Consider the following 144,179-nt stretch of genomic DNA (forward strand, 5'->3'; position numbering starts at 1 on the left):
AAGCACTTTAGTGCATCCCAACCTTCCAGTGGAGGTGCAGGAGACAAGGACAACATCTCAATTCAAGGCAGCATAGGACAAGCACAAATGATCTGTAAAGCAGAGGAAAGGACTGGAGTGTTTAGTAGTCGGTGGCTGTATGGTCGTTACCTGCTGTCAGTTTTTATGTTTTTCAGTATGAGATCACATAGTTCCACTGGTTCAGTCTAGTGCACAGAGCCTGCTCTGAAGTCTGCTTCAGCTCCTGGTGAGTCATAAGAATGCACTGTATCATCAGAGTGAAAGTGTGGAAATAAATCTCCTGCTATAAACCATTAATACTGAGGTGATGCAGTGAATGTCCTCATCACTCAAACTGTGTGTCTTCCACATCACCAGCTGAGATGAGAAGTTGTGCATTACCTTTCATCTGCTGTCATCACCAAGGACTTTTCAGTAATTATGCAAATAAGCTGGTGTGCCTGGTACATAGATTCTGCCTATTTGGTAGCATAAATCAGTCTAAGTTGTTTATCTGCAAACTATTATTTTGTACTGAAGAAGAAAACTTGTTTAAAGGACATGGAACACCGTAACATATCTATTTTATGTTGTCTTTTCTTTCTCCTTCCCAGGAGGAATGACTGTGCAATTCAGGGGATCCTAGTCTGCCCTAGGGTTGAAGGGGTGCCTCCTCTGAAGAACACACTTGGGGGGGAGGGGCTAGTTATTAAGGTGTGGCAAAAGTTGGGCTTTTACTGCACCTTAGTTTACTGTGGGGGCAATTAACCTGTGGTATCTCAGCTAAAAGCTGTCATAATTTTTCCTGGCTGGGAGAATCACACTGCCAAGCCGTGGCCCAATTCTCCCTGGCAGCACCTTAAAGGGACCAAGCAATCTAAGGTAAATCATCCTTCCTCCTGAAGTCACCCTCATCAACCCTCAAAGAGCCCCCTTTTCCACCAAACACCTCCCACTCTCCAATGTCCAGAGCAGGGGCAGACTGAAAGTGATTTGGGCCCTTGGGATATAAGGGTCATGAGCCCCTAATCACCTATCAAAAGTGATTAAATTTGATGGAAACTAGGAGAGAGTGGCCCCCCCTACTGCTGTGGGCCCTTGAACACTATTGTTTCAATGGTCAGTCTGCCCTGCTCTAGGCTTACCTTTAGCGGTAGTACCATGAGTACCCCCATAAACACATACACATTTTCAATTAAACTATTACAAAGGAAAACAATGTGTGTGTTAACCAGGAGTCTCCAGCTCTGGACCAGTCAGGTTTTCAGGATACCCTCAATGAATATGTCTACAGTCTAAGATACAATTGTATACAATGGTAGGCAGCTATTACAAAGGAAAACAATGTGTGTGTTAACCAGGAGTCTCCAGCTCTGGACCAGTCAGGTTTTCAGGATACCCTCAATGAATATGTCTACAGTCTAAGATACAATTGTATACAATGGTAGGCAGCTAAATCTGTTTTAGGCATATTAATTAGTTGTCTCCTCAAAATCTGTCTGGTTTGTGGCCCTTGAGGACTAGAGTTTGAGTCCCCTGATCTTGACCAGTGTTTTCATAACCTATATTGCAGAAAGGCTAACAGAAAAGTTGTGCCTTATTGTGGATAATACCCAGGGCTTTTTTGAGGGGGTACTGAGCACCAGCACCTTTTCCATTGTCTGCTTAAATTGACCCATGGACCCCAAGTTTTAATGATAGAGTTCAGACTCTACACATTGGTTCTGTCTTGTAATAGATTCTGTGACTGGTTGCAGGAGGCCTGGCTATTGTGGGGTGTGTTCCTCTGTGATCACCCCACTCCATTGTCTGCTAAAATTGACCAATGGACCCCTAAATTTTAATAATAGAGCTCAGGCTATACACATCAGTTCAGTCTTGTAATAGATTCTGTGACTGGTTGCAGGAGGCCTGGCTATTATGGGGTGGGTCCCTCGGTGATCACCCAACTCCCGAAGGGTGACCTAGCATTTGAGTACCGGCACCTTTTTTGCTAGAAATAACACACTGATAATACCAAAATTCACTTCAGGGCACACATCCTGAAAAGTGTGGAAAAATGAAGAGAGATCTAGCAAAGCTTGAGATAAATCCAGGCTATTAACCCAATCCTCAGGACACACACAGTGATTCTGCAAGTAATTCTGGTGCAGTGCCTATTAACTTATAAAATAATTTCATAATAAAAAGATGTTTACTCTGGTGTTTCTTTGCCTTCCTTCCATTGATTGTCATTTAGCTGTGTATATTTCCCCCACCCCCAACCTCCATCTCGGGAATCAGCAGTAGGGAATGCGTAACTGCTGGGGAGGAGAGAAACCACACTAATTCAGCTCAGACCAAACTCTGAAATTACTGAAATATGAACTGTATTCTTTTCTTAAAAACTGTGTTACTTACAAATAAATGTAAACACATCATTGCCAGCTGAAAGTTTCCATTTATTCATTTAGGAGGCCAGTCAATGGAATCCAGTAAATACAGTACACACAGAGAGCAATTACAATAAAACTTATATTCTGCTACAAACCATATTTTGGATCAGTGAGGATTACAATATATAAAAGAAACTAGGCCAACCCTAGGAAATAACAACATTCAAAATAAACTTTAAAGTACCTCATACATTAGGCGGTAGAACTAGAGGACATGAATTGAGGTTGAAGGGGGGCAGACTCAGGACTAATGTCAGGAAGTATTTTTTCACGGAGAGGGTGGTGGATATGTGGAATGCCCCTCCTGCGGGAGGTGGTGGAGATGAAAACGGTAATGGAATTCTAATATACTTGGGATAAACACAAAAGAATCCTGTTTAGAAGGAATGGTTCCGTGGAATCAGTGGAGTTTGGGTGGCGATGCTGGTAATTAGAAACAAAACGGGAGCTGGGCAGACTTCTACAGTCTACACCCTGGTCGTGACTGAATAGATAGGGATGGGCTGGAGTGTAAATTTTAAGGGGCTTCGATGTTAGCTTCAGAACTTAGTACAAGAACAGTACTGGGCAGACTTCTATGGTCTGTGCCCTGAGAAAGGCAAGGACAAATCAAACTCGGGTATACATATAAAGTATCACATACCATGTAAAATGAGTTTATCTTGTTGGGCAGACTGGATGGACCGTACAGGTCTTTATCTGCCGTCATTTACTATGTTACTATTGAGCTTATTTTCGAAAGGGTTCGCAGGCGATCTTCCGACACAAATTGGGAGATCACCAGCGATCTCCTGATCCCAGCCAAATCGATATTATTGAAAGCCGATTTTGGCCGGCCCCAACTACTTTTTCATCGCGGTGCCGGCCAACCTTCATGGGGGCGTATTGGTAGGGTAGCGAAGGCAGGAAGGAGGCAGGGCGGGGTTAAGAGATGGCCGGCTTTGCCTCATAATGAAAAAATATTGCCGGCTCGAACAAGCATTTTGCTGGGCGGACTTGGTCCATTTAGGACCAAGTCTGAAACAATTGCCCCAAATGACCAGATGACCACTGGAGGGAAGCGGGGATCACCTCCCCTTACTCCCCCAGTGGTCACCAACCCCCTCCCACCCCAAAAAAATATATATATAAAACTTTTTTGCCAGCCTGAAATGTCATACCCAGTTCTTTGACAGCAGTATGCAGGCCCCTTGAGCAGTTTTTAGTGGGTGGACCCAAGCTCATTCCCCCCCCCCCCCCCCCCACCTGTTACACTTGTGGTGGTTAATGTTGAGCCCTCCAACCCCCCCCCCCCAAACCCACTGTACCCACATGTAGGTGCCCCCTTCCCCCCTAAGGGCTATGGTAGTGGTGTACAGTTGTGGGGAGTCATTAAATCACAGGAGGACTGTGAAAAATTACAAGAGGACCTTACGAGACTGGTTATCATGGCAGATGATGTTTAATGTGAGCAAGTGCAAAGTGATCCATGTGGGAAAGTGGAACCGAAATTATAGCTATGTAATGCAAGGTTCCACATTAAAAGTCACCGACCGGAAAAGGGATCTAGGCATCATCATTGATGATACGTTGAAACCCTCTGCTCATAGAATGTTAGGTATTATTAGGAAAGGAATGGGTGGCTAAATGGCAGATGACTTTTAATATGAGCAAGTGCAAGGTGATGCATATGGGAAAAAAAATCTGAATTATAGCTACGTCATGCAAGGTTCCACGTTAAGAGTTACGGACCAAGAAAGGGATCTGGATGTTGTCGTCGATAATACGCTGAAACCTTCTGCTCAGTGTGCTGCTGCGGCTAAGAAAGCGAATAGAATGTTGGGTATTATTAGGAAAGGTATGGAAAACAGGTGTGAGGATGTTATAATGCTGTTGTATCGCTCCATTGTGCGACCGCACCTTGCGTATTGTGTTCAATTCTGGTCGCCGCATCTCAAGAAAGATATAGTAGAATTGGAAAAGGTGCAGCGAAGGGCAACTAAAATGATAGCGGGGATGGGACGACCTCCTTATGAAGAAAGACTAAGGAAGCTAGGGCTTTTCAGCTTGGAGAAGAGACGTTTGAGGGGAGACATGATAGAGGCATATAAAATAATGAGTGGAGTGGAACAAGTGGATGTGAAGCGTCTGTTCACGCTTTCCAAAAATACTAGGACTAGGTGGCATGCGATGAAACTACAGTGTAGTAAATTTAAAACAAATCGGAGAAAATGTTTCTTCACCCAACGCATAATTAAACTCTGGAATTCATTGCTGGAGAACATGGTGAAGGCGGTTAGCTTGGCAGAGTTTAAAAAGGGGTTAGACGGTTTCCTAAAGGACAAGTCCATAAAGCACTACTAAATGGACTTGGGAAAAATCCACAATTCCAGGAATAACATGTATAGAATGTTTGTACGTTTGGGAAGCTTGCCAGGTACCCTTGGCCTGGATTAGCTGCTGTCGTGGACAGGATGCTGGGCTCGATGGACCCTTGGTCTTTTCCCAGTGTGGCATTACTTATGTACTTAAAAATGAGGATGTTATAATGTCTTTGTATCAGTCCATGGTGCGACTGCACCTCGAATATTGTGTTCAGTTCTGGTCACCACATCTTGAAAAAGATACAGTGGAATTAGAAAAGGTACAGAGAAGGGTGATGAAAATGATAAAGGGGATGGGATGACTTCCTTATGAGGAAAGGCTAAAGCAGCTAGGATTCTTCAGCTTGGAGAAAAGATGGCTGAGGGGAGATATGATAGAGGTCTATAAAATAATGAGTGGAGTGGAACAGGTAGACGTGATTCGCTTGTTTACTCTTTCCAAAAATACTAGGACAAGGGGGCACGCAATGAAGCTACAAAGTAGTAAATTTAAAATGAATCAGCGAAAATATTTCTTCACTCAATGTGTAATTAAAATCTGGAATGCATTGCCAGAGAATGAAGTAAAAGCAGTTAGCTTAGCAGGGTTTAAAAAAGGTTTGGGTGGCTTCCTAAAGGAAAAGTCCATAGACCATTATTAAAATGGACTTGGGGAAAATCCACTGCTTATTTCTAAAATAAGCAACATACAATGTATTGTACTGTTTTGCTAGCTACTTGTGACTTGGATTGGCCACAGGATTCTGTGCTTTATGGACATTCGGTCTCTCCCAGTATGGCAATATGTATGTACTTATGACCTTTCTTCAAGCTACCTCAGTTTCTTGAGTTTATTCTGTACAATATTGTAACCTTTAATATACCTTCCCAGCTGTTTTCTTTAGTGGCAATTCTATACATTGGCACTTAATTTTAGGTGCCACAAAGGGCCGCGCTTAGTGCTAATTCTATAATGGCTTAAGAGAGCACCTAGGCTGTTATAGAATACTAGTGCAAGGATGCATTGGTGCAATAAAAGTTAGGTGTGTTTATCTACACCAGGTCAATGGTTGGAATAAGTGGACGTGCCTAAATGCGAGATGCAATGTGCACAACTGAGAGTATTCTGTAAGATGCATATAACACTTGGTGACATGCTAATGATACACCATGCTCCAAGCTCCTGATAATTGTGCATTAACTCCCAGATTCTATATTTGGCACCCAGATTTGCAAGCCCAATTTCATAAACGATCCCTTAGCTATCAATAATTGGGCGCTAATAGCAAATTACTGACGTTAATTGGCACTCATTAAAATTTGCGCATGCATCTGGCTGCATCCTATTCTATAAGGCCTGGTGCCTAACTCCCATAGCAAGTAGCTCAACAGGGGGCATGGCCAAAGTTGCGCATGTAGTTATGAATCAACCACCAAAGTGGAGAAACAAGGTCTGCCACGAAGAGAAAGGTATAGGAGCGATAGTAGCAAGACCAACAGGACTCGTCCAAGAACCAAGGAAGACAGGAAAATGATGTAAAAAACGGGTCCTTTATTGAAGTAGACTCGACACGGCACCATGTTTCAGCAATAGTGCCTGCCTCAAGAGTCTAAAAGATTAATCACAGCAAATAAATACATACACATAAAAAAAATCTCCGAAGTTACAACTAATAAAAGCAAATAAAAACATATGATCTCAATGCGCCTAACTTGGGTGCCAGCATTTACTCCAGGCAGTAGCGATACTAGGTCGGCTGCCACCCGGGGCAGATCGCTGCTGCGCACCCCCCCTCGGGTGCAGCGGTGTCCGTCCCCCCATGGTGCAGCATGACACACACCCCCCAGCGCAATGACACCCCCCTCCCTGGCACATTAAGCCCCCCCCCCCGGCGCAATGACATCCCCTCCCCGGTACATCAAGCCCCTCCCCCTGATGCATCCTTGGCTGCTGGAGGGTGCAGAGAGCAGCCGCGCGCCTGTCGGCTCCACTGGCTCCCTGCTCCCTCTGCCATGGAGCAGGAAGTAACCTGTTCCGGGGCAGAGGGAGCAGGGAACCAGCGGAGCCGACAGGAGTGCGGCTGCTCTCTGCACCCTCCAGCAGCGTGCACTCGGGGCGGACCACCCCCACCGCCCCGCCTTTGCTACGCCACTGACTCCAGGTATCAGCAGGTGTAAGTCTGATGCCTAAAATTAGACACAAGAATGTGCACTAAGTGCAATTTATAAAGGGTGCACGACAATTATGGAATCGTGCTTAGTGCCGATTTTTTTCCCTCACTAAAGTTTGAGTGCCATTGATAGAATTCCTCATAAGTGATTTAGATGCATTGTTTATAAAATAGCACTTAGTACTTATGTGTTTAACTGTCAATTATTGGTGTCAATCACACACGTAAGAGCAGGGCCGCTGAGAGGGGGGGGCAAGGGGGACAAAATTCCCCGGGCCTCCAAGGGGGGACCGGCACCGCAGTCCCCTGCATCCACCACCAGGCCGGGCCCCCCTGAATTCAAATCATAGCGCCTCACGACCTCGCTCCGTGTGAAAGAAGCGTGGCAGTCTGCAGATCGCCTCCTTTCGGGCCTTCCCTCCCTGTGAGCCGCCCTGCGCGAGGGCGGGACACAGGGAGGGAAGGCCCGAAGGGAGGCGATCTGCAGACTGCCACTGCTGCGCTTCTTTCACATGGAGCGAGGTCGAGGTGAGGCGCTATGATTTGAATTCAGGGGGGCCTGGCCCGGTGGTGGACAGAGGGGGGGCGGCGAACTCAACGATGACCATAGGGGGGGCCCCGGGCCCAGCCCAGTCTCTTGGCAGCCTTGCGTAAGAGCTATTATTATATGCACTACTGGCATCTAAATTTAGACACTAGTATATAGAATTGCCCTTTTGTGCTTTTAATAGTATGTAGCAGGACATGTTGGGGGTTATAGAACTGCAGAGAGCTTTTCAGTTCAGTGGACTCTTTGAGTTGACTTTAGATGTACCTGATCTATCTGGAAAAAGATGACTTAGGCATATGAAAACCTTAGGCCATAATGTTCATTTTCATTGGAGTCTAGATCCATCTATAAGCTACAGTTTTAAAGCAGTAGTACTAGCAGAATTTTTGGGCCACTAAGAAAGAAATGCTAATCGTCCTTTCTTTGTTCTGCTTCTCATTCTACGTCCTACACTCACCACTTCCTGCTAGGTGCATGTGATCTTTGTATATACAGGTTAAATATTGCATATGACCCCTTCCCTCCAGTCTCCTTGAGACCTGGGAAGATTGTGCTGTCCAGCTTCATACGAAAGACAGGGATCTCAATATAATTATGGGTGTTTTAAAAATGATTAGATTTGGAAGAACCTCCTGAATGGTTGACTTTGTGGCATTAATCCCAGTAAAAGTGTCTGATGACACACCAAATAGCAATGGAGCAGCACATTCTCATTTCCATAATTGTTTTCGGCTTCATAGACATTTGCATCTTAATGGTACAAATCTGTCAATTTTATATTCTCACAGGGGTTTTAAAAAAATATTTATATCAGCTGGAGAGCACTTAAGAGTTGATGTTATTCATGTGCAACGCACAGCACCAACCCATGGTAGTCAAGAATGGGATCTAGATTGACTTCCATCTTTTCAGCCACATAAGCATTTCAAACTAAAGTCATTTACTATGGGCAGCACAGGAATAAGACATAGGCAAACCAGCGAGAAGAAACATGCTTCACCTTTCCGTATGAAAAGACTGTCAGATAACTTTATTTTCATATAATGACAAGGAGGTCTACAAATAGAAGGGCGAAGTTTCCCGTAGCATCTCAACTAACTTTTGCTTCCCCTCCCCCATTAGAACAACCAATTTTTATCTTTTAGGCAAGTGATAATTCCTAGACAGGCCCCCTGCCCCTGTTGAGCTGCATTTCCAAGATAAATTACCCCTATTGTCTATTTTAAAGCACTACAAACTCAGCTATCTTATTAGTTCAAGGTCAAAGTATGGAGGCAGCTACAGGCAGATCCTCTCTAGCATCACAAGCAGCAGTACCCAGCATTCTTGGCTTTTTTTAGGTGCAGTATATCTTCTTATATTACCAGATATGCCAAGGGTTGACCATCCCAAGAAATGATATTTACTATCACAAACAGTGAAACTGAAGGTCAAAGAGTGAGATTTTTTTCAGAGAGTATGTCAAGAACCATATTGCTTTGCAAATGGAAAAAAGCAACATAAAATGAACATAATAACATAAGCATTGCCATACTGGGACAGACTGAAGGTACATCAAGCATAGTATCCTGTTTCCAAAAGTGGCCAATCTGGGTCACAAGTACCTGGCAAGATTCGAGAACAGCAATACAGATTTTACGCTGCTTAACCTAGACTATGCAATGGATTTTCCCAAGTCCATTTTAATAATGGCTTGTGGAATTTTCTTTTAGGAAATTATCCAAACCTTTTTTAAAACCTTGCTAAGCTAACTGCTTTTACCCCACTCTTTGGCAACAAATTCCAGAGTTTAATTATTCATTGAGTGAAGAAATATTTTCTCTGATTCATTTTAAATTTACTACTTGGTAGTTCCTTTGCATGCCCCCTTGTCCTAGTATTTTTGGAAAGCGTAAACAAGTAATTCACATCTACCTATTCAAGTCCACTCAGTATTTTATAAACCTCTATCATATCTCTTCTCAGCTGTCTCTTCTCCAAGCTGAAGAACCCTAGCCACTTTAGCCTTTCCTCATAGGGAAGTCGTCCCATCCCCTTTATCATTTTCATCGCCCTTCTCTGTAACTTTTCTAATTCCACTATATCTTTTCTGAGATGAGGTGACCAGAACTGCGCATAGTATTTGAGGTGCAGTCGCACCATGGAGCAATACAAAAGCAGTATAACATTCTCAATTGCTGCACATTGAGCAGAGGGTTTCAACGTATCGTCAACAATGACACCTATATCCTTTTCCTGGGCGGTGACTCCTAATGTGGAACCTTGCATCACCAAACTATAAAACTCTGCTTTATGCACTATACTGCCATATACTTTTACCAAGGCAGATCTTTAAAACAAAATGTATTGAAAATAACTCTGATCTACAACCAAAGTTGCTCAGTCCGACCATGGCAGAAGTCAAGCAGAGGCTGAGAACCCATGTGACTCTCTCTCGTCTCCCAGGCTAGAAAAATGCTTAGAACACATTTTATTATTCTTGTATTTATTTTCTGGACCCCACAGAGTATAATTTAGTAGTGTTAATTCTATGTAGTACAAAGAGGGAAACCCACCTAAGTGGCAAGAACAACAAAATCCCACGGGATCGATGAAGAGCAAAAGGGAGTGCGAAACGGACCAATGACTCCAGAGACTGTTCATAATTACTACTACTACTACTATTAACATTTCTAGAGCGCTACACAGTGTACGCAGCGCTGTGCAAACACAGAAGAAAGACAGTCCCTGCTCAAAGAGCTTACACTCTAATAGACAAAAAGTAAAGCATTTAAATTTAAAATATTTAAGCAGTCAAGCACAAGAGAACAGTCACAGAAGGACTGAAGATGTTGAAGGGTGGTCAGTGTGATTAGGTGTAACTCTGGTTGGAGTAGTGGGAGAAGGTGATAGAAGAATAGAAATGGGTGATGTAAATGTAATGAGTGGGTTGATAGGGAGGTTATATAAGACATGTCACTCTAGGGGTGGGTGGGTAGAGGGGTAGGGTGGGTGGGACTAAGTCTAAGGCAGGAGAAGGTATTCTCTGCAGCCTATCTGTGAGATGGAAAATGCTCTCTGAAGCTGCTGCTATAAGTTGTTAGTTTTCTCTCCCTGAAAGAGATCCAAGCCACACCCACGAAGTTCAAACTGTCTGAGGGAGGGGGAGGGGAGGAAATGGCAGTGCTTGATGAAAAAGAGAGCTCAGTTTGATAGGAGATATACTATAGGATGTCATAATTGATCCTACTGTCCCAGTCTCTGGAGTCATTGATCCATTTCCCACTCCCTTTTGCTCTAATTGTATGTAGTATCCATGTGGAATATGTTGAGACTGTGCTGAACGATAGTTTTCAGTAAGGAATACAAACTACTACTACTACTACTACTACTTAACATTTCTAGAGCGCTACTAGGGTTACGCAGCGCTGTACAATTTAACAAAGAGAGACAGTCCCTGCTCAAAGAGCTTACAATCTAATAGACAAGTGAACGGTCGGTCCGATAGGGGCAGTCAAATTGGGGCAGTCTGGATTCACTGAACGGTAAGGGTTAGGTGCCGAACGCAGCATTGAAGAGGTGGGCTTTAAGCAAAGACTTGAAGATGGGCAGGGAGGGGGCTTGGCATAAGGGTTCAGGAAGGTTGTTCCAAGCATAGGGTGAGGCGAGGCAGAATGAGCGGAGCCTGGAGTTGGCGGTGGTGGAGAAGGGTACTGAGAGGAGGGATTTATCCTGTGAACGGAGGTTACGGGCGGGAACGTAAGGGGAGATGAGGGTAGAGAGGTAGTGAGGGGCAGCAGACTGAGTGCATTTGTAGGTAAGAAGGAGAAGCTTGAATTGAATGCGGTATCTGATCGGAAGCCAGTGAAGTGACCTGAGGAGAGGGGTGATATGAGTATATCGGTTCTGGCGGAATATGAGACGTGCAGCAGAGTTCTGAACAGACTGAAGGGGGGATAGATGGCCAAGTGGGAGGCCGGTGAGGAGTAAGTTGCAGTAGTCCAGGCGAGAGGTAATGAGAGCGTGGACGAGAGTTCGGGTGGTGTGTTCAGAGAGGAAAGGGCGAATTTTGCTGATGTTAAAGAGGAAGAAGCGACAGGTCTTGGCTATCTGCTGGATATGCGCAGAGAAGGAAAGAGAGGAGTCAAAGATGACTCCGAGGTTGCGGGCAGATGAGACGGGGAGGATGAGGGTGTTATCAACTGAGATAGAAAGTGGAGGAAGAGGAGAAGTGGGTTTTGGTGGAAAGACGATAAGCTCGGTCTTGGACATGTTCAGTTTCAGGTGGCGGTTGGACATCCAGGCAGCAATGTCGGATAAGCAGGCCGATACCTTTGCCTGGGTCTCCGCGGTGATGTCTGGTGTGGAGAGATACAGTTGGGTGTCATCAGCATAGAGATGATACTGGAAACCATGAGATGAGATCAGGGAGCCCAGGGAAGAGGTGTAGATTGAGAAGAGAAGGGGTCCAAGGACCGATCCCTGGGGAACACCAACAGATAAGGGGATGGGGGTGGAGGAAGATCCATGAGAGTGAACATCAAGTAGTAAGAAATTTAAAGGAGCGGATTGACTTTTTATCCAACTCAATCCTCATCAAGATCATAATTAGGGCTTCTGATTTGAGGTCTTAACTAGCAAACACATCAACACAATGAAAAAAAAAAGTGCTTATTACACAAACATCAGGAAAACACCCCTTTTCCCTAGTACTCTCTCCCCTCCCCTACATTGCACCTTCTGCTTTACTTTCAGGCTTTTTTTGCAGTGTGTTGTGAACGGCACATATGATTCAGCTGGAAAAGACACCCAGTATTAGTAACTGTGCCACACGAACACCAATAAAAACAGATTTATTCTGCTTCACCATTTTGTTAATTGCTTGTTGATGATAAGAAGTACTTGGGAGCAGAGATGTGTTGGGATATTGGGATGAAGCTGGCCTTGGAAAAATGAGAGATTTTTGAATCTCTGTGACACGTGCTGTTCTCATTCAGCTTTTGTCACACAGCCTAAGGGGTCCTTTTACTAAGGTGCACTGAAAAATGGCTTACGGTAGTGTAGGCGTGGGCTTTAGGCGTGCGCCAATCCATTTTTCAGCGCGCCTGTAAAAAAGGCCTTTTTAAAATTTTTGCCAAAAATGAATGTGCGGCAAAATCAAAATTGCCGCGCATCCCTTTTGGGTCTGCGACCTTACCGCCAGCCATTGACCTAGCGGTAAAGTCTCACGCAGTAACCAGGGGGCAATGACCTACGTGCGTCAAATGCCACTTGGGGTGTGTCAGAAAATAACATTTATTTTTCGGCTGCACATATCAGACACACACCAAAAATGAAATTACCATAAGAGCCACATGGTGGTAACTCCATTTTGGCGTTAATTGTGTGCACGTAGACACTTATGGGGCTTAGTGAAAGGACCCCTATGTTCTCTCTAGCACATCATACTCTCTGGACACCAATTAAGAGTTTCTGTCCTAATAAGCTGCTGAGTCCTAATTGTTGGTCTGGCAATTGTGAGAAAGGGACACTTCTCATGTGTTATTTTATTGTAGAAGTTTGACGTTATACTAGGAAGGGGTTTGGTGAATCCCATCCCTTTCCCTTCCTTTTCTTTAGCAATGAAATTGCATGCCTGATTTGTGTGCACAATTTAATTGAATAAGTTATTGGTGCTAATTGGATTTAATTAAAATGTACTAACTGGAATTTAATTAAAATTTACACAAGTAAATTTAGGTGAGGAATCGGCACTTAAATTTCACACACAGGTACAAAAAGGGGGTGCAGCCATGGTAGGGTCATGGGTGGATCGGGGGTGTTCCCACAATTTATGTGTGTTATAGAATAATGGAATCCACACCTAATTTAGGTGTGGGGATTTACACCAAGGTTTCTCTGGTGTAAATGGTCACTCCTAAATGCAGTCACAGTTCCTGGTGCTAAGCGCTATTCTATAAACAGTGTCTAACTTTAAGTGCCATGTATACAGTAGCGCTAAGTGCTTTTTATTCACTGATTTTTTAGGTGTCATTTATAGAATTTAGTCTAAGCCGTTGCAGCTGTCTTTCAAATAAAATGATGCTTAAAGTAATATTTTAATGGCAAAAAAAAAGAGTTATCAGGGTCCAGTTTACAGAAATAAGCTTCCTGTTAGGCTAATAATGGCCGCTAAGGGCAATACTGGGAAGGGTACTATGATGCATTTTCTAGCACACCCAAGCAATTTCTATTGTATGACATAGCAATAATAAATAAATAAAAATAAAAAGGATTCTCAGTCCTTTCTATAATCTGTACAGTTCAGTACCAAAATCAAATAGCTTATATTTGTATAGCACCTTTAACTTGAAATAGTCCCAACATGTCTGCTTCTTACTTATTAGAAACATGCATACAGTTACTTTTGGGATACACATACTAGCAAAAACATTTCTGATATCTAGACTCCGAAACAAGGAAGGGGACAACTGAATTATTGTTGTCGATTGGTAGTTGGGTAAACACAGTAACAAACAAGTGAGTTGTGGGTTACTTGAGATTTCTGAAAGCCAGAGCACCAGTTCCCTGAGGGGTCCTTTTACTAAGGTGCACTGAAAAAATGGCTTGCAGTAGTGTAGGCATGGGTTTTGGGTGTGCACCGATCCATTTTTCAGCGCGCCTGCAAAAAAGGCTTTTTAAAACTTTTTGCCGAAAATGGACGTGTGGCAAAATCAAAATTGCCACACATCCATTTTGGGTCTGTGACCATACCTCCAGCCATTGACCTAGCGGTAAAGTCTCATGCGGTAACCAGGCAGTAATGACCTACGCGTGTCAAATGCCGCTTGGAGCGCATCTGATATGTGTGTCCAAAAATAAAAATTATTTTTTGGCTGCACGTATCGGAAGTGTGCCAAAAATGAAATTACCGCAAGAGCCATGTGGTAACCAGGAGGTAACTCCATTTTGGCGCGTGCTGGGTGCTCGTAGATGCTTACGCGCCCCTTAGTTTCTTGCCCAAAGCTGTGTGCACTTACTAAGCAAAGGACCACCGGAGAGATGCACTTCCCAGGAGAGGACAGTAATTCATTCAAGAGAACTAGCATAGTGCCCATGAGATAGAAATGTGCCATGTTATCCTTCAGCTAAAAGCAAGGCATTTTACTCTTCCCTTCCTCAAAACAAAAGTAGAACAGGAAAGGAATGGAGCTAAACATTTCACAAGGACTTCTCTGAGTAGACTTCCTTGAACTGATTACCTTCACTTCAGCCTAGCAGCATCTGTTACAATTTGGGGTTCTTTTTTGAAACAGAAAAACATCCCCCCAAAAATGGCACAAAGCAACAAACGGACATTTTTTTCTTTTTTTGCAAAAATGTTCAAATTGCTATTTTCAAAACTCATTTTAAAGATGTTTCTCTACGCAGTTCGTCTAAATCTCAAGGGGACACGTTGGTGGCATGTTTGGGGCGGGACTAGGGCAGGCTTGCAATTTGTAGGTGTTCATGCAACAATGGAACATTGCAAAAATGATCAGAGCAAAAAAAAATAGGACCTATTTCAATAATGACTAAGTGCCTGAAAGGTGCCTAAACTGACCAGATGACCACTGGAGGGATAAAGGGACTGACCCCCCTCCCATGCCCCCAAGAGAAGAAAGTGACAGTACATACCAGGCTCTATGACAGCTGCAGATATAACGGCCATTCCTCTTAGAACAGCAAGCAGGTCCCTGGCATAGCCTAGTGGTTGGTGCAGTGGACTGTAGAGAAGGAAACCCAGGCTTATATCCCACTCTAACTGGTACACTTGTGGTGGAAAGTGTGAGCAGCCCAAAACCCACAAAATATGTACTGAACACAGGTATATGTGACACCTGTAGGCATAAGGGCTACTGTGGTGGTGTAGAGTTGGGTATTGCTATTTCTGGAGGGGGTTATGGTGTGATGTGCACCTGGGATCTTTTCACTACATGACCCCTAGACTGCCCCACTGCTCTGCTGGAATGTGTGCGGCCAGTCTAGTAATGGACCTTAATGAAAGACACACTGAGCACAAAAATGTTCTATAATAGGGTGGTTTTCTAACCAAAAAGATAGACATATTTCTCATTCACAAATGACACTGTTTGGCACTGGATTTTTAAATCAGATTTGGACATCACATTGAAAATGCCACTCCATGTATAATAATCATGATAACACTTTTAGAGAAGTCCAGAGGAAAAGCACAACCAAGCAACACTCATTACACAAATGACTGGCACTTTTTTTCTGCACTAGTAATTTATTCTCCCTTCTTCAGAGTGGACATTAAGTACATAAGTATTGCCATACTGGGACAGATCGAAGGTCCATCAAGCCCAGCATCCTGTTTCCAATAGTGGCCCATCCAGGTCACAAGTACCTGGCAAAGTCCCAGAAAAGTACAATACATTTTATGCTGCTTATTCTAGAAATAAGCAGTGGATTTTCCACCAGTTCTATTTGAATAATGGTCTATGAACTTTTCCTTTAGGAAGCCGTCCAAACCTTTTTTAAACCCCGCTAATCTAACTGCTTTTACTACATTCTCTGGCAATGAATTCCAGAGTTTAATTACATGTTGAGTGAAGAAACTTTTTCTCCGATTCTTTTAAAATGTACTACTTTGTAGCTTCATTGCATCCCCCCTAGTCCTAGTACTTTTGGAAAGAGGCAATTCATATCTACCCATTCCACTCCACTCACTATTTTATAAACCTCTATCATTCACTGTGTGGAGATTCTACTTTGTGCACAACAACTATTTATGTAATGAGTGTTGCTTGGTTGAATTGACCCCTGATGCAGGCATTAGTTTACCCCGAAACACAGTCCATGTTGGGTGATAATAAAACACACTTTTTCCATGCTTGAGAGCCCATTGTGCTTTTTTCTGGACTGCTTTGTGTTGTGTACTTTCCTTGAATGCTGCTCAACACTTTAGCTGCCCATTACTTCCAGATCTATATACATATACATCACATGAACTCCAGGTGGATGTAAGGCCTGCTTAACCATTAAGCAAGAGTTTGTGGTGGCCTAGGGTGGCAGCTTCTGAGGGGTCAAAGACAAATAATAGATTCTGACAGTCCCACAAACTCAAAGGACCATCAACACATAATTTTACAAACAGGGAGAACGGCAGTACACAAATATTTCATTCACCTGGGTAAAAAAGACTTTTGGAAATTGCTCTCATTACTTATACATATACATGCAAAGCAACGTTTAAAAGTACGATGCTGATGTCCATTTATGCATGCTTACAGGATCGTTGTGGAAACTGGTGATAGTGGGATGGATGGTTAGAACTGAGTTAAATTATCAAAATCATGGGGGACCACCTGGTGGGGGGGGGAGGGAGGCTTAAGATTAGCCTAGGGCACTAAGTATCCTTGTGGCGGGCCAGGGCGACGGGAGCCAGCTGTCCAGCTGAAGCAGCCCAGCGATCAATGCAGGGCTTCCAGGGCATCGACCGTCTCCTCCCGTTCCCCGAGTCCTTCAGCAGGGCAACTCGTCAACCAGGAGTTTCCTTTAGAGGAAAGAGAGCACAGACTGACTTGACTGACCTCAACGGGCAGACCATGGTTTGTCCTTGAAGTTCAGCTTTTCTGAAGGGGGAGGGGAGGGTAAGGCTAGTCACTCATTTTTGGTTTGAATGAATAACTGTAAGCTAATTGCCATCAACCCCGCGAATACTGTAGTCCCCGTTTTAATGAATTATGGCGTTGGCTACATGCTTGATACTAAGGATGGCCACGCCCCCCACTGTTGATAATCGATCTTTAAATTCAGTGCAAGATACATTGTTGCATGAGACGTTCTAGCGATGTTACCGTCCTTGGCAAGAAACCGTACAATTCACATCTTGCTACTGTAGCTCTCTGTACAACAATCCCTTTTTACAATAATAAGGAGCGTCTGATCCTTCAGAAAGCTGAGGATTATTGTAGCAAAACCCCTTTCCAGCAACCCGCAACACATTAGGGGGGGAGAACGAGGACAAGTCCTAAAGGGAAGGGCTGGCTCGGTTCCGTGCGATGCATCTGTGCCAGAGAAGGGGGTCTACACACAACAGAAAGGGCAGTAGCCAGTCTTACCATTCACACCCGCACAAATGAATGGACAAAGAGCAGCTTTGCTGTCCCTGCAGCGGAACCGGCTCCGTCCAGAGGGCACTGCCGGACTAGCCCTTGGCGACGGTGCTGCCTGAGCCCCTTGGCATCCTCCTGGTGGCCCAACTCAGCGCGGGGTGGCCCCTGGCGGTACTTCCCGAGGCACATCGGCCCCCTGAGGCGCGATCCTGCTGGCCAGCAAGCAGGTGAGCACGATGCCCAGCACCTGGCCGGTGGCGAGCGCCAGGGCTGCCGTGGCGATATAGAACATGTTGTCGCTGACGAAGGCGGAGACCTTGCTGAAGCAGCCGTCGGTGTGGATACCGGAGGGGGCAGCGGGCAGAGGGTTGTGGCGACAGCTCCGGCGCGCCCGGCAGCAGCTGGCCGGCACCGAGCTGTTGTAGCCCTGCTCGGCGGACCAGGGCGACAGGAGCCAGTCCCGGTAGCTGTCCACGCCGCAGCAGCGCAGCGAGCGCTGCAGAGCGTCTAGTGCATCGGCCGTTTCCTCCCGATCCCCGTAGTCCTGCACCGCCTCCCGCAGCCCCGCGCGGAAGCCCTCGGCGATGTCCCGGCGGTAGAACAAGCCGCAGAGCCCCGCGGCTAGTCCCGCGGCCAGCACGGCGAGCTGGAAGAGACCGTAGGCTCGCAGCAGGCGGCGGTGCTCGGTGGCGGCGCCCAGGCAGCCCAGGAAGCCCCAGAGCAGCACGGCGGCCCCGGTGGCCAGCAGGATCACCGGCGTGTTGGGGTAGTCGTTGGTGGACAGCACCAGGTACTTGGCCAGCAAGATCTTCGCCCACATGCCCAAGGTGAGCATGGCCAGTCCCGCCAACCAAAAGACCAGGCTGAACGCCATGAGAGAGATTTTGAGCAGAGCCATGCCCGTGGCCGTGCCTCCTGCTGTTCTGGTGGCCCCTGCGGAACGTCCGGGGAGTTGCCAGCACCTCCTTCGTCTCGGCCAGGGATCCCGAGTTTTGGCTGGGCGGGGGGGAGGGCAGAAGAACTTCGGTCTCCACTTTGGGTTGCTCTCCGAAGAAATAGCTAGCCCGGGCACACTCAGGGCAGTTGAAGACTTGTTGCCATAGTAGACAAGCTTCTGTCAATCCGGGCGAACTGATGGGCTCAGACCAGCCCCCTTGGCTCGCAAGAAAAGTCCAGCAGTCCGTCAGCAGCTTCCCACCCTCTGTGCAGTGTCTGTCACCCTGCGGCAGCCCCTCTACTAATTCACAGCTCACGTTGTCTGTCTCTGCATCCACAGCTGAGTCACACCCCTCCCCCTTCCACCTCCACAGCTATGTCACATCAGAGGAATACCACCTAGGGCTAAATGTCACATCCTGGGGCTTAGAAGCCTCTGCAGGGCTCTATCACATCCAGAGAGGAGAGTCACAGCCCAGGTTTGGTATCACTATCAAATCCAGGGCAACTGGGAGCGGCGCATCCCTTATCTTTCCAACTCGTTCACTGCCTCCCGAATCCCATAAAGCAATTCATTGCAAAGTGGCACCAGCACGTGGGGAAACCCATGCGCTAATCATAAAGTACGGCCCCTGTTAGCACAGCTTAGTAAAAAGGGCCCCTTAATTTGTAATCGCTCAAATTGTAGTTTGTATTTCTTATCTTTTCATTATTTTGTATTCTTTAGGGCTGTGTTTTGATTATAATTTCTAATCGCGATTAATCAGTCCCCCCCCCCCCCCCCCACACTGCAGCTCCTTGTGACTCTGAGCAATGGAGGGTTAAGTGATAGCTGCAGTGAGAAATAAATAAATAAACAAATAACATACCTTTAATACAGCCCTAATTACCTACTATGATAAAGTAGATTTGCAGAGTCTTAAGGTAAAACTATACATAACTTGCATCAGGCAGAGAAGCATCATATTATTGGTTTGCAAAGGGGAAAATGAATGTTTGACAGTAGCAGACAACAATTTAGCATATTGTAAGGTATTGAGTCATGAGATATAAAATTAATATGTTGGGGACAGCATGGATGTATTATTGGGTTATACCTGAGGAAATAAGAACTGCTTTAATCCTTTCCTGAAAGACACTGTTATGTAAAAATCATAAATGCTATATGAATGGGACAGCTCTGTATCTCTTCAAACAATAAGTGAGAATATTTGATGTGTGGTATGAATGTAGAAGGCTGTGAGAGAAGTTTTTTAAGAAGTTTTGAAAATAATAAAGAATTTATATCAGATTATATGTAATTACTTTATAGGAGGATGAAGGATAGTAATGGGAGACCCTACTTTTGTTTTTGTTTTTTTTTAGTGCATCAGGGAGTTTGTTCCATTTTGCAGCAATCACTAAGTCTTCCTATGTCATGATTCTTTTTTTTTTTTTCGTGATCTCTCTCCCTGGGTAAATTAATTGGTTACTCTGAGTGGATCACAAATGGACAATCTGGGCTATATTTGATTAGTCACTCACATAGTATTGCTGGCTTCTGAAGATTAAAACTAATAACTTAAAGACAGCCTTATTCTATAGGCAGCCAGTGCGAGGACTGCAGTAAGGGGGAAGCTCTATCAGTTCTTCTATGACTTGTTAGGTATCTAGCTAGCACGTTTTGTTTTGGGGCCAGGGGCGTAGGCAGACACCCAATTTTGGGTGGGCCTGGGCCCAAGATGGGTGGGCAGAACTCCGCCCTGTCCCACCAGTGATTTGGTCTCTCCCTCTCTTGCCTGCATACCATATGATGGTCTCTTAAACGTCCCCCTCCCCCCATACCTTTTAAATAGCAGATTTTCACTGGCAGCAAGCAGCAAATAATACACACTGCTCATGTTGGCTCCACAGCCTTCCCTCTGATGCAACTTCCTGTTCCACATAGGTGGGAATACATCAGAGGGAAGGCTGGAATGCAGGAAGGACAGGAATTTTCAGCTGGTGGGGCTTGGGAATCTCTGCTAGACACTTCATAGGTGTCCTGCGACTGGGTGGGCCTGAGCCCAAATTAGGTGGGCCTGGGTGGGCCCAGGCCCACCCTTAGCTACGCCACTGTTTTGGGCTATCTGAAGTTTCATTAATAGTTTAGCAATCCAAAATACAGCAATCAAACTGCTTTTGAGCATGAATAAATATGATCATGTTACCCCTCTCTTCTAGGCTGAGCACTGGCTTCCAGTTGCCAATAAAATTCCTTTTAAGATCCTTATTGTTGCCCATTAGGGATTTTACATTGGCCACCTTCTCTTCTTATCCAATATGTTGATGCTCTGCTCCTCTCAGGTCCAGCTAGACTGTACTAGGTTCTCCTGTTTTAATGTCTTGGCTCCTACCTTTTGGACTAGCCTCGCATTGTATATCAAATGTGAATCCTTCTATAAAAATCAAAACCTTCTGCAAAGTCCATTTTGTCACTCAAGTTTTTCCTTTTGTATGATCCTCAACTTTTCTCCCTGAATAGCACCTTCACTGGTGGAGACTTGATAGAGGCATATAAAATAATGAGTGGAACAGGTGGATGTGAAGTGTCTGTTCACGCTTTCCAAAAACACTAGGACTAGGGGGCATGCGATGAAACTACAGTGTAGTAAATTTAAAACAAATCAGAGAAAATGTTTCTTCACCCAACGCATAATTAAACTCTGGAATTCGTTGCCGGAGAACGTGGTGAAGGCGGTTAGCTTGGCAGAGTTTAAAAAGGGGTTAGACGGTTTCCTAAAGGACAAGTCCATAAACCGCTACTAAATGGACTTGGGAAAAATCCACAATTCCAGGAATAACATGTATAGAATGTTTGTACGTTTGGGAAGCTTGCCAGGTGCCCTTGGCCTGGATTTGCCGCTGTCGTGGACAGGATGCTGGGCTCGATGGACCCTTGGTCTTTTCCCAGTGTGGCATTACTTATGTACTTATGAGCAGTGCAGCTTGGGTTCCCTCTCTTAACTTTCTCCTTTATGTTTCCTTGTTATTAGATACAGGACTATGTAATATTAAGCCTTGTGTTTTCCCCATTTTGGGGCTTGCTACCCTGCCCCTTGACTTTTTCTGTGCTCACAGCTGTATACATATCTGTAATATGAATGTATCGTAATACATACTTGTACACTGCTTTGGACCTACAGAGGAATTAGCAGTTAACAAATGCCGGCTTAGATTAGATTACATGCCGCTCTATGTTCCCCCACTGCTTATACCAGGGGTTCTCATCCCAGTCTTTGGGACACACCTAGCTTGTCAGGTTTTCAGGATAGCAAAAAAGAGAGAGTCCAATAGTACACAAAATACAGCAAACAAAAAGAAGCAGAAAAGGGCCTCCAGAACTGAAGCAATGGTACAAACTTTAATGAAACAGACCTGACACGGGCCGTGTTTCGGCGCTCAATCGCACCTGCCTCAGGGCAGTGGCGTTCCTAGGGGGGGCGGTCCGCCCCGAGTGCACGCCACTGGGGGGGGTGCCGCGCGCGCCTGTCCATCATTCATTCAATGCTGCCTCTGCCCCGGTACAGGTTACTTCCTGTTCCGGGGCAGAGGGAGCATGGAACGAACGACAGACAGGCGCACGCGGCACCCCCCCAGCGGCGTGCACCCGGGTGGGGGTTCTTTCACGGGGGGTGTCCTTTCATCGGGGGGGGGTCACGCTGCATCCGGGGGGAGCGGGGCGCATCGGCGATCCGCCCCGGGTGTCAGCTCCCCCTAGGAACGCCACTGCCTCAGGGGTCGAGATAAATATTCCTGAAAAAAAGGCAGTTTCAGTCTGATTGTACCTAACACTTCCAAAATCAGTAATGAGGTTCCAAAAAAACATTTTGGTATCTTAGGTAAATTGTGCCGGACAATTCCGGAAAGCCATAGTGAGTTTCTGAAAACCCACAATGAATATTCATGAGATAAATGTGCATATATTGCCTCCATTGTATGTAAAATTTATATCACGCATATCTATTGTGGGCATCCTGAAAACCTGAATGGCTAGGTGTGTCCTAAAGACTGGATTTAGAACCACCAGTTTAGACTATGTAAACCACATAGATGCTTTGGATTTGTAGTATATCAAATAAACACAAAACATGTTGTAGGAATTAAGTGGCAGCCATTTTGAGATCATGAGATGGCTGCCTAAGAAATCTTTCCAGTCATAGGTACTCTCTTCCTGAGGCATCATGTGCCAAAACAACTGTTATACCATGAAGAAAAGCTTTGGAGCAAGGCCAAGAGTGACTGTACAACCTGTGCAGTGGGATAAAAACACCTATCAAGGATCGAGACAGCTGAGAAATACACAGTGAGTCATTGTTTACTCGTGCTTACGCTGACTGGCTGATAAATAGGCTTGGTGATCATTAGGTACAAATTTAACTGCATTACTGAGAAAAGAAGACCTGTACCTCGATACAGGAGAGAGAGACAGACATAAGAATAGCCATACTAGGTTAGACCAATGGTCCATCTAGACCAGCATTCTGCTTTCAACAGTGGCCAATTCAGGTCACAAGTACCTTTACAGAATCCCAAATAGTAGCAAGATTCATGCTACTGATCCTGGGGGTGAGCAGTGGCTTTTCCCATGTCTCTCTCTATGGACTTTTCCTCCAGGAACTTGTCAAACCTTTTTTTTTAATCCCAGATACACAAACTGCCGATACCACATCCTCTGGCAATGAGATCCAGAGCTTAACTATTCATTGAGGGGGTCTTTTACTAAGGCATACTTGCGTTTTTAGCGCATGCTAAAAATAGGTACGCACTAAATGTTAGGGACACCCATAGGAATACATAGGCGTCTCTGTTTAGCACACACTTATTTTTAGCGTGCGCTAAAAATGCAAGCGCACCTTAGTAAACGACCCCCTGAGTGAAAAAATATTTCCTCCTGTTCATTTTAAAAGTAGCACCATGTAAATTCCTTGAGTGTTCCCTAATCTTTGTACTCTTTGAAAAAGTAAAAAATTGATTTACGTTTACCCATTGTAGACCTCTATCATATCCTCCCTCAGCCGTCTCTTCTCCAAGCTGAAGTGCCCTGACGCTGGCCATCTTATGCTGACTACACTAGGTATTCTTTCACACTCACCACAAACAGTAGAACTGAACCCTAAGAAGTTATCCCATGTCTGATGCAATAATGTATTTATGGAACACTATCACTTCAAGTTGGATGTGATGTTGGTTTCGGTGAAATGTTATCATGTGTCAGGCACATTGATGGTCTGTCTCAAATATTATTGTATTATCTTTGACAGTACATCCTGTCCAGGCAAAGGAGCGGTCTCCTAGAATATTTCTGCTATCTCTGCCAGAACGTACTTTTCTCAAACTCCCAAACAGGCCCTTTACTGCTTCTGAAGCATACGTGTGGTGGTGTTTTCACATAGATAACTATGCGGTCAACTAAAAAGCTGGCTTAGTTGCAATATCCTTGTGTGTTTATGGTACCACATATCTTTTGTAGATAAGTTAATGATTTTAACATAAGAAGCACATGTCTGGTATAGAGACGTCTTCCCAAACTGTGCAAATGTCACTCTGCACCTGTTAGAGGGGACGTATTAAGGGCAACTCCATGAAAAGGGTCAAGAGCAGGCAACCCCAAGATTACATGTGACCTTCAAGATATAAAGATAAATAATTTTAAAGTTTACTTTACACCCATAGGTGGGAAGCATTTTATTTAAATCATTTATTTATTTATACTTTTTCATTTTACAAGGGTAATATGAAACAGTAATACAGAGATGACTGCACATTAATACAATATAAGAAGAAAACAATCCCAACTAGATAAATGGATTATATACAATCTTTCTCTTTCTTAGACCACAAAGTGAAGAAAAATAGGGAGAGTGAAATAAGACAAGTTGATCAATTAAACAGAAAAAGGAAAACATGGTATTAACCTGATTATCCCCAGATATTACTCATCTAATACATTATTCCACATTGATCATCTGGTTGGCTTCCTCAAGACCAAATACGGCGTATAGTCAATTCATTTTATTGAGAACATATTTATTGTCCAGGTTTTAGTTAGAAATAACACATCTGATTACATTCTCTCTCTTTAAAAAACCAGAAATTATTTAACGATACATATACTCAAGTCTCTAATTCAAATCCCACTGATTAAAGCAATCCCAGTTTTCACAGGCTTCACTCCTTTCGAAGTAATAAGGTGGTAGGAAGCATTTTAAGATATCACTTTCCCAATCTGTGGATCTGGATTAGGGGGATCATTTTCAACTTCACTTTCAAAGGGTCTGATATTCAAAGCAATTTAGACAGCCAGGATAATTGCTTGGTCGAGGCTAGCCACTAATTTTCAGCACAATTAACTGGCTAACAGGGGGATGATTAGAAGCAAACGCCAGTGCTACAGGCTGTTAGCGCCCTAATAGCGCCAGCATTTGCTACCGCCCCATGACCAGAGTCTCCTAGCGCGTGAAACAAAATGCTCGAGGGCTCTGAATGCAACTAGCATGCAAATGCATGCAAAACATGGCTAAACATATTCATCCCCAATGATCAGCGACCAGCGCGCCAAAGATTGGGTCGCTGGCCGCGGCAAACTCTACGCCAGCTGCCTCCCTCCTCTTCCTTTGATGCCGCAAAATGGCAGTGCCCAGCCCTGCCCAGTGTATCCTGGAATGCGCTGGGCGGGGCTTCACACCATATAAGAGAGTTTTTCAAAGGAACCTATGCTTTGAAAATGAGCCCCATAGTCAATTAAGTGCTGAATATTGACTTAAGTGGTTATGTGTTAGCCAGCTCAAAGATAGCCAGATATTCAAAGCTGAAGCCTGGAGAGGGCCCAGCTTTGAATATCTGGGAAAACTCTGGTGGCAGTGAGCAAAACGCTCACTACTGCCAGCTGAATATCGGACCCAAAGTCTTTTACTAAGAAATTCCCAGAAAATTTTTATATGTTCTGGTTCTAGGTGGTTATACTAATCTGAACCTAAAAGCAGAAATCTAAATCCTACTGCCAAGAAAATACCAAAAGCCATAAGAAGCATCTCAAACCTCCTCCATTTCAGGAAAGAAATGAAGGCCCATCTCTTTAAAAAAATTCTACAACTAACTCCAAAGACCACCTCACCTTTCCTCTTCAAATTGACCCTTCCAAAACAAATGAATAAATAACTCCAAAACATAACAAAAAATGACAAAAGCCACAGGTACCTTCTCCTTGTCTAATTTATCTCCTCATAAACTCTTGAATAACCACACGAATTAAAGATGTCGTCCCATACTGCAAAGCATGATTGTAACTACACCAAAATGTAAATTGTAAGCCACTTTGAACCGAAACTTCTTTATGGATAATAGTGGGATACAAGAATGCATAAAATAAATAAATACCTGTTCTCCCAGCTTGCTCTGTTAGCAATCCTGCTCTGTTAAACAGTTGCCTACAGCCTAATTCCTGGCAAGGATATCAGTCTGTCTTCACTCTTTTAGAAGGAGGTGGAGATAACATCAATCAGTGGCATAGCTAGGTGGGGCCATGGGGCCTGCCCCCCCCCCCCCCCAATTTGCTCTGGCAGCAAGTTTGGTCCAGTGAAGACTAACTCAAAATAACCTGTTTCTTAGCTGGGCCCTAGTATTACCATATTGAAAATGTGACCATATCATGCCTCTGTGGTTGTGTTCCACTAATAAGTTAAATGATTAACTGGCTTTCTTGAAAGGATTATATAAATTATGGATGCATGACTAGGGATACAAACAAACACTTATTTCTTCAATATCACAATTCCTCATGCACAGCCATAAAGCAACTTTGTAGGGTGAATAGTGTTCACAATGAGCTCCTTTTATTATCGACCAGATAGAGATGAGAGTTTTCAGTTTTGGCACAGAATAAGTCATCACTGGAACAAAATATAAGAAAACCAATGGACTGCTTATAGCCCATTTTTAGTTATGTTTAAATAAAAGAGATCTGCATGAAACCAAATATTTATTTTTATTTTGACTTATAAAACCACTTGGTCCTGAAAAACGTTCAAAACAGAATAATCCATTTGCGTATCTGAAAGGTAAACTTCTGCAAAACAGATGAAGATGTGATTTCATGTACCCTAATGAGAGTTTAATTTTACTTCAATTTATTTTCAATATTTTCCATCATCTTTATAACACCAGGCTTCCCAAGGCAGATTGCAACAGTTAAGATGAACCCATCAGGAAGCAGAATATCCTCACCGAAATATTTTGTCCTCCAGTTTTAAGGCGCTGCCTAACCAAATAGAACGGCTTTAGACTTTTTACAGATGCATAGGCAGCCCCTTATTTCTAATAATCTTTTACTATTGTTTTCAATAGCGTTGTTTTGGGTATACTAAAGCGCCAGCAAGCTCCGCCTACTAGCTTCGGCTCATATCATGGACTAGAGATAGGATCAACCTATCTCATGTTTTCTTCAACCTCCTTGTATAGCTCTGACGTGTCGTGTTTTCTAAGTAGCAGGTAAAGACGAGTCAGCGACAACGTGAGGCAAAGGATGGTGACGCGAAAGGTCAGGACGCATGCGCTCCGTTGAGTAAGGCGTCCTGGGAGGTTGAGTTCTTTGGGCGCCTTGCTTTCTATGTTTTAATCTCTACGCTGTTGGGACCGACTGTTACTGGGACCTCGCGGAAGAAATACAATTCCCGGCGTGCAGCGTGGTGGTCATTCCTTCAGTCATGACTTAACAGCTGCAGGTCCCGGGCTAGTGTGGACTAGTCGCTGCTGGTCTCCCTGAACAGGGTAAGTGTTGGGGACCGGTCGGGTTTGGGAATTTCGCTGCGTTCCAGGTGGGGTGCACTTTCCTGCGGTGGGACGGGAGGACTCCAAGGTGGGGCCTAGGTTCTATTGATTTGGTGTTAGTTGTTTTTTTTTTTTTGTAGTTCAGTGTTTGTTGAATTTATATTTTTTATTTGTCGTTTGGAGAAAAAGAGGCGGGGCTGTGTAGTTTTTCTGTGTTGCTGTAAATGTGACCTACTTTCCCAGACAGCTTTTGGTTTAAGACTGATTTCTGTGAGGGGAAGGGAGGGGTCTTTTTTCCCCCTTTCTTTTTGATGGGGCTGGGAGGGATTTCACTTTTTGTCTGGGGAGATTTACTTCCAAATCTAGTAGTCCCGTTGCTGAGAGTTTGGCTGCAACAGGAAATCCTTATTTCAGGAGGTGAAATAGGACGTGGGAGACGAAGCCCATTGCAGGAGATGAGCTGACAAACAGCTGGTCGCACAAGTCGTTGGTAGAAGGATGTGGCCATCCACCCGTGGCCTTCGGCTCAGTTTCCTTTGTTCCATTATTTTGTCGGCAATTTGAATACCATAAGTTTTGTTTTTTTATTTAACTCGAGCAGATTCTGTGCAAACTGTGATATATTTTTATTTGTTCATCAATAAAAATGTACTGTTTGTTCCACTACCCATTTGGAGTATTTTAACCTATTACTTCCAAATACTTATTACTCACAGTATGGTACAATTTTTAAAAAGTCCGTATGCAAAATTCTAATAGAGTCGGGTTGGAGAGCAGAAATACATATACAGAATTTTTCATTTAAAAAAAATACAAATTTAGTGCAGTACTCAGAGCTATTAAGACCACACAGGTGACTGATGTGCTCCTGAAAGTTTATACACACCATCTACTACTACTACTACTATTTAACATTTCTAGAGCGCTACAAAGTGTACGCAGCGCTGTACAAACACAGAAGAAAGACAGTCCCTGCTCAAAGAGCTTACAATCTAATAGACAAAAAGTAAAGCATTTAAATTTAAAATATTTAAGCAGTCAAGCACAAGAGAACAGTCACAGAAGGACAGAAGATGTTGAAGGGTGGTCAGTGTGATTAGGTGTAACTCTGGTTGGAGTAGTGCGAGAAGGTGATAGAAGAATAGAAATGGCTGAGGTAAAGTAATGAGTGGGTTGATAGGGAGGTTATATAAGACATGTCACTCTAGGGGTGGGTGGGTAGAGGGGTAGGGTGGGTAGGATTAAGTCTAAAGCAGGAGAAGGTATTCTCTGCAGCCTATCTGTGAGATGGAAAATGCTCTCTGAAGCTGCTGCTATAAGTTGTTAGTTTTCTCTCCCTGAAAGAGATCCAAGCCACACCCACGAAGTTCAAACTATCAGTGGGGAGGGTGAGGGGAGGAAATGGCAGTGCTTGATGAAAAAGAGAGCTCAGTTTGATAGGAGATATACTATAGGATGTCATTCTGAGGCCAGGCTAAGTCTAAAGCAGGAGAAGGTATTCTCTGCAGCCTATCTGTGAGATGGAAAATGCTCTCTGAAGCTGCTGCTATAAGTTGTTAGTTTTCTCTCCCTAAAAGAGATCCAAGCCACACCCACGAAGTTCAAACTGTCAGTGGGGACGGTGAGGGGAGGAAATGGCAGTGCTTGATGAAAAAGAGAGCTCAGTTTGATAGGAGATATACTATAGGATGTCATTCTGAGGCCAGGCTAAGTCTAAAGCAGGAGAAGGTATTCTCTGCAGCCTATCTGTGAGATGGAAAATGCATCTTTGGATACATTTTTTACTGGAGCTGAACAAGTTAAAATAAGTTTGTGGTGATCTCGCTCTCCCCCCCCCCCCCCCCCCCCCCCCCACAGCTATTATTTACATTAACAGAGCAGGAAGGTTCATGGTTTCTAGTGGTTCATTGATAGGATAATAAACATTCCCCCCCCCCCCATCTTTAACAATTCCTACCACTGCCCCCCCCCCCAACAGTACCCCAGGTGGATGAGAGTGCTGCTCCTGTATTTGTTGTAATCTCTTCTAAAGCAGCTGGTTCCTGCTTCAGCTATTCTGTGGCAGTAGACACAACTGTTCAGTTTCTGTACTTCTTAGAGGGTGGGTGAAACACTGAGCTCATAAATTATTTTGTAGGGTGCAGTTTAGTATGAGGTTCTCTTGCAGAGAACCCACACTTTATCCACTCATTAGGGGAGAAGCCCAATGATTGTGAAGTCTTTGAAAACTAGAATATGGAATTTGCATGTGGGAACCCTTTTCAGGCATTCTGAAGTCCAGCATAGTATCTTGATGCCAGCATCAGCTGTCACAGGATCCTGAAGAGCTGTAGTCATTTTTGATTCTGGAGTAGTTCTGTGTTCTTGGACTCCCCTAGGAGTCTGGAAAGTGTTGCTCACATTGTTCAGATGTATTTGGGAATTTCAAGTAGCCATTCATGGAACACATTCTAGTTTTCAGAAGCTTCTAAGTTGCTAACACTTGATTGGCCCTTGTCCTGTAAATACAGATGGTTCATATGCCTTTTTATTTCTCTTCCTATGTGGTGGCTGGAGCTAAAATTGATCTGTTGCTGACTTGCAGAAATTGCTACAACAGAGCTTGACTGCCCTTGCTTTAGAGGTTGCAAACACACAAGTAGCCATAAGTAGGACATCTGTTTAATAATATGTGCTTCACTGCAAGAGGAGGAGCAGATCAGTGTTTGGGTGCTTGGACCGACAGGTTAATGCTTGAGAGAAGGGATAAGTAGCTTCAATACCTGCTCAACTTCCCGGGGTACAAAGATGCAGGAAGAATCGATCATGAGACCTAGGGTAGGAAAAAGAAAACATCAGACATAGCAAAAATAGTAGTTGTCTGGTCCTGGAAAAAGGAACATGATGAGGTGGACACATCCCTGGCAATTAGAGGCAACTGAGAGTAGATTTGATTTACTTACTTGATAAACTGCACACATTTTGGCTATCTTTCTGCAAGTGGTAAAAAGTGAAGGGGAAAAGTTATACTCATCCTTCTGTCCCCTTCAAAAAGACATAGTTGTATTAACCACAGAGTGGTATGGGGTTTTTTTGAACTTCTGAAAATGGGCTGTACTTGATATTGCTCTCTTCAGGGGCCATGTACCTGCAGTTTGAAATCATTGAACCAGCCACTCAGTGAGGGGGTATCACTTTGCAATCCTTTTTACATTTTGCAGTAATGTGTGGCTAAGGCTTTACCTCTGTCTTCCAGGCTGAATTTTCAGAGAGACTGAATGCATATAGCCCCCTTCAGCCCACCCCTTCCCCCACCTCCTCATTAGGCAATTATGCTGTTAGAATTTGGGAATGAACAAATATAATTGCTTGGGGAAACAGCTTCTTCAGAAGCGTTATGATGAGGGTTATACATGGGTCCTAGTATAAACTGAGCCAAATTTGTTACCAAGGGCTACTTCAGATTTTTCCCACATTTAATTCCTGGCTAAAAGTTACTTTTGGACTGAAATATTTCAGTACTCAGGACCACTTTAGCTAGAAACAAAAGATCAAAAAAAGGAAACTTTTCTCTGATGCTTTTATTTTCTGGAGAAAAGTACATACATATTAGTCCATGGTAGCACAGACATAAAAATGGCACCAGTCATCGAGGCTTTCATCTTTAGTTACTGTCCACTCCTGCACCTCCCTCATAAACATTCAAAATTAGTCACCTTCTTCAAGGGCAACACCTGTATTCATTTGGTGTGGTAAGTGTTGATTTTGGGCTTGAGGAGGGAAGTTTTCGGAAGCCAATTACCCAGGCAGACCAGCTGGCTTAAATTGCACAGCCTTAATCCAGCCAGTTGTATGTTTGGCATGTTGAAGTTGGGGCAAAGAAGTGATGGGCCCAGTATCTAGCTAGCGGTGATCAGCGTTTTGCTGACCGCTTCTGTCGTTATACCTAGAAATTCAATGCTGGGTCATGTCTAGGCTCCAACATTGGATTTTTGGGTATACAGAACTGGCAAAAACGTAACTAGTTAAGTGCAATATTCAGAAGTTAATTGGGTATAAAGAACCGCAGAAAGATAAGGCTGCATTTTATGTGGTCCTATTTACGTGGTTACCTTAACTGATTAAGTGCTGACTCTGCCCCCGGAACGCCCACAAAACTGAGTGCTAACCAAGCATTTTCAGTGGCACTATCCGGTTAAGTGCCGCTGAAAATGCCCAGTTAGCCCCAGACAGGTGATTTTAAATGGCCATCTAAATCATTTTGAGTATTGGGCTTAACATGTCTAGGTTACATTTAAATCTATGCATGTTTATTTTCAGAAAAAGCAGGTGCAAATCTCTGGGTACTTTTTCCTTTGGGCAGTTTTCAAAGTGAACATGTGCTCATACTTTCCATTTGAGGTCCAGATGTGACTCTTGGTGACCACACAATGAGGGGTTCTCCACCCTCATGGATTTCTTGGCATGATACAGGAATGGTTTGCCACTGCCTTCTCCTGAGACTTGGAAAGTTAAGTGGCTTGCCCAAGGCCACAAGGAGCCACTGTGATTACTTTTGAGAGCCAGTGCAAAATTTGCAGATAAAATACACCTGCGGATTTCACATCAATGGAGATTTTGAAAATTGTGCCTTTGGAAGACAAAACTAGGGGAATTTAAATATTTACAAGCAATAGGAATTTTGCAGCAGGATATGAAGAAAAGAACAGTGCTTTTCAACATCTGGAAGCTAACTTGAGGAGGCAGACTTAAAACACAAATGCAGGACTATTCTGTTTCGTAAGAAAAGAAACAGAGATGCCACAGAGAAAGATGTACCCCTATCTCTCATGAGCCCCGTGCAGCCGCAACATCCTCGGAGCCCTCGGGACGGCCCCATCTGTGTGGCGCATACAGGGCTAGATTCTATATATTGCGCCTAATAAAATCAGCGCTGAAAAAAAGCGCCTAGGCGTATTCTATAAACTGCGCCTAAATCTAGGCATAATTTATAGACTACGCCCAACACATGTAATAATGTTGTGTATATATATATATATATACAGTAGTTCAGCAGTACGTACTCCTAGGTTTGTCACAAATATTTTGCAACAGATCATTTTTTGCTTCATTTGTTTTCATTTTCAGTTGACCCCAATCGCGACCTTGCATTTAACGCGATGAGAATTTATGGATCTCAAACATCATGCGATAACAGGGGTTCCACTGTACTTGTAACTTGCGCACACACTCACAGACTGTAAGCTATAGAGCCGGTGTAAGTGATCACACCTTAAATGAAGGCATGTTTTCACACACTTTTGCTAATCTATATACATAAAAGGCACCTCCAAGGTTCCAATGAAGCCTCAAGCCGGAAACCTGAGGCGCCAGAGATATCTGGTTTGGCCTGCAGTCAGTGTAGCTCTGCCCTCGCGTCAAAACGCGATGACGTAGAGGGCGGGGCGGGCCTGCAGTCACTGTACCTCCGCCCTTGTGTCAAAATGTGATGACGTAGAGGCCGGGGCGGGGAAGGCACAACGCACGAGTTCCACAGATTCTGTGACAGCAGCGGGGAGTCCCACACATTCAGTGACAGCAGCGGGGAGAGCGCTGCGAACTTTAATCACAAACTCTCAACCAAGTGACTTAGGGACAGAGGGAGGCAGAGGGGGGTGTGGAAATCGGAAGGGAGGGACAGAGGGGGGTCTGGAACTCGGGAGGGAAGGAGGGAGGATGGTGGTGGGGGGGGATTACCTTGCTAGCGTCCGTTTCATTTTTATCCGAAACAGGCATTTCTCACTAGTATTTTATAAAGAAAAGGAAGTGACTATTCTTTCAAAAACCTTGAAATAGGCACATTTTTGCAACTAAGCATGAACAAAAATTTGTTTGCACACACAAATCAATTTGTATGTGTGTTAATTTGTAAGTATATTTGCAGACAAGCTATTTGTATGCACTTAAAAGATTTTAGGCGCCTCCCTAATTAGTGTTATAGATTTACTGTTTGTCATCCCTGTTTCTTTTAAAGGAAATCTGTCTTTATTGTGAAATATGTTATTATAGAATGAGGCTCCTTTAGGTTGATTTGATAGTAATTCATCTTGCATGGACTTTGAATGGGAAAAGTTCTATTTTCAGTGATTTTCCAATGGCACTGCCTAATTGACAGTTTTGATCAGTTTTACATCTAAATGTTAAGTGTTATTTCTGGAAATCTGAACAGCTCCCTCCCTCCCTCCCCTTCAGTAAGGTTTTCATGATTTTCTTGTGTACATTTTGATCTACGCTGATGCAAAAATGTTCCCCCCCACTGATTTTCTCTATTTCATATATGTCATTCTGGATGGTGATCTCTAAACAAATGTATTGTTAGACAAGGGGAGCCTGAGGAAACACAATAGAGTTTTTAAATGTATTGTCATTTATTTACTGAACAAAAGTATCCAACACCTATATCACCCATGTGACAAATTAACTGTCCCCTTAGATAATCAACCAGTTGACCGGATTTAATTGATAATTAGATTCAGCTGATTGAACACAGCCAGGTTCAGTTTGCAGCCAGCCCTGTTGAATCTAAACCTTCCTATATATTGAACCTTACCATGAGAGTGAAGTAACCACCACAAAGTTTCTACAAGAGGGCACTGTCATGATCAAAAATTCCAGAAGAGATGACAAAAAAATAAGTTATTGAAATATATTGGTCTAGAAAGGTTACAAAGCTATTAAGGCTTGGAAGAGTGGTGAATCTTCCCAGGAAAGGCCGACCTGCCAAAATTACTCCAAGGGCATAGTGACAACTCACCCAGGAAGTTGCAAAACATCCGAAGAACTCCTTGCCTCTTTTTAGTCTCAGCCAAAGTTGGTGTTGATGACACCACAATAAGAAAGAGACTGGGCAAAAATGGAATTCATGGGAGAGTAGCAAGGTGGAAACTGTTGCTATCCAAGAGTAATGACAATGCTTGTCTCATATTTGCAAAACCACACCAGGTTGATCCCCCTTTTGGGATAACGTTCTATGTACAGGTGAGACAAAAGTGGAACTCTTTGGACAACACAGTTCCCATTATGTCTGGTGTTTCATAGTAAGAACATCCTACCAGCAGTCATACATGGTGGTGGTAGTGAGATGGTGTGGGGATGTTCAGGATCTGGATCAGAATCTAGAATTCTGTATTGTACCAGAAAATGCTTAAGAATGTCTGTTCATCTGTCCATGAGCTGAAGTATAATTGGGTTATGCAGCAAGACGATGATCCGAGTGCAAAACCAAGTCTACATCTGAATGGCTGAGGAGAAACAAAATTAAAGTTTTGGACTGGCCTCAAAGTCCTGGTTTGAACCCAATAGAGATGCTGTGGCAGGACCTAAAATGAGCAGTTCATGCTTGAAAATCTTTGAAGAAGAATTGATTAAGATTCCTCAACAGTGATGTGAAATTATAAGAAGCGTTTGGGTGCAACCAGTTATTAAGTTTAGGGGACCATTACTTATTTCACATGGGTGTTGGATAGTTTTGGTTCTTAAATAAATGAAGTAATAGTTTAAACGCTGTGGGTTATGTGTTTACTCAGGTTTCCTTTGTCTAACAGAGTATTACATTTTTTTTTTTAAAGATTTAGAAACCATTTAGTTTGTGATAATAGAGGAAACCAGGAAGGGAAAAAACCCTTTCACATCACCGTATTAATAGGTTCCCAGAAATTCAGCTCAATTACCTGCAATGAGTAGAAACTGAAATCAGGAAAGCCCCTTTTACTAGTCACTCTTGCCCATTTTCATAGTATAAACAAACATAATAGCTTTCAGTTTCCACAAGATCATTCCCCCTCCCCCACCCCATGATTTATCTAAATTATTTAATATGTTTACATTTTACCTATGCAAGGAGTAGTGGGACCTACTGTGTGTTTAATTGGTATATATTCTGCCAGAGCTCTCACCAATGGTGATATATTTTGAATCTTTGCTTCCAATGTCAGACTCTTTACTGGTTTATATTTGCCATTTTTATTTGTTTTGCTTGTTTTTTTGGCAAGTTAAGCTTCCTTATCCTAATGGCGTCAGCAAATGTGCCAAATCTGAAACAAATGGGAAGATAAGCTTCTTCCATCAGGAGGATTGCTTGCAAGTGACTGGCAGGCTTATCCCTAAATAGTATTTAAATAAAGAAGGTCCTTGCAGTGCATTATCCATGCTCTGTCCCCCAGAAAAACTGACAGGAAATAGGGTTACCAGTCATTTCCATGTTTTCAGGACAATGCTCCAATCCTGGCTTTATTCTATGGCACATATATAGATATGCAGTCCTGCATTGCTTCATGAAATCGGACCTAGAAATCCATGTATGTGATGAGGATAAAACCATAACAGGAAAGGCCTGACCTGATTAAAATAGAACCCATAGATAAAAACCCTATTTTCTAGTGAAGATTCCCTCTTTTCCATATATTTTTTGCATGCATCTGACCTTTGGTACCTCCCATTTACTGAATGGGACTCTTCATGCTTTAACCTCAGTGCTGCCATAGTATAAATTCATTTGACTTTGTATGATGTGAAGATTAACTTGAGTCACACCATTGCTTGGCACTTTCTTTTTCTTCTGTTGGAAAGTGACTCTTTTGTAAATTGAGCTTTTCTTTCTTAAAATAGAATACCAGAAATGTATTACTTTTATATCACCTTTTCAAGAGAGTAGAATCCCAATGTGACATTACAGAAATATTGGTGTTTAATGTGCAGACTGGATCAACTGAATGCTTCTCAGGAGAGACAACTGCAGTTTTTCACCAGTCAGGGCTTAAGATTTGGGTTGGTGGTAGTGGAGGAGGCTTCCATCTTATTTCAAATATACCGCTTACGGCTATGTTAAGGCATCCTTTTACTGTAGAAGCCTGGACTGAGTTTTTAACATTTTTTGCTTGGCTTTTACATTGATGTATGAGGTATACCCCTAGTATTTAACATCTGTGTTGAGAGTTAATCACAATCATTTGTCTAATCAGTTAATCTAAATAAGTTTGAACTACCTTCAACCACAACAACTCAAATGGCCTCTTATTAGAAACTAATATTGCTACTCTGATTCTTAACAACATCAGGTGTGAATCTAATTATTTAAATTTCAGAAAACTCTAAAATAAAACTTGGTTATTTACTAAGGGAAGAGAGAAGTGCTTAAAAAGTGGCATAAATTGGCATTTGGATGTTTTGCTTGCCAAAATGTTCAAATCGCTATTTTTGAAACCAATTTTTTTTATGCAGTTTGTCTGCAGTGTGTTCAAATCACAAGGGGGTGTGTTGGGTGCGATATTTGAGTATTCCTAAGACTTGGATGTTTTTCGGCCATAATGGAACAAAACAGAAAACGTCCTGGACTACAATTTAAACGTTTTGGTCTAGACCTGTTTTTTTTTTTCACAACTAACACCCAGATGCACAAAAATTGATGAGGCAGGAAAGTGCATGTTATACTGGTTGTGGCCAGTTAAGCGAGCACAGAGGACAGCAAGACATGCACAAAGGGCTTCTGCAAGCTCTTTTCCTGTCACAGTAGCAGCTAGTGATAATTGCATGCTAATTTATTTGAATGAACTACTTATCAGCCGGTTTCCTAGTGATGCACAGAAGGACCGCCTCCCCTAACGATTAATTTTTAACGGGTGGTCAGGAGCTGTCAGTACTGCCTGGCTGGGGTTGTTGAGAGTTGTGGACTGTCCATGTTGCAAAACTTTTATGGTGCTCAGATTAGGTGGAACGGCTTCTGCTGTTGATAGATCAAACGAGAAAAGTCACAACAAGCTGTGGCCTCTGCTTGAACTCTCCTTAAAAAAAGCATCTTCTTTTTTTATTTTTTTTTTATTTCTTAAAAAAAAATTAAATACGGAAAGGAAGCTCTGTGATCTGCCGGTTTTCGCTCCTCTACTTTATTCTGGTTTCTCTCACAAGTACTAATTATGAAATAATAGCTGCTGATGCTTATTGTGGTCTAACGGCCGCTTCGGTGCTCTGCTGCTGGCCGGCTTGCATGGATTAGCTTTGTCGCATGTGTGTACTACTCGTATGTACAGATATTGGCTGCTCCTTCTCCTCTACTGTCAAATGTGGAAAACAAGAAATCAGTAAAAAGGCTCTCTTCTGTTGCGACACACTGAACACTAAATTCACAGCTGAACAAAAAAAAATCTAAGTATTTCATTGTTGACACTTAGTTGAGTGTGAATATAGCTAACATTCAGTCCCATATTGAAAACTGGATGCAACACATCGGCCCCAAATTTCTCACTTGTCATACAAAACAAATATATATTCACATTCTGGTGTCACCTCAGTAACAGCAACACAAAATCTCTCCATTTCCAAATACTGTGAAGCAACACCAAACCCTACAAATATGTTACTCAGAAACTATGTAGCAAACAGAAATGGGCAGAAGACTTCCAACATTTCCAGTTGAGGCTGGTAGCAGCAATTATCATTGGGTGCAGTGAGGAAGCAGAACAACCAGTTATAGGGAATTCAAGAACTTGGCTTTCAGGATTCCTGGTCTCCCCAGCTTGCAGGCACAGATTTCTAAGGAAATCACAGGCTTACTGTTTATGCCAAAGTTTTGGTGACACACTGGTTGAGTACCACTGGTTTAGAGTGTTGTAGTTGATTCAATACTCTGCGGCTTGGATGATTTTAGGAATACCTTATAAAGCACATATTACCCCTGCGCTAATCCCATTATATTTGCCAATGAATGAGTGCATTCAGTTAAAAATTTGAACCACACTTTATAAGGTATTGCGGTTAGCTTGGCCCTTACTTTTGCAAGAATATTTAATCTTTTATCAACCTCAAAAGACTAAAGACCTTAATGAACATTACCTGACTCTTCCTCCCCTCTCCCTCTCCAAGACCCCCCAATCCAACCTACCATACATGTACTTCATTCCACCACAATATCACTTTGTATTATTCACACCATGTATTTGTTCATACCGGAATCGGCTATCGCCATTAACGGTAATATGTAAGCCACATTGAGCCTGCAAATAGGTGAGAAAATGTGGGATACAAATATAATAAATAAGCTTTCAGGTTCCAGAAATAAGAATTGATTAAATATTCCTTCATTATAGATTGATTTCAAGTAATACTACTTCTGGTGATTGAGCATATTAAATTATAAGTCCAAGACTGTATAATTCTGACAAGGGAGATCAGAGCAGAAACATTTGAGGCTTAGGATAAAATTAAGATATGTTTCAGCACTCTTATGCTGTATACAACTTTTAGTATAACACATGTTTAATTTGACTGTTTTTATGTGGTGTTTGCATTTGTATTTTTGTCAGGGTTTTTTTTATGCTGTTGGTGTTAGAATGTAAACCTCTGAGAATATTATAGCAGATGGGAGGGGGGCACTGCTTTGCCCCTTGATAAATTGAAATCTTTTTCAGGGAAGAAGATGGCGTTGGAGTAGGGACTGCCAGCAGCTTCTCCTCAACTTACTCTTTGTTTCTTCCATATTGCCTTATAACAATACCAAAGAGACAGGGTAAGATTAGGGGAACTCTTCCCCCCTCCCCCCCACCTCTGTCTTCAACTGTTGGCACACATCAGACTGATATTACTTCTGATGCAGTCACTTCTACCTTGGGCGCAGCTACAGTTGGGCCAGGGAAGAGCCCAGACTTGGCCAGTGAACCTTCATTAAGCCCATTGGGACCCGAGTCTCCTTCATGCCCCTGATCTTCTGTTGAGGTGCCAATACTTGGAGAAGGAGAGCCTGATACTTTCGCTAGAGTCGTGAGATAGGCTGATCAGTTGATCCTTGGAAGAGTGTTAGCAACTAGTTTGCCTGAACTGAGTTCAGAATCGTTGATGGAGGAGGCTAATGCTGGAGTTGAAAGTCTGATGTAGGGAATGACTGTCGAATCAACCTACTTTTCAACAAGGGATATCTTTTGACTTCTTTCCAGCCATTGAAGAGGCCAGAGGCGGTCACAATGGAAACTTTGTGGTCAGCTATAAAGAACCTGCATAAAGTTTGTACTTGGTTTATTTCTACATCTTTGACCACCAATAGCAGACTACAGGAATTGGAGAATAAATTAAGTCAGCAAGTTTACAGAGTTGATGGATTGAAGAAGTCAACTAATGAATTAAAATGTGCAGTCTGTTGTTTCAAGATAAATCTGTGATTTTGAGAAAAATTGAGAACTTGGAGAATCTTAATAGAAATCTTGAGATTTCTAAAGATTCCCTGTTCAGTAGTTACATCGGCAAAGGCCTTTTGGCTAAATTTTATTACAACTGTTCAGTATCCAGGAACAACAATACCACCCTTACAGAAAGCATATTATCTATCTTTATCAGGTAATGTGGAGGGAGAAACTGGACCTTTAAACGTATTTGCTATTTTCAAGTCATCACAAGAGAGAAGTAGTAGAAGCACGCTTCATTCTTGCAAGACAAGGAGTCCATTCTCAGCCTTTTTTATTGTGCATGAGAGTACTTTCCTTGATTCAAAGTTCAAGTTTTCTCCGTTTCTAAGTGGACACAAGTCAGAAGAAAGCAAGCTGTGGAACTATCCTACAGTTTCTGTAGGGGCAAATAATCAAGATTTCCTTGCAAGTGTATAACTTCCTATCAAAATGTCCATTCTGTTTTCTTTGAATCTTCTTAGCTGAGATTTTTCCTGGAAAGAAAAGGTATTACTTTTTGAGTTGTCACACCCTCTTCTCTAAGACAGGTCTGTATAAGTTGTAGGTAGTACTCTGTTTTTCTTGTTAAACATACATAAACAATCCATATTCCCATGGTTGTGACACTTGTCCCCCTCAATTTGTGGACTGCTTAATTTGTTAATAGATTTCATCCCAGATTAGGCGGGGTTTTTTTTTTGCCTTGTAGTACGTCCGTTATTTCTTCCAAAGATGCGTGTTTGTAATTTTGAAATGCAAACAAAAACCGAAATCTTTCAGGGATGGACAGCTTTTTTTGGCTTTCTTTGTGCTTCAGCTTCTGAAATTGTAGTTTTTATTGTTTTGTTTTTTTTCTCTCTTCCACCCACAGACTTGACAGACTAAAACTGCACTGCCCTGTAGTGATGCAGGAGGAGGAGCAGCAGCAGGTAGGCTAAGTAAATACATTCTACTGTGACCTTGGAAGAAGAGACTTGGTGTGGCTGTGAAAGTATGGTGTAATGTAGCATCTTTTAATCTTGTGTTGGACCAATAATGGCTGCCAAGCTTGTGGCTCAACATACATAAAGCATGCTGTGGTCTTATATATTCCTCCAGCTAAATAAGAACCAGTTCTTGCCTACTGGCTCTTCCTAGACTTGGCAAAAAATACAAAGTTTTCTGCCAGTTGGCATGTGAAAAGGAAGCGGTGGGTCTGGGGATAGCTGCTTTGGAAATGAGCGAAGCAAAAGAAACACTTCAAAATTGAAAGTAAATAAAGACGTGTACAAACCTTTTTTTTTTCTCTGGGGAAACAAAGTGTTGAAGGTTGCTATGTTAATACACCTGCATGTAATGCTCAAAAGCTAATTGTAGGCATATTAATTTATACTAGTGTAAAGGTATCACCAGCAGCTGGTTTGGTGATGTGTTCCAGAAGCAACAGATTTGTTTTATAATATAAAATTTATATGTTAAAACATCATCCTATGAGGTTTGGAATGACGTGTACATGGCCTAATTATGCCCTGTAACTGTATTGACCAGGAAAATATAAAGGAAAGCAGGCCATTTCTAAAATGTAGTGTTAGCTCCTGCCTTCCCATGTTACAGCACCCAGGCTTTATAGAGTATACAAAGCATTTTCCTGGTCTTCTCTGTTGGTTTCTTTTTTCTTTCTGTAAGACTCATAATATCTCCAAATCCCTCTTCTCCCCCCCTCCTCCCAATCATTCTCTGGATTGATTTTTCTCACAGCCTACGGTGACAGGTTACTATCTAAACATCTGCAAATGAGTGAGCCATGAAAAGAATAACAAAACAGAAAAATGTAAATATGGTACAATATTTCCAAATGTGTGAAAAAAAATTTCATTTTAAAAGTTGAATTGTGCATAAAACATGTTGAGAAACCAATTTTAGGAGTAATTTTTGCAGGTAAAACAGTGCTTTACCTTCATAAATGGGCTTTTGTTAAATTGCCCACTATCGGTGTTGGTAAATGTGGGTGCAGTGTTATTTTTGCACATGCTGTAGGGGAAGGAGGGGGGGTTAAACTATGTGCATGCATGTATTCTTCCTCAAAACGGTCCTTTCAAGTTAGTAGCTGAGTGCATTCAAGTACTTTTGCTGGGATAATTTCTAAAGTGAAAGTATGCATCTAGCAAAATTTTCAGTTGTTTTGGTACCATATCGAGAAGTTGGAAACCTTTTCGGAATGCTTAGACACTAGCCAAAACTTGTCCAGAGGGAGGAGGAGCAGTCTTTTCTTTTTTTTTTTTGTATGTGACTGTGTTGGGATCCTAACCCATAGTTTGCAACCCACTGCTGTAACCACACTTTCTCATCACCACCTGTCTCTAGTCTTATCACTTCTCTTGTTGGCCCTGGCAACAGCAGTGACTTTTTTTTGCATGGATTAGAAACCATTACAGCAGTAATAAATCTCCCTGGGTGAAAGCCAGCACCAGCAGTGACCTCTCACTGGCCCAGGGCTAATAGCAGAAGCAGCTCCTTTTTGGCTTTGGAAATGTTTAGATGCCAGATTACTATTGTAGTTGACTTAGTGCTTGTGATTTGGTTGGCTCTGCATACTGAACATTCCTGCATTGATGGATGTTCCTTTCTGGTTATAAGCAATATTATGGTAGTCTGTTTTATCTTTTGTCGAGATTGCTAGGTCAGTTGTTTGTAATACTTGGTATCTTCTGTCTTTTGGGCAGTAATTTTCAGTCTTCTTGGTTTTGTTTGCAGTGTGTGGGGGTGTGTATTTCTTTATTCATCTTTCTTTATCCTTGCCAGACCAATCCAGACAAATATGTTATGTCCCTCCTGCCTGCAGATGGAGACAGAGCTAATTGTTGACCTCCATATATAGTGTCAGTATTCTATCTCTACTAAATATTTGTTAGCTGTTAAGCAAGGTTTTCAGACACATTTGGTAACCTTGCAATGGTTCCCTTTTGCAGAAGGATAACTTCACAATCTCTCCTCCATAGGTTTCAAAGCCATCTCAGTGACAGTTGGGGTCGTGGGCCTTCATTGACTGTACTATCTCTACTGGCCACTTCCTCTTTCCTCAAGCTTACACCCGGCATTGGGTCATTGCTGTCGTTCCCTGCAGGTTTTGACTGGTGAGAAAAAGGAGTCCTTTATCGCCTAAGGACAATACGCGTTTCTAAGTCCCTCATCCTTGCTAACTTGTTGGAAGACAGTGGTTCTTGCTTGACAGAGCCCTACCACAATTGCCCTTAACCAGGGCTGGGCTGTATCATTTGTCAGAAACTTGGCCTTCTCCAGTGCAGGCTGACGAAAGGGCTTTCTCTTAATGCTGTAAGTAATTCCCAGATGTCTGAATCAAGGGTTTTTGGTGCTGGTCTCAGCTCTTTTGAAGTCTTTAATAAAATCTGACTACAGGCCTGTTCTCATAGTTCAGCTGTCTTGGTTACAAGCTTGGATAGGGCTGTCCAGGCACTGTGGGCCCAATCTGGGAACAATGCGGATAAGCTTGAAGGAGAAAACTTCTCTAAGACCAGTTGCATTTTCATCCAGTGTGAGTTCCGTGCAATGTCTATCTCTCATCTTTGCTCCTGGTTGTTATTGAAGGAGCAGGTGTTGTAATCAAGGATTATCTTTAGTGGACAAAGCAGGGAACTGATACTTCACGGGCATCACACTTTTCAGGAAACCAGGCAGATTCTTCTTGCTTAGGGCGCCCCAGAAAGGAGAGATGTATGAGAGACTTGGACAGCTAGTGCATCAGCCTATGTTATTAAAAGTCAGCATGCACCGAGAGACTGATGAGCTGGAGGGCTGAGGCCTCTCTAGAGGAATCCTGCCAGAAAATGTCTGCGCCTGGCATAGTGGTATAAAGGGGACTTAGGGCAGCCTCCCACCCAGCTTACAGGGAAACTCTCATTCTTCTGGATTGGTCTGGTAAGGACAAATGGGAAAGCTGGTTATATTTACCTAATAATTGTTTTTCCTAGAGTCCTGCCAGATCAGTCTAAATACCTACATTAAAAGACTACGACACCCAGGAAGTGCTGGACAGTAAGAATCTAAGGCAGATCAGCCTAGATTATTGTGGTGTATTTAAATAGTAAAGTTGAAACCATTTTACTTTTGAAGGCTCCGGAGTATTGATTTCCTGGCTGCCCCAGATGATATACAGAGGTCAAATGGTCTATCTCTATTTCCATCTGCTAGTGTGGGGGAGGGGGAAATTTAACCCATTTATCAGTAGTCTAGCAGGGTTTGAGGAAAAAGAATGATCAAGCAAGCATAACTGAACCTTTGCAGTGTCTTGGCTTTTGGGTGTGGAAAAACCAAAGCTTTTTTTCCCCCTCCATAATGGTGTATTGATGTAATTTTATAACAGTAGTATTAGGTTTGTGCTATTTCTATCTACCTTCTTTGTTGATCCATACCTTATTTCCTCTTTAGTTCCCTAATGATTTCTCTCCTTTCTCTGCTGCACAGATTAGCTGTACTGGCTGCTCCTTGTTAAAGAAAAAATACTGCCAATTTCTTACATTTGAAGGTTGCACGAAAGTCACTGCAGACAAAGGCATTTTTCTTCTCTTTTTGAATACAGATTTTTATTAAACATATAGTTGCTTTGGTGATTTGAAACCCTGTGAGTAGAGAATTGGTTAGTGGTTGATTCAGAATGTTTTATCAGGGTTTTAGTCAAAAGTACTTATATGAGTTTTAATATTCTTTGATAAAAGGGGAAGCTCCATGCTCATACTTCAGTTTTGGTATCCTGACGACAGATCCATTTTTCTTACTTATCTGAACAATCTGTTTTAGACTGACGTGGATTATGAACTAGTGTAACTAACTTAACAATAAGTCTTTTTACTGCTACTGGGAAAATCCACTTTTGTGTCCTCAACAACAGAGCAATGATGTCAGAAGATCCTCCCCATTGTGGGAGATAGTGATGTTACACAACCACCTAACTGCTCTACTGCCAGCACAAAATAAATGCTCTCAGCCAGAGTAAAGAATGCTTGTCAGGGTAAGCTAGTTTGGTCTGAAACATTTACAAATTTTGTTGTTATCTGCCTTGTTTCGGGACAGGGTTTGGAAAAAACTGCTCATCTGGAAGAAGTGGATTTTTTGGTTGGGCAACGTAGTAGAAGCTTTAACCCCAAACAGGGCTTGGGAGGAAAGAAACATGTTCGAGCGATTAGAGATGAGAGGCAGCGTCAGTTTAATGAAGTAGGTTTATTAGAAGCAAGAAGTGAAGATGGAACAATCAGCTACATCAAGAGTGCCTGTAAAGGCATTACCAGCACAGTGAACACAAGATGACTCTGCCAACAGGATCTTAAAACATCAGTGCACTGACGCATGCAGTCCTGCTCCTATCAGGACAAATTATTGGGGAGTGGGCAATACATGTTGAAGATATTTCATTCTCTTAATGTAAGTCCTGGAAGAATTTTCCAAATCATGTATCTGCAAATTGGCTTAAATGTTGAGCATGGTGCATATAATAAGCCACAAGCAAACAGGAAAAACCTCCACGTCGAAAGTCCAATCAAAGTAGGAGCAGAGAATGGATAATGGACACTCCAACACAGGGACTTGTTCTTAACAGATGCTTTATTCAGTACTAGCCGTTAAGCCCGTAAAAACGGGCGAGTATTGCAGCCCTCCTCTCTCCCCTGGCCTCACCCCGTCCACCGATCCTCCCCCCCCCCATATCCAGCAACCCTCCTCTTTCCCTTGGCCTCCCCCCTCCCCCCATGTCCAGCTACTCTCATCGCCACCACTCCCTCCCCCCTCCGTGCCGGGCCCCCTGCACTGACCTGACAGTGCCTCTCACCTCCGTGTGAAAGCGCTACAGGCAGCAGCAGATCGCTCTGCTGCTGCCTGCAGCGCTTCCACACGGAGGTGAGAGGCGCTGTCAGGTCAGTGCAGGGGGCCCGATACGGAGGGGGGCAGGAGCGGCGGGGTGGAGGTTGTTTTGTGCGATGTTCCTTTCCAGGCGGCAGCGTCGGCATCCGACAATTCGTTTCCCTCTCTGTTCCGCCCTCTGACGTCTTGACGCAAGGGCGGGACAGAGAAGGAAGTCTGTACTGCGCATTTGCAAGTGAGTACGGTCACTTGCCGTTTATATGTTTGATAATAGGACCCGACACGGTCCGTGTTTGTTTATACAGTTTGAGAATGGAGGTCTTTTTGACAGTTATACATATTGACCTTTAATGACCTTTGTTCGAAAATTTGTGTGACCCCTGATGTAGGTGTTTCATTACGCCAAAACACGGAGGTCCTGTTATACTGAATAAAGCATCTGTTAAGCACCAGTTCCTGTGCTGGAGTGTCCGTTATCCATCCTTTGCTCCTTCTTTAGCAAGCCATTTCTTCCAGCAATGAAAAGCTGTACTAAAGCTGAAAATAAGCTTTCATAGAAACCTTTCAACAGAAAGTACAGGTGAAATCAATGGAGATTACTTTACCTTTCTCCCAAGACGACTAAAGTTTGAATTGTAGGGGAGGGGGAAGTGTTTGGTTTTTGTTTTGGTTTTTTTTTCAACACCGATTTACTTGTTCAATCTTTGTTTTTGCTTCATGCTATCATGATGGCAGAGTCTGTACTTTAATTACGACTAGTCCTTCTCAAGGTTAAAATAATGTACTAGTATCTTATAGGAGGATGCTTGCCCCAGAAATAGCAGCTGATGGATCTGCACAACTCCTCTCTCTGTTAGATGAAAGTCCCAACTAAATGAACAGCTATTGATTCACATCTCCTAATAGGGTTTAAAAAATCTACTGTTGATAAAATAGCGCAGATCAAACAATAAGGGTTTATGTATAGCTTGATATAAAGCAGCTGAGCCAGAAGGGAGGGCACGGCCTCCAGCCGAAGTGCCTTATATGGTGTTGTATGGATTTGATCTAATAAAAAACAAATATCACTGGCAGAAGGATATTATCCCCAGTTGACTAAAAAGGTATGAGTATATTTTAAAGCTGAGAGGTTTTAACCTGATATAAGGAATTAGATGTTAGGGTGGGTAGATGTGTTGTTGCTATGGGCCAGGGGCGTAGCCACGGGTGGGCCTGGATGGGCACAGGCCCGCTCCGCCCGCGACAGCCCCCTGCACTGACCTGAAGCGCGTTCTCCCTCCAATCCAGCACCGGCGATGATAGCCAGCCTTCTACCACGTCCAGCAGGAAGTTGCAGAGTAGGCGGGATGCGCCTGAGAAGAAGCTCCGATGACGCGCACTGGACATGGTAGAAGGCTGGCTATGATCGCCGGTGCTGGATTGGAGGGAGAACGCGCTTCAGGTCAGTGCAGGGGGCTGTCGCGGGTGGACACAAAATGTGGCAGCGGCGGGCGGGCGGACGGTGGAGAGGAAAGAGGTCTGTGCCCACCCAAAAATTAATCGCTGGCTACGCTACTGCTATGGGCAGGGATCACCATGAAGAGAGCACATAGGTGATCCCATTTTTATTCTCATATTTGATTTTGTTGTATGTTGGGGGTGGGGAGAAAATGCTGTATAAAATGAGAAAAGGGGATGGTTTGTGTTTTGGTCTATTATGGTTGGTTCCATCTAAAAAAAAAAAAAAAATAAAAGCTGATAGGTTTCCACAGCCAGTGTAACAGTGTTAATAGTAAATGCAACGGCATATCTTCTGATTCTTGAAATGGAAAAATGTAAAAAGCATGTCTGTCCCCAGACTAAACTAAAATGCTTGAAATTCTATGACTGTTGGAAATTAGTCTGCTTCTAAAGGCCACTAGTAGAGTAAGGCAGGAGACAGATTAAAATGTCACCTTATTTCTAATTAGTAAATTAGAGAGGGAAAAGCCTACAGTTTCTCTTTCATTGTAAGTGAGGAGTGGCAGCAGTGAGAACTACAAAGGGAGCAGAGGGTGAATTCCCCCCCCCCCCCCCCAAACCATCAAGAACTCCTGAAGAATCTGAATGTTGCTGTTGCAGTGAGAATTAAGTGCTACCAATCAGATTCCCCCCCCCCCCCCCCCCCCCCCCCCAATGCTCAAAAGTAAACACAGGCCCTAGAAGCCATTAGTGTCATACTAGCACCTGCATTTACTTGCTCAGAATGTTCAGAGGCCTGAAGCGCGGGAACAAATGAGCATGTAGACAAACAACGCAAGTAGCATGCTAATATAGTCAAGCACATGTTAATAAAGGTCATTTTGTATCCCTACCCAATGCTCAGAAAAGAGCGCCCGAAACAAAACTGCCTTACTGCTGCACAAAATAATGCCAGGTCGGAGCAGGTGTTGGACTGTTGGAAGAGAGGATTTCTCATGATTCTCATGCTTCCCTTATGAATCTGCAAAATCTGCCAGTTTTGATTGTTTTTGGAAACAGAAGGAAGCCCATGCAAGCCCTTAGGCGCTGGTCATGAGAAACGGCAGACCCAAGCGAAAGCACACATTGGCATCTCTTTCCTGCATCTAAGTTATATCATCCATGCTAAAAAAAAAAATAAATAAATAAAAATGCTTATATTTAAGCAGCAGAAAACAGACGCCGATGTATGCTTCACGTTCAGGTTTTACCAGGCACATGCACACAGGAGCCAAGCTTATCACAGAACTCTTCTACTCACACGTCAACCGCAATCCTCCTGCCGAACTCCCTAATGCTCAATGCTATGAGCATGCCTATATTTGCATCTCGTTAGCATTGAGCATTAAGGCGGTGTTCTTCTGTGCAGTTCAGGCGGTATTTTTACTGCCCTGTTCAAAACAGCACCAGAGGTTTGAGCATTGGGGGCCTTAGTGTGTTAGAGTTGATTAGTTTAATCCAACTGGGTTCTTGTAAGTGCATTTGTTTCATTGGTCTGCCCAGCTGGATCTAGGGCTGGTGTTTGCAGTGGAATTGATAGCGATCAAGGAAACTAGTGAGCGGGTTGTTTTTTATGGTTTCTAGTGGCTACTTGTCTATTGCATTTATGCCACACTTATCTATTTCATTCCCCCTGCATGTCTGTGGAAATTGTACACCCCTCTTTCCTTTTTAGCTCTTCTGCATACGAGAAAAGTAAGAGGGATTACAAACAGGGAAACTTAGAGGAGTGCACTTACCCATCATTCTGTGAACTGGGTAAGTGAAGAATTGGCTGCACTCCTTAGCTGGAGGACTTCTTCAGTTAAATATGTGGGACTCCTTTCAAAGCATAAGATTCTGCAACTATAGATCTTACAAAGTAAGGACATAATGGCCCTTATTTTGGAGGTCTGAAAACTGGAATATGAACATACAAGGGGGCGTAGTCTGTGTGTGTGTTTAGGCAGGTCTAGAGAGGGACCAAAATCCAACTCCAGTTTTAGAAGGGTAAAGGACATCTATGTCCAAAAAGATAGACATTATCATATAGACTGGTACTTGGCACATCCAGGTTATAGAAAGGTGCTCTGATTGAGCAGCTGTCCACGGGAGGGATTAAGGCAAGTCACCCCCTTAATCCCCCAGTGGTTATTGTCCCCCCCTCCCCTGAATGTGAAACTAGCAAGGAATACTGGGCTGTGTGACAACATCGGGAACTATGGACATTCATGGTACTAAAATCTTTTTTTTCTTTTATTATTAACGTCTTAATAGCCCTTCATGAGGAATAGCCTAATGGTTAGTGCAGTGGGGGTGAGAATCCCACTTTAGCTCTTTGTGATGCCTACTGTATCTAAATGTTTAAGAAATCTAAAGGCTATTGAAGCAGTGTACATTCAGGTATGGTAAATGTTTCAGTGTCTCTGGAGGGCTCACACAATTAAAAAAATTAATAAAAACCGAAAACAAAACACAGACAACTGATGTGGGATTTAAAACTGGGTCTCCTAGATCTCAGCCCATTGCTCTAACAATTAGGCTACCCCTCTGCTACGCGTGGATATCTATGTGGCCATTTTATAATACGGATATTCCTATGCTGCCATAAAGATGTCCATATCCCTTGTTTTCCCATTCGTTTCAGTTTGTAAAATGGATGTTTATGCAGGATGTCCATTTCTTTTGTATTTTAGAGCAGACTCCATGTTGGCAGATCCTGTTCTAAAATACATGAGAATTGAACATTCCTTCTAAAACGCTGCTGCTTGTGTACGTTGCAGCTTAATTGGAAAGTTCTGTTGTGTAACCCTTTTGGTTTTATCTCTAGAGCCACAGCTAATTGTCAGTTCATGGTAAATGAATGGCAGGCTATAGAAATGTGGAGGCTGCACAACAGGGACTGAGGACCTTTGATACAATGGAAATGCTTGTGTTTCTTTTTTTTTTCCCCATGTAGGCTGCTGCAGACCCAATGCCTTCGTCAGATACATCAGAAGACGGGCCAAATGAAGCTTCAGATGTACAACACAATATTTGTACGCTCTTGGTTCTCTTTAAAAGTTATTATAGAAAAAATTGTTTCCATTGTAATTGCTTACATTATAAAAATGTTGTCATCTGCTTGGAAAAAAAAATACAAAGACCTGGACAGTGGGGGGGGGGGGGGCAGCAGGGTCTATAACAGAGCCACTCCACTGAGGTGCCCCAAGGCCAGGCAGTAGGAGCTTATTCTGTTACAGAATCTAGGTGCCTAGGTTCTGTTATAGAGTACAAGCCGTAAAGCCCGTTAAAACAGGCGACATATTTGTTGTGAAAAATGTAATGAAATGTGTGTGCGTCTGTCTGAAAGAGAGTGAGAGTGTGTGTGTGTGTGCTGGGCAGACTTATACGGTCTGTGCTGGGGCTGGTGGTTGGGAGGCGGGACTAATGCTGGGCAGACTTATACGGTCTGTGCCAGAGCTGGTGGTTGGGAGGCGGAGATAAGGCTGGCCAGACTTATACGGTCTGTGCACTGAAGAGGACAGTTCAAATAAAAAAGAAGCACATATGAATTTATCTTCTTGGGCAGACTGGATGGACCGTGCAGGTCTTTTTCTGCCGTCATCTACTATGTGTGTCCTAACAGCACTGCAGCCTACAGCTGGCACAAAAAACCCCAAGGAGGGCCCTTTTAAAGTTGTGCTCTATCTGTCAAACACAGGGGCTTGGAGGTCCATGGGACCACCAGGCCCTGACTACCCCTGCCCCAAGCAACCGGGGCTGGAGGTCCAGCGGACCTCCGGTCCCACCGACGATCCCCCCCAACCCCCCAGCAAATGGTCCCTGGTGGTCCAGTGGGCGCCGACCAAGCCCCCACCCCCAGCGACAGGGGGGCTGGAGGTCCGCTGAACCACAGGTCCCCCCTCCCCAACCCAGCCCCCAGCATTGGCAAGGGTCCCAGTGTGATGGTGTCACTCCATCCGCCACCCGCCCGCCTGCCCCCCTACCTTGGTTGGAGGAGGGACACAAACTGCCTCACTCCTCTTCCTTCGACGCCGCAAGTTGCGGCGCCCACCTCTGCCCAGTGCATCCTGGGATGCGCTGGGCGGGGCTGGGTTCCGCCATTTGCAACGTCGAAGGAAGAGGAGGGAGGCAGGCTGCTTCCCTCCAAGGTAGGGGAGCAGGCGGCGGATGGAGTGACCATCACACAGGGACCCTTGCCAATGCTGGGGGTTGGGTTGGGGAGGGGGGACCGGTGGTTCAGTGGACCGCCAGCCCCCCTGTCGCTGGGGGGGTGGGGGCTTGGTCGGCGCCCACTGGACCACCAGGGACCATTTGCTGGGGGGGTGGGATCGTCGGGGGGGACCGGAGGTCCACTGGACCTCCAGTCCCCTGTCGCTGGGGGGGGTGGTTTGCATAGTTTCTGTGATGGGGCAGTAGAGGACGTCCAAATTTTGGACGCTTCTGCAATGGGCAGTTAAGGACATCCAAAAGTGGATGTTTCTATGAGAAAGACGTCTTTCTCAAAGAAACATCCACTTTTGGACGTCCTTAACTGCCCATTGCAGAAGCGTCCAAAATTTGTGGAGGCAGCACCATTTTCTTCCTCTGATTCTTCCTGGCTTTCTGCAACGGGTGCTGCGGGTGGCTTCAATGCGGAGGCGGCTTTGAGTGCTGTATCTGATGTTTCTGCCAGAGTTCCTCCCTATTGGTTGAGTTCAAGTGCTCCTGCTACTGGCCTCCCTCCCTCCTGACTGCGATGCCGTTGTTCATGACAGCTGATTCCCACGCCCCGTCCTTCCCTCCACCCTCCCTCCCCTTCCGAGTTCCATGTGTGTGAGAGACAGAATGTTTGCATTACGTTCGGGCTGTTTTCTGTGCTCTCCGCTCCTCGTCCTGCCTCTGACTCCTCCTCTTTTCTGGAGCTGGTGGAGGCGGGGCTTGGACTTTTGCTCTGTCAACGTTCAGGCTCTACTGCGCATTTGCGGGTGAGTCGGTCCAGGCTCATTTATATAGATGTGTAGCATGGTATCAGTGCACCCTACCTGTAGGCACTCACACTTTTGCCAGCCTTAGAACTGCTATAAGTGTAGATGCCTAAATGAGGCAGGAACATGTTTATCTTAGTGTTTTGTAAGTTACCTGTATGAATGGGAGCCATAAAGCAAGGAATTCAAAAGATGTGATGCTGGCGCTATGTCCTATGGTGTTTCCTGCTGTTTTGTTGATGGGTTTTTACAATAAAAGAAGGGAACAAGCTGTAGTTGTCTTACATATTTTGTAATATATACTACATCATAAAGGATTAAAGTATTGAGTGAAATGGAGTTATCTGATCACATTGTAGATGACGCCTTTGAAAGTTGGGTTCTGTTGGCCCATCGTATGAATTGTGAAAAGATTAAGGCAATACATGAGCTTTTGAGACCACATACAGCCCTTTATCCACACATCTTTTTGTTGGTCCAGTATAAAAATTCATACAGCCCAGAAAGGATCCAGTTAGTGCCGTGGCTGGTGGGGTTTTTTTTTTTCCTTTTCTGGCTATATATTTCTTTGCCTTTTTGTCTTCCTTTATAGCTGATGCAGATGCATTTCAAATTCTCTGGGAGGTGAAGATGAAAAAGAGGCAGAAGCAACCCACATTGCCAGACACTGTGACAAAGCTGGTTGCTGAAGATGGAAGCAAGGTGTATGTGGTTGGCACTGCCCACTTCAGTGATAGCAGTAAAAGAGATGTGGCCACGGTAAGGGTACTCTGTAGGTTGCGTGGCCTTTTCATGTATGGCCTTCTGCAAAAATTAAAAATAAAAAGAGAAAAGGACCCAAGATAACATATGAATACACAGCTACCATAGTGGATCAGACTAAAGGTCCATCAAGCTCAATATTGTGGGACCTAGCACTATGCATGTATAGTTTGGACTGTTCTTCTGAATTTGCTTCAATTTGCCCTTGTCCACCTTAAATTTCATCTGGTTATCTGTAGTGTCTCATGTTACATTAGTTGATTCCAGTTTCACAGTCTTGTCATTCTTTTCTGCCATTATGTTCACTGCTGTCCTTCTTGTTCTGAATCTGAGTGCTAGCAGATCTGAGGTGACACTGGTAAAGGCCTACTCCTAGTAGATTCTTCCCAGTCCTCTGACTACTGAATGTTATAATTTTTATATAAAAATCAAACAGGCATATATTATTTTTAAGCAAAGTTAGCACATTACACTGCTTATATAATCACATTTTGCATTAAAAATATTGGGGTAAAAATGGCTTGTTTTAGTTGGAGTGCTAGGCTGCCCTGATGGCACACAGGGTATCTAGTTTCACTTCTTAGGTTAATAGTGTTTTGGGGGTGCCAAGAAGGCAATGTTCCCCACTCTTAAGAGGGAAGCAGGTTATCCCACTTGTTATGTGCACTGGAGTCTGGAGAAGTGTCATGACTGGATGGGAGGAAAAATAAAATACAGGTGAGGCAGAAACATTTGGGTAGTTGTGAAAGCTTATTGGCATCGAGGTCGTCAACGTCGAAGCCTGCATTGGGAGCGTTGGTCCATATTTCTGCTTCGAGACCCATAGACACTGGGCGCAGTAGGGTGCCAGGTGGGTCTCCCAACTGTCTCGACGCCAGCTGCTAGACAGGGCCCCTAGGACTGGCCAGTGTTGGATTTGATGATGTTCTCGTCAGCACCAAGGAGTTTCAACAGCAAGCTTGAGGTGAAGGCCAAGAAGCATTGGCATCAGTCGTCCTCAATGCATGGTGCCGGGATCTCCAGGGTGTCAAAGGATTTGGCACCCAAGAAGCGTTGGCGCTGGGAGGATCACTCCTCTTGTATTCAGAAGGTACTAATGTGTCTGTCTCCAAGCAGCCACGACCCAGCTCCCATCTTGGCCCAGTCAGTTCTGCAGGCTTTCCCGGCATCGGCCTTGAATGAGCATCTCCGGGCCTTGCTCCCAGAGTTGTTGGATAGCCTTTTGCAACAGTGTGCTTCTGTATCGGGGTGCTTGTGCCTGCCCTACTGCCTGTTGTGGCCCTGCGTGGTTCTCCACCTGTGGTGCAGCCCCATTATCGACTGCCACCCATGCTGGTACCCTGTCAACGTCGGTGGAGGAAGCATTGCCGGAGTCGAGGAGGAAGCCAGTTTCTCAGCGCCCCTCTTGGGGACATGGTTCCACAAAGTTGAGGCAGGCTCGGTCTCTGCCCTCCCATGAAGAGTTTCTATCTGAACGCTCATGGGAGTCAGAGGAGGATCCAAGGTACTTTTCCTTAGATGAGTCCTATGGAATTTCCTCTGAGCCCTTCCCTCCACTTGAAAGGAGAAAGTCGCCTCCAGAGATCCTTTTGTTCCTCTCGTCTGTAAAGGAAATGACTGAGGCTATTCCATTTCATTGGAAATGGAGGATGAGCCCAAGGCTAAAATGCTTGAGGTCCTGGACTATGAGTCGGGAGGCTGTGACTGTCCCTCTCCGCAAGGTGTTCAAGGAGGCTCTTGATTAGGAACTGGGAGTCCCCTCTGTTGGTCCCTGTCCTGCCCAAGAAGATTCTAGAAAACAGCAAGGCAAACGATCTGCAAAATCCAACGTGGAGAATAAGCGAGCAGATCAATATAACATCAAAAAGAATTTTATTGAGGATACCGTATATAAGACAATTGCCCAACACAGGCCGTGTTTTGCCCAACAAAGGGCTGTGTCAGGGGCTATAATAAACATATCAAGTTATAAAATATTAACAAATATATATTAAAAATTAAACTAAAACATAAACTATAAAATGTACATATAAAGCATGGACATGAATCATCAACAATGAGTCACTTTTAAAATGTAATTTCATAAAAATTTATTTTATTCACTTTATTTATAAATATATAGATATAATAGTCAAATCATCACACTTCTTAACGTTAAAAAATGTATATATTAACAGCAAAGAAAGGGCACTGATGCAAACATATATATATATATATATATATATATATAAATAGAGAGAGAGAGAGACAGAGATTGCATGCCATTCTTAAAATGTTAAATAATAAAATCATAAAATAACATGAAATTATGAGAGGATACGTACCTAGTCTTTATCTTTCTGAAAAAGAACAACTAAAAAAAGCAGAAAAAATGTAACAATATAAATATATGTTATGTCACATAAAAAAATAATAATATTTAAAATAAAAAATAAGTCTGCTCTCAAGAAACTGAGGAGTTCTAGAGACTATGCCTCAACGTTCCCTAAGCACAGAAGCTAGGACCTTGGACTCTTTTGGGTATACAATCTTATCAGCTCTTTACAGGTATGTACTTGGCGGGACCTGGTACGCAGTTGTTGGACTTGGGACTCTCTCCCACTGGAGTAGGCAGAGTTGGTACACCAGTTGGCATGTCATAAGTTCTTGGCCAAGGGCGCCTATGATACTTTTGACGTAGCATCCAGGATCTCTGCTCAAAATATAGCAATGCGCAGACCCTCATGGCTGCGTGTTTCTGACTTGGAACAGTCAGTTCAGCAGAGGTTGGTGGATGCCCCATGCCAGGGGGATAACGTTTTTGGAAAGAAGATTGAGAAGGTCGCTGACCAAATGAAAAAAACACACTGTTACCATCTCTTCTGTCCAGGGGCGTAGCCAGACCTCGGCAAGAGGGGGTCCAGAGCCCAAATTGGGGGGGGGGGGGGTGGGGGGGGTGGGGGGGGGGTGGGGGAGGTGGCAAAATTTAGGTCGCTGCTGTCGCAAGGTACTTTTGCTGGTGGGGGTCCTCAACCCCCACTAGCTAAAGCATTTATCTGTCCCGCACTGGTCTCGCACTTGCTTCCTCTCCTGTTTGCAGCACACTGTGCACTGCACACTTGTTTTAATGAAACTGAGCATGCACAAGCAAGCTCAGTTTCATTAAAATGAGAGCATGCACGGCGCAACTTTCACTTATGCCCAGGCTGGGCTGACCCTGGAGGGTCATGTCAAAGCCATGGCTGCATCGGTACCCACTTGCGGTCAGCATCCATTGAAGAAATTTGCAAGGCTGCAACGTGGTTTTCATTCATATCTCATTACTCTCTTGAGCAGGATACCCAACGCGAGTTGGTTCGGGCAGAGAGTGTTGCAGAATCTGTTTGGGGTCTAGAATCCAACTCCACCCCAATAGGCCTGTTTTATTTTGTTCCAGGCTGTGCACTTACTTAGTTTATATTTAGTTTCAGGTTGATCTGAGTTATGTCCTCACTGTTGCAAGGCCCAGTTGACCAATGTTTTTTGTTTTCAGTGGGCCTGGATGCTAAGGATACTCCACTTGTGAGAATTTAATGGCCTGCTTGTCCTCGGAGAAAGCAAAGATACTTACCTGTAGCAGGTATTCTCTGAGGATAGCAGGCCTTATATTCTCACAAACCCTCCTACCTCCCCTAGGAGTTGTCGCCTATTTTTTTTTTTTTAATTTTTTTTACGCTGTAACATTTAACTGCAGTAACCACACCCTCATGATGGCTGGGAAGGCACTCACACATGCACGGTGGAGCGTGTCTCGCACTCCACAAAGCTCTAAAGCTTGTTATAAGCTCTGGACTGGGCAATGTGGTGCCGTATAAGGCCTGCTGTCCTTGGAGAATACCTGCTACAGGTAAGTATCTTTGCTTTTTTGGCGATCTGCTGCTGCTTTTTTAACCCTAGCTACATCTGGGAAAATCCACAGCTTAGTATTATAGAAGAGACCTTGTCTGTACTTTAAAAATCTTCTCAAAACCAAATCTCTAGCTGCCTTTTCCATAAATGTAGCCACCATCGTAGCATAACAGATAAAGTCTAAATCCTGAATCTTTATCTTTTGAGATCTCTTACATTTGTAAGCTCCTTTGAGCAGGGACTGTCCTTCTATGTTAAATTGTACAGCGCTGCGTAACCCTAGTAGCGCTTTAGAAATGTCAAGTAGTAGTAGTAGTAGTAGTAGTTATTCAGATTGTCCTAAAATTTCATCTTGTTGATTTTAAGTTGTAGCCACAGTGTGAGTAGATGGAATATAATACACATTCAGTACTTTAGATAGATTTTGGTAATGTTTAATAAGATATCTTTAGGTGTAGTATTCCTTATTTTAATTTTATGTTCTCTTTCCAACTTGGCCAATCCTTCTTAGTTACATTCTCTGCCCAGGACTATAAACCAGGGCTCTTTTCAGCATTCAGCTAACATAGACTCCGGAATCAAACCCAGGCACCCTGCATGGCAGTGCACAATGCTTGCCCATTTCACTTGTGCTTTTAAGAAGAAATTCTTTGATATCACAGAACTAACATTTGGAATATTTTTATTTTGCATATGCTAAATACGATGTTATCGGGATTGAAAAAGTATCCAGGAAATGTAGAGTGGCAGAGTGATGCTGGCAGACACGTCATGATTTTTGTGTTATTGGGTGCCATTGTGTGGCTGGAGGCATGATAGTAGATATTTGTGGTTTTTCATCAAATATAGGGCACTCTTCTTCAACAACTTCTCAGAAGCATTGAGAAAAGTCATTGGAGCCCATTGGTAAAACAGTCGTGCATTATTAAAAACCATAATTTATCATCCTTGTTTATTTATATCATACTTTGTAAACTAGAGAGCACGAAGTGTGTGTTATTGCATGATCAAGATAATGAAGAATTATGACTACAGAATTCTTCTAGAAGATAAGATAAACTAGGCTGAATCATCAAGTCCAGCTCGTCCCATTTCTGACAATGGTCAATCCAAGTCACAAGTGTTCTGCAGATTCTAAATGTGTCAGTTTCACCACTTTCCAAATGTCATGGCTGCTTCTCCATACATGTTTGGCCTTTTTATTTATTTCAGACAATCCAGGAGGTACAGCCAGATGTAGTTGTAGTTGAGCTCTGCCAGTACAGAGTTTCCATGTTAAAGATGGATGAAACAACATTGTTAAAAGAAGCCAAAGAAATCAACCTGGAGAAGCTCCAACAAGCTGTCAAGCAGGTATGATTTCTCTCTATGGAAGTTAAAGGTCAACCAGTTCAGGTCTAAACTATTTAGCTCAGAATAAATGAGGTAACATTTGGCCTGATACGGTGCTGTATTATAATTGCACAGCAGTGAGTTAGATGTACATAGCTAATGTGTTCTGGTTGTAGCCAGTTCCAAGCTGTGGTCATGTGTGTTGTACCACTGAGGATCCTTGGTTCTGATGCTGCAAGAGCTGTAAAGTATTGTAATAAATTCAGGTTTCTGTTTATGGAGGCCTCGGCAGTGGCTTTCTGCTTACTATTACCTGTTGACCATCACAGGCTAAAACAGAAGGTGATACATAAATTATGACACCTGCATGTGACATTTATTGTAATAGCTGCTGTACGCTTCAGCAAGTTGGCAGGCACTTAGGGGTCCTTTTTACTAAGCTGACGTAAGGGCAAGCACACGATTACTGCAGATTAAAATGGTGTATCACAGGACGCTCGGGCATCCTGCGGTAAATCAAAATCGACGCATGCTAACCAAGCACTAAATATTTTTGTATAGAGGAGGTGTATTTGGAAGCAGAGTGTGAGTGTTTCTGTGCTAATCAGTTAGTGCAGGATTACTGTGTGAGCCCCTACTGTCTACAAAATAGGTGTTCATAAGTGCTAATATAGTAATTTATTTTTTTAATGGCCATTAATGATTAAAAAAAAAAAAAGCAAATCTGCCATTTTAATTGGCCTTATTCCCGAGAAAAGCTGCATAAGGGCATGCTAAGGCCACTTTAAACTGCAGTTTATTTAAAGGACCCCTTAATACATTGGTATATCTCTCATGGTGAAATTATTTTTGAAATATTGTATTTTAGTGATTTTTAATCATGCTAAAGACACAAGGGCTAACTGAATTTGATTGTATAAATTGTTTGCTTTTAATATTATTTTTAGTCATTTTTTAAAAATCCTGTTTATTCACACTGCAGAAATTCTTCCCTTACCTCTTCTTGTCAGCAATACTTAAATGGTAGGAATGGGCACAGGAAAATTTTCATTTGGCTTCCGCCCCCCCCCCCCCCCCCAAAAAAAAAAAAAAAAAATTGAATGTTTGTAAACTCGTTCATTTCACACAGTTATATTAACACACACACATGGAAGCCCAGGCCAAATATATTCCGTGTATTAAAATAAAAAAAGAAGGAAGGAAGAACAAAACGACAGCTGGCAAGGTTAAAAAGTGAGGTGAAAGAAGCTATTAGAACTAAAAGAAAATCCTTCAGAGAATGGAAGAAGGATCTGACTGAAAATAATAAGAAGCAGCATAAGGAGTGGCAAATCAAACGCAAAGCGCTGATAAGGAAGGCAAAGGGGGACTTTGGAAAAAAAAAGATTGCGTTGGAGGCAAAAACACATAGTTAAAGTTTTTTTAGGTATATTAAAATCAAGAAGTTGACAAAAGAATCAAGTTGGACCAGTAGTTGACCGAGGGGTAAAAGGGGCACTCAGGAAAGACAAAACCATAGCGGAGAATTTAAATGAATTCTTTGCTTTGGTCTTCACCAAGGAAGATTCGGGAGAGATACTGGTGCCAGAAATGGAATTCAAAGCTGACGAGTCAGAGAAACGGAATGAAATCTCTATAAACCTGGAGGATGTAATGGCGCAAATTGAAGAGTAGCAAATTGTCTGGACCAGATGGTATTCATCCAAGAGTACTGATAGAATTGAAAAATTAACTTGCAGACTGTTATTACCGTGTTTCCCCGAAAATAAGACATCCCCTGAAAATAAGACCTCGTAGAGGTTTTGCTGAATTGCTAAATATAAGGCCTCCCCCGAAAGTAAGACCTAGCCCAGCCACTTTGCCTCCAGGCCTGCCCAGCCAACGTCCGCCCCGGTTGTCAGCGCCTGCCTTCAAGGGCGCCTCCCTCCCAGCGGCCTGCCCAGCTGTTCGACGACGGGTCGGGACGGGTTCAAACCAATGGAAGGGGGGGGGTCCGACCGGTGGTGTCCTCTCTGCTCTGCCTGCCCATGTGCCTTCCTGGTTCCCGGCTTCCCCCCATGGCGGCGCTGCTCTTGCCTTGTCTCCTTCCGGCCTTCCACTCATCACGATGACGTCACGACGCCGCCTCCTCCCCCTGCGGCACCTTCGTGCGCGCCTTCCGGTTGCAGCCCTCCCCTGCTTGAAGCTGAAGCCAGCGTGAGCGTCTCTCGCGTCTCAGACATAACAAAGTAAGTTGTTTAAGCCTGCACAAAAGCTGACTTTTAGAAGTTGGTCTCCCGTTGGCCCCTTTGTCTCTCCCTTTCCTCAGCCTCCTGTCCCCCCACTATCATTTACCCAGTCCTAGTCCCCTATAACTTCATGTGCTCCCATGAGGGGTGATCTGGAAAATAATTGAAAAACCCTTATGAGGTTCTGATCTGTAAAGAAAATAAGGACCTGCAGCAACAAAAGGGACAAAGAGAGAGATACTGGTACAACTAAAGCCTTTAGTTGTACCAGTATCTCTCTCTTTGTCCCTTTTGTTGCTGCAGGTCCTTATTTTTTTCAGAGTTTAGCAGGTAATTTTTTATAATTGTATGCTCTCATGAAAGCTGTGCACATTATTTCTCCCTCTGTGGGCTTCAGTGAATTGTAAAAATGAAAGTATGCTTGTATTCTCTAAAAACTTTACTGCAGGGAATTCGTGCTTACATTGACATGCACAATTTCTGAATTAATATGCATGTTTGAAAATGCAATGTGACCTACAGCCAGTGGTACGTATTTAAGAATGCCCAGTTGAAACAATTTATTATTGAAATGCTACCGGCTCATTCTCTCTTGGCATCCAACCCCCTGGGCTGAAAAAGAGGATTGGGTGGGAGAAGAGAGAATGAAGATGCTAGATTGGGGGGGGGGGGGGGGGGGGGGGAATAAGACATCCCCTGAAAATATGACCTAGCGCATCTTTGGGAGCAAAAATTAATATAAGACACTGTCTTATTTTCGGGGAGACAGGGTAGTACTATGTAATTTATCTTTAAAATCAAGCATGGTACTGGAAGATTGGAGGATGGCCAATGTAACACCGATCAATTTTTTTTTTTTTTAAAGGTCCCAGACGTGATCTGGGAAATTTATAGACCAATGAGCCTGAGGTTAGTGCTGGGCAAAATGGTAGAGACTATTATAAAGAACAAAATTACAGAGCGTATTCAAAAGCATGGATCAATGAGACAAAGCCAACATGGATTAAGTGAAGGGAAATCTTGTCTCACCAATCTATTACATTTCTTTGAAGGGGTGAACAAATGTGGATAAAGGTACATGAGTATTGCCACACTGGGACAGACCACAGGCATTTGACAATGTACCTCATGAAAAACTGCAGAGGAAACTGGAGAGTCATTGACTAGGAGGTAGCGTTCTGTTGTGGATTGTAAACTGGTTAAAAGATAGAAAACAGAGAGTAGGGTTAAACGTTCAGTATTCTCAATGGAGATGGGTAGATAGTGTGGTTTCCCAATGGGTCTGTGCTGGGACTTCTGCTTTTTAACATATTTATAAATGATCTAGAGGTGGAAGTAACTAGTGAGGTAATTAAAATTGCTGATGACAAAGTTATTCAAAGTTGTTAAATAGCAGGAGGATTGTGAAAACTTATAAGAGGACCTCATGAGACTGGGCATCCAGATAGCAGATGATGTTTAATGTGAGCAAGTGCAAAGTGATGCATGTGGGAAAGAGGAACCTGAAGTTGGATTGAACCAGGGATCTTTCACATGGCTATCTGAGCCACTGGACTGGACATCGCTGCTCTTTTCTCACGGTATCAGATGGACACGTGTTCATTACTTCTTTTTAGCTCCAGTAACTAGAGAGAACCCATACTTCAAAAGAGTACTAGATATACAATTCCTTCTTGACAGCAGGTTTGTTGATTCCTAGAATATTTTAAGGGAATCCAATTTAACAGCAGTGAAGGAGGGTGAGTTCCCTTCTTTCAAATTTGGGAGAAATCTTTTCTTCCACAAAAAAAAAAAAACCCAAAACACTACATAAGTACATAAGTACATAAGTAGTGCCATACTGGGAAAGACCAAAGGTCCATCTAGCCCAGCATCCTGTCACCGACAGTGGCCAATCCAGGTCAAGGGCACCTGGCACGCTCCCCAAACGTAAAAACATTCCAGACAAGTTATACCTAAAAATGAGGAATTTTTCCAGTCCATTTAATAGCGGTCTATGGACTTGTCCTTTAGGAATCTATCTAACCCCTTTTTAAACTCCGTCAAGCTAACCGCCCGTACCACGTTCTCCGGCAATGAATTCCAGAGTCTAATTACACGTTGGGTGAAGAAAATTTTCTCCGATTCGTTTTAAATTTACCACACTGTAGCTTCAACTCATGCCCTCTAGTCCTAGTATTTTTGGATAGCGTGAACAGTCGCTTCACATCCACCCGATCCATTCCACTCATTATTTTATACACTTCTATCATATCTCCCCTCAGCCGTCTCTTCTCCAAGCTGAAAAGCCCTAGCCTTCTCAGCCTCTCTTCATAGGAAAGTCGTCCCATCCCCACTATCATTTTCGTCGCCCTTCGCTGTACCTTTTCCAATTCTACTATATCTTTTTTGAGATACGGAGACCAGTACTGAACACAATACTCCAGGTGCGGTCGCACCATGGAGCGATACAACGGCATTATAACATCCGCACACCTGGACTCCATACCCTTCTTAATAACACCCAACATTCTATTCGCTTTCCTAGCCGCAGCAGCACACTGAGCAGAAGGTTTCAGCGTATCATCGACGACGACACCCAGATCCCTTTCTTGATCCGTAACTCCTAACGCGGAACCTTGCAAGACGTAGCTATAATTCGGGTTCCTCTTACCCACATGCATCACTTTGCACTTGTCAACATTGAACTTCATCTGCCACTTGCACGCCCATTCTCCCAGTCTCGCAAGGTCCTCCTGTAATCGTTCACATTCCTCCTGCGACTTGACGACCCTGAATAATTTTGTGTCATCGGCGAATTTAATTACCTCACTAGTTATTCCCATCTCTAGGTCATTTATAAATACATTAAAAAGCAACGGACCCAGCACAGACCCCTGCGGGACCCCACTAACTACCCTCCTCCACTGAGAATACTGGCCACGCAATCCTACTCTCTGCTTCCTATCTTTCAACCAGTTCTTAATCCATAATAATACCCTACCTCCGATTCCATGACTCTGCAATTTCTTCAGGAGTCTTTCGTGCGGCACTTTGTCAAACGCCTTCTGAAAATCCAGATATACAATATCAACCGGCTCCCCATTGTCCACATGTTTGCTTACCCCCTCAAAAAAATGCATTAGATTGGTGAGGCAAGACTTCCCTTCACTAAATCCGTGCTGACTTTGTCTCATCAGTCCATGTTTTTGTATATGCTCTGCAATTTTATTCTTAATAATAGCCTCCACCAAGTCACCCAAGGCAACGCACTGGTACCATTCCTGTAACCACTGTAAGAAGAGAGACGAGAGCATGACTTTTTTTTTTTTCTTTCTTTCTGAGCTCCAATTCCTATCTCTTCTGGTCTGCCTTGAGAAATTTTAAGCATAAAACACTGTGGTACTTCCTATGGGAGTTGGTTCAGTATATGTTCCCCTAGTCTTGCCAACCACAGCATGTCCTCTCTTTCTACAAGAGGCACATTTTTCTGGTAAGGATCCCATGAGCCTTTATATCTGGAAGTTTAGACTTTGATCTTTTCTGAAACTTGTTACTTCCCCCAATGCTGCTCTAGGAGTACCCTAATGGTTAGTGTAGCGGCCTTAGAACCTGGGGCACCGGCTTCATTTCCCACTGTAGCTCCATGTGACTCTGGGCAAGTCACTTAACCCTCCACTGCCCCAGGTACAAAATAAATACCTGTATGTAATATGTAAAGCGCTTTGAATGTAATCACAGAAAGGCGGTATATCAAATCCCACCCCCTTTCCCTTTCTCTTGTATTGTGATAACAAAACAGTGTAACATAAAAAAATCCCTGTACTTGGTGAATCATGAGACTTTTTAGTTCTATATCCTATGTCCTACAAAATTATGGAGAGTTGAAAACAATTTCCTGCTATGAGAGACTCAGTCTGGGTTATTAAGTGAAATGAGCTAGTTATTTTGAAATGGGGCCCCCTGGCTGTAAAGGCAAATTACTTGAAATAACAGTTTTGGCTTTCCTTTCTGCATCTGATTTCTGGTTATTGGTTACAATGAATCCTAAACAAGGTTCATCTATGTGGAAATGGGAAGAAGTGCATCTGAAACATTGTACTGGTCTGTTCTTTCCTAGGAGTAACTGACTCTGACTGCCTCCCTCTCCCTTGCTGTCTGAAGTCCTTACATACTTTTTTTTCCCCTGTTGTCTCTCTTTTGATTGTCTGTGGCCTCCTAACTTAATCCATGCCAATGGGCATTAGTGTATGTCTCGGTTCCTGAGTTTCCTTTCACTACAGTACTGTTCCCTTCTGCTTTAGAGTAATGTCATGAAATAAGAATTTTATTTATTTTAGTTACATTTGTACCCCGCGCTTTCCCACTCATGGCAGGCTCAATGCGGCTTACATATACAGGTACTTATTTGTATCTGGGGCAATTGAGGGTTAGGTGACTTGCCCAGAGTCACAAGGAGCTGTGCCTGAAGTGGGAATTGAACTCAGTTCCTCAGGACCAGAGTCCACCACCCTAACCACTAGGCCACTCCTCCACTCCAAAACATTAGATACTCCAAAACTGGAAGGAGTGTTCAATAAATTATTGTAAGCTGCATATAAATTAGTCTAACCCCATAATTCAATTTGATATTTGGATGCTGATCCCAGACTCTTCCAAAAATAGCACCAACTATTATTGCTCTTCACAAATCAGCTCACTGTAAAACATCAGGAAGGCGTGATCTTCTATGTCCCAGTCTGACTTGGCTCCTTGGTGTGGCAACAATGTCTGTCGTAGCCAGAACTCGGAGCATTGTCTGCCCTTCAAATGCCTTCAAGAATGATCCTGTGATATGTTACCTTAACTGTTAATCTTGTATCACGATAAATTGTATTTATTTTTGCTCTGTTTATTTTGAATACCAGGAGGTTTTGCTTTTGTTATATGCAATGGTGATGTTGATTTGTTGAGCAGGGATTCCATGTTGGTCCAGCATACAGTTTATTTTTGTAACGCTGAAGACGAGTCTGTGATTGCAAGAAAAATGGAAGTTTCAATTTAGTTGAGTACACTTTCCAGATCGGAATGCCTGGCTGATTCTTATCTGATGGTTTGTATAGGTGGAGTTCAACTCGCTGTTTCCACAGAGAGCATTCCCTCCTCAGTTAGTGTAGTTTATTCTGCACTAAATTGTATTTTTTTTTCTCCCCTTGGACTGTAGTACCATCGACTATTAAACGAATAGAGTAGAAAATTGAAGAAATTTCTTTGAAAGACTTATTCTGAAGTGTGTATTTTATTGGAAAATATGAAGCTTGCAGCACTGGAGAGGTGTTGATTTATGGCTTAAGATACTGCACCTCATACTGCCCCCCTAGCTGCAGTGTCTTCCTACCTGCAGTCCTAGATGTACAATAATTGTCCTTGGAGTGAAGGATAGAGGTTATATCCTGGAAAGCAAGCGCTGGGTTGGGAAATTCTCTGCTCCTGTTTGAATAACCTCATATTTGATTGGGGTAATAGCTTTTCTCGGAGAACCTTCCTTTGACTGGATGGTGAGCAAAGATGCAAGCCGCCTTGCTCCCCACAAAAATTTATTGAGGAGAGAGCAAGTAGAGTCACATGTAAGTACCTTGGCTATAATCAGAAATTAGAGTGTTGCCCTTCCAACCACAGTTCTGTTCTAAAGGATTTAATAAGAAGGCTCAGGAAGCACTATCTCTCTCTATATACTATATATACCGCTGCAATTGCTATTAAACTCATCTGGATTAATTCCAGTCCAGCACTGAACATTGAGAAATAGAATCTTATGTAATTTTTTGTTTGTGGTCCTCAAATATGAGTCCTTTAATCTGATAAATACTTGCTGCGAGGGGTTAATGACAAGGAACATGAGGCAACTACAGATTGTAGAGAATCCTGACATGCAATGACCTTTAAAATCTCATTTGAGAACCCTGTAAGTGCAAAAATGCACTTTGCAGAAGAAAAACAAATGCAGAAAACACCTAGAAATGCACAAAAAAGCCAAAGTTGAGGCATTTTGTGTAGTTTCTTTTGCACGGTGTACATTTTTGTGAAGTCACTTCACAATACTGAACAATAATGCAAAGGCCATGTCACATAAAGTTTATGTAAACTTGGCATGAACAAGCTGCTGTGATGCAAAATATGAAAACATGCATGTGAAACTGTTTTGAAGGCCTGGTTTTGCTGAAAAAATAACTACATCTCAAGAAGAAGAGTAATTTTTTTCCAAGCTGGAAAGCAGAAAAAGTGCCCTTCTACAGCAGAGTGATTTAAATTTAAAGGGCCCACTGGCCTGAATTGAAGCACTCTTGGAGGACCTCAACTCCTTGGTGGCCCAGTGGATTTGACAACCCCCCTTACCCTCTTCAGCCCCAACTGGGGATAAAGTTTATAGTCCCTCCCACCTCCCTGAAGCCATGTTCCTTAGCCATACAACACTTGAGAGCTAGCTTGGCCCATGTGTTCTCCCTGATACCCGTATTCACCCAAAGAGGCCTGGGAGGGGACAATGGGGTCAGGCATGATTTCAACTCACCCCTGTTCAATAGCTTGCCGGTGCACCACCAGGGAGTTTAACTACCCTGGGGGGGGGGGGGGAGTCAGGGTACAGGGGAAGTTTCAATTTGGGCCATTAGGCGATTTAATTTTATTGTGCCATTCATTGTACAAAACAAATACACTTTTTAAAATTTCTTGTGTGTTGCTACAACCAGGAATGCATGAAATTTCTGGCTGTGGTAACATATGAAGCTTTGCTAAGGATGTACATGAGCCAAGAGCTAAATTTCATGGAAACAGGTTCTAACCCACAAACATTTTCTTAAGTAACTTTATAGGGTCCTTAATGTTGCTAGCAGATAGGCTTCTAATGTGCACTTTTTTGCATGAGATATATAGAAAAGATCTGTGGAGAAGCAATTTAATGAAATCCAGGGCAAACTTGTGTGAAAAGATGCATTAGGAAATTTTTGTATAGTGAAATTGAATAATGTACAACTTTTCTGTAACCTAGCATTAATTCAGACAGAGTTCACTGGTTTATATTCCACTCGGGTTCAGTGACCAAAGGTAAAATGAGTTGATGGTTTCAAGCCAGTTCCCACGTCAGTAAATCCACCACCACAGATTAGTCCAAGACTGAATTCTCTGTTCTTGTCTACATTGCAGGATTTGAAGCACAATGACAGGGAGCATGGGCTAAATTTCTTAATTCCCCTTATAGGAAACATACAAGAACAACATTAAGACAAAAAAAAATCACACCTGTGACTGCAACAAGCAGCATTTACAATAGATATTGGTCACACAAAATACTAGGAAAGCAATCTGATCCAACAGAGTATACACGTATTTAGAATAATATAAACAGAATTCTGATAAAATCAACATAATCGTGCTAAGCACTAAATTCACTAGAAAAAGCTATTTTAAAAATGTCTGCCAGAATTTAGTGCTGTACTAATGAATGAATGAATGATTCTTTAAATGTAAAGTGCATGTATTAAACTGGGGGCCAGAATGGACTTTCTTGTAACATTATATGATACAGAGGTGTATTTTCAGAGCACTTAGATTTACAAAGTTGCATAGTAAGCTATGGAACTTTGTAAGTCTAAGGGCCCAGTTTACTAAGGCGCACTAAATGCTAGAGATACCCATAGGAATATATGGGTGACTTTAGCGTTTAGCATGCGCTCATTTTAGTATTCATGTACGTCTGCTTTCATATTTGGAAATCAATTTTTTTCTAAAGGCTTTTGTTAATTTAATACTTCTCTCTCTCTGCATGTGAAACCAGAGAAACAAAAATCAGATTACTCTTTTCTGAATCTATACATGGTGTTGTAGTGACGATATTTTGAGAGGGATCCAGATATATCTTGAACTTTTCCTTTCACACACGCATATGCGGTTCCTGAACATTCTAAACCAGAACTTTAATTTTAAAAAATAATAAACTTTTCTCAAGAGAATGTTTCAAGTGCTAGTCAGAATGCTTTCTTGCTGGTATGCAATTTAGAGCTACAGAAAACTGATTGAGGGATGCTACTGCATGGATGTCTTGCGTACACGATTAATTTCCACTTCTCAGTCACTAGGTAATGATCATTTGTGTTCCAGTGCTCCTTCATGTACTTCTTCGGGTTATGTTTTTCTTTCCAATGGCCATTTGTCTTTCTTCCTAGAATGGTATCATGTCTGGACTGATGCAGATCCTCCTGCTGAAGGTTTCAGCTCATATCACAGAGCAGCTGGGAATGGCCCCAGGAGGGGAATTCAGGGAGGCGTTCAAAGAGGTAGGAGTTGAAAGAAGGTGAAGAGGTTTGCATCTTCTGTTCCCAAGTAAGACTACTTGAGAATTGCATGTTTGGCACAGGTGGGTGTGTCTGTCCAGGCTGCAGCATAAGACATGGGGCACATGGATAATCATGAAAGTAAGGAACCACCTTTTGTTACAGGTAAGTGTACTGCCTAGTATAAACACTTAGGGATGTAGTTATCTAATGTGGGCTACCATCAAGATGTGTTATTTTATCACTAACTCGTGCTATTTTAGCACAGGTCCCATTTTAAGCGATGAGACAGGGGTACCAAACTGGGGTTAACAGTAAAATAACACGTCCTAATGGTAGCCCACATTGATAACGTCTCCCATCGGTGGGCTACCATTAGCTGCTGCTGCTCGTCTTGTAACTAGCATCCTTGCTGCCTCAGATCTGGTGACACTGACAGTCATCCATGCTAACTTGTTTAGAACAGATTTAAGCCCTTAAACCTCAAGCTTTCTTCTCAAATAGGCAATGTAATAAAGTAACATTTTGCAGTGTAATATGATAATGTTTACTGTGACAGTAAGAAACTTAATTTCAGATCATTTAAGCAGCAGTTTTTCAACTTTTGGTGGTTGTAAGAAACTGCCAAAAGGTATAGGGGTGCTTTTATTAAGCCGCAGTGAGCACTTGTGCAAAAAGTACTGCCGCAGGATGTGCCGAAGCGTCCTGTGGCAGTGTGCCTATTGATGCACGCTAATCCCATGCTGAAATTTTTTTTTATTTTTCAGCACGGGAGGCATGACTTTGGGTGGAGAGTAGGCATTCCCTTCGCTAATGTGTTAGCGTGGGAGCCTTTGTGCCAACAAAATAGGTGCAGGTAAGGGCTCCTGCAGTAATGGTCACACGCTAATTCAGAAATTAGTGTGTGGCCATTAAAGACAAATATGGAAATGCAGCCATTTTACCGCCGAGCTAAAAGTGGCTGCAGTGCACGGGAAAACCCATGCACTGACAACAGCGCCAACCACTTTTTTTTTTATTTTTTTTGTCTTTTTATTGAAATTTTTTTTTTTTAAGTTTATAACATGCAATTTAACCATATAACAGAATCGAAAGAAAAAGCATCCATTATAGCTGGTGTGGAAATACACTTACTGCTTATCAAGTCCAGAAGATCTAAAAGGTAATAAAGGCAAACGTATTTAAGTTATAGTAGCCTGAGACCAGGTGCTGATATTAGCACAATACGAGTCTAATGGTGCCCAAGTTTTTAACTTGAAACAATTTTTTATTGATGACATCACAAAATCCGACATTACATTCTTACGCCATTTCTAGCAAACAAACACCAGCAAATCCAATGTAATAACAGCAAACTTTTACCAGAAAGAGTCCATTAATACTTCCTCGTCATCAAGTTTTCTCCCTGTTCACTTCTACCCCCCCCCCCCCCCAAAAAAAAAAAAAAAATTCAATCTTATCCCAACCAAATTGCAAAAATCAACATGGTGTTGAATTCTGAGATGTAGGCCTGACCTTTGCCCAACCTACCCGTATATGATACGTACGCTATGCGCCAGCCACTTTTTAGCGTGGCTTGGTAAAAGGACTCCATAGTATTCTATAAAAATAATAGGGCTGCTAGGTTTCTTTCTTAAAATCTGTAAGAAGTCTAGTTTCTCAATTTCTTATATACCATTTCACTTTTTTTTTTCTTTTTGGCATGGAGTTTGGCTGGGCTGTCACTTCATGCCATGGTGGCTATAAACTCTGAATGATACCTAACATTTTGCATGTTTGTGTATGGTTTCCTAAGTACAGTTTTGTATGACTCCAAAGAACATTGTATCTTGTTGGAACATAAGAATAGCCGTACTGGGTCAGAACAACGGTCCATTTTATCCCAGTATCCTGCTTCCAACAGTGGCCAATTCAGGTCACAAGTACCTGGCAGAAACCCCCAAATAGTAGGAACATTCCATGTTATCAATCCCGGGGCAAGCAGTGGCTTCCCCCAAATCCATCTCAATGAGAGACTAAGGACTTTTCCTCCAGGAACTTGTCCAAACATTTTTTTTAAATAAATTTAATTTGATTAAATTTCGAAAATACTATGCAATAGAAGTCAAATCATATTTTCAATTAAATGTACCATCATAACGGTAATGGTACTTAATTCACCACATTAAGGAAGCCAACCCTAATGCAGAAAAAGGAGAGAAAATTACAAAACAAAATACGGTAGTATAGTTAACTTACCTAATTCCCCCTATACCCATTTTGCCCCAAGAAAATACCAAAGGAGTAACTATATTTACTTATTCATAAGGAAAACTTCCAGGTTAACACAAGACTATCTCTACTTCAAGAAGCAGGTGACAGCTCGGCTCTTCAACCAGGCCTTTAACGGAAGAAGTAAATGACACCAGCTGCACATACTACAGGACAGTTTATCCACTCCGACCCTAGCTAAGATAATGTTAAAGCAACTTTCTTTAAACTAGTCCCTTGGGATGGGGGGGCTTTTACTAAGGTGCTCTCACGTTTTTAGTGTGCGCTAAAAATTGGCGCACGCTAAATGTTAGTCGCCAATGCATTCTTATGGGCATCTCTACCGTTTAGCACATGCCCAATTTTAGCGTGCACTAAAAACGTGAGCGCACCTTAGTAAAAGACCCCCTTATTCCTGTTACTCTTATCTTAATCTGTCTATATGTTCCATCTTTGCGTGCACCCCATGCTATTAAAATGTTTTATTGAGTATTGTGTTGATATTATAATGGAGCATACTACCCTGGGGTGTATACCATCTGCTCCAGGTGATTTACTACTCTTTAACTTACGATTTGGCTCAGTACATCTTCCAGATTCACTGAGATTTCTTTCAGTTCCTCTGCATAGTCACCCTTGAAAACCATTTCCAGTACAGGTAAATGCCTTACATCTTCTTCCGTAGAGACTGAAGCAAAGAATTCATTCAAGCTCTCCACTATGGCGTTATCCTCCTACCCCTTTTACTACTTCATGGTCTAACGGCCCCATGGATTTCCTCACAGGCTTTCTGCTTCTAATGTATCTGAAAAAGGTGTTACTATGAGTTTTTGTCTCCGCAGCAAGTTTTTCTTCATATTCTCTGTTAGCCGCCTTTATCAATGCTTTGCATCTAGCTTGACACTGCTTATGTTGCTTCTTATTTTCTTCATTCGGATCCTCTTTCCATTCTTTGAAGGATGTTCTTTTGGCTCTAAAATCCTCTGTCACTTCACCTTTTAACCATGCTGGCTGTCATTTGCTCCTCTTTCCACCTTTATTAATACATGGAATACATCTGGTCTGTGCTTCAGCGATGGTATTTTTAAACAATGTCCATGCCTGATTTAAAGTCCTAACCTTTGTGGCTGAAGCTTCCTTTTAACCATTTTCCTCATTTTATCATAGTCACCCTTTTGAAAATTGAATATCGCTACATTAGATTTCCTTTGTGGCTTGTCTCAAGATATTAGCTCAAACTTGATATTATGATCTCTGTTTCCCAACAGATCCAACACCATTACGTCTTGACCGTGCCCTGCATTCCACTAAAGACTAGATCTAAAATAGCTCCCCCTCGTCTGTTCTTGGACCAGTTGTTCTAAAAAGTGTTCATTTATTATGTCTAAGAATTTTACTTCCCTAGTGCTCCCTGATGTAACATTTATCCTGTCAATATTGAGGTAATTGAAATCACCCATTATTATATTGTTGCCCAATTTGCCAGCTTTCTTAATTTCTATAAACATTTGTTCATCTGTCTGTTTATTCTGTCCCTGCGGACAGTAGTTGTTTGCTTTCTTTTAGAAAGTATGGTGCAAGTTTGAGGACTTTCACCATAGATATATATGTGTGTGTGTATATATAGATATATAGATAGATATTTTGGCAGCATAAAAGCACTTTTTGTAAATCTAGTTCTGCATAGTTGTATTCTGGTAAACCATAAGTAATTAATTTCCCCCTCGTGCTTATGTTGTCTGAAAAATTTTATATTTTGCTTGTAAATAACACACTAGTGTGTAATTCAGTCTGACAAATTATCTGGAAAAGAAATTTAGAGCTGAAAGTAGCAACTTCCAGCTATATTCTAAATCTGGGAAATCTTTAGTGAGAAGGCAGCTAATGCTGTGATAAATCTTCTATAGTTCTCTAGTGACTCTTTGCCCTTCCCTAGTCTCCTCCTTTCATCTCTAGGTGTGAGAAGAGCAATATCTTCCCTGCAAAACACAAATTTCTTCAACCTGGGAACACTTTTTTTTTCCCCGTTCCCCTATAATAGCCTTAGAGAAAGTCACCCAGATGGGTCAAGCTATTCATAGCATTTGAGATATAGTCGCAAGGAAAAAGAGAGGAGAATAAATCTCCACAAAATTGTGCTTTTGTTTGAGATACAGTTCCTGTAATTTACAGTATTCATTTGATACTCCACCTTTTCCTAGTGTTAAAGCACAAAGCAGATAAAGACCTTTGACCTATATGGTTTACTGTTTTCCTTCTTTACTGAATAGCTGTAGCTCCTTGTCTGATCTTGCTTTTGCTTCCCCAGCACTGAAGTCCTATGCAGTCTTGGAGTCCAGTACTGTTCTTCCCCCCACAACTTCAGTCTCCCAGTGTTTTTGGAAGGAAGCCTTGGTCAACAGCAGAGATTTGATGCTGGCTGTCATCATGATTAAAAAAAACAACCCAAAAGTTAAATATACATGGCTGCAGACCTGTGCTCCCTTTTAAAAATGAGAGAAGGAATTATTTTAGAAGAGACATGCTAGAATATGAAAGAAAGTTTGCCTTCACTAAAGCTCCTCTTAGCTAAGACCCATTTATTTCTGCAAAAGAAGAATGTTATTAGAACATGGAAGACGGTGATCCAAGATGGTGCCTAGAGTAGATGTGCGCGTAGCAGTTCCTGATTCGGAATAGGGACCTGGTGAATGGGAGTTACCTCGGACCTGTAATGAGGAAGAGGAAAGGGAAGCCCAATGTGCTTGCCTCCACGAGCCGGGCAAATCCGCCCTCCATGCGCCAGATGACTCTGGTGGAATCAGGTATGCGAGCACTGGGAACTCGGGTTGACGCTTAAGAGGTCCCGAGGAAGCATCGGACCATAGCGTTGAGGGAGTGACGCTGAGTCCTCCCCTGATAGCGGCGCCTCCAAGACCCGGAGGAGGAATGGAGACAGCGGTGCAACAGCAAGCTGAGATACCCGGAACCCCAGCTGCTGTAAATGGAGGCCCCGTTGCCATGTCGTCGCCAGTGGGAACAACACCCCAGGCAGGTTTGGTGATACAAACTCCCTTGCCTGTGGGAAATCAAGGCAAACCCTCTGTGAGAACTGGAGATATTGTGAGACCTGCTGTTGTTACAATGGAAATATTATGGGAAGCAATTCAAGGATTAAATACAATTATCAGGCTCTTTGCGAGGTGAAGTGGTGGAATTGACACAAACTCAAAATCATTTGTCTGGTAAGGTTGAAGAGCAGGCTACCAAGATGGAGGTTTTAGATAATGAGGTAAAATCAGTGAAACTCTCTACATTAGCAATAATAAAAGATGATAACTTTCAAAAACGTAAGATTGAATATTTGGAGAATCAGACAAGGAGGAATAACTTAAGTTTTTTGAACTTTCCTAAATCTCCTCTTATTCCTGCATTAGAAATGTTAAAGTATTTTGTGGAGGTACTGGGTGTTTCCCCCTGAAGGTTTTCCGCCAATAACAAAAACTCAATACATTACTGGTACTAGAATAAGAAGATTGCCTGAACTCCCTCATTCTGATTTAAATTTAACAGAATTTCTTGAAAGCTCTATGTAAGTTATAACAGAATGAACAACATTGTTGGTCTCGTTTGCTCTGGAACCGGATCAAAATAATATGTTTAGACTTTACTTCCGCCACATTAATACTTCTTTCCTAGGATCTAAAATACAAATTTTTCCAGATCTTTCAAGAGACACTCAAAAAAGAAGAAAAGAGTTTGATGTTAAAAGCCAGAGTCCTTCATTTAGGGGGGACTTTTCTCCTTAAATTTCCGTGTAGATGTAATGTCTCATTGAATTCCTCAAATTATATTTTCTTTGATCCAGGGAAATTGTTAGAATTTATTTCTAGTAAAGAATAATGTTGTAGCTATCCTTGATCACTAGCTCTATTGATCTGCTGCGTTAACATTTGTTCCTTCTACTCTGTAGATTATTATTATTTCAATTAAATCAATTGAGTTTTAATTATAATATTTCCTAGCTCTTGGATCACATAATTGTGGAGTAAATATATTTGATTATTTCCTTGTATTATGATTTAATCTGTTAACGATATATTTTCTATATTCTATAATTTGTTTTTTTTTGCATAAATGTAAAGGTGAAATTTATAAATAAAATAATAATAATAATAAAAAAAGAAGAAGAATGTCAGAATTCTTCTTTTACATATGGTAGGGGATCCCAAACTCTCCCCCTCCATGATTCCTTTAGCATTCAGATAGATTTCCAGGATTTGTTTTTTCTTTATGTAGCCCATCAGGTACTCATCAGTGGTGGCAACAGCATGCTTCCTTAGCATCCCTCCGGACCAGCCCAGCAAGTGACTGATGGGTTGTGCACGCCTTCCAGCAGGTGGAGACTGAGAATTCTGACTCATCAGAGAGAGCCAATAAAGGGCCCTTGCCCTGACTAGAAGGATCCAGTATCCTCAGTCTCCAGCAGGTGGAAGGTGGTGAGCCCTTCTCAGTCTCTCACTTATATCTTATATCTATCTTTCTTTCTTAGTTAACTTTTCTTTTCTTCTGTGCACTGGTTCTTTAAGCCTGGTTCAGTGAGGCAGAAGTACAAGGGGGGTCTCTTTTGGCCTCAGGGGTGTTACACTGGAGTGGCCGGGTCCCCCCCCCCCCCCCCCCCCAGCCATCCACGGGTGTTATTGTGGGGAAATTTGGGGCTAGCACAAACTCGGCCTCTTCAGGGGAAGAATGCTCTGAGTCAGAGGAGAGGCAGCCGCATTAAAAAAAAAAAAAAGTTGTGCTCTCCCGCTGTTGTTTTTTTTTTTTTCCTCCTGCCTTCCCTTTCGGTGGTGGCAAACTTGAGACTGCCACATAATATGCAAGACCACACTCTGGGAGCCACTGGCAAAGGAAGTATGAGGGCATCCATGGAGATTGGAGTAAAAGCTAATCCAAGAAACTGACTTTCTCTTGAGATGCTGCAGAATGATTCTGGTCGTACAAAGGCATTTCAAAGTGTGTATGTGTATATTTAATTTGCTGCTACTCTATTCCTGATGTACTTCAGAAAACCAGGCTATATGAAGTTTAAATACATTTGGATGAACTTATAAAGAGTCAGTATTTCTTTGATTTCAAGACTGGGAGGGGGGGTTGCACAACTCTAGAGATGTGCTTTGCTCATGGTGTTGGGGAAGGAGCTTCTTTATCTGTTTGAATATCTTGATGAATTATTTAGGAGATTTTGCTTTCCTGTGGCTAACTACAAATAAACAGGAGCATATGGCAGTATCTCCTTTGCAGACTCTGTGACTGATGCTTCTGTCCATGATATAACACTGATTAATTTCTTCTCCATTGCAGGCTTGTAAAGTGCCTTTCTGTAAGTTTCACCTTGGAGACAGACCCATCACTGTCACATTTAAAAGAGCAATCGCTGCACTTTCTTTTTGGCAAAAAATCAAACTGGCTTGGGGCCTCTGCTTTTTGTCTGATCCTATCAGGTATGAAGAAATCTTAAAGGTGTGTTTGCCAAGGGCTTCATGAATAAAGAGGGTGACAGTACATGGACCTTTCTGATGCTTTAGGGGCAGCTCTTCTATTTAAAGGGACTGGCAGGGTTGGTGAATAACAGCCATTAATTTACAGTCCTGGTGTTGCAGTAGAAGATATAAAGTGATGGAGAGACGTGGCTAGGCCCATGGCAACAGTTTTGTTTTCCTCTGTGGTGCAGCAGCAAAATTTAAGCAAATAAACCAGGAGAACAAAGAAGAGGAGTGAAATAGAAAGCTTTTTTTGTTTGTTTGTTTGTTTGTTTGTTTATTTTAATGTAGGGCACAAATTAACTAATACTGTGCTCATATGAAAATTTGGGGGGTGGGGAGTGGGATGGGATGTAAATGATCAAGCTTACCATGATATTTCCAGCCCTGCAGTTAATTTTAACCCATGGGGGTTTGCAACTGTAATGAAAAAATACACTTCTGCTCTTGCTTTTGAAATTGTCCCTTGCAAATAAATACCTGCAGAGAATTATCTTTTTCTCTGCAAGTAATTTTTCTGTCATGCACACATAAGAGCCTTATTTACTAGCTCTGTTAGCTGGCGATACTTTGAATTGTCAACTTTTCAACTTATGGTATAATCACTGCTACTGTCTAAGATTATTGTAATATTGTTTATGTGGGTTGCACTAACTCTATTGTAAAGAAAAATTATAAACAGTATCAAATTTGGCATAGGGTGATCTCTTTGAGACGAGATGAATCTGTGGTACCATATTTTTATAAATTACAATGGTTACCAGTCAGTACAAGGTCTCATTTTAAATTATGTACCATTGTTTTTCGGTCTCTGTATGGAAATGTTTCTCATTATTTGACAGGATTTTTCGCTTTATTGAATAAGCAAATATTATGAGGGCAGGTACTACTTAAATTTCCATCAGTGAGTCAGGCTAAATATGTCAGACAACTATCTTCTTTGCCCCACCCAAGCAGCATCACTTTGGAACTCTCTTCCTACAGCTGTGCGCTCATCGAAGGATTACTTACTGTTCCGCAAGCAATTGAAAACCCTTCAGTTTAACAAATATGTGGGTTGATCTGTGGTTTAATATGTGCACATGTTTTTGTACTTCCTGGATAATGTTACTGTGATCCACATAGAACTGTGGAGGTTATTACGGAATATAAGATCAAAATGTAATGTTAATGCTGACTTTAGAGCTAATGGGGGGAGGATGTATGACAAGTGGAAAGGCAGTGATCCAGGCTAAAAGGAGCTACTTAATCCTGGGACATAGACCGTAGAAGTCTGCCTGGCTCTGTCTTTGTTCCAACTACTGGAGTTGCCGTCAGTCCACTCCAGCCTATCTGAATCCAGTTCACGGCATCTTTCAGTCTCACAATTACAATTTTAGTCTTCTTCCTTTCACTAATATACCTGAAAAAAATAATTGCCGTAAATAGATCCCGTGCATATTCATTGGAGAAATCCTGAAAACCCAACTGGGTTGCTACTCTTGAGGACCTAGATTGGATACCCCTGTGCTAGCTAGAGCCCATTTGGACTTTGGAACAGCCATCAGAGGGCCCTGTCTTTCCCTACCCTGTGAATCTGCTTGGGTACATCCCTCTTAAGGATGGTACACTAAGAAATGTGAAATTTAATCATACCTGTTAATTTTCTTTCCTTTAGTCAAGCTGTACCCATCCTTACACTATCTCTCGGAAGACTGTGGTCATCAGCACTCTTGGGGCTCTGTGTTTTTCTCTCCAGTGGTGTATAAAAAAAAAGTAATTCATTATAGCTGTAATGGTTTATGGGCATGGGCGTGCTTTATGGGACCTTCCATTGCTTTGGCAGAGGCATACTGGAGCTTTCCACTGAGCAACAGCAGGTTATGTCAGCAATATCACTGGGAAAGCTCAGTTTCACTACCTCCATCTGCTGGTAGAAAAGGATAACACCTGTTTGTTAAGGATGATACAACCTGACTAAAGGAAAAGAAATTAAACAGTTATGACTAAATTTCACCTTGAAGCTATGAGATTTTTGCAAACTTACTTTCAATTTGCAGCAGCAAATGTAAGCAAACTGAAGCAACAGGATGGGCTGATCCTGCTGAGCTCTATTTTAAAACTAAATAGATGACAACGGTTGCACATCTAATGCTTCATACCCATAGATTTGCTTCCACAGTCTGGATTTGATTGTTGTTCAATGGCAAGGGCAAATTAAAGTTTAAACCAAAACATTACAAAAATAAGTGATTTAATTACTGTAAAACATTTAAATTAAAAATCAAACTGCCAATAGTCTAAGGTATTTGCAAAAGTTAAACTGTTTTTAGATATGGAAACTTTCATTTGTACCTTATATAGCCATTTTCAAAACAGAAAAAAGTCCATCCCTTTTTTTCAAAAATAGCTATTTGCTAGATAGTTTTGTGCTCTGTGCATTTATCCTTTTGGTCCGTTTTTGAAACAAAAAAATTGTCCAAGTGAAAAACGCACAAAATCAAGCCATTGGGGTGTAGGAGGATCTAGCATTCTTTGTACACTGGCCACACAGACATCCTAGGAGAGCAATGAGGCACCCTAGGGGGCACTGCAGTGGACTTCAAATTAATGCTCCCAGGTACACATCTCACTGCTGCTACCTTACCTTTTCTGCTGAGCCCCCCAAAACCCACCCAAACTCATTACCCCTTACAACACACCACTACAGTAGCCCTAATGGGTGAAGGGGGCACATATATGTGGGTTCACTGGGTTTCTGGTGAGTTTTGGAGAGCTCACAATTTCCACCACAAATGTAGCAGGTAGGGGGAGGTATGGGACTGGGTCTACAGGGACCTGCATGCTGCTCTAATGAATCTGAGTATTACATCAGAGACTGGCATAGAGGCTGGTAAGTAATGTTTTTTTTATCACATTTTGGGGGGTGTGAGGGGGTCAGTGACCACTGGGGGGAGTAAGGGGAGATCATCCTTGATTCCCTTCAGTGGTCATTTAGGGCACCTTTTTGTGCCTTATTCATTATAAATTCAGGTCTACCTCAAAACGTCATAGTTTTAGTCCTGGATGGTTTTGTCTTGTTCTATTATGGCAGAAAAATGTCCAAGTGTTAGGAACTCCCAGATCCCACCCATAACACGCCCTCTTATGATCTGAACGCTCTTCTGACGTACTTCATAGAAAAACATCTAACAAGGAGGAAGTGACGTCACGCTAGCAAATGGAGCGGTGAAAACGGAGCTCCCGTCTATCAGCTTTAAAAAAGCGACTTTATAGCGGTCCAACCCCCGTGGGACAAGCGGAAATTGCCGCATTCGGTAGAGGAAAGTGCATTGAACCGAGAGATGTCGCAATCCAAAGTTAAAACGCCGGATTTAGCGGCCTTTTCCTACCAGCAAAAAGCTAAAGCGGATGGAATAGTGGCGGAAGAAGATGGCGCCCATGCGTCGACGATGGCAGAGCAAGGTCTGGAATCTCCACGAGGAGAGCTATCGATCGCCAGAGCGGCGGCAGAGCCTGAAGTGTGGGAGAAATTGTGCACGTGGTTCCAAGAAATAAAAACGGAGCTGAAGGAAATGCGCAAAGACTTTGCCCAATTGAGTACGGAGCTAAGAGGGGAAATATCAGAACTGGGCAACCGAGTAATGGAGATCGAAAATGGCCAGGAGGAGCAAATAGAAGTGAACAAGGCAGTGGAACAACAGCTCGGGGAGCGAAAATCAGAAGCTCAATACCTCATGGATAAAATTGAGGATTTAGAGAACCGGAGCAGGCGCTCTAATATTAGAATACGGGGGGTGCCCGAACTGCCAGAATTCAATGACTGTGAGGAAATAGTGCAGTCTATAGCAGCGCAAGTTCTATCCACTGAAGACCAGCCCTATGACAAAGCAAGCATTCGCCTTGAGCGCGCGCACCGCGCATTGGGCGCCAGGAGACCAAACCAGCCAAAAGATATAGTAGCTTGCTTCACGGACTTTAAAATAAAAGAAGCAGTGATGAAGAAGGCGCGATTAGAGAGCCCCGTGCAATGGGAAAGCTACCCGATTGAGCTGTACCAAGATATATCGGCCATAACCCTAAAACGTCGGGGAGAGCTGCGTCCGCTAACAGCGCAACTTAGAGAGGAAGGAGTGCCTTATAAGTGGCAATACCCCTTTGCATTAACCTTTTTCTGTGAAGGGAAGCAGAGGAGAGTGATATCACTTGAGGAAGCACAAGAGTATATGAAGCAAAAGGAAGCAACGACTGACCCTCGACCCAGCGCGCAAGGAGAAGCAGCACGCGATAGGAAACCCAGGTGGCAAAGGGTATCGCAAGGACGAGGTCGCCTAAGGAGACAGATGTCTGGAAAGCAACTCAGCGCGTCAAAAGGAAAATGAAAGGAGTGACAGGACATCGTGATAGCAGACTGAGCGGCTTTATAGACAAATGGTGAGCAAGCCAATCCACGGGGGTGGAAATTTGGAATAAGCTGAGGGACAAAAGGGAGACGTGACTCCTCTCAGCAATAGACATGCCTCAAGTGAGATGTGGGCCATGTCTTTTTTGGCAAGGGGGGGGAGGGGAAGGGGGGATGGGGTGGGGTTACTATCTAAGTATCTGGTGGTTGCTGAGTAAGATAGCATATAAGGGAGATCAAAATAGTAAATGTTTAATTGTGTAACTTGGAATGTTAAGGGCCTTAATTCCCCAATGAAGCGCAAGCGAGTGTTTGCTGAAGTGTTAAGAATGAAAAGTGATGTACTTATGCTGCAAGAAACACATTTAAAGCATTGTTATAAGAAATTGCTGGTCCATAGGAGGTATCCCATAATAATACACTCTGTAAGTAGTCAAAATCATAAGAAGGGGGGTGTGCTTATGGCGTTTATGGATACGCTCCCCTGGGAAATTATCAAAACAATAACGGATAGGGAAGGCAGGTTTCTGTTGGTGGTGGCCTCACTGTATAATACACTGTATACATTTGTCACACTATATGCACCTAATGAAGGACAGGGTGAGTTTTTGGAGGGAATTGAGCAAAAACTGCAACAGCATGTCCAGGGGCAGCTGCTGATGGGAGGGGATTTCAATCTGACAATAGATCCTCTGGTGGACAACTCCTCGGGACAAGCGACATATGCCAGGAAAGACAGAGAGGTTCTGGGCAGGTTTATGAAAGATGGGGTTTGACAGACCTATGGAGGGCAACGCATAGACAGGATAAAGATTTCACATTCTACTCAGCAACGCACAACTCCTACTCTAGGATAGATATGTGGCTGGGGGATGGGGTAGTGGCTAAAGTCATGCAACAGACACAGATAGGAATACGTGCATGGTCCGATCATGCCCCAGTCCTCCTAAGGTTACAGATAGGGAGAGTAGTAGGGGGACAAAGATATTGGCGACTAGATGAGGCACTGCTAAATGACCCAGAGAATGTGGGGAAGATTGAACAATATATAAAAGAATATTTAGAGTTTAATGATGTAGGTGATATCAGCCCAGCGAGCCTCTGGGAGGGTATGAAGGTAGTGGTGAGAGGGCAGCTTATTGCCCTTAAAGCGCATCTGAAGAAAACCAAAGAAGCCAAGGAGTGCGAGCTGAGGGAACAGATCCAACAGGTAGAGAGAAAGCATAAAGCCGACCCAGGAGATAGGGCAGTACTGACAGAGCTCCATAAAACCAGATTACAGCTAAATGAGCTACAGATGGCGGAGGTGGCCCACCAATTGCAACTGGTGCAACAAGAATATTATGAGATGGGAGATAAAGCGAGTAGATTATTAGCAAACAAGTTGAAAAAGCAGATGTCTCGTAATCAGATCCATGCTTTAACAACCAACCAAGGCCAGATTGTAACACAAACAAGTGACATTCAAGCTACTCTGCATGAATTCTACACGAGTCTATATAAGTCAGAAATGAAGGTGCCCCCTAACAATATTGAAGAGTTCTTGCAGGGGATAGAGATACCCCAGTTGTCACCAGGGGAAAGGGACACATTGTCGGCGCCCATAGGGTTAGAGGAGATTAAAGAAGCGATCAAAGCCCTACCACAGGCTAAGGCTCCTGGGCCAGATGGGTTCCCCGCAAAGATTTATAAACTGTATGCTAGTATTTTGGCACCACTTTTGTTGAGGATATTTCAAACATTTGATCAAGCGCCAGAATTGCCATACTCATGGAGATTGGCTGCGGTAACCCTCCTACTTAAGCCCGGAAAGGACCCGCAGCAATGCGGGTCTTACAGACCAATATCCTTACTAAATGTAGACTATAAGATATTCACAAAAATTCTAGCCACTAGGATGCAAAAAGTGCTCCCTAAACTCATTCACTCGGACCAGGTAGGTTTCATAATGGGGCGACAGGCCTTTGACAACACTAGATGTCTGTTGCACTTACTCCAACAAATGAGAGAGGAGCGTGAGCCAGCTGTAGTGCTGTCAGTCGATGCGGAAAAAGCGTTTGACCGCGTAGAATGGCCATTCCTATTTGCAATGCTACAAAGAGTGGGGATTGGGGGTTGTTATCTGAAGTGGCTGCAATTGCTATATAAGGCCCCATTGGCGGTATTAAAAGTCAATGGTTCCTATTCAAAGCCGCTTGAACTCCAAAGAGGCACAAGGCAGGGCTGTGCAATTTCGCCATTATTGTTTGCCCTAACAATTGAACCACTGGCCTGTATTATAAGAGCAGATACTGGAGTAAAGGGAGTAGTTCGCGGACAGAGGGAGCACAAGCTAATGCTGTTTGCAGATGATGTGCTGATGACATTGACTAACCCTGAGTCATCAGTGCGGCGAACTATAGAACTAATGGCACAATATGGGGAAAGGTCGGGCTTTAAGGTGAATATAACTAAGACAGAGCTACTTAATATTACAGTGCCTGACCAAGAGATGGGGCGGATGAAGGAGGCATTTCCGTTTGTGTGGGCCACTAAATCTATTAAATATCTGGGGATACAGATTACTCCTAAAGTAGAGGATCTCTATGAGGCAAATTTCCCGATGAAAATAAAAGAGCTAGTAGCTGAACTGGATAGGTGGGAAGGCCTAAATATTTCATGGAAGGGTCGTATTAGCGCCGTTAAAATGATGATGCTGCCTAAACTGTTATATTTGTTTATGGCGCTCCCTATTCCTATCCCTCGCAGTTTCTTTGCACACCTCAATAAAAAGTTGTTTGCGTTTATTTGGAGGAAGCGGCCCCCACGGGTGAGGCGAGCTATACTATTTCAACCATTAGAGAGAGGTGGGATGGGAGTCCCCAATTTCTTTCTTTATTATCAGGCGGCACAATTGAGAATTCTGGCGGATTGGCACCCAGCAGCTAATAAAAAATGGCTACATTGGGAAAGGGCATGGCTGGGGATGAGGGAGATAGGGGATCTCTTGTGGATATCCAGTAAAGAATTGGGGAGTATAGGGCGCAGAATGCCCATTGGACTCAGCCACATTTTATCCACTTGGTGCCAAATTAGGAAACAGTGGTTCCCGGAACGTACATATTTTCATCAGACAGGGATATGCAGGGCACCAGGCTTTCCCTTAGGAGCCACTGAGATAGCCTTTAAACACTGGGCACGGGCGGGTCTTCATAAGCTGGGCCAACTATGGGATGATGATAAGATAATAAGCTTTGAAGAGCTACAGGAGGAATATGGATTGCAAGCTAGAGATCAGGTGTTTTACTGTTGCATACGTAATTACCTCCAAACCAAGGCCCGAGAAGAACTGGAGCTGGGAGAAACATCTTTGGAATTGGCGATGGGGAAAGGAGGGGGAAGGGGAAGTATCTCACGCATATACCTAGCATTACTCCAACATACAGACCCCCAAGGAACATATATCAATAGATGGGAGGGAGTATTGCAGGGTACATTCACAAAGGAGTGTTGGAGAAGGGGTTATCGCTATCTTTTTAAACCCTCTATGGCCCAAAATGCAATTGAAAATGGATTTAAAATTTTTTACTGGTGGTACTATACGCCAGATAGATTACAGCAAATATATCCAGAGGCATCAGGAAACTGCTGGCGACAGTGTGGGGCTAGAGGCACGTTTATGCATATTTGGTGGGAATGCCCCAAGATAATAGAATTTTGGAAGAGTGTGATAGCAATGATAACGACAGTACTTCAATGCCCCTTCCCCTGCAAGCCGGAGAGCTGCCTCCTTCACTTCCAGCCAGCCTCAGCGAAAGGACCCCAGCACAAACTAGCCATACAATACCTGGTGGCAGCTAAACTGGTTATAGCCAGAGAATGGAAAAGCCCACAGCCACCTGAAATGAGACTGGTTGAGCAAAGAGTGGACTTCCTATACCAGATGGCAAAGCTGACGGCTATGAGAAGAGGGCGAATGGGAGCCTTTAGCAAAGTGTGGCAACCATATGAACAATTGCATGAACAGACAATAGCACCACCATGATACGGGGGGGAGGGGAAGGGAGGGAAGGGAATACTAGCGATAAATGGCATAAAATTGTAGCGTACTGTTATGAGTGATAAGATGTAAAAATGTGAAATGCGTTGTATAACTGAAAATCAATAAAAACAGTTTAAAAAAAAAAAAAAAGAAAAACATCTAACAATTGGTTTCGAAAATAACCAATTTAGACGTTTTTATGAGAAAAACATCCAAATGCAGATTTTATGCCATTTTTTGGACATTTTTCTCTTTTGAAAATGAGCCCCAAAGTTTCATATGAACAATTTAACAAACATCAACATAATAAATAACTAACCATAACATATCTGTCATGTCTTAGATTGCTCCATCTTTTAATATTCTATGGATGTTTTACTTGCTTTTTTATGTTAAGCAAATATCTTTAATTTGTTTTATTTCATTTTTAATGAGATGCTTTTGTATTTTAATGTTTGAATCGTATGTTGTGTAGTACGTATTTATTTGCAACAGAGAATTACGTGTAAGCCAATATTCTTTTATCTATATTGTTTTGTGAACTATTTTGATGTCTTTATGGGGAAAAAAGTCAAATAATTGAGCAACTTTACATTTTTCATGAGAAAATTGTAGGGCTTCTATATGAATTTGATGCCTAGGCACACAATTTTTCAGTTAGTTCTTTGGTTCATTAGGAGCAATTTGTAAGAAGATTTCTTCCTGTACTTGAGCTGAGCTGATGTTGATGGATTCACGTTGAACTGCAACCTCTGTGCAAGTGGTAATGGTGTTCTTTTCTTTTTCAGTAAAGATGATGTAGAGAAATGTAAACAGAAGGACCTTCTGGAGCAGATGATGGCAGAAATGATTGGAGAATTTCCTGATCTTCACCGAACGATTGTTTCGGAGAGAGATGTTTACCTAACGTATATGCTGAAGCAAGCAGCCAAGAGGACAGAGCTACCATGTGCTTCAGAAAGTAAATACTAATAATTTTAGTTTAGTTTTAAAATCAGCTCTAAAGAGTCAGTAAGTTTCCAGCTGCTAAATAGTAAATTTAAAATAAACCAGAGAAAATATTTCTTAACTCAGTGTATTTAAACTCTGGAATTTGCTGCAAGAAAAATGTGGTGAAAGCAGTTAGCTTAGCAGAGAAAAAGGTTTGGGTAATTTCCTAAAAGAAAAGTCCATAAGCTATTATTAAGATGGAGTTTTGGGAAAATCTACTGCTTATTTCTAGGATAAGCAGCATAAAATCTGTTTTAGTGTTCTGGGATCTTGCCAGATACTTGTGACCTGGATTGGCCACTGTTGGAAACTGAATATTGGGCTTGATGGAATGGTTTAGGAATGAAAAACGTGTTTGCATGGAAGCTATGCCAACAATTTACGGTAAGAATTAATTGTTTTAAATGCTGGGTTTTTCTGTGCAGCGTAATGGTATGCTGCATTTAAATGACCTTGGTAATCTATTTCATTTAATGAAAATGATCTCTGGAGTTGACTTTCATATAATGAATATGGTCACAGATGCAACTGAAAAACGTCACCCATGGTTCAGATGTGACTTAGCATACTGTGAGATATAGGTGCAGGCTTGGTGTGGGATAAACATAAAGGAATCCTGTTCAGAAGGAATGGATCCTCAGGAGCTTAGCCGAGATTGGGTGGCAAGAGCCGGTAGTGGGAGGCGGGGATAGTGCTGGGCAGACTTATACGGTCTGTGCCAGAGCCGGTGGTGGGAGGCGGGGCTGGTGGTTGGGGGTCGGGCATAGTGCTGGGCAGACTTATACTGTCTGTGCCCTGAAAAAGACAGGTACAAATCAAGGTAAGGTATACACAAAATGTGGCACATATGAGTTATCTTGTTGGGCAGACTGGATGGACCGTGCAGGTCTTTTTCTGCTGTCATCTACTATGTTTATATATCACAGATGGGATGTGACTAGGCCTCGGGAGAGGAAGGCTGGTTGCTGCTGCAGTGATGTTTTGCTGGGACATTAGCAGTACTGAATGGTCTGGTGTCAGGCTTATCTTGTAGATTTCTCCTAGCGAGAGGGACCTAAAGTCGTGAGCAATTGAGATGTGGGTTAACGGAAGAAAACAGGAGGAAAGGTATTAATGCACATTCCCTTGGCCCAACTAGCTCAGGAAGGAAGAGCAGCAGAGTAGTAAAATGCAATTCCTCACATGGTGCAGTGAATTGCAGTGTTTAAAAAAGCAGTTTTCTTGGTGTATGTATTCTATTGCTAAAAAATACTGTGTGATGTATTGCATGTTTTTTTTTTTTCCTGTACAGCTGAGCCTAAAAAATATATGCCAGCAGTTGTGGTAGGTGTAGTTGGAATGGGCCATATACCTGGAATTGAAAAGAACTGGAACAATGAATTAAACATCAATGAAATCATAAGGTATTCTCGTCATTTTTTCTACTGTCAAATACCAAGTCCTCCATATGAAACACAAGATCACAGCTCTTTTCCTGCAATGTTAAAAAATAAAGGGACTGAACTGGTGTTCTCTGCTTCTAGATTCACTGTTAACAAGTAAAGCAGATAAGTAGATGAAATACAGCACAAGGTTTTCAGACTGGTTTATAGAAAATTCTTTCTTTAGCAGATATATACTTGTTCTCTGTTTGCTAAAGCAGGTTTGTGACCTACAGTAGAGGTGAATTCTATTGACATTAAGGAGAGGATTAATGAAGGTGCAGTAAAGATTGCCCTTTACCACACCCTGGTGTCCCATGGGATTCAGCAACCCTCGGGATCCCGTTACCGCAGGTTGATGAATCCTGTCTTAATGACGCTGCTTGTGAGGCACCTCGCAAGCAGCATTATTCCTGTGGCTCGATACCCTTGGACTGCAAGGAGAGGGCCCCCTCCCAGTCCGGCCTCCACCCCCACCCCCTTAGGGGCTACCTGTTAAAGAGCACTGGTGGTCAAGGGAGGCTCCGGATTTCCTGGGGGTGGTCCTCTATGAGGATATAGAGTGTCTTCCTGCAGGAGCGCGGCCCAGTCCAGTGCCTTCCTGAAAATGATACCCCAAGCGGTAGTCTCGTGTAGCTACCGCTAGGGGTCATGTTTCTTTATAAGGAATTCCTTATAAGGAAACAAGACCCCTAGCAGTAGTCATCCCATTTTCAGGAGGGCGCGTGACTCAGCCTTGCTATTGCCCGAAGACCCTTTCCCTCCCATCGCCCCAGATCCCCACCTGGACCACCAGTGCTCTTTAACAGGTAGCCCCTGGGAATGGGTGGGATTTGTGTGAGGTGAGGGGGTGAGTGCCTCGTAGCCCTGGAGAATTGTGTGTGGTTTTGCAGTCCGATGCTCTGACTTGCAGTGTATCACCACAAGTTGTATTAGGGCATTTTGCATAGTAACTACAATGCACACTTTCTGCCCCATAACAGGCTATGCAATTGCACGTGCTGTCATGCCATCATGATAATGGTTACTGCGGCCATGCACTAAGCATTTTAGTAAAAGGGCTTCTAAATTTGATGGACTCAAGTGTATTCATTTGTTCTGTTTTAACATCATACTTAACAGGTGTCTGTCTCATGGTTAGCAGAGATTGTGATGAAGGCATTTGCCCTCTTTCTATAACTTGGCACCTATATTTAAGCACCATTCACATGCTTCAGTTTATAGAATACTAGCACTTAATATGGGTAAAACATGGGTAAGTGTACTTTTTGCACATGTAAGTGTTAGATGCACTCTCAGTACTATACAATAAATGACATACACAAGCTAGTGTGTAAATGCAAGGGGGGGTGTACATGGGAGGATTCTGGGTGGAACATGGTCAGGGCCATCATTTATGCACGTAACTTACAGAATACTGTAAGTTACGTGCTAAAATGCTGCATTTAGGTGTATGTGGATCAGGCGACCCTCAGGGGGAGGAATGCTGGCTTCGGCCTAACCCCTGGTAAGCCTTTCCTCAGCTGAGAGGTACCCACCTCTACCACCGGCTGCCTTTCAGGTGCTGTGGAGGACTTGCAGCTCATCTGCATATCCTTACAGCCTTCTCCGGGGTGACACCCAGGTCCACCCCGATCCACTCAGGGCCTCCGCTCTAGGTGCCCAGCGCTCCCACCAGGTGCTGTGGAGGACTTGCAGCCCTTCTGCATTTCCTCACAGCTGTATCCGGGGTGACTCCAGTTCCACCCCGACCTTCCCAGGGCCTCTTCTCCAAGTGCCCAGAGTTCCCAGGTGCTTTTTGGCTAGGATCAGGCGACCCTCAGGGGGAGGAATGCTGGCTTCGGCCTAACCCCTGGTAAGCCTTTCCTCAGCTGAGAGGTACCCACCTCTACCACCGGCTGCCTTTCAGGTGCTGTGGAGGACTTGCAGCTCATCTGCATATCCTTACAGCCTTCTCCGGGGTGACACCCAGGTCCACCCCGATCCACTCAGGGCCTCCGCTCTAGGTGCCCAGCGCTCCCACCAGGTGCTGTGGAGGACTTGCAGCCCTTCTGCATTTCCTCACAGCTGTATCCGGGGTGACTCCAGTTCCACCCCGACCTTCCCAGGGCCTTCTCTCCAAGTGCCCAGAGTTCCCAGGTGCTTTTTGGCTAGGATCAGGCGACCCTCAGGGGGAGGAATGCTGGCTTCGGCCTAACCCCTGGTAAGCCTTTCCTCAGCTGAGAGGTACCCACCTCTACCACCGGCTGCCTTTCAGGTGCTGTGGAGGACTTGCAGCTCATCTGCATATCCTTACAGCCTTCTCCGGGGTGACACCCAGGTCCACCCCGATCCACTCAGGGCCTCCGCTCTAGGTGCCCAGCGCTCCCACCAGGTGCTGTGGAGGACTTGCAGCCCTTCTGCATTTCCTCACAGCTGTATCCGGGGTGACTCCAGTTCCACCCCGACCTTCCCAGGGCCTTCTCTCCAAGTGCCCAGAGTTCCCAGGTGCTTTTTGGCTAGGATCAGGCGACCCTCAGGGGGAGGAATGCTGGCTTCGGCCTAACCCCTGGTAAGCCTTTCCTCAGCTGAGAGGTACCCACCTCTACCACCGGCTGCCTTTCAGGTGCTGTGGAGGACTTGCAGCTCATCTGCATATCCTTACAGCCTTCTCCGGGGTGACACCCAGGTCCACCCCGATCCACTCAGGGCCTCCGCTCTAGATGCCGCGCGCCTAACGGCGCGCGGGGCATTTTTCTCTTTGTATCTAATCTTTTTCCAGTTGCTAAAGTACCTTAATCGTTTATGGCCCCTATTCACATTCTCTTCCTAGCTCTGTCCCTTCCTAATCTTTTCCCTCACCCCCTACCTCTCTCCGCTACAGGAACTCACTTCCCATCCATTGACTTCATCACCTCACCTTCTCTCCTACCCTCTTCCTCCTTTTTGGCTTTTAATCTCCGTCTCTTTCTTCCCTCCATTTTGCCTTCCCCATTCCACCTAAATACCTCTCGCCTTCGACGCCTTCGTGGCCACACCTCTCCTACTCTCCTCCGCTCTCTTTTACTCCTTCTCTTACTCTCAGCTGGTGACATCAATCCCAATCCTGGCCCTCCTCACCAACTATTATCCAAACTCTACAGATCTCACCGTGACCTCTCTAACCTCATCTCTATTCCTCTACTCCCCTCCACTTCTCTGCCCTTCTCTTGCGCCCTATGGAATGCCCGCTCTATCTGTAACAAACTCCCCTATATCCAGGACCTCTTTATCTCGCGTCACCTCCATCTGCTCGCCATAACAGAAACCTGGCTCTGCCCTGATGACTCTGCTTCAGTCGCAGCCCTGTGCCATGGCGGTTATCTATTTTCACATACTCCTCGCCCTGCTGGCCGTGGGGGCGGTGTTGGACTACTTCTCTCTCCCTCCTCCAGATTTCAACCCCTTCTTCCACCTCAATCTCACTGTTTTTCCTCCTTTGAAGTCCACTCTATCCGCCTTTTCTCTCCTCTGCCTCTTCGAATAGCGGTCATTTATCGTCCCCCTGATAAGTCCCTTTCATCCTTTCTCAGTGACTTTGATGCCTGGCTTGCCTTCTTCCATGATCCTTCCTCCCCCTCTCTCATCCTTGGTGACTTTAATATTCCTGCTAATGATCCTTCCAACTCTTATATTTCCAAGTTACTCGCTTTAACGTCGTCCTTTAATCTCCAACTATGCTCCACCTCCCCCACTCATCAAAATGGTCACTGTCTTGATCTCATCTTCTCCTCCAACTGTTCACCCTCTAGTTTCCTTGCCTCCGATCTTCCCCTCTCTGATCACCATCTTATAACTTTCACACTTAAATCTCCTCCCTCCCAGTCCCGTCCTATCCTATCTAATTTATCTAGGAATCTTCACGACATTGACCCTTCATCTCTATCCTCCCATGTTTCAAACCTCCTCTCTACTGTGGCACCATCCACGTCTGTCAACGAGGCTGTTTCTTCTTACAACAATACTCTATCCTCTGCCTTAGACACTCTTGCACCTTTGATGACCCGCCCTGTAAGGCGTACAAAACCCCAACCTTGGCTGACTTCTAATATCCGCTACCTACGTTCCTGTACCCGCTCCGCCGAACGCCTCTGGCGGAAATCTCGGGCCCTTGCTGATTTCTTACACTTTAAGTTCATGCTGACCTCCTTCCAATCTGCTCTTTTACGTGCCAAACAGGATTATTATATCCAACTGACCAACTCTCTTGGCTCTAATCCTCGACTTCTCTTCACCACATTGAACTCTCTCCTCAAGGTGCCCCCTCCCCCAACTCCCCCTTCACTATCTCCTCAGACCCTTGCTGAATTCTTTCACAACAAGGTTCAAAAGATAAACCTTGCTTTCTCTACCTCACCAGCTCTCCCTCCACTAGTCCGTTCCCCTCTCTCTCCTTCCCCTCATTCCCTTTCCTCCTTTCCTGAAGTTACTATTGAGGAAACTACACTTCTCCTTTCTTCCTCAAAATGTACCACCTGTTCCTCTGATCCCATTCCCACCCACCTTCTTAATGCCATCTCTCCTACTCTTATTCCTTTTATCTGTCACATTCTCAACCTCTCACTTTCCACTGCGACTGTCCCTGCTGCCTTTAAACATGCTGTGGTCACACCTCTCCTTAAGAAGCCTTCACTTGACCCTACTTGTCCCTCTAATTACCGACCCATCTCCCTCCTTCCTTTTCTCTCCAAATTACTTGAGCGTGCTGTTCACCGCCGCTGCCTTGATTTTCTCTCCTCACATGCTATTCTTGACCCATTACAATCTGGTTTTCGCCCTCTCCACTCAACCGAAACTGCGCTTACTAAAGTCTCCAATGACCTATTACTGGCTAAATCCAGAGGTCAATATTCCATCCTCATTCTTCTTGATCTTTCCGCTGCTTTTGACACTGTCGATCACAGCATACTTCTCGATACCCTGTCCTCACTTGGATTCCAGGGCTCTGTCCTTTCCTGGTTCTCTTCCTACCTCTCCCTCCGCACCTTTAGTGTTCACTCTGGTGGATCCTCTTCTACTTCTATCCCTCTGCCTGTCGGCGTACCCCAGGGTTCTGTTCTTGGTCCCCTCCTCTTTTCTATCTACACTTCTTCCCTTGGTTCATTAATCTCATCCCATGGCTTTTCCTACCACCTCTATGCTGATGACTCCCAAATCTACCTTTCTACCCCTGATATCTCACCTTGCATCCAAACCAAAGTTTCAGCGTGCTTGTCTGACATTGCTGCCTGGATGTCTCAACGCCACCTGAAATTAAATATGACCAAAACCGAGCTTCTCATTTTCCCCCCCAAACCCACCTCCCCGCTCCCCCCATTTTCTATTTCTGTTGATGGCTCTCTCATTCTCCCTGTCTCCTCAGCTCGAAACCTTGGGGTCATCTTTGACTCTTCTCTCTCCTTCTCTGCTCATATCCAGCAGACCGCCAAGACCTGTCGTTTCTTTCTTTACAACATCCGTAAAATCCGCCCCTTTCTTTCCGAGCACTCTACCAAAACCCTCATCCACACCCTTGTCACCTCTCGTTTAGACTACTGCAATCTGCTTCTTGCTGGCCTCCCACTTAGTCACCTCTCCCCTCTCCAGTCAGTTCAAAACTCTGCTGCCCGTCTCATCTTCCGCCAGGGTCGCTTTACTCATACTACCCCTCTCCTCAAGACCCTTCACTGGCTCCCTATCCGTTTTCGCATCCTGTTCAAACTTCTTCTACTAACCTATAAATGTACTCACTCTGCTGCTCCCCAGTATCTCTCCACACTCGTCCTTCCCTACACCCCTTCCCGTGCACTCCGCTCCATGGATAAATCCTTCTTATCTGTTCCCTTCTCCACTACTGCCAACTCCAGACTTCGCGCCTTCTGTCTCGCTGCACCCTACGCCTGGAATAAACTTCCTGAGCCCCTACGTCTTGCCCCATCCTTGGCCACCTTTAAATCTAGACTGAAAACCCACCTCTTTGACATTGCTTTTGACTCGTAACCACTTGTAACCACTCGCCTCCACCTACCCCCTCCTCTCTTCCTTCCCGTTCACATTAATTGATTTGATTTGCTTACTTTATTTATTTTTTGTCCATTAGATTGTAAGCTCTTTGAGCAGGGACTGTCTTTCTTCTATGTTTGTACAGCGCTGCGTATGCCTTGTAGCGCTATAGAAATGCTAAATAGTAGTAGTAGTATGTATTTCTGCTTGCTATTGACATGGCGTAAGTGGGCACACCTAAATGTAGGCATGTAGTTGCCGACTTAAGCTAGTATTCTATTTTGGAAGCCATTATAGAATTAGCACTTGGCACTCTGCATTTAATTTGTGGCACCCATTATAGAATTGCCCCCTTGATCTCTTCAGTCAAGCCCTTCTCATTCCCAGTAGCATATGATCTCTCTACACCTGTTGAGTACAATATACTCAACAACTATTGCATTTATATTTATCTTTATTACATCAATTAATCTCATAAACCTAACAATTATTGTCTAAAATCCCCATATATCTACCATTCATTCATTCATCCATTCACTCTAATTCACATTTATAAAACTAATATCAAAATATCAAACTCTATAACATTAGAACACCCGGAATAATAGAATCACTTATAATCTTGTAACAAAATGTTTTGCTTTCAATAGCAATACTGGTGTGAAACTTGTAAATTACACTGACATTCAAAGCACTTATTCTTCATTACGATCTTCTCTTGATCTATTGATAACCTGCTGTGAACTCTGTTACCATGTGAAAATTAGTCCATTGATTAAATCAATTGTCCACCACAGCAGGTTAAAACACACCGGTTGCCCTCTACGTGGCTTCCTCATGGCCCTATAGATTCAGCCATTGCCACGTTTCAGCAATGGGTATTATATGACCTTGAAAAATTAGAAGTAACCTTGGGGAAACAGTATGGTAATCTGACAGTTTTGCAGCGTCAAGCAGTTGCAGATTTACAGAGGGACGAAAATATTATAATCTTGAGAGCCGATAAAGGGGGTGGAGTTGTGGTACAGGATAGATCGAAGTATGAACAAGAAGCATTTACTCAGCTAAATGATCAAGCATTTTACAGCCCGTTACAGGAAGATCCTACTACCCAGTATCAATCGAGGGTGTATGAGTTGTTAAGGGAAGCTTGTGAAAAAGGTGTTATTTCTATTCAAATATTTCGATACTTGTTTAGACAATTTCCAAAAATACCTATAATTTACTTCACCCCAAAAATACATAAGAGTTTGGAAAAACCTCCTGGCCGTCCCATAGTTTCTGGATGTGAATCTCTGTTTGAACCGCTCTCTCAATTTTTGGATTTTCATTTGCAACCTTGTTTAAAGTCCATAACTTCTTTTGTGAGAGACTCAGATCACTTGCTTAACATTTTGCAAGATGTACAAATTGACGATAATGCAGAGGTATGCTTGGTAACATTAGATGTTACTGCATTATATACAAATATCCCGCAAAGGGAAGCTGTGATTATGATTAAGGGATTATTGGAAACTTTGGAGTTATCTAATCAATTAATAACTTTACTTGGCAAAATAGCTGAGTTAGTCATTTACCATAATTTTTTCAAGTTTAAAGAAAAATTTTTCCATCAAATAAAAGGAGTTGCGATGGGGGCCACAGTAGCCCCCACTATTGCATGTTTGTATATGGACCAGTTAGAGAAGCAGTATATATATACAAATCAACATTTTGAGGGTGTAGTTAAATGGCTACGATATATAGATGACATTCTGGTAATATGGCAAGGGACAGAAGATAATTTATTGAAACTGTTGGAAATTTTGAATACAGTGAGCCCTCATATAAAATTTGTATACTGTATTGGTCGTCGAGAGGTGAATTTTTTGGATGTAAACATCCAATGGTATGACGGTAGATTTATTACTAAGATTTACCGTAAGGAAACTGATCGTAATACAATACTACATTATCGCAGCCACCATCCTTCTGGGTTAAAAAACAGTATACCATCGAGTCAACTGCTTCGAGTCCGTAGGTTGTGCAGTTCTCGTGAAGAATACACTCATCAAGCTTTTCAAATGATTTCACGTTTTCAACACAGAGGATATCCTGATAGAATTTTAAAAAAAGCGGCTAAGAGAGCGTTCAACAACTACAATGAATGGCATCCATCACATGATAACCAGAAATATAGATCTGTAAAAAATGATCCGCTGACTTGTGTGCTACCTTACACTAAGTCATCTAGTCAAATTATACAAATTATGAAACGTCATTGGTCTATATTAGGTATACACAAAGTTTTTCAGCAATTTCCTCGGTTTGCATTTTCTCGAGGTAGAAATTTAGGTGAACAATTGGCAAGGCATAATACTGCATGTAATGCAACACATGAGGAATTTGGCCATGGGAGTTGCAATCGGTGTGTATATTGCAGGTATGCCATGCAAGTTAATGAAGTGAATGTTCCTCATTCAGAGAAAATATATCGTTTGCAGGCTCACACTGACTGCAATACTACAAATTGTGTGTATGGCATAAAATGTCCCTGTGAACTATGGTACATTGGATTGACTACTAAAAAGATCAAAGTTAGGATAGCACAGCACCTCAGTAATCTCCGTACTAAACGAATGGAAGCTCCATTGGTTTCACATTGGGTGGATGTCAAACATGAAGTTCAGGATCTTCGCTTTGTAGTTTTGAGTCAAATTAGTTTTGAAAGAGGAGGTAATGTGCCTCGCATGCTATTGCGAAAAGAACAAAGGCTAATTTACCTTTGGAACACTGTAAGCCCCTACGGGTTAAATAAAGAAGTAGAGTGGTTAAACTTGTGAGAGGGTATTTAAAGTCAGTCCCTTTGAAGCCTTGGTATGCGCATGTGTGAGCGTCTTTTGAGGCGTTGCTACCGACACATCCAGGATTGTTAAATTTGTGAGAGGGTATTTAAACTCAGTCTCCGTGAAGCCTTGGTATGCGCATGTGTGGGCGTCTTTTGAGGCGTTACCACCGGCACATCCAGGATTGTTGAATGCTTGGCCACCTGTAGAGCCGGTAAGAGTTTATAATACTGGTTTTTAAAAGGATTGTAATATTGTTTGTGAAACACAAATGTATGCTATTATTGTTGTTTACATAGATTACTGACCCCTGAAGACGCATAATTTGCGAAACACGATCGTGTAGGGTCCGTGTACAAGTGTTTCAGTAAACAAATGAGAGGACAGCTGCAGTGAAGCAGTTTGAAAGTCAAGGAAAAGATTCACATTAGTCCCGTGAAGAGTGGAGTCACGGTGAATGGAACTACTGTCATTCAATACTACAGCACATAGTAAATCAGTTGTGGTTTACGATGGAATGTAACTTTTTGTTTTAACCTGCTGTGGTGGACAATTGATTTAATCAATGGACTAATTTTCACATGGTAACAGAGTTCACAGCAGGTTATCAATAGATCAAGAGAAGATCGTAATGAAGAATAAGTGCTTTGAATGTCAGTGTAATTTACAAGTTTCACACCAGTATTGCTATTGAAAGCAAAACATTTTGTTACAAGATTATAAGTGATTCTATTATTCCGGGTGTTCTAATGTTATAGAGTTTGATATTTTGATATTAGTTTTATAAATGTGAATTAGAGTGAATGGATGAATGAATGAATGGTAGATATATGGGGATTTTAGACAATAATTGTTAGGTTTATGAGATTAATTGATGTAATAAAGATAAATATAAATGCAATAGTTGTTGAGTATATTGTATGAATTTAGTGCAACTATTTATTGAATGATACCTTAGACAACATTGTGATACACCTGTTGAGTAAGATCTTTGGAAGTCTTGATGTCTTATTCTGATACATTGTTTGATCCTCAAACTTCTTCTCACATGAAAATAATGCACATGAAACTGCTTTTAGCACTGAGGCTGGGGGCATGTGGAATGCCACTAGAGCATATGTTGAAGGTGCCTCCTGAACAATAGTTCTGTCCAGAGGGGTCTAGTTTTCAGGGTAACCACAATGAACACTTAATATCACGTGTCTATTCGTCATGGATCTCCTGAAAACCAACCTGATTTAAGGGCCTGCAAGGATGGGGGTGTTCAGAACCCATGAACTAGAATAACCCTTACTGCAGGAGTAGACTGTAAATGGTATGTTTCAAGGGCTGGCAGAAAAAGCACCTGTAAAATTGTTGGGTTTGACTGGTAATATGCTTTGTTTTCTTTCAGTGTACCTCCTTCATCAACATCCAGTAAGGTTATCAAACTTGCCATAAAGGCATCGCTTCTCGGACTACTTGGATATGGATGTTATCATGTAGGAAAAAGGACAGTTCAACTGATTCTTTCTATGCCGTCAGCACATTATTGTCTTCAGAAACTGAGAGACTTCAGATTTTGAAACATGACCTGCATTTAGTAGCCAAAGAAGGATGCTAGGGAGAACTGATTTTTAAATGGGTGGTAAGAGACTGGAATGTAGGGAGGTTTATTTGCCATTGATTCTTTCGGGCGAGTTCACTTCTCAGCGAGAGTGTGGTCAGAAGCACCCAGGTGTCAGGAGAAAAGCGATGTGAATCTAGAATGAGGTAAAACACACAAACTGAATGACTTTTTAGCTATGTACATTCTTGAAAATGATTTTTTTCTAAAAGGTACCTAATTGTGTGTGTTGTGCTCCAGAGTGCAGGGACACACACGGAAGTGTTCAGGTATAATAGTACCACATTGAAGATCCTGGTGCTAAGCACCAAAACAGCAATTTCAGAGGTCTTGTTACTGAAATAGTTTTATACCTAACAGTAATTTTTTTTAAGAAAATTTGGTAGAAATTTTAGGCCTTTAAATGGAAACAGTTATACTTTTCCCCAAAAGCCTTATCAAAAGAATGGTATTGTTGCCTTTATACATTGTCATAGGCATGGTGATGTCATTTGCATCTGTCTACTGTATAAAAATACAATCAGATGGATTTATAAAGAGGGTCATTATTAATAGTGAGTATTAATGATGTTAGGACATCCTGTTAGTTAACAAGACCCTAAGGGCGCCTTTTACTAAGGTACGCTCACATTTTTAGCACATGCTAAAATTGTGGTGTGTGCGCGCTAAATGTTAGAGACACCCATAGGAATGCATTAGCGTCTCTAACATTTAGCGCACCCACAATTTTAGCGCACACCAAAAATGTGAGCGCGCCTTAGTAAAAGCCCCTATAAGTGTGTAGTTTTAACTTAGCCAAGCCATAATTGTGTTATGATAGAGCTAGGGCAATCTGTATTGACCCCCCTATAGCTGTTTTGGTTTCCTTCTGCAGATACTGTTTCACTTTGTTCCTTTCTATTCGGTACTCACTAAAGGTCTGCCTGCTAATCGCTGAATTGGTGAAATGCCTCTTTCCCAGCAAACTATTTTTTTTTAATCTGTTTATAGTGTATTGCTAGACTTGCCCTAGTCTATTATGCCAGCTGGAGTTCCCTAAAGTGCCCTAAATGACAGAATAACCCTCCTTTTACCATGATTTGTATGTGTGGCATCAAAAGAGCTGCAGCTAGGAATCCTTTAGCTTATATCGCTATTTAGTATCACTGGCTGACCTCCAGCTTGCATTTCTAGCTTCAACTATAGTTATGAGGACAGGAGACAGCAAAGCATTAGTCAAAGACATTTTCAGCATGCAGCTTCCATACCTGTTGCTTGTTCAAATGTGATTTTTCTTTTTTTTGTTGCATGCAGCTCTTCTTGTGTATATATTTGTATGCAAAAATTGCCCCTTAATGAAACAAACATGTCAGCATTGTAACTGATTTGAAATTCAAGAGTAACATTCTCATTTATTAGCATAGGAGCAACAAAGGTAAAAGCTTTATAATATAACAGTACAGTGTTAATAAATGGGAGTCTTGTGGCTTAACTGGTGCAGATGCCAGGGTTTTTCAGTAGTTAAAATATATTGTTTACACCTGTAAAACTCTGATAAAATTTTAATATCACTTACTACATTTAAGGCCTCTCTTGTATCTGCCTTTGTGGCATACAAAAACATTTAGGTTTTTTTTTTTTAAGAGCAATTTCTTCTAATTAAATATATGAATAATATGTGTATCTGTAAAAAGATAAGACCTTTTTACTGTGCTCCTCAGGTAATTTTTAAATACAGCATCTCTAATAAAGATAAGTAAAAAAAAAAAAAATGAGCCTTACACTCAGGGGTGGATGGGACTTGCACGAAAATGATTGTCTTGAAACACAATATTAAATGTTCTTCACTTAAAGTTTACATTCAGAATTAAAGGACTTAAATGTAATATATTGGTTGTGGGAAATTAAAATTGAGAAATAAAACATTTTTTTTCTCTTTCTGAGTGACTAAATGCTTGAAACCAGTGTCTGTCTTGTCTTTCTGAAACCTTATCTTTAGTTCTGTGCTTTAAAGAGAGAGCCTTTCAAATCATCGCATCCTAACTAGTTATTTTTATTCCATCAACTGGTATCCTACAGAACAACATTTTTTAAGTTATTAAAGGGCTGTGTAGGCACGTACGTGCGTTCTATGCGCATCAGTTTTGAACTACCGCTCGACTACCACATTGCCTGGGTGGTAATTTCATTTTTTACACGCATCCGCTACGGTGGGTGATGCTAACTGGGCAGTAATCAGCATTGTATGCTTGCTGACGATTACCATGCCGCTAAGTCAATGGGTGGCAGTAAGGTCTCAGGCCCAAAATGGACACGCGCCAATTTTCATTTTGCCGCACGTCCATTATCGCCCCGCCCCAAAAAGGCCTTTTTTGCAGGTGCGCTGAAAAATAGATTTGCGCACATCCAATACATGCGTCTACACTAGTGCAGGTCATTTTTGGAGCACCTTAGTAAAAGGGCCCCTAAAGCATTAATTTTCCATGTAAATTTTAAGAGCTGGATGTGCTGCTTAGTATTTTGAAAACATGAATGCTTTTTTTATTTTATTTTTAAGTATAACCCAGTTGATATTACAGAATTTAAAAAGGGGGGGGGGCTGACTCCACCTTGACTGACACATCTGAAGCCCATATTGTGTTTTGAGCTAGCATATGAATTTATCTGCATTTGTACATTGTAAACTTGAAGAATGTGCCTTTAATCTTAGATTAAGATAATCAGCACACATTTCTGGAACATGGAATATAATTTTAGAAGACCATATCTTTACAAAACCAAATTATGTCCTTTTTGGCATAACAAACATAGGCACAAAATCTTGCCAGCTTAGATGAACAATATGATGGCTCTTATGAAGTACTAAAATCCAGCAAAAAAAAAAAAATCTTTTGTAGTTTAACAAAAAAATTGTTTTTATTGCTAACCTTTTATATGGGAGCTGCATGCATATTTTTTTGTTAAAGAATGTCATTACAAATGAACCCTGAAATCATTTACCAAAGGAGATTGACAGCTTGGGCATGGCATATTTGAAGAACGAGTCATCTGATTTTTGTAATTTTTAACTTAGTGCTCGCAATTGATCAGAAAACTTCTGCAACAGTATGGAATGGGGCTATTGCTGTCCCTGCAGGAATTTTTTAAAATTTAAAAAGCCAAATTTCCACCATCCTAGTAACATTAAAAAGACCAGTCTTCAAGGGCCACAAACAGGCCAGGTTTTCAGGATATCTGTAATGAATATGCAGTAAGCTACTGGCCATGCAAATATATTCACAAGAGAAATCCTGAAAATCTGGTCTGTTTGCAGCCACGAGGGTTAAATCTGGAAAAGCCTGCACTTACAATCAAATTAACTATTTTCTTTTAAATGTGCATTTTCCAAAATCATATTAATACTGCAAATGATGAAAATGTATTTTTTAATCTGTAGTAGTCCTAATTTAATATAGTATGTTTTGATTTATAGATCATTCTGTATTTATCAATTGCTTTTGTTTTCTTGAATACTAATTTGTGTATAAGCCATGGAAGAAAATGTATCAAAGGAAAAAATAACCCATTGGATCCAGGATCCAGTCTAACTAAAAATAAAACTACTTTTTAGACTATAAGATGTGTACTGACTTCTATTTTAGTAAACATAGGGGCCCTTTTACTAAGGTGTGCTGAAAATGGGCTGTGCTAGTGTAGGTGTGTGTTTTGGGCACGCGCAGATCCATTTTTCAGCAGCCTGTAAAAAAAAGGCCTTTTTTAAATTATCGAAAATGGATGTGCGGCAAAATTAAAAATTGGTGCGCGTCCATTTTGGGTCTGAGACTTTACTGCCAGACGTTGACTTAGCGGTAAGGTCTTGCATGTTAACCGGGCGGTAATCGTCTAGGCGCGTAGAATGACAACACCTGGTTTCTGCCGTGTGCCAGAAAATAAAAATTATTTCCCAGCTTGTGTATTGAAATTACCGCAAGGGGCACATGGTAGCTGTGCGGTAACTCCAAATTGACATGCATTGGGCGCACATAGGTGCCTACGCGGCTTAGTAAAAGGGCCCCATGAAGGCTTCCAGTCTCCATGGTCCCTTGATTTGTAATATTTTTTTTCTTTTCTTGTACAAAACACAAGTCAGTTATAAAATGGCAGGCAGAATCTCTCAACCACCCTTAGGATTAACTTTTGGCTTTAAAAAGCAAAGCTACGTGCATGTAAGGACTGGATAAATGAATTAAAACAAAGTTTACAACAAATGCCCTTAATATGTAATACTTTGTATTGATAATGAAACAGTGATGGAATATTCACATAGCCACATAGCAGGCAGCCTGAGTCAACAGATTTATTTTCCATTGCGTATAATTAACTTTGTCCAGTTCAGTACACTGGTAGCAGCCAAGTTCATACAATGTTGGCATGTTTAGACTGACGCTGGACAGAACTTCTGCATGAAGGAAGCCCTTCCCTAATTATTCAATACCTTTCTGTGAAATAGTAGTAATAAAAAAGGCAAGTGTATTTTTATAATACACCACTGCAATTCCACAAAACAAAAGGAGCAAGTTCCCACATGCCATTTTTTTTCTTTTGATGTAGGAACAGGAAAAAAAGGATGTTAAATACGCCCAGTTTTAACCTAATTAATGTTTTTTTAACTGTACTTATAAATAATAAATCTGATTAAGTACCGGACTCATAACGTGATGTCTGTGTTGGTGGCTCTTTACTAGGTGACATGATCTCTGTACGAATACTGGGAGTCCCTATAGCCAGCCCCTCCAAATGCCACAATGATTTAAAATGTAGAAGAAATTAGTACTCTAAACGCTGAAACCAATACTCCCTTTGTGTATAGCCGTATGCTGCAGAAACTACCCTGTTTGAAAATATAAGTGAGATTAAAATAAAAATGCTGCCAACAGACAACGAGGATGCAGCATCTCATAGGCTCGCTTGCTTTGTTTTTGAGTGTACTAGATGAAGAGGGGGAAAAAAAAGCTAACCCGAGTGGCTTCAACTTCTTGACGTCATCCCGGCTCCAGTTTTCTTCACCCTCCTTGACTGTAAGCGCATGTCTGTTCCGTTTGTTTATGTTTACCCCTTGATTGGCTGCTCAGCTGCTGCTGTTGAAGGTGCACGCGGATCGGTGGATGGCAGTGCTCGTGCGTTTCTGGGTCACGCGGAACTTCATCGGGCGCCAGCTGCAGCGGAGCCGAAGGTCGGCGGGCAGCATATGTGACTGCTGCGAGGCTCAGACGGTATCGACAGCCTCAGAAGGAAGTGTCATCATGATGGCGCGAGCCCACGGCGGAGGAGCCTTCACTGACCTCCGCTTCGATAACCTAGCTTTGCGCGCGCTGCCCTTGGACCCGTCCGACGAGAATCGCCCGCGGCAGGTGCCGGGCTCGTGCTTCTCTCGTGTGCGGCCCGTCCCCCTGAAGAAGCCGCGGCTCGTCGCGCTCTCAGCGCCCGCCCTGGCCTTGCTGGGGCTGGACACCGAGGCGCTGCTGGAGCGCGAGGAGGAGACGGCAGAGTACCTAAGTGGGAACCGGTTGCCGCCGGGCTCGGAGCCTGCCGCACACTGCTACTGCGGCCACCAGTTCGGCAGCTTTGCTGGGCAGCTGGGGGATGGGGCCGCAATGTACCTGGGCGAGGTGCTGGGCCCTGGCAGAGACAAGTGGGAGATACAGCTGAAGGGGGCCGGCCCTACACCTTACTCCAGGTGAGGTTTTGGTGTTCTGCAAGGACCAGGCTTAAGAGTTTCGCAGGAGTGAAAAATCTGAAAAGCAGCAACGTGAAAAGACAGTCTGTTAAATGTCTTTGGAGAGAGATGCAGTTGCACAACCGCATCTATCCGAGCAGTCCAGGATTTTGAGTTTACTAGTGTCAGCATTATGTAACTGCTTTGCTCATCAAATTTCCAGTGGAAGGTTTACGCCCCTGCAATTGTCCAAAAAAATAAAATTATAGAGTTGATTTACAATGAAAGAAGAGACACAAAGAGGATCGTGGTGACCAATTAAGATAGCACATATATTGAAACACATAAATTATAGTACCACAAAAGGGGGCAGTTACCAGTTAGTACATGCCTAACCCATTATAGAATAATAGCCCAAAACTACTTAGATGTGACAGCTGATGCCTAAGTTCACCTTGCTATGCACACGTGATAATCTATAAGTTGCATGCATTCCTAGGTGGAATACCCATGTTCCTTTTATTATAAATGTTTATATATATATATGGTGGACCGACCCCACCCGCTGCATCCCGTATTGGACTGTGCAGGGCCAGGTACTGCCATGTTTAAGATGGCACCAGAGGCAGGAGCAAGTGGGCATTGCTTCTGTTGCATTGAAGGTATGAGATCTGGGGGTGCTCATCTCAACTATAGGGATCTTTTTTTTTTTTTTAAAGTTGAGTTGCATTGGGAGGGAGTGGGTGCCACTAGACAGGGGACTTTTTGGAAGTGGGGGTAGGGAAGGGGGCTACTAGATCATCAAGGCAAGTTGTTATTTTGATTTTTTTTTTAATGGGGCAGGAGGGACAGGGTGGTTAGGTTGAACTGCCGCTAAACACTCTCTCATTTCAACCAAACCTCCTATGTTGCCCTGGATCTGGCAAAAAGTTTCCTGCACGTCAAATTTTTTTACTGCATGACCGTGGAATTGATAATGAATGCATTACCATGCATTTTAATGTGTGTGGTAATAGTTTCTCTGCTAGTTTACAGCCAAGCTGAAACTTTCTAGTTTGCTCTGCCGATAAAACTTGCAGTCTTGGTTTCTGCATCGGCCCCGTGATGTCCAGTAGAACTTGTATATATATATTGAACTCTTATCTTTGGGGTTATCAAAATTAGAGCTCGATGTCAAAGTAGATGGAAACCAGGGTACAGGAGCTGTGATGTCAGCTTAGGGGCGGGGAACAGCTTCTTTGGTTTCTAATATTTTTGGCTGACACGTATTTGCTAAACTTTTTTTTACATCTGCTTATTTGTTTTTGTGCATTTTTGTAAACAAATAAGGGGTTTTCAGCATGTTAACTTCATTTCTTTTCTTAGTGTTAAAATGTATGCTCTGATGTACTTCCAAAAAATATTGAGGTACCGGTTTTATTCTTTCCAGTGGAAGTTGGAAGGGATTATATACAAGAGTCAAGAACGAGTGGAGACAAAATAAAACTGGATGAAGCTTGTCATAGGGGAAAAGACCAACAGTTCAAAAATGAGCTGGGTCAGACTGGAGGTTCTAGAGAAATAAGCTTCCCTCTCCCCAAAAAGAATGACCCCGTTCATTTCTGTGGTAGAGGCAGTTCATCTTCCGCAGAATAGAAACTTATAGTGAAACATAGCACTTAGGTAATTCCTTCCTCACTTCAAACTGCATCCCCTTTGTTTTTTTTTTTGTTTTTTTTTTATTGAAATTGTTATCAAATAAACAGCATACAAACAGCCAACACTTCAATTACAATTTGCTTTTCATTTGTTAATTTCCCCCCCTCTGATCATCCATATCTTACCCTCCCTCCCTACCCAGATGGTGACTGAGTGTGATCATTATATTGTTCATAAAGTGTCCAAATCTTATTAAAAGATAGTACGGACCCTCTTCGCATGGCTGTTAGCTTGGACATTTGGTAAAGAAAGTCTACTTTCCTGGTTACCATCTGTAAGGATGGTGTCTCTACTTGCTTCCACTTTCGAGCCAATCCTAGTTTTGCAGCCACAAAATATTGAATCGCCAGTCTGTGTTGCCAGCTTGGGATGGACGCTGGACGGAAATGAAGCAAACAGTTCTCCGCTTTCCATGTAAATGTGCTCTGTAATATTCTATTAACCAGGTCCATTACAGCTTTCCAATATACCTTTACTTTCTCGCAAGTCCACCAAATGTGATAAAATGATCCCCTTTGTCCACATTCTCTCCAACATTGCCCCGAGACTCCCGGGTACATTTTATGGAGGCGCTCAGGCGTATAGTACCACCAGTACAACATTTTAAATCCATATGCATCCCCTTTGTTCTATACTATTTCCATCCCCCAAAAGTACCCCTCTCCCATAATCCTAATCCACTCCCCCAAAATTACCCTCTGCAACTGCTCCATCTCCCAATACTATTCCTCTTCCATAGACCCACTACCCCTCAAGCTATCTGAGCTCCCATAACCCTGACAATTGCCCCCCCCTCCAAGTACCTCATCCCCAAAACTACACCTCACAGATACCCCCACCAAAAAAAAACTATCCCACAGCTGCCCCATTCCAAATGTACTCTTCTACTAATCAGATCCACCTCTGTAACTACACCTAGCATCCCTCCACCCCAAGTTAGACACACATCAACAGCACAGCAACACACGTGCATGCGTGGAGGGTTTGAAAAAAATTCCACAAGCCTATTCTGAATGCTTTCTCCGCTTGTTAAAACCACAGTACTTCCTTGAGTATTTATTTATTTAGATTTTGCTCACACCTTTTTCAGTAGTAGCTCAAGGTGAGTTACAGTCAGGTACTCTGGATATTTCTGTGTCCCAGGAGGGCTCACAATCTTAAGTTTGTACCTGAGGCAATGGAGGGTTAAGTGACTTGCCCAAGATCACAAGGAGCAGCAGCAGGATTTGAACTGGCCACCTCTGGATTGCAAGACTGTTGCTCTAACCACTAGGCCACTCCTCCACTCCAAATAAGTTGTTAAAGTTTCTGCCTTGGCATAAGTGAGAATTTATTCCCTCTGAAGTTTGTTTTATAGCATTTTTCATTTCCTGCTGTGTGGTTCTGGAATTTAGAATCCTTAGAATTTTTTCCCTTGCTTTCTGATGCAAGGGAAGAATGCAACTGAAATATGTTTAGACTTTTTATGTCATCCTTGTTAGACCATTAGGAAACCTCAGGAACTGTTTTTTATTTTAAAGGATTAAGGCAACAATTTAATAACACAGATAGAAACAAAGAATATGGCAGAAGCTGTTTTTTTAAATCTTTTCCATGAAATTACTCTCACCAAGTGATGTGTGTAAGTTTGATGGCACTTTAAATGAGACAGTTAACCCCTCATTCTATAATCTTGTATTCCCAATTTTACGCTTAGTGTGTGAAATTACATGTGCAGGTTATAGAATACCTACAGTTGTACATCTAAATTAATAGACAAATTAGCTGCTAATTTGTATGATTGGTGAAAATTGGTGCTAATTGGTGAGTGTAACTTGCAAAAAAAAGTGTAACAAATAGCCAAAATATTGTAAGTTACACATGCCCTTGGCGTATTTTGGGCATCTGCAGTTATACCTGGTCTGTGGTGTAACTGCTGGTGCCTAGATTTTAGGTGCCCCATACTGGTTTCCCAGATGCCATTATAGAATAGGCTCTTACCAAGCTGCATTGGGGCATCTAAAGGGAGGAACTCACTTATAATTACCTCCATAATGCTTAATCTGAAGCTATGGGAAGATATCCCCCAGTTGCAGGTGAAATTTGTCTCAGAGCTCCCAAAGCTGCTATCTGTTCATTTTCAGATTTTACCAAATACCCCAGCCCTGCCTCATCTAGCAGCTGAAATATCTGAACATCCCTCTCCAACTGAAAATCATTAGCATAATTGGAGGAGTAGCCTAAAGAGCAGTGGGCTGAGAACCAGAGGAACCCGGTTCAAATCCCACTGTAGGGCCTTGTGATCATGGGCAAGTCACTTTAACCCTATATTGCTTCAGGTACAAACTTAGATTGTGAGTGCCCCCCCCCCCCCACCCCAGACAGAAAAAAATACCTAGTATGTTTGAATGTACACTGCCTCGATAGCTTTTGGAATATAGGAAAATAGATTAATAAAGTGTGAATATTCCTTGTTCTTCAGGACCTGTTTTTTTTTTAATTCTCCGTGTCGGTATCATATATGGGTTCACCTTTCTCTTTCCTCCTTTCATACCACTTGGCGTCCATGTCAACCAAATCAACAGGATAGGTCCAACTTTGTCCCCCTCTAGTGCCAACCAGTTTTTCTCTGCCTCTGTTGCTACTCTAGGACTGCTTTCAACATGGTTGTCCAATAGTAGCACACCATGTGGCACCACCATTTCTCCCTCTCTTTTAGCCCAAAACAGTGATTCCCAAACCTGATCCTGGAAGCACCCCAGCTCTACCTCTAGACTATATATTCTAGAGTAAGTCTAATGCATCTGGGAATAAAAAGTGTAGTCTGTTCCCAATGGATGCTTGTACTTCATATACAGTATATCCACAAATATCATAGTCTGAAAGAATTCCTAAGCTTTCTTCTTCTCGTCCTGAGGTGGTATTCCAACTAGAATCCAATGTTAAATTAAAATCTCCTCTTACGGCTAATACTCAGTCATTGTAAAATCTTTGTAAGTACCCCTTAAGAAAATTTCCCTGTTGTAGATAATGTCAGCTTTCGGCCATCTATCGTCACTTTAAAAATGGGACAGTTGTATTGGTAACTATATGCCCTTTCTTTGATTATCCCGTGGTCAGCTTTGAGATATTAGTGGTAGCTGCAGCCTCCCCCCCCCCCCCCCCAAGACCCGAGTGTCTCACCTCCAATGATGCTTCCATGACCAAGTGGCCTGATGGACTGGATGTTGAAATCTAAATCAGCACTGTGGCCTTGATGCTCCATTTTTTGGAGTGTGTTTCAGTGTATCTTACTTGTTTTTTTTCCCCAAAGTGGTTCTTTGTGGCATAGTCATCATTCTTTGAAATCTTCTATTTGAAGGAGACACCTTCATGTAGGAACCTGTTTTATGACCAGCTGAAATCTGTCTAGTAGTTGGCATGAGAATATCCTTTGACATTCTTTACCTCTTTCATAAGCAAAACTTCCTTCTGCTTTATACTGATACAGTTGTTTGAAATTCCACAAAGTAACTGATATAATTCACTCAAGTTTTACTGCTTTTCATTTCAGGCAAGCAGATGGCCGTAAAGTTCTGCGGTCAAGTATAAGGGAGTTTCTCTGCAGTGAGGCCATGTTTCATCTGGGAATACCCACCACAAGAGCTGGATCGTGTGTGACATCTGATACCAAAGTAATCAGGGACATATTCTATGATGGAAATCCAAAGAATGAAAAATGCACGGTTGTTCTGCGCATAGCTCCTACATTCATAAGGTAGATTTTCTGAATCTTTTAAACTTTGACCCTAAAGTACTGTAGCAGAGATGCCAAGTCTCACTCATTAGGAGTGTGTCACTCTTATTTTGAAGGCTTTCTCAATCTCACACTCTTTGAGCCCTATTTCTCATTCATCAGAGCTTCAGTACCAGTGCACTGATCTTGATCATTGCTTTCGTGAGAGGGAAGCTTTAGAGACCTAAACCAAATGGTTCAACCAGTAGGAAGAAATCTGAGCACACTTTCCTGCCTACTGCTTCCCCTTGCCCTATTCCTTTCTCCTTTACTATATGTGCTCTGAAATCGACTGGGTGGAAGACAAATTTTAGCTTTAAAATGTTACCCATATTGCTCCCCACTTTGTGACTGTTCTTTCAGAGGCTCCAAAGAAAAGCCAATATCACTTAATGCTGCCTTGATTCATTTGCAAAGCAATACTACCCTTAAATCATTCTAGAATTATACTATGGATGTACAATTTGAAAAATCTCACTCTTTGGTCTTCAGTCTTACTCCTTGATGTTGTAAATCTCACTGTCTTTGGGATGGTCCATCCTTGGCATCTCTGCACTAGTATTTTCTAGTTACATCTGTCCTGCTGAGGAATTGATTTAGTATCATGAAGTTCTGTACTTTTTAATGGTACTGCTGTCGAGTCAGGAATTTGTGATGGAACCGCTTAGGCCTGACTTAATATTGTGGTCTGTAGTATGACTCAGTAGTTGATCTTATTCTGTGCAACAAAATGAATCTGCCTATGCCTTAATTTCTTGGCCAATGGCCTAAAATGCAGTTCCATCACTACTTTTCTGACTGCAGAGCAGCAGGGGTGGTTTGCTCCAACCCCTTTTTTCCACACAGCCCTTCATAGAAAAAGAAAGAGGAGGAGTGAGTCTGGAGCAGAGAACAGTTACTCTGCTCCCTAATTCAGCCCCTGGCTTACCTGCCTCCTCTCTTGGCTCCACAGTTCCACTTCCGTTTTGTTTGAGGACTGACTGTATATTTGTCCTTTAGATTGTAAGCTCCTTTGAGCAGGGACTGTCCTTCTATGTTAAATTGTACAGCGCTGCGTAACCCTAGTAGCGCTTTAGAAATGTCAAGTAGTAGTAGGACAAGCAAGATGAAAGATCCATGCTGCTGGGTGCAGGACCGAACCAGTCTGTATTTTTCTGTGGAGCAGTGACTTCATGTTGGCTTGGATCTCTCCTTAGTGCGTGCCTCTTCTGACTCTTCAGTGTGTTTTGCTTCCAGTTTAACGCCTTGGATTTTATTTTCCCAGCGTGTCCCTAGACTCCCAGGGACAGATGCACGGAACTCTGGCGCTGTAGGGAACAACGCTGGAAAGCACCGTCTGGAACACCAAATTGGAATTACCAACCAATGCTCTAACAGCATGCAAATTATATGCACGCTGTTAGTGTTGAACATTGGACTTTAAAGGGGGGAGAAATGTTCCTGACATCCCCCACTCAACAGGCACCACAAATGCAGGAAACTTGTGAAAAAGGATCCGCGGGGAAAGACAAGTGAAAGATGAAGTGTGATGTTTGCATAAAAATGATGTAAAATTATTTAACTTCGTTGCTATTTATATTAAACTGCTGAGACCAAATCCATTTATTTTTTTTTTTTATTTTTGTTACATTTGTACCCCGCGCTTTCCCACTCATGGCAGGCTCAATGCGGCAGGCAATGGAGGGTTAAGTGACTTGCCCAGAGTCACAAGGAGCTGCCTGTGCCGGGAATCGAACTCAGTTCCTCAGTTCCCCAGGACCAAAGTCCACCACCCTAACCACTAGGCCACTCCTCCACATTTATTGAGCTGTGCCTTTAGGAGACGAGGTACAGAGCGCCCTGTATGATTCCCAAAACACCTTTTCTAAGTAAAATCTTCTGATTGTCTAAAGCTGCTGGAGGTGGTAGGAGTGTCTGGGGCCCAATCATAATCCTTCTTGTAAACTCTGTTTATAGAGGTCAAGAAGCAGTATTGGAGGTCATGAAAAGCAATGGGCACAGAGAAGCCTGGTCTGTTTGTTTAACTTGATACCTTGATCTGATTTTGAAAACTAGCATAATGAATTGAACTTTAGTAGTTTTTTTTTTTTTAAACCTTTGCATTAAACCCAGAGAGCAGTAGTATTGCATATGTGTAATTTGAAGGATTGGTTGACCTTTTACTGTAACATGGAAATTACATGATATTTGTTTTCAACAGATTTGGCTCGTTTGAGATTTTTAAACCAGAAGATGAATACACAGGACGTAGAGGTCCCAGCATTGATCGAAATGACATTAGAATAAAAATGCTGGATTATATAATTGGAACTTTCTATCCAGAAATACAGCAGGCTCATTCTGACAACAGTGCTTGCAGGAATGCTGCTTTTTTCAAAGAGGTAGGAATATTCCTAGTTCCTGAAGATGTATTGCGTTTCTGGCCATCCTGTTAATACCACTTAAACCAGGGGTCAGCAATCTTTTTAGACCAAAAAAGTACCCTAAAAACAAGACACTATTACTGATAGCAATATTGTTATGCGATGAGGATATATCCCTTTTGTTGCACATTACAAAAGTCCTTCTGCCTTCAGCTGCACTTGTTCTGGCACAGTATTCATTAATGCAGACATCGTTGAGTGATTTTAAAACTTATGAGTTAGTAAGAGTGTTGCAGAATCCACAATGTAGCATGTGTGTGAAGGTTGCCAAACTTCTTAATTTTTTAGTGTGTGTACAAATGTTTACATTATTGTTGTATCATGGCTTCTCGACTGACTGCCGTAAAAATATCCAGTGCACTCACCATTAGTATGTCTGAGGTACAAGGATTGGATCGTCCTTTTTTCTTGCTGTTTAGGAGGAGAGGCCCAGAGTCCCCTCCATAGGATGAGGGGGGAGGGAGTATAGTGGTCTCTTCTAGAGATCCCTTCATGGATTGCAACTTGTTTCATTGGTATGCAGGCTAAGTTTGAACATGTCATCACACAGCAAGAAAAGGAAATTAGCAGGTAAGAACAAATTTCGTCTTGGATCCTAATCTGAATCCTGGTAAGAGGGAGACCCCCATTGAATAAATAAATTGGACAAAACAAATATGTTTTGATTATTGAACAGTAAGTATTCTTGCTTTAAAAAAAAAATATATATATATATATATAATAAACCCTTCAGACACAAGATGTAAGACTGGAGGCACCCAGATGATGGAGAGACAAAGCCAAGACTGGAACACTAATAGGTGTAAACCGGAGTCACTTGGCTTGCGGATACACCGAGTTATACAAGGGATGTGTTGCCCGGTTGACCGAGTGCTTGGAGAGGGTGGAGGGAAGTTCGGAAATTTGTTAAAGTTAATTAGGTTTGACTGAGAACGAGGCTTTACTAGCACCCATTGACCCCCCACACCGGACGCGGCTTATTTTAGGTTGCGTCTGGTGAAGTAGGCCTAGGTGCGATTAAATGGGGAATAGTGTAGGGAAGAGGGTAGGGCAAGAGGGGGGGGAAGGGGAGAAGTGGAAGAGAAGGGAAGGGCTGGGATAGGACTTGTACTGTGGGGGGGGGGAGGGAATAGGGGTAAGACACAAAATTAGACACTATCTAGGTTGGATTGTGGAGTTCAGTTGGACGGAGTTGGTGCCGTCCCTACAGCGGGGCTCTGGGAGAGTGAAAAAATTAGGTGAACTCTGTTGTCGTGCCGGGGCAGGTAAGAATGTGAGGCTACTGAGAAATGACTATATGCCACCTCTGTTACAAATGCAGGACTGCTGGGTGAGGGCTGGGCACCCGGGAGCCTTAAGAGTGCAAAAGTTATTTAATTTATGTAACCGGGTTGACTTAGGTGATGGCTAAACCATCAACCCCCCGATTGATATCATGGAACGTATCGGGTATCTCCTCCCCAATAAAACGCACAAAAATCTTGACAGCGTTGCAGCGCCACCAGGCTGGAATAGCATGCCTTCAAGAAACCAAATTAACGGACGCAGAGCATCAAAAACTTAAACAGCGCTGGGTGGGAGAATGTCATTTTGCTTCCTCTGGAAGCAAAAGAGGAGGAGTAGCAATTCTAATACACAAACACATGCAATGCACATCAAAGTTAATTTGTAAAGATAGGGATGGCAGATATATACTCTTACAACTAAACATAATGGGGCAGGAAGTTTTTCTGCTTAATGTCTATGGCCCTAATGTATATGATCATTCTTTTTTCCAACACCTGGTTCGGCTAGGAATCCAATACGGGCACACTCCATGGATAGTGGCAGGGGACTTTAATCAAGTCATGGATGGGTTACAAGATTGCTCGGGACCGCAGGTAAGCTCAGCGTTTGGGACAGGTAAAGGGTTGGGATATTTGAGTACCGCCTTGGATCTCATAGACCCATGGAGGTTAACGCACCCTACATCTAAAGATTACACACATTTATCAAGAGCACATAGCTCATGGTCGAGAATAGACTACATATTGATATCCTCAGCTTTGTTCCCCCAAGTGCCACGTGCAGAAATAGGAGTGATTGAGGTCTCAGATCATGCAATGATTTGGATCGAACTGGAGGTGGGAGCAACTAGGTTGCGCCATCATGTTTGGAGGTTCCCCAGATATCTGGCAGATGATACGGGCTTTCAGGATTACCTGAAACAACGATGGTCTCACTTCTTCGACACAAATGGGGGTCATGTGAGGGAGGCTAGGTTGTTCTGGGAGACTTCCAAAGCGGTGATTCGCGGGGATATAATTGCCTATATGTGTGCCCGTTCGAAACGATTGGCAAAGGGAGTGAAACACCTAGAAACCGCATATCAAGCAGCGAAACGGGCACACATAGCGCACCCCTCGAAAGAGACCAAGGAGGTTATGCTAGCCTCTTTGGCAGCCCTTAACACAATGATCCACGAGAAAACAAAGAAACAATTCTTTCATAGATCTTTCTCCTTTCACAAACATGGTAATAAATCTGGGAAACTGTTGGCCCGCCTTAACAAGACCTGGGGAGGAAATAGGTTTATACCAACACTCCAAGACGCAGAGGGTAAATAAGTGAATAACTCAGAGGAGGTAGTGCGGTTATTGGAACAATATTATGCAAACCTATACACAGCCCCAGAACCACTTTTAGGCCCACCCATAGAAGATTACTTGGCAGACTCTGGAATGCCACGCCTGAACCCCGAGGTACTAGAGCAATTAAATATGCGTATACAGGCCAAGGAGTTACAAAAAGTAGTGAAATCACTAAAACGAGGGTCGGCCCCGGGCCCAGATGGATTTGGGGCTGAATATTACCAGTTGCTATTCCCACAAATGTGTGGCCCACTTCTGGATTTTTTTGATGAATCCATTGAATGTGGGGGATTTAGGCGAGAATCTAATGAAGCCTTGATAACCCTAATACCAAAAGAAGGCAAACCACCAGAAAATCCAGGTTCATACAGACCTATATCACTCATAAATGTGGATCTAAAGATTCTAGCGAAGGTCCTCTCTGAACGTCTGTCCCCTTTAATACCAGGTTTAGTGGGAGAGGGTCAGGTGGGGTTTGTGCGGGGTAGACGCCCTTGCCACAGTGTTAGGAAGGCATGTTTAGCTATCGCACAGAGCCTTACCAAGAATGAACCATTGTTGCTGGTTAGCCTAGATGCGGAAAAGGCTTTTGATAAGGTCCGATGGGACTACCTTTTTCCCGTTCTTGATTATATTGGCCTCCGAGGGTGGATACTCAATGCTATAGTAACGCTATACACTAATCCAAAAGCTTCCTTATTGGTCAATGGTTTGAGATCAAACTCCTTTCCTATATCATGTGGCACGAAGCAGGGTTGCCCGCTTTCACCAATCTTATTTTTGTTATACCTTGAGCCCTTGTTGTGCACTATTCAAAGGGATCCAGATATAAAGGGGATTAGACTACACTCACAGGAACTCAAAACTTTAGCTTTTGCAGATGATATGCTGGTAACTTTGACAAGGCCTCAATCCTCCATATCCCACTTATTTGGCACTCTTGAAGAGTTTGGCTCCTACTCGGGCCTTTCTCTGAATAGGAGTAAATCCATGGCACTGCCAGTCCAGACCCGGATCCGTTCGGCTTGGGAGGGGGAATTTCCGTTGTCATGGGCAGAGGGTAAATTGAAGTACCTTGGCATATGGCTGACAGCCGACCTGAACTCTTTATATAACCTGAACATAGAACCTCTTAAACTGAAAACTAGACAGACGCTGCAGACGTGGACAACTCTGCCCCTCTCTCTGATGGGGCGGATAGCCCTTTACAACATGATTCTGGTCCCAAAATGGGTTTATGTCTTGCAGGTGTTACCTTTGTTTCTTAAGCACAAAGAAGACCTGATGTTGACGAGGGTGGTCACCAAATATCTATGGAAGGGGAAAAAACCAAGATTACCAGTCTCTAAATTATATCTCTCCAGAGTTAAAGGGGGGTTGGGACTCCTAAACCTAAAGCTCTTCTCTGTGGCCAGTAATATGCGGCACCTTTCAGATTGGTTTCGTAACACGAGTTACTTTTCGTGTACTAATATGGAGACCAAAGTGTTTTTCCCCCGTCATTTTAGTTCATGGCTGCATGCTGCACCAGGGGCAGTAAATACGCCCCGGTATTTCACATCAGTGGTGTCTCCACTAAGACAGACTTGGCGCTGGCTGGGCCGCAAATTTGGCTTCCTTGCGACTTGCACTCCGCTACTACCGATACGAGGCAACAGTCACTTCCCCCCGGGGAACACAGCCAAGCTTTTTTCAGACTGGGAAACACGTGGTATCAGATACATTCACCAGTTATACTCAGAAGAGGGCATTTTAAAAACTATGGAGGATTTAGATAGAGAGTTTGGCACACTTAGTAGAGACTTTTTTGCCTCCTTTCAATTACGACATTATTTACGATCCCTTCCGCCCACACATTTGAGCCCCCAAATATGGAGTCGACTGATGTCTCTTTTAGCTTTGGATGCTCAGGGGTCTGTCCCCTTAAAATACTACCACTCGGAAATACGGGAGCAACTAGGTGAGAATGATTATGAGCAATTGGCTGCACAATGGAATAAAGAACTATCAGTGAATGTTCAATCTGAATATTTGAGGGCATGCTTTCTGGACATATCCAGAATTTCAGAGAGTGTGGCGCTGCAAGAAACGGCGTATAAATTCCTGTCTCGAATGTTTTTTTCTCCACATAGAGCATGGAGAGCTCATATGGGTCAGGAAGACAGTTGTCGGAAGTGTGGTCATTCCCCAGCGAGGCTTGGCCACATGTTCTGGACTTGCCCCAGAATAGCCCGATTTTGGACACAGGTGTGTTACCATGTGTCGGAAATGTGGAAGATTACTTGGCGGAAAAAGCCACAACTACTATTCCATAAATTTCACTTGGCCCAAAGAACACCTAAAGGGTTGCGCCCGTTCCTTAAAAAAACGGTTTTACTGGGTAAGAAGGTCATCTTACACTTATGGATTACACCAGACTCACCAACTTTGTCTCAATGGCGAGCGAGAATGATCTTTTTATGCTCTTTAGAACGTAGAGCAGTGGGCGACCTGGCCTCACCCAGAGGGGAGTTATTTTGCTTGACATGGGCCCCCTTTTGGGACTCATTAACGGAGGTGGCTAGAAGTAGAATTTTGAATTCTTAAAGTTTGAATGGATGGGTTTGCCCTGGTGCGGTGACAGAGAAAAGGGAGGTGACACGGTTTTGTGATAAGATGAAAGAGATAAGGCAAAAGTCAATGATGTACTGGCCTATGTATCCTCGAGACCTATGTTATTATGAGTTACAATACGGGGTGAACTCTGGAGGATAGCCGGAATTGCTTGACCTAAAAGCACAGACATGTTTTGTAGCTCAGATATGAACTTAATGTTGTGTAGCCTCATAAGTTGCAGGGCTGAATAGTAACTATCTGACTCCATATCCATAATTGATCTTTGGGGACGGGAGGGGGGAGGATGGGGGGGAAGGGGGGATTCAAAAATAAAAAGGAAAACTGTCTAAACTGCTAGAGGCTATCGATTGTATGTTATATGGTTAACGTTCTTCAGTTGTATTTTCGAATATAGCCCTGTAAATTGTATTATTATCTCTTTAATAAACAGATTTAAACATAATAAACCCTTCAGTAGCTGGTTGTATCTTCTTGTGCAGCAATGACATCAACTAAATATTTCCTGTTACTGTTAATCAGTCTTTCACGTGACCCTTGGGGAATTTTGACCTGTTCTTCCATATAGAATTGTTTCAACTCTGCAACATTTGAGGTCAGGATCTTAACTTGACCAGTAATGTCTTCAACTGAATTTAATCGAATGTTTAAGGGTTCTTTTACTAAGGTGCGCCAAAAAATGGCCAGCGCTGGTGTAGATGTGTGAATTGGTCACGTGCAGGTTCATTTTTCAGCACACCTGCAAAAAAGGCCTTTTTTATTTTGGCCGAAAATGGACGTGCGGCAAAATGAAAATTGGTGCGCGTCCATTTTGGGCCTGAGACCTTACCGCCACCCATTGACCTAGCGGTAAGGTCTCACGCGTTAACCAGGTGGTAGTGGTCTAATCATGTACAGTGCTGATTACTGCCTGGTTAGTGCCGCACGCCGTAAATTTTCCGGTGCACTTAGTGGATGCATGTAAAAAAAAATGAAATTACCGCCCAGGCCAAGCGGTAGTTCAAAATTGATGCATGTAGGCACCTCTTTGGCTTAGTAGAAGGGCCCCTAAGTGTCTTTATATTGCTGCATGATCTACGATCCACTTTAGCTCAGCTTCATTTATAGACAGATGGTCTGACATTCTTCTCTGGAATTTTGTGATTATAAAGAATAATTCCTGGTTCCATTAGTGATGGTAAGCTGCCCAGGTTCTGATGCAACAAAGCATATCACACCATGATACTGCCACTACCAGGCTGTACAGCCAGGATATGGTCAATCATCAGGGAAAAAAATAGAATGGGAATGGTGTTCCTGTGAGGATAGCTAGAAAGAAACCATTGCTCTTTTACAAAAAAAAAAAAAATTTGCAACCTGCCTTGGGTTCACTGAAGAGCATCTTTTTGACCCCACAAGACTTGTAGACTTTGGGAAAGCATTTGGACAGATAAATCATAGATTTAAGTTTTTGGTGACGTTAACAAATGTTCTGTTTTGCAAAAAACAAACATTGCCTTACAATGTAATAATCTCATCCAAACTGTTAAACATGGGGGAGGACGTATTATAGGGTGGGGCTGCTTCAAGACTTGGAAAGCTTGTCATCATTGATGGAACTATGAACTCTGTCATATCAGAAAATTCTAGAGGAGAATGTCAGGCCATACGTCCACAAGCCTAAGCTGAGCCAACATAATCACATTCAAGTAAGTCTGCTACCAAATAGTTGAAGAAGAGCTTTCATATTTTGGGTTGGCCAAGTTGAAGTCCTGATTTAAATTCTATTGAGATGTTGTGGCAAGACTTGAGTTGAGCTGTTCATGCAAGGAAGACTTCAAATATCAGAGCTGAAACAGTTCTGTATAGAAGAATGAGCCAGAATTCCTGAAGTGTGTTACGTTTGTGATGGGCTTATGGTGTGTGACTCTTCATATACTACTTTTCATAGGGTAAAGGCAAAGCGGCTTGCAATTGTTTAAGACAGAAAGAACTCATATATTCGATTGGATAGAATGATAGCGAGCTTTAAACTAAAAGAAAATAAAGGTTTAACTCAGGAGAGTTAAGTTTAAAATACTTACAATAACCCAGCCAGTTAGCTCTCAGCTATATGCCAAAGGCTTTGGAGAATAAATATGTTTTCAGTTCCGGCCTTGAATTTGGAAAAGAAAGTTGCAATCACAAGTGAGCTGGCAGAATATTCTAGAGAAGGGGGGACTACATAGTAAAAAGCAGCTGTACATGTGGACTCAAGGTGGGCTCCCAATACTGAGGGGATGTTCAAACATCTGTCATGTAGTGAATGAATAGCTATAGGGAGAATGTATGGAATGACAAGGGAAGAAAGATAAAGGGGGATACCAGTATATATTGACTGATATTTATTTTGACATTTGTATCCCACATTTCCCCAGCATGGTTGGTTTTGATGTGGCGAACAATGAAGGAAGAGGAGACAATAATTATAGTGATGTAGTGCATTTAGGACAGGAGATTCTGGTTATTGAGGGATGGGAGGATATGGTGGAGTGTATAGAGGGGATAGTGGAGTGAAATAACTAACAAAGGGGGATTCCATATCATCATGCTGATCAATCCATAGACTGGTGGGTTGTGTCCATCTACCAGCAGGTGGAGATAGAGAGCAAAGCTTTTGCCTCCCTATATGTGGTCATGTGCTGCCGGAAACTCCTCAGTATGTTCTCTATCTCAGCAGGTGGTGGTCACACACAGCAGCAGCTCTGGCTTGAGATGCCCATAGGAATATAATAAAATATAGGACTATATATTACAGATACTGATCAACACCTAAAGGAAATGTTTGATAATGAAAATATTGCTGCTCAAGGACATGCCACCAAATGCTGAATGAGGGGTTTACATACTTTTTCCCCAAGTATATGTATATTGTTGAATCTTTTTTGTTCAATAAAACATATCCTTTTGTCAGATTTATTTGGGTTGAGGGGGTGTGGTTATCTTTCTTACCTGGGTGTAGATTAGAATTCAGTTATGTTTGTAGATAAATTGTGATAAAATTTGGACCTTTTCTAAGGTGTTCAATCTTTTTCTTTATGTTGGTGTGCATAAAATTCTCTCTTTTTCAGATAACGCAGAAAACAGCAAGGCTGGCTGCAGACTGGCAGTGTGTTGGATTTTGCCATGGGGTACTGAACACTGATAACATGAGCATTGTAGGGCTTACTATTGACTATGGACCTTTTGGGTTTATGGACAGGTCAGTAGAGCTAACTTGTAATTTTATTGTGAAGTTATTATAAGACCAATTTGCAGTGCAGAAGAAACCAGTTTAAATTCTGAAGAATTTCCTTTGTATATGTGTTTTTTTATATATTAAAGCATTCATCTTCTTTCATCTTGCATTTCCTCTCCCATTCCCTCATGATGGTTATTTACACGACACACCCTTTCTAAAAACCGAAAACTTAAACTTCCTGATAGGTTATATAAAGGGGGTAATTTTATTGAGGTGCCTAAATTGTGATTCTACCACCACTCCACCCTAATTCTGAGCTTACATGCTTTAAAAGTACAGTCAGATGACAAGCAGGACACAATATAATCGCATATGGGGTGACGTAATTGGATGGAGCCTGGCACAGAGAGCTTCCCAGCAACTGTTCTAGAAGCCTTTGGAAGACTACATCCCGCTGCCACTGCAGGACCAGACAGTCTTTCCATCTGCGGAGCAGTGAGGATGTGCTCTTCCATTCTCCCCAAAGCTCATGTCTCCCTCGGCTTACGACCTTGAATATTTATTTTACTGTGTTTTAACTTCTGCGGAGGACCAATGTCCCTATTTTTCTCCCATTTAGTTTTCTTAGCATTTTTCAGCACTTTTAGATTTTCTTTTCCGTGGCTTGTCTATGCCTTTAGGCCTGAGCGCTCTGGTCGGGTTGAAATTTTTTTTTCCTTTTTCATGATTGAGTCATTTGAGTTTATTTTGTCCATCTTTCCTGAAATGTCCCAGAAAATTCTCAGTGATTTTTAAGAAGTTCTTCTGGTGTGCCAGGACTGTGTCACTGACATTCGTAAGTGGTGTCTGTCATGTCTGGGGCCGGACTATGTCTCTTTTTGTAAACTCTGTCAGCAGATGTCAAAAAGAACTAATAGGAGCAGTGCCGAAATATTTTTGGTGCCAAGAAGTCTGATCCATCCACTTCGGCATCGGAGGTATTGGTTTCCGTGGCTCCTGGAGCTGCATCAGATACTGGGGATGCATTGGCATTGAGGAGGTCTCTGTTGGTCTTAACATTGAGCATTAATAGTGCTAGTCAGGGTCATGTATTCTTAGACCTCATCCCAAGGGATTTGATGTCGTTCTCATTGGCGCTGAGGTATTCTGATGTTGAGCAGAGGCCGAGAAGCATCGGTATTGGTCCTGATGCTTCTTGGCCCCTGGGGCATTAGTGTTGGTACCTGAGAAGCATCTGTGCTGCGAAGATCACTTCCCCTTCAAAGCCTTTTATATTTATGCTGCACAGACAGGGAGGCATCCCACTGCTTCATCTGTACTGCCTTAAGACTGCTGTGAACAGAGGGGCATCAAAGTTAAGGACATCAAACATTTCTGCCCTCGGCTCATCCTCAACCTTCAAATTAAATGGGATGGTCTGAGCCATCTCCCAAACAAAACTAGTAAAGGAGAGCTCATCAAGGGGAGACTTTCTCCTTTCATAAAGGGGGGGAGGGATCTGAAGAAATGCCCAAAGAGCTCTCCTCCGAGAAAACTTCTGGTTCTTCTTCAACCCTGTACCGGTTCAGTGCAAGCAGATGGCGGGACGTGCTCACGTCAAGTTGTCACAGGGGTCAGAGTGTGATCAAAAAGTGAGGTGCAGCAACTCTATTACCAGATATATATTCATGTGCTCCATCATCAGTCGATATAAAGCTGAGCACTCATCGATTGACCCCTGAGGAAGGCTTTTATAGCCGAAACAGGGACCGTGTAGGGTCCAGATAAAGTTTTGTTTGGAGCATCTTATCCTGGTGTTTGGTCTGATCTCTTGGACTTGGTTCTTTTCCACCCTGTTTTTTGTTGTGCACCTTAAGTTAATCACATGCAGTCACGCCCAAGTCCAACTCCTCTTTTGTTCACAAAAGTTTGTCACCCCCTAAACTGTGCTGTTCCCTCAGGATTTTGCAGTCCAAAAGCATGATCCTGCATTTTTTAGCATTAAGTCTTAGCTGCCAAATTCAGGACCATTCTTCAAGCTTCGCTAGGCTTTTCCTCATGTTATCCACACCATCAGAGGTGTCTACCCTATTGCAAATTTTGGTATCTTCTGCAAAGAGGCAAGCCTTACCAGACAGCTCTTCAGCGATATAGTTTACAAAAAGTTAAAAAGAGCTGGCCCAAGAACCGAACCTTGTGGCACACCACTGGTAATGTCCTTTTCCTCAGTGTGAGCTTCCATTTACCACTACTGTCTGTTGCCTTACACTAACCAGTACCTAACACAGTCACTTACTTTAGGGCCCATACCAAGGGCACTCAGTTTAATTAGTCATGTATGCAGAACAGTGTTGAATGCTTTGCTAAAATCTAAATACACCGTATCTATTGATCCAACTCTCTACTCACTCAGTCAAAGAAATTAATCAGATTTGTCTGACAAGATCTGCCTCTAGTGAAACCATGTTGCCTTGAGTCCTGTAATCCATTGGATCCCAAAAACTTTACTGTTTTGTTTTAGAAGCGTTTCCATTAGTTTACTTACCACAGAAGTCAGATATCTCTCTTCTCCAGTCCAACTCTAGGGAAGCATTGAAAAGGTCAGTCAGTGGAGTCGCCAGAACTTCCCTAAGTTCTTCAGGCCCCATCGCTTTGTCCACCTTTAGCTAGCTCATCACGAACACAGTCCTCTGCATGCTTTGGACTGTAAGAGAGCCGTGGCCTTCCATCTGGAGTGGACTAAAGCCCATAGACTGTTCATCCAGGTTTTTTTTTTTGTTTCTTTTGACCCTAACATGTTGGGGGGCAGCCATGTTGGCTAGCAGACTGCATCTCCTTTACTAATGCCCAGGACAGGCTGACTCTGGAGGATCTTATCATGGCTCATAATGTCAGATCTATGGCTGCATCCGTAGGCAACTTGAAATTGGTCTCCATAGAGATTTGTAGAGCTGTAACATGGTCATCTGTCCACTTATTCACGTCTCACTATTGCCTAGAACAAGACTTCTGACATGAGTTGGTTGGATCAGTCAGTTCTTTGGAATCTATTTGGGGTCTAGAATCCAACTCTCCCCCACCTGCCTCCAGGCTCATATGTTTTTGTTCCAAGCAGATCTACAAAATAAATAAATAAAATGTTCTCAGTCTTCACCTGTTACAGGCCTTGCTTATTCCCCCTTTTTATGTCAGTCAGCCTGGTAGCTACAGATTCCTGTATGTGAGTATACTGTGTCCTGCTTGTCCTCTGAGAAAGCGAAGTTACTACTACTTCACTTAAAGCCTTCCTTGTAACCAAGGACCCTGTTATGCTTCGTCCACCAAATTTTAAAAACTTGATATATAAATCAGTACTTTCTGCTGATTTCACGTATATTGGAACCAAATGTTGGAACTCTTTCCCAAAGTCTATTAGATTTCATCCTAACTACTTACAATTCTGAAAATTGCTAAAAACTCATTTCTTCACCAATTCATTCCAGAATTCATTACGTTAGTTAAGATTATCAACTAGCTATTGTTATATTATCTCTTGAATCTATCAATATGTACACAGTTTGTAGTTTATTTGCTAATCTGTTACTCTCAGCCACTTCATCATACTACTTCACTATTGTTGAAATTCAAGCTCTGTATTTTTAGTCTAAACTGTAAGCCACATTGAACTCAAGCTTGTTTTCGAGATAATGTGGGATATAAATGTCATAAATAGCAGGTGTTCTCAGAGGACAGCAGGACATGTATTCTGACCCACCTGCTCACCTCACCTCAGAGTTGTATTCTATTAGCTTTTATAATAGACTGTCTGGTCCTATGCAGCAGTGGGCAGGAAGATGTGCATGCATGCGTAGTGTGGTCTTCTAAATGCATCTAGAACAATTGCTGAGAAGTTCTCCGTGCTGGGCTTCATCAGATGACATTACCTATATGTGAGAATGTGCCCTGCTGTCTTCAGAGAATAGCTGCTACAGGTGAGTAGCTTTGCTTTCTTTACTGCCACTTAGGGTTCTAGAAGGGAGTGTGTAGTGAAGCATCGATGCTCAGCAGAGTCCTTCTTTCTGTATATTTATCTTAAGTTTATATATTTAATAATCCAAACAAATGGTCCTAGGCGGTTTACAAAGTTAAAAAAAAAATACAAAATATGCAAGAAAAAAGAAACAGCAATACATTCTAAATAAACTAATCAATATAATACTTCAGAATTAAAAATAACTATGAAATATAACATTTTTCAAAAAGATTCATTTTCAACTGTTTTCTAAAGGAATAGTAAGAACTTTCCAACCTAAGTTTCAAAGGCAAATCATTCCAAGCAGAAACAGAGCCGACAGAAAACAATGACTTCTAACGTCTACTATATCTCAGCCCTATAGGGGAAGGAAAAAACAACATGCATCTGTCTCTAGAACGATGTATATTTTCAGCAGTAGAAGATGAATGTTTCAGTTGTAAAGATAAAGAAAGAGGAGCAAGACTATATATCAGTTTATGAACAAAACATTAAACAATGCTCTAGCATGTAGAGGGAGCCAATGTCAGGATTTCAACAGAGGAGACTATCATATCTGGAATGACGAAAAATCAGTCTTACAGCTGTGTTTTGGAGTAATTGCAATTTAGATAACAATTTCTGCTGCAAACCAAGATAAATGGAGGTACAATAATCAAGAACTGAATAAAATCGTAACCTGCACAACTAAAACAAAAACCTTTTCATGAAAATTGCAGTGTATAGATCTAAATTGCCTTAATTTAAAAAACATTGTTTTTTAACTATATAGTTAATTTGAGTCTCAAAAGATAGCGTTGAATCCAAAAAGACCCCTTAGCACATGGGCATTTTGAACTGCCTTCAAAGTCACACCATCAGATAACTTGATTATGTTGGGAATATCGGTCAGAAAATTGCTAAGCCACAATATGTGAGAAGAGCTAACTGTGTGCAGTCTACTTGCTGTTACTCCTTTCTGCACTCCCATTAGGCTTGGTGTCAACAGGCTTGGCAGTAGCAGCTAGGTTTGTGCTGCTGCTGGCCTAATTCCACAACTGCATTCAAATTAGCTTTACATATTTGTGGCTTGCACTTGCCCTCTACGTAAGGTTACTTTCATTCCATTGCTTTTTATTTTATTAAAGATACATGCTTGAACAAGAGCTCATTTGTCAACTATTACATCAAAGCAAACCTTTTTCTTTAATATGTTTTGAATTATACAAACATCTGTGCTTTTGGTGTAAAAGGGAATATGTAGAAAAAAGTGTAAAAAAATAATAACAGTAGAGAGGAGTAAAGAAAGCAAGAAACCAAGATACAGAGAAGCAGGAATGTTAACCTTGTGAATGTTCAGTATTTAGTGAAGTATCGTGTACCTGTTCACCTGAGAAGATAACTAAGACTGCTACCACTGAAACTATAACTCCAAAGAGGTAACGGTGCATGAATTTTGTGCCTGCATCTCTCTCAGTCTAGGACATTATTACTTCCTACTGATTAGAAAAAATGAATCTGAAAGATTATTGGAAAGTAACACCATAAAGCCTTTCCAGATATTGTAATAAATAGATCCAACCTTCTGCATGTCCCCAAGTACTTGTCATTGTTCTATAGACCTACTGAGGGTAATTTTATAATATGTGCCTAGATTAATAGGGCAGGAAGGCACCTGTTTTATAAGTAGATGTAGGCACATATATGTCTTTATAAAGTACTTGTTCAGATTCTGTAGAAATAGCGCTTAGTTTGTGGATGCTGACATTTACACCTGCTCAGAAGTAGGTCTAAATATTGGACCTACTAATAATGTACACATGTATTTTATAAAATTTGTATGTAAGGCATGACAGTGTCCACACACTGCCCAAGCATCTCCCCCGAGTATGCCTACTCAACAACGATTTGTCCGTGTCCATAGTTTTATGCATGACCTTCTTATAAGAGGCCTTTCCTTAGCATCTCCCAGACCAATCCAGAACTAACAGGTTAAGTCCATCAACCAGCATGTGGAGATAGAAAACACAAAATCGTGGCAAGGTCTTAAGGACCATATGCAGCTCCAGCAATTAAGTATTTTCCTATTTCCCAGTAGATGGTGTGCTTGGCAGCTCCTGATCTGTGTGGTCAGGCTTCTCCTGCTTGAGTTGGGCAACTGGCTCACAGTAGAGCAAGGGGAATAGCAGCCTTCTAAGTCTAAGAGGTACACTTAAAGGCTCCGAGTCCCTCCTCTCCACCCCCCTCCCAAAAAAAAACACTCGGCTCTCCTGCTGCTGCCTTCATGAAGAGGACTTTTCAGTCAAAGAAGAAAAGACCATTGGTTGCAAGCAGAGTTTTCTGAATGGGAGTGTAGAAGACTTCTGCGGTAAGGTATTTTCAATTTCCTGTCTGCCTCTGAAGGATGTCTGAGTACTTGAGGAAGCACTGCCAGGGATTCTCATACTAACTGACATTCTGGTTCACCGCTGTCCCATTGGCATTTCTTGTTTGTAGCACCCTCATTGGTGCTTTGTCACACACTTGCGCTATTCAGGGTAGCCCTTGCACAGTCAGATTAGTTCTATTCTTAGTTTGGTGCCCTGTGCTCCATACTTGGGCATTGAACCTCATGTCGGACAAGATCTACCCTTCAAGACTATCTTGAAGCCCTGGAGAAGGCATGTTTTAGGCCATCTGAAGAGACTTGCAGCACGCTGGAGGAAACTGTAGAACATTGGCCATCTTAAAAGCTCAGTTTGCTTCTAGTGCTGCACTACAGGGGTCTGCCATGGGCTCAGCTCTTCTGGCCCTGCAGACTGGAACTCAGGAAGTTAGCTCTGGAGGCTCGGACAACTTGGAAGCTGTTCCTGTTTTTTTTTCCCCCAACTTAGTTGTACTCCTGCATCAGGCTTACATGCCTAAATGTAGGCAGTTCTCTCAGGACCCTCCTCTCCCTGCTCCTTTGCAAGCAGAGCTTTCGACACGTACGATAATCCATTTGGAACAGCTGGATGTGGATGACTCAGAATCTGTGCATTCTGTTTCGTTGGCACTAAACGCTCCTTCCTATTCAGGTCTTCCCTCTTCAGAGATTTTTGGAGCCCATTCTGAAACCTTTTTCGTCGGTATCAACGTCGACAAGAGTTGAATTGGCATCGAGAGCATCGGTCCGTATGGCTGAGAAGACTATCTCAGACTTTGGGACTGGACGCGCATCGAGTAGCTCTCCACCTGCCTCGACACCGGCTGCAGTGCAGTGCCTCTGGGACCGGTCAGCATCAGATCCACCACTGAGACAACATGGGAATTTGATGGCATCTTCGTTGGCACCAAAAAGCATTGATGACCGGCCTTGGGCAAAAGCTAAGAAGCATTGGCATCGATCCCCCTTGATGCATGGTGCCAGGAGCTAGGGCACCAAGGGATTCGGTCCCCGAGAAGTGTTGACTCTGAGAGGACCACTCCTCCATTCAGGCAGTTCTACTGTGTGGGTCTCCACGCAGCCAAGACCATGCACCCGTCTCAACCCTGGCTGGCACCCCAGCCTTTCATGATGACCTCTCTCGATGAGAGCATCCAGGCCATGTTCCTTGAGCTGTTGGCGGGGTTTTTATAGTAGTGTGCAGTGTCATCTGGGATGCTTGCACCAGCGGTCCCCCTTCCTGCTGCTCCACAAGGCCCTCATCCTGTGGTAAGCTCTCAGATGCTGGTGTCAGCAGCTGCCTGTGTGGGCACACCCTCAGTATTGGCAGAGGAAGCTTCATCGGAGTCTAGGCTGGAGCCCACTCCTCGATGCTTGTCTCAAGGCACTGCCCTGGCGTCTGCTTGTAGGATGGAATTGGAGGCCACCATTCAAGAGCCTTTAGATTATCTGACTATGTGAGAAACTGGGATAGGATCTTGCATGTTAAGCTACCTTTGAAAAGTTTCTTCTTCACTTTATTACTGAAGCCTGCATTCATTGCATACAGCCCATACTCTGTTCAAGGTATCTGCTCCTACTGCAATGTCTGTCCCAACATGAGCTGATGGGTTAGCTACTTTTAAAGAAATCTCCTTCACAGAAGAGCTCCTGATTTTGCTGGAGATGGTTGTAGTGTATCCCATCCCAACATTCCCTCCAATAATGTTGCAGTGTTCTTTGACTGACCAGAAGACAGAAGAGCAAGAACTACCTTCTCAGCCTTATATGGGCAGACTAGCCAGAAGGTTCATTGGTCAGTTGAAGCTACTGATTTCTACCAGATCACTTAGTTTCTGGTGCTGTAAGAACAGTTTTCTGCCTTTGATTATGTAACAGGCAAAAATGAGTCTTGTCAGTTTCTGTCCTTTGAGTGCAGGCTGATTAAGAGCCATGCCAGTATGGTATCTCCTCTTACACCATCATCTTGGATTTTGGTTTCTGCTGAGATGCTTTATTTCTAAACATGAAGTGCAAGAATGAGGGAGCAGTTATCCCTGTGCTGACACTAGCCTGCTGATTTTGCTGCTTGGTGGAGGTAAAAAGAAGGAAATATATGAAGAAATCTAGAGTATTGGGAATGAGAGAGAACACAGCTTCTAAACATTCTTGCTGGTAGCTAAGATTTCTTTTCAAATATTTTTTCCAGCCCTGTATGTCTAACACAGCCACTGCATACCTACAGTACATTTGTGTAGTTCATCTATTAGATGTAATTGACCGCTATAGAGTGTACGTGCTAAGAAACAGGCTATCATTGCATGGAGTCTGAGATGTGACACCATTATATCATCTAAAGAGGTCTGTAGATGGGTTCCATTCCTGAATATTGGTCCGTTACAGGATGTGCTACACGGCCATCATTGCTGCCTTAGTAACTATGCAGAAGTACAAGGTTATGTGAAATCCATACACCACTACACAGCACATAAAATATGTGATAGAGAGGTCCTCAGAGCTTCTTGCTAGCCGCTATGCAACATTGTTTAGTTTCCTTCTTGTGCCAACCAACATTTAATCATAGGATTCCTCTCTAAAGTGTTTTTAACAATGATATAAATATTAATATTTTGTTTAATTGTTCCACTGTGTGTCAAACTCATTCAATAGTATAGAGCTGCTAGTAGAAACTTCAGTTGGCAAGGCAAGTAATCAAAAACATTTTGAATTTATCTTTAAGTGCTACCAAACTCCACAGCGGGTTTCGGTAAATCTTGTATCAGGGGCTCAGGTTACACTTGATCCAGAAATCGGAGCACATTTGGCTCTGATGTTGATTCATAATGGCAGTGCCTGTGGATAGTTGCTAAAATGCTAACAAGATGAATCTTGTGTTGTTTGGAACAGTAAGGCAACAAAACATAACACTACATAAGGACTAGCAGGAAGCTCTGAACTCTCTATCACATATATTTTAGTGCTGTTTGGTGGTGGTTGGCATTTTTAGAACCTTGGGGTTTTTCTTCATATTTTGATATTTGTTCTTTTTGGGAGAGGATGATTTTGTCTTTCCTTGGTAAGTATGACAGTATCAGAAGAAAATGAATATCATTCCTCTACAGAATCCTGTTTATATGCCCATAAAATGAAACAGATCACAAATCATGCCCTCCTTATTGCAGATATGACCCTGATTACATATGCAACAGTTCTGATAATATGGGACGCTATGCTTACAATAAGCAACCTAGCATCTGTAAGTGGAATCTACAAAAGCTTGCTGAAGCTTTGGTTCCAGAGTTGCCTTTGGACACAAGTGAGAGTATCCTTGAAGAGGAATATGATGCAGAGTTTGAGAAGCATTATTTGCAGAAGATGAGAAGGAAGCTAGGCCTTGCTCATTTGGAGTTAGAAGAAGATAGCAAATTGGTGTCTGACTTCCTAGAAACCTTGCACGTCACAGGTTAGTGAGAAAATATCTTCGTTAAAATACCATGACTATTAAGTTCTTTAATATAGCTCACACCACAACATAGTAAAACAGTATGACTATAATTCTTCTACAAATGTTTAACATTTTTCAGAAACCATAATTAGGACTAGTAAAAACATAAATGAACTAAAAACGACTTGCTGTAGAGTTGCTTTTTTAAAAACTCAAGCAAGACTACTCAACTGGTCAGCTCATCTCAGCCTCTCTTATTTTGAATTAAGTATTGGGATTTGATGTTAATTTACTTCATTACTTTTGATACTAATTTGGAGTGGCTTTGAATTGAATAGTCAACTAACTTGACCAAAATACTTCATTTCCTTTGTAGAAATGTGATGGACTCAACATGGGAAATGAAATATTCTGGGTTAGGTATTCACGTTTTCCTCATATTTAAAAAAAAGATGTGCTATGTACAGAGCCTTTTGTAAAAGACATAAAAGGATGTCTTGACCTGTTCTCCTGCCAAAGCAGTTTAGCAAATTCCAAATAAACGATGTATAACTGCCGGCACTTATATGTGCAAGTGGCAGTTTTACTATTTCCACACATATGTGCCAGAACTAATACATATAGGGTAATGCTATTTACTAGGTACTAACATTTATGTGCCCAGTATGTGTCTAAATGTTTAGAAGTATGTGCATGCCTACCCATGTAAGTGCTAAGCAGTATTCTGCAAATACTCTCATATCTTAGATAGTGTATATTTTTAAGGGAGCTCCCTCTTACACACACAACTAACAATACTATAAGTTATGCATGTCCCTGCCATATTTAGGTGCCCACACTTACACAAGCTCTAGGGCTGGTTTAACTGTGGGCACATAAATGTTAGGTGCACTGATACTGGATTATGCTAATATTCTATTGCAGAACCTAGGTTGCCTAAGTTCCATTATAGAATAGACTTCTACCACGTGGCCTTCGGGCACCTAAAAGGAAGCGCCCACTTAATTACTGTTCTTCCCAGAAATTTTTGCCAGCTGAGTGGCTTGAAGGAGTAGTCAGATAGATGCAGAGGAGTAGTGTGCAGTATTGTAAAATTTTCAGTTAAGTTTGCTGGTGGTCAGTAAAATCAGCTGGCTGGCACGCCCATTCAGAAGGTCCTGGAGAGAACATGAACATTGCCTTCCTAGTTGCCTGATTTCAGAAAACTGTAAATTTTGCAATTACCAAAATCACAAAATAATTTTTTTGTTTTGTTATTTTTGAGGTTGAAATTAAAAAAGGGAGGATTAAAGAAAATTACTCTCTCAGTTCCTTATTTAATGCCCTGACTGAAACAAGCACATTTATAAAATCAGTGCATGCCTCAGAACTGATGCAAAAGTGACAGGGAAGCTTTTTACAATATGGATGCATCCCCACTGTAAAATGGAAAATGCACCCATAAATTTTGTCCCAAGCAAAATATGCCCCCTTAATCTGAGCATCCTGGCCACATGTATATAGTGCATTTCTGAGATTGCCACATACATGTATAGCCAGTCTTCATGTGTAAATGACACTTTATGTACATATCCTTGTAAAATGTTAACATAATAATAAACGTATTGCCATACTGGGACAGACCAGAGATCCATCAAGCCCGGTATCCTGTTTCCAGCAGTGGCCAATATAGGTCCAAGTACCTAGCAAGATCCTAAAAGAGTAAAACAAATTTTATGCTGTTTATCGTAGAAATAAACAGTAGATTTTCCCAAGTCCATCTTAATAATACTTATGGACTTTACTCCAGGACATTCTTCAAATCTTATTTAAACCCAGCTAACTGCTTTTACCGCAGCAAATTCCAAAACTTAAATGAACATTTAGTGAAAAAATGTTTTCTCCGAGGACAAGCAGGACAGATGTATCCTTAAATTTGGGTGATGTCATCCCAACAGAGCCCGGTGTGGATGCTGCCCAGCATGCTATACCTTTAAGAGGCTTTTGGCAGCAGTCCCACCACAGAGCAGGGAGGTTGCATCTCTCTGATCTCCTCAGTGCTTTTTTCTCTCACAGTTCTTCCTTCCTGTGTGGGTATTTTTTCACATTTACTTGTTTTCTTCCCTCTGTTTGTTTGTTCCTCATAGTTTTCTTAGCGTTTTCGGCTCTCAAGTTTTCTTGTTTTTCGCAGCTCCTGAGGCCCTCTTGTGCTGGAGCACCAAGCTCAATTTTGAGGTAAACCCCTTTTTGGCATGGAAGAAGTGATGTCGCCAAGCAGGATGGCTGCTTGAATTGAGAGCTTCACTTCACTCCTAGTGATATTCGGCACATTCTTTTCCATCCAACCTCATCTGAGGCTAGATTTGCCACTGTGCAGAAGCGCTGTGCATGGCAGTTCCAGCTGCAATGGGCACCTGCCCCAGCCCTATAGATTTGATGGAGTTTGCTTACTATGTCGGTTCGAGTGAGTAGCGGAGTTGACCGGAGGATCCTCCCCTCGAGATTTCTTCAGGTCAGGAGATGAGCAAGTTTTTTCAGGATCTGAAGCGTGAGGTTTTTGCATTTATCTGGCGGAGAAGGCCACCATGGTTTCACCAGGATGTATTATTCCAGCTGCGGGCTTAGGGGGGTATGGAAATGCCTTCATTTTTTCACCATTACCAAGTAGCACACCTTAGGATTCTAACAAACTGGCTCCGGAGTCCTAGTAAGGCATGGAAAAACCTTGAGCAAATCTGGCTGGACCCGTTCTCCCTTTGGGCGATTCCATGGCTTCTGCACCAGAAGCTCTTGGAAGTTTACTAAGGGGGCCCCACCCTTGCTTTGCTGGCCTTTTTTGGTGTGGAACCAGATCTGAGCCCAATTTTACCCAGATAGAACCTTGGCTCCACATGGCCATTCAATCTGCCCCCTATTTTACACCGGGCATCTTAGATCCCTGTTATCGTCAATGGGAACGTTTAGGCCTTCGAGTGCTGCAGCAGGCTGGGAGGAGGGGGAGTTCCTTTGCTTTAGGGACCTTCAGAAGGAATATGGTCTCCTGGCTTCTCATGTATATCAGTACTATCAGCTTTGAGATTATATTGCTCGCTGGGTGAAAGGGGAGTTGAGCTTGGCAGAGACCCTCCTAGAACGTGCAATGGGAGCTGGAGGGAGGAAGGGGGGAATCTCCCTATCGTCAACTGACAACATCATGTGAGAAGAGGGAAAGGGATCTTGGAGCCTCTAATGAATATCCTAGCTGGGAACGTGCCTTTAAATATCTTCGTAAGGTATCTATAGCCAGCAGTTTAATGGAAAATGGTTACCAAATCCTTTATCGCTGGTACTACACTGTCAAAATCACTATGGTTCTGCCTCATCTTGGAAGCAGTGTAATCAAATAGGAGATATTCTTCATATATGGTGGACATGTCTAAAGGTATATAAATTACGAACAGGGAAAAACCTCCACGCTAAAATGACCAAACAGGAAAAAGTAGAGGCTGATCAAAGGACGAATCCAACACTTCGGCTGTTATGAAGGAGTACTTTATTGATATAGATATTAAAGGACCCGACACGGTCCGTGTTTCAGCGTATCACACTGCCTACATCCGCCTACATCAGGGATCAAGTTAATAATTCATGCAAAGCAGCACAAACTCAAATACTGCAAATGTCAAAATAAAGCGCTGTAGTTCAATCGGGCTGATAAACAGACACGTACAGACCCCATAGAGTTTTTCAGTGTTGGCACATTTTGCATCGAGGAGGTCTCAGTTTCCATCGACATCTGGTGCTAGTAGTAAGCCCTGGAACCGATCTGCATTGGACTCAACACCGAGGACACATGGATTCAATGATGTCCTGTTCAGCACTAAGGGACCCCAATGTCAGGCATTGGGCGAAGCCAAGAAACATCGACGTTGGTCCCCTTTGATACTTGGTGCCAGAAACTCCGGGACATAGGCATTGCTGGTACCCGAAAAGCGTCGGCGCCAAGAGGACTACTCCCCCTTTATTATTCTGGTGCTGTCACCTCAACCCCTGTGCAGCCAGGACCCCACTTCTGATACAGTGCCAACAACTCAGCAGTCTGTCTCCACACTGACGCCAGCCACAGCCTTACCAGTGCCTGTCATCGATGACCGTTCTGGGCCATGCTGATGGAGGAATTAGCAAGTTTGCTACAGTTCCAAAGTGCTCAGGTATCGAGGATGTTTGGTCAACTGCAGCACTCAGCCATTCTGACCCCAAGGCCCATGTTTCGCCTGAAAGGCGGCCTATGACCCTCTTGTCTCGAGATGCATCAGTGTCAGTACCTCCCAGTGCATGCTGACACTTGACATCAGGAGAGGAAGCTCCCTCAAATTCGAGAATTCAGCTTTCATCTTGGTTCCTAACCTCAAGGCCTGGACATCCTTCCAGACAGCCAAGACAGGCGCATTCTCAGGCGTTCCATCGGGACTATTTCGCTGACACGGACTGGTCATGGGATTCTGCGGAAGAGCTGGACTGCCTTGCGGAGAAGAGGTCATATAGCGACCCTTGGACCCCTCTCCACCTGATGGGAGGAGAAAGTCTCTACCTGAGCCCCTCTCTTTCGTCTGTTTTTCATCACACTGAAGAACCATGATCTATTGTATTTAGCTTTTTGTTACATCGCCTTTATCATTTTGGGCTCCTTTCTCTGTCATTTTTATAGTACCAGTTTTGTGTCATCTGCAAATTTAATCACCTTGGTCGTTGTTACGATTTATAAATATGTTAAATAGCACCGGTCCCTGCACAGATCCTTGCATCACTCCACTATTCACCCTCCTCCATTGAGAGAAATGGTCATTTAACCCTACCCTCTGTTTTCTGTCCAATAACCAATTCCTAATCCATTTAAATTTACTTCTTGGTAGCTTCATTGTATGCCTCTGAGTTCTTGTATTTTTGGAAAGAGTAAACAAGCAATTCACATCTATCCATTCCACTCTACTCGCTTCTTATATGTACTTTAGAAACAATATGGTGGGAAGGTTTAATCCAGCTGGCTGTATTGAGAGAGAAATTTCCAGAGCATGAGTTTAGATTCCATTTGCTACTGATTCTGTGACATTAGACAAGTTAGTTTATTTCCTTGTACATCGATAAACTTATTTTATCGATGTACACTTTTTATCGATACAAAGAAGGGCTGGAAATAAGGAGGAAGTGTAAGCTTTCGTGCAATCAGGGGACCAGAAATGTTGTTCTGAGTCATCTAGAAATGATTGCATATATGCTTGAGGTCATAGTCAGTGGAACAGCATGGACCACAAGGGCCATGGCCCCACACAAATTAGCAGACTACAAGATGAGGGAGGCAGGGCCAGAGTTCGGTTTATTTTGTCTTCCCAGGGAAAAATATTTTCCACTGCCCCCTGGTTGAGGTAGAGTGTAGAGGATACTGCTTGAATGAAATATGCAATACAATTTGTTATAATTTTATTTCTTTTTCAGGTGCAGATTTTACAAATGCTTTTCGTTTACTGAGCTCTTTCGAAGGCATATCTAACCAGATTAAGATGGAAACCTTCCTGGATAAAATTGAACAAGAGTGTGCCTCCATAGAAGAACTTAAAGTAGCTTTCAAGCCTAAGATGGATCCAAGGTGTAGTGAAAGAAAGTACTTGTGTGTTTTGAAATGCCTCCTTTGGAGAAAGGATCCATGTGTAGCACATCTGTAGTCTTGACATGAAAGTTAAATAGACTAATAATCTTTCCACTGTAGATAAGAGCTAAAAACATCCCATGGAGCTTACAATCTAGTTGAGCACACAAATGAAACAATTTATGCTGGCCTTGATTTGTGTAAATAGATAAACCTGAACATAAAATGGGTTTACTTAGAGGATGGAACTTTTTATTATTTGAAAAAACTGTGTGCTTATTGGCCTATTGAAACTACAAGCATATTCCAAGTCAGCAGTGGTGAAGTATACACCAGATTCATTTAAGGGGGGAAGTTATCATTGTGGGCTACTGTTAAAATGGGTTATTTATTAGTAACTTGGGGCTCCTTTACTAAGTGGCGGTAAGTCCAACGATGCCTTACCGCTCGCTGTACAGGAAGTACTGCTGGGCTACCGCAGCATTATGGTGGTACTTCCCACCCCTAGCGTGCCATCATTTCCGGAGTGTACCCAGCAGTAATGGGCAGTGCTTTCTGCTGGGTTAATGCGGGAGCCCTTACCACCACCTCAAGTGGTGGCATTAGGGGCTCCCCCGAAATGGCTGCACGGCATGTGCTTTACTTGCTGCATGGCCATTTCCTGTAGGAAAGTGAGACTTCCCCTTTACCAGCTGCGGTAAAAAGGGGCCTCGACGCTCATGTAAAACATATTCCGATGCCAGCGTCGGCCCCCTTTTTGACCCTAAGTCTCATTGGATGAAATGTACCTGTGCTAAAATAGCATTGATAACTTCCTCCTGAATTTACTTGTCCCACTGTGGTGACTGGGGGAACACTGTACTTTGGTTTAGCATCACCTTTGTAACACTACATATAATATTATGACAGATATGGCTCTCAAGTTCCATTCAGTCTTCTCAGCTCCATTCCTGCTGCAGTACTATAGACACCAGCTGATATTTCTTTTCAATTCATAACCAGAAATCATCTATGCTTGTCCTGTGTCTTTCTGACCTTATCACTGTTTGTCTCTATTACCTCCACTTGGAGGATAATAACATCTCCCTTTACATGAATAAATACTTCTAATGTTGCACCTGAGTCTACCTTCTTGGAGTCCCATTCTGTGACCTTTTTGTTCTAGAACTTTTCTTTCTTCTGAAAATAAGTTTATAGCATTACTAAATACCTTTAAGATACTTGAATGTGTATGTCATATCCCTCATCTCTTCTCACCTGTATATTTAAGTTGTGTAAGACTTTTTGTGTAGATCCTGTACCAGTTTGGTGTCTTCTCTGTGCTGTCTCCATCATGTCTATACCAATTGGTACTGCCTCCAGAACAGTATACGCAATTCTAGATGAGATCATAAGAACATCCATACTAAATCAGACCAATGGTCCATCTAGCCCAGTATCCTGCTTCCAGCAGTGGCCAATACAGGTCACAAGTACCTGGCAGAAATCCAAATAGCAGCAACATTCCATGCTATCAAACCCAGGGCAACCAGTGGCATCCCCCATGTCTATCTCGGTAGCGGACTATGGATTTTTCCTTTCTTCTATTTATTAGGCTTTTCTCTAGCATCTTTCTAGCTTTGGCAACAACTTTGTCATGTTACTTTGTTACCTTTATCACTGGACATAGTCATCCTAAAGTCTGTCTCGCCATCCACTGTGTACCACTCTCTGATTTCAACACTCAAAACACATGATTCTGCACCTTTGCATTGAATCTGACAGACATTTGCCCAATCTTCAAGCTTTCATAGATCCCACTTGTCTGCTCTCTCAGGGGATCCACTCTGTTGCAGATCGTAATGCTACACACAGAGAGGCATATTTCTTCGTTTAACCTATCCGCAGTATCACTCACTAGAAAAGAATCTGCCCTAGTACAGATCGCTGAGGCACTTCACTGTTGCCTCTTTTTCTCAGAGTGAATTCAGTTTACTGCCACTCTGTTACCTTTCAATTTAATCAGTTTCTAATCCAGCCTGCTACCTTGAGTCTGTCTTAAGGCTGTTCAGTTATTTTTGAGCCTCTTATGTGCTATAGAATCGAAGGTTTTAAGCATACCACAATGCAGCACAAGCCACTGATCAAATTCATTGGTCACATTGATCAGATTTGTCCATGACAATTTCTTTTGACTATCTGCCGCTGGTAAACTATGCTGCCTCAGATGCTGCATACTGCTGGATTCAAGATGCCTTGCCATCCTGTTCTTTTAAGTCTCCATTAAGTAAGTTAACTGGCCTATATTTCTTAACTTTTTCACTCTTGTGAAGAGGTTAATATGTGCCCTTCTGCAGTCTTGTGAATTATTATTATTATTATTATTTATTGCATTTGTATCCCACCTTTTCCCACCTATTTGCAGGCTCAAAGTGGCTTACAGAATGTGGTTATGACATAATCATAATCCATTTCTGAGTCCAGAAATCAGTTCAACAATTTTGCCAGACCTCTCAGCAACCTGAGTCAGGGCCATTGTAAAGTTATTAAGCATATTAGGTGAAATTTTAAGCATTGTGTTTCTTCCACCCCACCAAATTTAGAGTGTAATTATTGTGCATGTTTGGTAGTAACCCACTTTCTGTTACATAGATTCCCACTATTACAGAACCTGTGGGATAGTTCTGTTCATCAACCAGCAGGTGGAGATAGAGAATTGAAAACTGAGCTGATAGCACATCTCTCTTGACATTCAGTCCAGCTCCTCAGTATTTCCTGGTGGATGGATACACTTGCCTCTAGTTCTGAGTGACTTGCTCCTGGTCCAGTTGATTAACTGGTTCCCAGTTGAGCGTTGCATATGGCTTAAGTCTGCAGAGTCATCTCTGGAGTTCTTCAGATCCCTGTCTCTGTTGCACCGCAAATTTACTTCTTCTCTCCCTTCATCTCTCTCCTGTTTCCTCTGGAGCTCTCCTTTTCCAGCACAACAGTTTAAAAAAAAAAAAAAAAAAGGTTTACTGGAGGGTGTGGGACAGAGTATCCAGGACTTTCTCATCTGGGGTATGACATGTAGGGACTGAGAGAGCAGCCAGCAGTGGTAAATCCAACTAAAGTTTGACTCAGAACCACTTGGAGGGCTGCAAGTTCTAATTGGTGTAGGAGAGGGATCCTGACTCACTGCTTGGGACCGCATTGTGTTGGCACTTGTGCCATTCGGGGTGAATCTTGAGTGGCTGGGAGGGGAGGTAGGGAGGGAGAACTGCAGGCAGGGCTAAAAGGGGAGGGAGAGATGCAGTACTGTGCATTGGGGGAGGGGGATATAGGAAGAGATGCCAAATGGAGGGAAGTGGCAGGAGAAGGAGATATGTTGGGCTCAAAGAGAGGGAGAGAAGTAATGGACCTGAGGTGGAGAGGGTGAAGGGAAGAAAGAAAAAAGAGAGGTGTTGGACTCGGGGGGAGGGGGGGCGGTTGGGGGTTGGGAGAGAGGTAATAGACCTAAGGGTAGAGGGAGGAAGGGGGGAGTTATGGATCTGGAGGCGGGAGAAAGGAAGATGTTGGGCCTTTGACTTGGGAAACACTGGGCTATGCCACTGATTAGTCTTGGGAGTATTTTCCAGTCAGGTTTTCAGGATATCCACAATGAATATGCATGAAGTTGATTTGCATACACTGCCTCCATTATATGCAAATCTTTCATGCATATTCATTGTGAATATTCTGAAAACCTGACTGGCAAGGGGTACTCTGGGACCGACTTCAGAAATACTGACATAGCCACAGGGGAAGGGGGGGGGGGCCTTGGAGACCTGGGCCCCCACTTTGGGCTCAGGACCCTCCAGAGCTGCTGTAACCTGTTCAGTGGCTGGTGTAGTAGGTTAAGCCTCGCCAGCCAAAGAAATCCGTTGCCTGAGTCACCCTCTTCCTCCTTGTACTGCCTTAGGAGCGAGGAAGTAAGCAGGTTGCCCTCAACCACCAATGCTTGCACTTCCCAAGCATGCTCAGTTTGTGCATGAACTGAGCATGTTCAGGGAATACTGGCATCGGCGGGTGGAGGCACTCCTCTGACTTTTCCTGAGGCAGCATAAGGAGGAAGGGGGCCGCTTTGACAGTTTATTCGATTGGTGGGGCTTTTGTCATCCCCACCAGCAAAGGTATGATTTCTAATGGGGGGGAGGGGAAATATGTGTCATTCCCCCAGTCCATCCCTGAGCCCCTCAATGGACTGCTGGCTATGTCCCGCATTTAATCTGTGATTATTTACAATTAAAAATTGTAATCAAAATGCAGCCCTATTAAAAATTAAACTGAATTGAAGATCTGCAGTTTGAGAACATTAAAGGCAGTCTTGCACTGTAGTCTTAACCAGTTGTATCTCATAATGTATAGTCTTTGAAAACATTAAATCTATTCTATAGTTACTGATCTTATATTCAATATTTCTTTTTAGGCAGCTTTCCATGATGCTTATGTTGGCTGAGTCAAATCCACAGTTGTTTGCAATGATTGGGTCAAGAGAAAATATCAAAAAGCAGCTAGACAATATAGAACAGTATACCAAGCTGCAGGAAATAACATCCAGTGATTTACTGAAAAGGAACAGAGAGCACTGGAAACAGTGGCTGCAAAAATACAGGTGAGATGACAGGATACAAATAAAGAGTGTTTAACTTATTTTATTAGTATTAAAAATGCAACTAAGGGGGAAGAAACATAAATATTCCTTAACATAATCATCTAAATTAGATATGCCTGTCCCCCTCCCCTCCCCCCCCCCCCCCCCCCCCCCCCATTTTCTGCCATCACCACTGCTTCAACATAGCACAAATGAGGTCTGCAACATTATTATATGACATAGCAATTCAAACATTACAATTTGTGGTTAACATCAAGAAATAAGCTAGTATACCAGTGGAATAATTAAGAGTACCTGGATTTAAAAAAAAATCAATTGACTACTACTACTACTACTATTTAGCATTTCTATAGCGCTACAAGGCGTACGCAGCGCTGCACAAACATAGAAGAAAGACAGTCCCTGCTCAAAGAGCTTACAATCTAATATGACTTCAGCCTTAATGAAGCAGAGGGAATACTTCCATCTGTAGTCCAGCACAGTGGTTGTCTGCCAGATGAAGCTCAGTCATTTCCAAGCTGAATGGTTCCTTCCACTTGCGTTTAAGCTTGGAGACTGCAGATTGGCTCTCTGACTTGGACAACAGTTTAGGAAATTGGGGTTCAGGTCTGCATACATTATGGTATTTTATACAGTCCCAGGAAGTGGGACAAACATTGTTATTGAGAGTGTACCTCTACACTTTGCTGTATAGAGTCCATCCGTCCAATATTCAGTTTTATTTAACTGGCCAGGAACAGCTCTTGGCCAGTTTAATAGCACTTAACTGGCTATCCGTAAATATTCAGCGGGGGATATGGTTCCTTCAAGCCACTTATCTGGTGGGCACAAACACCACCCTGGCTGACAGTCTGAGCAGGATAATGCAACCACACAAGTGGTCTGTTCACATGGGCATGGCCTGCAAGATCTTCCAAGTGTGGGGGACTCCAGTGGAACTTTTTGCCACTCAGATCAACAACAAGGTCCCCCAGTTCTGTTCCAGGCTTCAGGCCCACGGCAGACTAGCATTAGATGCCTCCCTACTCAATTGGGAGACAGGTCTTCTGTATGCATATTCTCCCATACCTCTAGTGGGGAAAACTTTGTTGAAACTTAAGCAAGACCTCGGAACCATGATTCTGATTGGCCGCGGCAGATTTGGTTCCCTCTTCTGGAATTATCCTCTGAAAAACCGTGGAGATTGGAGTGTGTTCTGACCCTCAAAACGATGGGTCACTTCTGCATCTCAGAACGATGGGTCACTTCTACATCCCAACATCCAGTCTTTGGCTCTCACAGCTTGGATGTTGAGAGCTTAGAATTCGCTTCCTTGGGTCTTTCGGAGGGTGTTGTCACACTCCTCACCTCGGTTACGCTCCGCACCTCTGCTCCCGCGAAGTGGAGGACCGGCCGTTCTTGGCGCAGCTGGCGCACATTTGATGGGTGCTTCCGGCCTCACTTCTCCGCTCCCGCGAAATGGAGCGCCAGACATCTTGGCAGAGCCGGCGCTCCGAGAGTCACCCCGACCCTCTCTTTCTGGGCGCAGGATTCGTGCCCGGGATTCGGGCTTGTTATGGGCCCGGCAACGCTGGAACCTTTCGTTTCGTCTCCTGCCTCAAGGGATTGGATGGGAGCCTCGCTGCCACGTTGGAACCCTTTGCTCCACCTCCTGCCTCACAGGATCGATGGGAACCTCGCTGCCAGGCTCCTCCTCCTCCAGCAGACCAGCCAACTGGAGGCTTCCCTTGCCAGCTGATTTCTTGACTCTTAATGGTGGGGGCTATTTGAGGAACTCTCTACTTCATTGCTTCGGCTTCTACTTCGGTAGGTTTACTTTGTGCTTTTGTGTGTTTCTCTGCTGACCCTCGTTGCTGACCACTGTCTGACCCCGGATTACTCTTTGCCTGCTGCCTGACTCTGACCACAGCTTAGACCCGGATTACTCTCTGCCTGCTGCCTGACTCTGACCACAGCTTGGACCCAATTACTCTCTGCCTGCTGCCTGACTCTGACCCCTGCCTGCATCCGAAAGTCCTGTCGGCCGCCCGCCCGCACCTGGGGGCTCAACACTTGGGGAATGGTGGTCACCACAGGTAAAGCCTCGGGGTTGCTCGGCTGCCCAGCAGAGCGCAGGTGCGAGTTCCTCGTCTCTGTGCTCCGCCCGGCACAAGGACTCACGAACGCGACAGGTGTCTCCCGGGTCTTGCTGGCTTCCATCAAAGATTCCATTAAGAGATGTTACTCTTTTAAATGGAGGAGGTTTGCCGTCTGGTATGAGAACAGGGCTCTAGGTCCTCTTGTCCCACAGAGACCCTGCTTGAGAACTTTCTACACTTGTCAGAATCTGGTCTGAAGACCAACTCCGTAAGGGTTCACTTTAGTGCAATTAGTGCTTATCATCAACATGTAGAAGGTAAGCCTATCTCAGGACAGCCTTTAGTTGTTCGCTTCATGAGAGGTTTGCTTTTATCAAAGTCCCCTGTTAAACCTCCACCAGTGTCATGGGATCTCAATGTCATTCTCACCCAACTGATGAAAGCTCCTTTTGAGCCACTGAATTCTTGCCACCTGAAGTACTTGACCTGGAAGGTCATTTTCTTGGTGGCTGTTACTTCATCTCATAGGGTCAGTGAGCTTCAGGCTTTAGTAGTGGATGCACCTTATATTAAGTTTCATCACAACAGAGTAGTTCTCCACACGCACCCTAAGTTCCTGCCAAAGGTGGTGTCGGAATTCCAAGAACCAGTCGATTGTCATGCCAACATTCTTTCCCCAACCTCATGCCCATCCTGGGGAAAGCAGCTTGCACACCTTGGATTGCAAGAGAGCATTGGCCTACTACACGGAGTGGACAAGCTCCCACAGTCAGTCCGCCAAGCTTTTTGTTCTTTTGATCCCAACAGGATGGGAGTCGCTATTGGGAAACGCACCATCTCAGTTTGGCTGGCAGATTGCATTTCCTTCACTTATGCCCTGGCTGGACTTGGAGGGTCATGTTACGACTCATAATGTCAGAGCCATGGCTGTGTCGGTAGCCTACTTGAGGTCAGCCTTCATTGAAGACATTTGTAAGGCTGTGACGTGGTCTTCAGTCCACACATTCACACCTCACTACTGCCTTGAGCAGGATACCCAATGTGACAGTCGGTTTGGGCAGTCAGTGTTGCAGAATCTGTTTAGGGTCTAGAATCCAACTCCATCCTCCTAGGCTCGTTTTATTCTGTTCCAGGCTGCACTTTCATTCAGATTGTATATAGTTTCAGGTTAATCTGTGTAATGTCCTCGCCATTGCAAGACCCAGTTGATCAATGTTTGTTGTTTTCAGCGAGCCTGGATGCTAGGGATTCCCCATACGTGAGAATTTGAGAGCCTGCTTGTCTTCGGAGAAAGCGAAGATACTTACCTGTAGCAGGTATTCTCTGAAGACAGCATGCTTCATATTCTCACAAACCCGCCCACCTGCCCTTGGAGTTGTCTGTTTCTTTATTTTATTTTTCTTTGTTTTTGCTTTAATTTTAAAGTACAGCACGACTCATGCTTCGCAAAGCTCTGTTTTTTACTTTGGCATAAATGCCGGACTGGATGACATGGATCGGCGTCTACCCACATGTGAGAATATGAAGCCGGCTGTCCTCGGAGAATACTTGCTTACAGGTAAGTTATATTCGCGTTATGGTTTATTTAGTCTTGCTCTACTGTCCGAACTGAAAGGCAGAACTGAGTGGTGTACAATACAAATAATACCAGAAACAGAAAGAAACTAAAGTATTCACAGGATAGAAACATACATATATAGAGGGATAGAATGCAGTCATCTTGCAAGTGCACACACAACAGGATAGACTGTAAATAGACAATCAAATTTAAAATGAAAGAATGGCTATAGGGAATACATTATGAATCGAACCAGCTATAGCGCGAATATTCAGCGCATTGTTGGCTAAGTTTGACGGTCTAGGAGTGGAGGAGTGGCCTAGTGGTTAGGGTGGTGGTCTTTGGTCCTGGGGAACTGAGTTAGACTCCCGGCACAGGCAGCTCCTTGTGACTCTGGGCAAGTCACTTAACCCTCCATTGCCTGCCGCATTGAGCCTGCCATGAGTGGGAAAAAGTGCGGGGTACAAATGTAACAAAAATAAATAAATAAATTGGACCTCCCAAATAGCAGGCCTATCTTTTGGCTGCTATAAATTTAATTGACTAACACTGAATGTTACATAACCGGTTAGGTTTAAGCCGGCCAAAAAACACCCCAGATATTCAGTGCCTGTCACCGGAAACTGTGCCGGCTGAATAATGTCCAGCAAGTCTTTTGGTTTCTTGTCAAGTACTAAACATAATCACTTGCCTTAGTAAATCCAGACTATAGTGTATTAAATTGAAACTGGGAGTACTTTTAAAAAAGTCTTTTTTTCTAAGAACTTTATATCCACTTTACTATAAATCTGGACAATTTCTTATGTACTTTCAGCACCCGCTTAGAGAAAGAGAGAGCGTGTGTTGGCAGTGCTGAAGCATTTAATTCTGCTCGTGTGAAGATGATGAATTCTAATAACCCAAAATATATCTTGAGAAATTATATTGCACAAAATGCCATAGAAGCAGCTGAAAATGGAGATTTCACAGAGGTACAGTATGAAATTTTTCTGCTGAGAAATATTGTAGGTTAGCTTTTATGTGTGTTTAATTGTAGTAGTAGTATTTATCCCATAAAATCTTACGAGATAGTGATCCTGTAGCTCAACAGCAGTGTCACTTGTGGCAGTATAGAGGGCCTGTGGTTGGTATGCAGGGCTATAGCAAGCTACGTGCAGGTGGTGAGGCCGCACAAGGGAAACTGGGACGTGGAAATCAAGCTCCTTCCATTGTCTTCCCTTGCAAAGTGGGCAGGGCAGGGGTGCATTAGCAGTGTTTGGGGGGCGTGTCACACAGGGCGCGCACCGGGCTTGCTACACTCCT

General features: G+C 42.9%; 3 protein-coding genes across 5 annotated transcripts in view; 2 read left to right on the forward strand and 1 right to left on the reverse strand.

Moving 5' to 3' along the window:
* Nucleotides 1-17,725: 17,725 nt before the first annotated feature.
* On the reverse strand, nucleotides 17,726-18,475 carry LOC115479072 (tetraspanin-7-like). The gene has a single exon (XM_030216810.1). The coding sequence runs from the start codon at nucleotides 18,473-18,475 to the stop codon at nucleotides 17,726-17,728; it is 750 nt and encodes a 249-aa protein (XP_030072670.1).
* An 8,693-nt stretch (nucleotides 18,476-27,168) lies between these two features.
* TRABD (TraB domain containing) lies at nucleotides 27,169-97,920 on the forward strand. Of its 3 annotated transcripts, none has more exons than XM_030216072.1 (11): nucleotides 27,169-27,300; nucleotides 39,243-39,308; nucleotides 40,339-40,396; nucleotides 49,735-49,813; nucleotides 52,338-52,504; nucleotides 57,587-57,727; nucleotides 68,115-68,225; nucleotides 75,816-75,955; nucleotides 85,185-85,357; nucleotides 86,678-86,789; nucleotides 97,026-97,920. In XM_030216072.1, exons 3-11 carry the CDS (start codon nucleotides 40,373-40,375, stop codon nucleotides 97,195-97,197), a joined length of 1,119 nt encoding a protein of 372 aa, XP_030071932.1. In that variant the 5' UTR covers nucleotides 27,169-27,300; nucleotides 39,243-39,308; nucleotides 40,339-40,372; the 3' UTR covers nucleotides 97,198-97,920. The 3 variants fall into 3 exon arrangements, with proteins under 3 accessions (XP_030071932.1, XP_030071933.1, XP_030071931.1); XM_030216073.1 differs by lacking the exon at nucleotides 39,243-39,308 and adding an exon at nucleotides 48,472-48,554; XM_030216071.1 differs by lacking the exon at nucleotides 39,243-39,308 and having other exon boundaries at nucleotides 27,171-27,300.
* Nucleotides 97,921-102,230: 4,310 nt separating this feature from the next.
* The window catches only part of SELENOO (selenoprotein O), a 45,655-nt gene continuing 3,706 nt past the window's right edge, over nucleotides 102,231-144,179 (forward strand). The window contains exons 1-8 of the mRNA XM_030215904.1: nucleotides 102,231-102,933; nucleotides 108,143-108,346; nucleotides 110,565-110,745; nucleotides 119,120-119,250; nucleotides 128,765-129,045; nucleotides 134,479-134,629; nucleotides 139,056-139,241; nucleotides 143,692-143,848. Coding sequence (XP_030071764.1) covers nucleotides 102,362-102,933; nucleotides 108,143-108,346; nucleotides 110,565-110,745; nucleotides 119,120-119,250; nucleotides 128,765-129,045; nucleotides 134,479-134,629; nucleotides 139,056-139,241; nucleotides 143,692-143,848 — 1,863 coding nt within the window. The 5' untranslated portion in view covers nucleotides 102,231-102,361. The remainder of the gene's footprint in view (nucleotides 102,934-108,142; nucleotides 108,347-110,564; nucleotides 110,746-119,119; nucleotides 119,251-128,764; nucleotides 129,046-134,478; nucleotides 134,630-139,055; nucleotides 139,242-143,691; nucleotides 143,849-144,179) is intronic.

This window comes from Microcaecilia unicolor, chromosome 10, assembly GCF_901765095.1.
Source record: "Microcaecilia unicolor chromosome 10, aMicUni1.1, whole genome shotgun sequence".
Taxonomy (NCBI): domain Eukaryota; kingdom Metazoa; phylum Chordata; class Amphibia; order Gymnophiona; family Siphonopidae; genus Microcaecilia; species Microcaecilia unicolor.

Bases quoted from the DNA above. Each gene is read 5' to 3' on its own strand.
- LOC115479072 (XM_030216810.1), bottom strand. From the start codon at position 18,475: ATGGCTCTGCTCAAAATCTCTCTCATGGCGTTCAGCCTGGTCTTTTGG.
- TRABD (XM_030216072.1), top strand. From the start codon at position 40,373: ATGCAGGAGGAGGAGCAGCAGCAG. The intron at 57,728-68,114 runs GTATGATTTCTC...CTTTCTTCCTAG, and splicing joins TCCAACAAGCTGTCAAGCAG to AATGGTATCATGTCTGGACT. The intron at 85,358-86,677 runs GTAAATACTAAT...TTTCCTGTACAG, and splicing joins GCTACCATGTGCTTCAGAAA to CTGAGCCTAAAAAATATATG.